Source organism: Amblyomma mixtum, chromosome 4 (genome assembly GCF_055824585.1).
Source record: "Amblyomma mixtum isolate Tamu chromosome 4, ASM5582458v1, whole genome shotgun sequence".
NCBI lineage: Eukaryota > Metazoa > Arthropoda > Arachnida > Ixodida > Ixodidae > Amblyomma > Amblyomma mixtum.
In genome coordinates, this window is record NC_143015.1 from 147785998 (window position 1) to 147928737 (window position 142740).

Sequence of the window (142740 nt, forward strand, 5' to 3'; positions counted from 1 at the left end):
CCCTTTTCGTTAGCCACCACGTTTCTGCCCCATATGTGAGTACCGGTAAGATACTTGGTATATAGCACTTGCAGGCGACTAAATTGTTTTGTCGTCGCCTTTGATAAGTTATTCCTGCTCTTTCAAATGCTCGGTGGCAGTAGCATTGCTACCGTGGCAGTGAAAGGGAGCCGATTGAGTCAAGATATGGGAAGGCTTGCCTATGTTGGAATCGACGACATTGTTTATAGACACATACAGATACAGGGTTGATAAGGCGCCCAAGACGGCCGAACGCGCCGCTATAGGGACAAAGAGCGGGCGAGCGCTACATAGAGCCTATAGACAGTCTACAGACTGTCCATAGACTTTTGTCAGTAAAGTCTATGGGCAGTCTATAGACGGTCTATAGATTTATGGCCATACACGTTTAGTAGACGTTTATCTATAGGCTGTCTATAAACAGTCTACAGATTTATGGCCGCACTTTCAGTAGACTTGTCTAAAGGCAGTCTGTAAATTATGAATAGACAGTAGAGTCTGTAAGAAGTATATGAAAAGTCTATCGACCATTTCTGCAAGGGGCCCGCTTGAAACGAGGAGCGGCGAGTGTCACCGAGCCTGTTGACCGCCGACGGTTCTGGCTCCTCAAGAAAAATTCAGGGGGCACTTTGGCTCTCAAAAATGCTGCCAGGCGAAAGCGTTTCCTGGCGAACTGTTTGTGCTGCACTAGTGCTTTATTTGACTACACATTACAACTACACACTTTGGCTGCCGACTTTGACCGCTTCTTTGGCACGACTCTCTCTCTGCTTCGATGAGTTCGGTTGTATACATGGCTGCTTGGAGGAAGGAAAATTTAGAGGAGAGGCCGTCACGTGACATTTTGTGAAGCCGGAAACAAGTTCGGCGCCATCTTACTCCGGCGAGCTCTTCTGTTTACATTTCGCCGCCGCGCCGTTTCGCGCGCGTTTCAAATCCAACGAAGGAGCATGCTACCGCATGGGAACAGACCCCCGCGCGAGTGGCGCTTGGCTGCTTGCCAGTTTAGCGTGCCCTATGCTGGTGTTCGTCAGCGGAAAAGTCAATAAAGTGGAAATACTTGTGTGAGACAGGCGGCTACTTCCAGTTACTGCTTCGTACTGCGTCGTATTCGTGCTGTCTCCAACTGCTCGGCTGGTCACAATTAGTAGCAGCCGGGAAAAATGCTTATCTCAACTCCTGCAAGCGCGGGAAGTGACCTTTGCTTTCAATTACTGCGGTGACCGATCTTGACATGCAGTACCCTACGCCACTTTTGGCTACGTTTTTTTTTTTTTTTTTCTGACGGCGGAGATTATAAGCTTCCCTGGCAGTGGCGTAGCCAGAAATTTTGTTTGGGGTGGGGCTCGTGTTGCAGCGCGGCCTCCTCATAGAATTTGCGGAGGGATCAAACGCAAAAATAATAACTGCATTGCCATTGAGAATGCCATTGTGCATTAGATAAAGCTCACTGTCTAGAACAGTGAAATATGTATTCTTTAAAATAAAAGAATGTATATTTGTATGTCTTAAAAATCGTGTTAACTGATACCAATGCTTTCATGTTTTTGCGTATTTACTAAGTAAACAAAATATCACGCGAAGTCTACAACTACATCAGTCCGAAACCAGCAAAGCAGTGCATGCCACTGATATGAAAAACGTAAAGGCCGTGAAATGAGCTAGTAGCTAAGACAAATATTTTAATGAATCTTTGTCACTCAAGTGTGCACGTGTCTGCTTTCGATTCAGCAGTGAACAATGCTGCCATGCATGACCACACCCCACCTTAGAGTTCAACCTGCCTTTTATTGCAGCTCGATCTTGTCGCTGAATGTTGCAATCTGCCTCCATTGCGTATGTTTTGGAAGCTGGCAGTGTCAACAGTGCCTTCTGTTGCAGCAGTGAGAATTAGAAAAATTCTGCAGTATTTTTTTGTGGGTGTTGAATACCATACTTATCTTCATTGCATGTTTTCGTGCGGCTGGCCATGCAAGGAATGCTTTCGCATACAGCAGTGAGGATGGGCAAATATACTAATAAGTTTGAGTTCTTGACCCTGAACACAAAATGTAGTATCATAACGTGTTGTAATGGGGGCCGTGCCAACAATGACTTTTGATTCACACCTCCATAAGCCATTCATAGAGGCGACAGAAACGGAGAGGGCCAAAGTGCATATAGCATACGGCAGGGGAGGATTTATGGATGGGGGGGGGGGGGGGGGCGTCGCTTCCCTCCAAAAGACTGAAATTTTACATAGGACAACCATTCTGAACACCTTTTTCTAAATTAAAAAATTTCAGAAAATACACGTTTAAAATGTGACTGCCCCCTCCGTAAATCCACCCTTTGTAGCATGGCAACATCGCATATGTTTCACATCCACAGATCTAGTATTGTGCATAATATATATGACCGTAGCTTTTCAGACTTCTAGAAGTTTAGGAGTCCGCAGTGGCTGCAGTATAAGTTTCATGGTGTTGTGCCTCATTTCAATGCTGTGTTTCATATTTAATGTGCAGAGCTGTAGCTGTACGCTACGCTTTTCGCTACTTGGTGAAATACTAGCTTGTAATGTCACTGCATAGTAGCACACTTTACTTGTGATCGACAATACAGGCAATGAAAGTCGATCTGTTGTACGTAATGAATGCATCAAATTATTTTTCTTCAACATAACCACAGGCCCTTTTGCTGGGCTAGTTGGTGCGACATTATGTTCAGGAAAGTAAAAACAGCATAAATTTTACACAAACCACACAGAAATATGGACAGGACGGGCGCTGTCCGTCTTTCTGTGTGGTTTGTGTAAAATTTAGCGCTGTTTTTACTTTCCTGAACGCAAACACCACAGGCATCAATGAAATTCAGCGCACATACGGATCCTTATTTCACCACGTACTTTTTACGACAAATAACACTATCACAGGACATGGGCACAATAAACACATGTGAGAAAAGGCCTCCAAATTTAGTTAGAGCTTCGCCTTTTTCGCACTTCTTGACCATGACATCAGCTAGAAAAGCAATTGCAAACCTGCTACAGGAAACCGGTCTAAACATAGCGCGTGAACAAAAGCACAGAATTGGCCACGATATTGATACATGCATTCGAAGAGACAGAAGTAGTGCATGCACTAGAAGAGAAAAGTTAGTTGGCTCTCGCTCGCGCGCTCGGACCACTGAGGGACCGCCGCAGTTTTTCGTGCTCCGGGTGTTCGATTTCGCGTTGCACGCTACAATATGAACGAATACACTTGAGCCCGGCACGCCCCAGAGGCAAATAGCTCGCTAGACGCTTCAAACGCTTCAAACGGGCATGTAACAAAGTTTCTGTATACTAAGAGCAAAGCGAGCGCAGCTGCTTCCTTTACAATATCGCTCTCCGCCCATGTCATGGCCCCCGCCGCTCAAACAAGCGCAATCGTCGAAAAACGAAAATGACAGTTATATCGACGTCAGTGACAATCGCTGGAGCGTTGCAAGAACACGCATAGGTAGCAACGAGGTTTCACTGCCGATGTAAACGGGAGCGCGAATGGCACACACACACTGCACGTACAGGACGCGAAACGTCCGCACAATGCGCCGACGACCGCTCTAGCGCACGCCGTATTGAATCACTGGCGAACGAACAGCGCGAATGCAGCGGCGGTCTCCCGTCGGCTCCGAGCAGTGACGCAGTAGACGAAATGCCCGCGCGATCGTGGTCGCCGAGCACGTTGAAATCAATGCACGCAACAACGAGAGTTTTGCAGCGAATTCCACCTGAGATATGAGTGAACGGCGCCAACGTCAGCCTGTGAGCACGATCAAAAACAAACTCGAGCAGTTGAGAAAAGCACGCCTACGCCGCACCTCAAATGCTACGGTGCGGCCGTCTGCTATCGCCCGGTTTGTAAACAGCAACTACGACGCCGTTGCTAAGCTGCCGCAGTAAGATGGCCTCCCAATCGAGAAAAAACCACGTGATTTCCTCCACACTTTTCTCCCATGGTGCTGTGTGGAAAGGGCCTCTCCTCTTTTTTTCCTTCCTCCATGCATGGCTGTGTTCGCAGTAATGACGTATGTAATGTGGTCACCCACGGACGCCTCACGCCCCCTGTCGGAGCGAACGACAACTATTTTATTAGTTGCTCGTCTGCTCCAAAAGGGGGCGTCAGGCATCCGTGGGCGACCTAATTACTGCGAATCCGCGCACTATGATGTCATGACCATTTCGACCAACCGAAAAGCGTGACACCTCTGCTGACAGCCTTCAGTCGACAACGATGAAGCATTGAAGGCTTTCGCCTTAATAGAAGGCAGCCAAATATAGACAAAGCACGTTGCCCAGCTCGAAGAACAGAAGCGGGTGATCGCGGCGACAAGCCGAGGAACCAAGAGTCCAGGGTGATACCCATTGAAAAGAGCGGCTGCATATCACTGTCTACAGACAGTCCAGGGATGTGCTATTCCTTTCTTGCAGTGCATTTCATGCTCACGCCTACCTTCAACGACGACAGGGACTGAAAAGTACTGCTCACATCGCTTCCAGGCGGCAAAGAAATGCGTGAGGTCCCACCTGACGCACCACATTCTAATGTAAGAAGCTGATTTCTAGGCAGAAGGTTCCGCGGTAATTGAAAATAGTAATATATATATATATATATATATATATATATATATATATATATATATATATATATATATATATATCCCCTATAAAAGGGGATGCATTCACAATGTAAAATCACTCCTGAAGAAGATCGGTCTTCCGATCGAAACGTCGAGTTTAATAAATATGTTTCCTTTAACGAAGCGTATACTTCGCTATATATTCTTATAAGCAATCTAGTACTTCACGCTTTCGCAACCTATATATATATATATATATATATATATATATATATATATATATATATATATATATATATATATATATATATATATATTGGTTTGGTTTATGGGATTTAACGTCCCAAAGCGACTGAGGCTATGAGAGACGCCGTAGTGAAGGGCTCCGGAAATTTCGACCACCTGGGGTTCTTTAACGTGCACTGACATCGCACAGCACACGGGCCTCAAGAATTTCTCCTCCAAAAAAATTCTAGCCGCCGCGATCGAACCCGCGTCTTTCGGGTCAGCAGCCGAGCGCCGTAACTACTGAGCCACCGCGGCGGCATATATACATATATATTCAGCGCTAAGATTATGTACTGACACCCACACGAAACTCCATCCTCGTCGTCACCCACGCTGACTACCTCTTTTATTTAACCCATCCTGCATCTTCTCAATGCAGAGTAGCGGGCAGGGAATCCTCGCAACGACATCTCCCGGCCTCTTTTCGTAAAAAATCATTTTTTTCTCTTAAATCTAATATCAAGTTCGGGCTTTCGATTTCTTCCTTCGTTCAAACAAGAGCTCAGGAAAGAGGTAATGTTCTTTTCGTGAAAACTACTGTCATCGCGTGGATTTGCGCACGACTGATTTGCATAATCAAATCGCATTCGGACAGTTCATCTGCATTTGAAATTTCGAAACAACAGGCACTGAATCGTAATTGTTTTGTTTTTTTCATTCCTCTTCAGCGGAGATCTCGTCGGCAATCTTCAACGCCGAGAAAATGCTTGTGTTGTTGCACCAGCTACACATCCATTTGGAAATACTGTCACTGAATGTAGCTCCTTGGAATCTGCGTCTGCTACGGAGGAAAAGTTTACCAGAGGGAAATTTCAAGAAGTTCCAATTTTGCAACTTTTTATTATTTTGCAAACAATTAGTTCTTATAATTATTAGAAAAATATTTTTAAAGCAAAATATTGAATGTGGCAATAAAATATTTTATTATTAAGAATATTCCACGAATTTCTTTGAATTTCTACACAGACTGCACCACGCTACTCTCCCTTTTTGGAATTACTGAATTGTTACTTTTTCTCTGAGTTTTGGATCATCATGCATGTATCCCTTGTAGAACCAGACTATGGCGAGTAAATATAAATCGATTCAATGGCAGGCCCTTTGGCCTCGTTGGAGAGCGGCTAAAGAAGAAAGAGATGTATGCAGAGCGATCTTGCCGCTCCTTCCTGTTCATTTCTGCCTTATTTTTTTCTTTTTTTTTCTAGCATCCGCCTCGCATGCGGGGGGTGCGGGGTTCGATCCCCAGTGCTGCCGGGTGTCCACCGGGCACCCACCTACAATGGGTGCAAGCTTTCCCCTGGCCTGGTGATCGGCTTATTCAGGGTGCAATGCTTGGGAAATGGGTCTTTGACTGCACCTTGAGTAGAGGTAAATACCTTGTGCCATGGCGCTCTTTGGTCATAGATGACCTTGCGCCATAAAAAAAAATCATCATCATAATCAAAATTCTTTTCTTTTATTCGCTATATACAAGCTGTTCCTTATGAAACAAATAGGCAGGTATTCGGAACTTTTGAATTTCTTGTCTTTCATTTCTCTTTACATTGACATAAAACGTTGTCTCTTAATGACACTTGCTATGTCCTTTATGTTCTTCGCTCGTGTATTGTTTTCCTGCACTGCGCTCAAATATAGCTACAGTCTTCTTCTGCGCTAAATTCTTCAGCACTATGCTCCCTTCCATTACGGCGCGGTTCAGGTGTCCGCCGAGATATGTGAGACAGATACTGCCCCATTTCCTTTCCTCAAAAACCAATTTACCTGTGCAGACGTGCAATAAACCTTTCGTCAATGTACTTAACTGCACTAAGTTTGATTGTATTGAATGCATGGAACTTTGGTAAACGTTGCCAGCATGCCCCCCCCCCCCCCCCCCCCCCCAAGAAAAAAAAAGTCTTCAGGCCACAGCGTTCACTTCTAGTGGAATGAATGCCCCTTGAATGCTTCGCGTATCGGAACATTCAAAGTACAGCCGGCCAAATGTATAGCTGGCATGCGTGATGGCCGCGTTTTCCGTGCTCCTGCAGCTTATGACGGCGCAAACTTGCTAAGATATCAAATTTAAGCAAAGGCTCACTAAACCCCTGCTTAATATTGAGCTTTCCCCAAGTTTTCTTCGTCACGAAGCGCAGGAGCGCAGAAAAAGCGGCCGTCGCGGACGCCAGCTAAAGTATTGGCCGGCTGTACGAGTACATTTCAAGCAGAAAGCTTCTCTGCGAGAAGAAACCTTCTCCTAGAATTTCAATGCCCTTTGGTGGCTTAATCCAGCAGTGATGGCTCCCTTATGCGTCTCAAGCGAAAAGCCTTTGGCCTGAAAACTTCTGACCAAGACTATACGTAAATGTACAAATACGTGTTTATGAACTGCTGCTTTAAGAAGTGTGCGGGGATACGGTGGGCGGAGCTGGCAAAGGACAGGGTTAAAGGGACACTGAGGAGAAATTGAAGTTGGCTTGTATCGACAGAATACCAGCTCCTGATTACAAAAACGCCACTCATACTGACAATAAAGCTCTTGTGACGTAGAAAAGAGCAAGAACCAAAATACAGGCATCGCCGCCACAGGCCAAACTCGCAAGTACAAGCGTCATGACGGCATAGGACAAAACAGTGTTGCTAGAACCAATGGTTCTAGCAACGCTAGGATACATTCTAGGCACTATAGCTAGGACACGAGAAGCACAAATCACTGAGGCGCAGCCAATGCATGCGCAAATCTCCTTGACGTCGCCAGATGGCGCCACATGCCCGGCAGCTACGCGCGCGCCTGAAGCATCGGGACCAATCAGCGCCTGCTCACCGGCGTTAGGCGGGCTCCCGGTATTCCGCTAGCGGTAACAAGGTACACGGTATGCTAAAGGTGTCTGTTTACGAGAACTTCGTTGACGACTTCGAGAACGAGATCCATCGTAACGCTGGCAAAACGCCGGTGCAAACGTAAGCGAAGCGACTGTAGCGACGGCCGCAATAGCCGATAGATGCCTTCAACGTGCGGCCGGCGGTATCTTTATTTTCGGCTGCTGCTAGGCCGCACTGCTGGCTTCCAGAAATCACGGAGTCTGCGTCACGTCATGTTCACGTCATATTTCACGTCACTTAGTCCTCTGTCGTCATAGGAGAATCCCAAGTTTGAATCAGAGCGGCGGGAAAAACTTTTTCAACTTCGAATCCAAATTTCTTAGAAATAAATGCATTTTTCGCTGCCGGCCAAGTGGCAACAAAGCCATGACATGCCGAACTATCGGATTTTGCTATAAAAAAAATATTAATAGTGCTCTCCTCACTGTCCCTTTAATCGGAGAGACATGCGAGAGGCCTTTGCCCTGCTGTGGGAGTAGTCAGGCTGATGATGATGATGTTATCTTGAATGGACATCAGGCACCCTCAAGCTGCCAATGGCAGTTTTTTTTTCTGTGGAAACAAAATGTGTAAGTAGCTAGACAAGGGACCAAAATGTTTGTCGAGGATATATGTTGGTTCGCTGAAAACCCGAAAAGAGCAAAACATCGCCGTTAAACTTGAATTACAAAAAGGCACTCCCAAAGAAGGACGGGCGCTACTACCAGCTACGTTCATTGGTTTGCAAAGCAGCCCAATATACAGAATATAGAGGGAGGTTTGAAGGAGAGACCTCTCCCGCTCCAATCACAATGTAGAGTACCACAACGCTCGACTACGTGACCACTCGTCAGCCATTTGAAACTGAGTAAAATGAGCGTTTTAGAGCGAGAGCTTTACTCCTAGGCGTACAACTTCCCATTTCGATGTGAATAAGACAATGACCTTCAATGCCTGACAACGTCAAATGGAACTATGGTAGCTATGGCATTATAACCACGTGATCATATGACTGACCATCGGGTTCCTGACCCTGACACCTGCCCTTGACATTTGATTTGAGATAGTGGGCACCATATCCACAATCACCTTCAGTGCGTCACAAGGTAAAACCGAACTTTACCGTGTGGTGGTATGGCCTAAGCTATGGTAGTATGACCACGTGATCATGACTATGAGCATTGGGTACCTGACCTTGACCTTTCATTCTGACCCTTGACCTTGACATTTGATACAGTGGAGGCCGCGCTTAACAGAGCTTTCGCTGGTATAACTAGGTTCAAGCCATGTTGAACCCAGCCATTTTTTATTGCCCTATTTCAGGCCCGCCGGCGTCCCTGACGTTACGCCACTTTGTGATATTGACTTGAGGTCACAGTGAGATGCCTTTTATCCTTTTAAAACGAAAAACACAAATCTGTCCTTTCACTTTTCGGCCCAGTCAGACTTCTGACTTTTGCAAGAGCCTACAGTCGTCCTTCGGAATCAGCCGTCTCAAATCGATTCGCCGAAACTGTCGCGCCGTACGACTGCTATGAACCACGAAGTGGTCTTTCGTGCCTTCTACTGCGTGGACATATATTCTCTCGACGCCTTAGCTCCCAAATCCGGCTCCAAGGACACGTCCGCTCCTTCGATCGTAAACAAACATCAGGATGACCTTTTTTATACTCTGCTACAACAAGAAGGCATACAAAAGAGGTCCGAGACGATGACCGGCGTGAAGACGGTTGACGAAGCGACAACGTTTTCGCATTGGCGTGGCGAAAGATTCACGCGATGAAAAGAGACGGTTGTTTGTAATGTTTCCCTCGTCAGGCAAAGTCTGTTCATCTCCGTGGAAATTCTCGACATCACGACTTCTGCGCCACTCGATATTGCTTTCGTTTCAGCTTATATGCATGAACCACTTTCTTTCGGCTTCGTATACGGCGGCGATGCCTTTCAACTTCTCCGACTGATGATAAAAAAAAAATGGCTGGCGATTCAGCATTGCTAAGCACGAAATATATTGCGAAAAATTGAAAATCGGTTTTTGAGAAAATGAAATGGCGCAGTGCTTGTGTCTCACAACTAGGTGTTGCCCGAACCTCGCCGTAAGGCAAGGGATAAAGGACGGAGTGAAAGAAGAGAGGAAGAAAGAGGTGCCGTAGTGGAGGGCTCAGGAATAATTTCGATCACCTGGAGATCTTTAACGTGCACTGATATCGCGCAGCACACGGGCGCCCTTATTGTTATAAGGAGTTCGAACCCTTCGAGGGCTCAGGGCCACCGCACAGCCCTCACATTACGCGCATGTGTCCAGGCTACGTAGGGCCATGACATTGGTACCCCGGTTCATACAGCGAAGTTGCGCGTCTGGGTCCTGCGACGCAAGGAAGGCCTCCCATTCCTCCCATGTACCGATGGCGGGCTGTCCCTGCGGGGGAGGATCGGCAGGGCAACCGAAGAGGATGTGGTCCAGGGTGGCGTGCGATTCTCCGCAGAGAGTACACTCTGGGGAAACAGGGCCGAGGTGGGATAGAAGCTCATAGATGGGAAGAGTTCGGGTTTGGAGTCGGCTCCAAATGATTTGTTGGGAGTGGTACAGGCGGGCAACGGTAGGATTGGGAAAATAAGGTCTGCCCCCTTCGAAACACCGAATAAGGTAACACCCCAAGGGTCGGTCGCATCGCCGCTACTCTTCAATGTGGTTATGATAGGACTCGCGAAGAAACTAGACAGAATCGATGGAGTCAGACACGCAATGTACGCGGACGGCACCACGATGTGGGCCACATGAGGTTCGCTGGGCGAACAAGAAGTGAAAGGGCAAGCGGTAACGACGGTACGGTACGCGTACGTCAAAAGCTGCGGACTGACGTGCTCCGCAGACAAATCGGAAGTTAGCCGTCTACTCAGGCACAAGAACAACGAAAATCAGCCTATACTCATCGAACCCGACAGGGCATTACTACCAGGAAGGTTGGTCTACTGGGGTTTAACGTCCCGAAGCAACTCAGGCTTTGAGGGACGTCGTAGTAAAGGGCTCCGAAATTTAGACCACCTGGGGCTCTTTCACGTGCACTGACATCGCACAGCACACGGGCCTCTAGAATTTCGCCTTCATCGAAATTCGGCCGCCGCAGCCGGGATCGGACCCGCGTCTTTCGGGTCAGCAGCCGAGCGCCGTTACCACTGAGCCACCGCGGCGGGGTAATACCTGGAAGGGCCAAGATAAAGGTGCCGGGAATCTGGATGCAGGACAACCTAAAGAGCAGCCACAGCGCAGCCACTTTTGAAGCAACGGAACAACGAGAATGGTCAACAGGATCAGCTATAGAAGGAGCGGAATGAAGGGGGCGGACACGCTCAAGCTGGTGGGCAGTCTGGTGGTCACTAGGGCGACTTATAGCCTACCTTACCAAGAGCTAAACGAAACAGAAATCATGCAAATAGAAAGAATAATAAGAAAGGCGTACAGAATCGCTCTACGACTACCACAAAACACCTCTACAGAAAAAGTGATGGCCCTGGGTTCATGAATACCTTCGAGGAGTTGAGGGAAGCCCAACTCGCAGCACAGGGACAAAGACTAACGCCGACGAAGACCGTGAGAACCCTTCTACAAAGGCTAGGGTTCGGACAAGACACAGATAAAGATCAAGCGAAAAGCCTCAAAGACGAACTGAGACGAATGGTCATGGCCATTCTCGTACCGAAACACATGGATCCAGAATTACGCAAAAAAAAAAAGAAGCGCAAGAGCCGAGGCGCTGAAAAACTTGCACGGACGCAGCAATGCATCCGGGGAGATGCAGTTGCCGCGGTAGTTAATCACCAGATGCAGGAGCGGACCAGTGCTACCGTCAAGCACGTCAACGTCTTCGAGGCAAAAAAAAAGTCATAGCACTTGCCCTGGCAGACGGGGCGATGCAGGGCAAGTCTGTAACGATACCAATGGACTGAAAACAGGCGTGTCGCAACTACCTCAATTGTAGGGTGCGCAAACGAGCAGCAAAGATACTAGAAGGAGCGGAAGCAAGCCCCCAGAACCGGAATAAACAACACACACTAGTATGGACGCCAGGACACGCGGGAGTAACGGGAAACCAGAGAGCTGATGAGATCGCGCGAGGACACATTGCAAGCCGTGGGATCTCGAATCAGGTCTTCGAAACCCAAATCCAGACCCAGCGACGTACACAGACATACTAGATTACTATAGAGGTACCAGGGAAAGATATTCTGGTCCACCCAAAACAATACACAAAAGAGGAGTCCGTCATATGGCGGCAACTGCAAACAGAATCATACCCCAAGCTCAATAGGTTAAGCAAAATGCACCCAACACACTAGAAACCGTCTGCCCTTGGTGCAGGGGCAACCCCACATTATATCACATCACGTGGTAATGCAACCGAACACCGGTCAACCCAATCATTAGAAAACCGAGTACAGCGCAGTGGGAGCAGATGCTGACCAGCAACGACAAAAAGGATCAGCAAAGCGTGGTCCAACGTGTCAAGCACGCAGCAGAAGCAAGTAGCACCCTGGACTGAAGGCATCCATTACGTTACATTAGGAGATGGGCTGAAGCAGGACATCAGGCTGCGATAAATAACAAAGAATCAGTAAAGTTTTCTATCTCTCAATGTGCACTGGCTTCTTAGCACACGGGCGTCTTATGCGTTTCGCCGCGTCCGAAATTTGATTCCGCGTCTCCTTATACCTATATACCAGTTGTTTCATGCAGGCCGGCTGTATTTTTTTAAATTGGCTTTATTAGCTAAATAGAAGCTTTTTGTTGGCGGGTGTCAAAAGCAGGCGAATCGTGTTAACTAGTAAAGTGAATAACTAAATTTTAATACTTGGCTTTCTAACTATTAGCGATAGGCACCTGATTGTAATTAGAGATTTGTGGTCGGCCGTTAGTAATAGCCTTATCAGAGGAGGAGGAGGATATAGAAGAGGAAAGGCAGGGAGGTTAACCGAAATAATAATCGGTTTGCTACCCTACACGGGGGGAAGGGGGTGAGGGGATAAAAAAAAGAAAGAGAAAGGAGAGTAGCAGAAAATTGAAGTCACTATAAAACATCACTGTTCGTTAAAGTCACAGCCTATCGTGCAGGCCAGAAGTTCTCAAGAAGCGGAGCAGTGCCTTGCAGGCCTTCTCCGCCGACGACCGCCGCGGCCAGTGGCCGAGAATCTTCAATTCCGTGAAAGGGCGTGTATCTATAGCCGCTCCAGCGCACGGCTGAGAGACTGCCTTTCGGTGGTGTAGGCAGGGCAGTCACAAAGAATGTGGGTTATGGTCTCGTCATGCCCGCAGATGGAACATGCAGGACTATCAGCCATATCGATTAAGAATGAGTAGTGGTTGGTGAACGCTACACCAAGCCAGAGGCGACACAGCAAAGTTTCTTCTCGTCGTGGTAGGCCTGATGGTAGCCGGAGCTTCAGATCTGGGTCCAAGAATTGTAAACGGCAATTGCAAAATTGGCCGGAATTCCACGCGGCAAGCGTGATGTCCCGCGCAAGTGCGCGAAGCCTGCTCGCTGCATCCGATCTCGAAATGGGGATCGACAAAAAATCGCCGTCGTCGTGCGCAGTTCGCGCGACCTCATCCGCGCGGTGATTACCTCCCAGCAAACCACAAACCTCCCATAGATGTCCGGATTAAGTCTGAACGTCTATGTACCAAACCAAAATCTCTCAGACGTCTTATCTACCAACCTTTTTTCGTGGAAAAGCTGCAGACGTACCCACGACATCATATCTGCCTTAACCTAGACTTCTCGTAGATATTACTTGTCACGTCCTGGGTATGTAAGCGAGATATATAATTTAAGAATTCCATATTTTTCAATCGTTCGATATTTCGTGTTGCCTTACTGCATTTAAAGTTTGAAATCGCTGTTGACTACAAATTGGAGGCATGACCAGCGCTGCCTGTGTTTTTTCGTGCTCGCTTCACGGCAACATTATCCTGCCTAGAAAGAAGAAAAATACGGGAAGTAGTAAAGACAAATCTGAATGCACACGCATCAGGTTTCTGACTCAACTGTACGCAGTTGGTTTGAAATGCCAGTCGCTTTGGTCAGGATTCGCATTGTTATTTCATTACTATTCTTACATTCAATTTATACCTTGTGCTACTGCCTGCAAGCTATCTCAACCACACTGAAAAGTGAGGACACACTAAAAAACTTTTTTGTTATTTAGCAGCCAGGACTATATAATAGCCATTTTTTCTGATTAAGCATGTTTTATTCAACTTATCCAACTATTTAAAATACAAGAATTGGTTCAGTTCAATTTTTGGGAGTTATTTTTTTTTTCAAAAATGTCTTAAATCTGCTAATCGCGCTAGCAATGATAACTATTGGAATGTTGAGCTGAGGAAAGCTTAGGCATTTGTGTTGCTGAATGTGTGACCTCATATTTCTTGAGAATAAACTTCTTGAGTCCCGCTTTTTACCATCATGTCAACACTGTAATCATGTCCAGTGCAGGCCAAAAATTTCTCCAGTTAACCCTGTGCCAGCGGCGGCCCCCTTATCCCAGCAAACTTCCGAACCTCATCTGCCCACCTGCCCTGATCCTCTCTGCTGTGCTTGCATTCTCTCTGAATCCAGCCCGTTACCCTATGATAATTGGTCATCTTGCCTTCATGCGACATGCGCTGCCCATATGCCTGTTCTATGCTGCGGACAGGCGGCGGCGGGGAAAGTGCGGTGAATTGTCTAAGCCGCCATCGCGTTGTAGTTCGTATCGTATTTTATCAATAATAGCGCAAACTGCGCATGGCGATTGCAGCTGTGAAAAAAGTAATATGCTACAATTTAAAAATAATTAACTTATTTTTCATGCCACACCAAGCCTGCTACTAAGTACAAAAAAGAGACGATACAAAATATGTGACAGTTTCGCACATCCGCACGAGGCTAGGTTCAGCCATGGCGGCAGTGGTAGAGCGCAGGGCGTGTGCGATTTCAATCGTGTTCCGTGGGAACATTGTGTTTGAAGAACCTCGACACAGAATTAATTATTCCCTTATTATAGCTGGCGAGATTGTTCAACCGTTCTTTCCTTGATGGAGCTGAAGGAAGACAGTTTGCTTGCTTTTACTACTCGGCGAAGTGGACCCGTCAGTACGAATTAGGACTACAAGTCGTTTTCACCGGCTGGGATCGTGACCTTTCTTGGTGCGTACTCAGTCTCAGTTTACTCATTGAAGTGTATTTTATACTATTTTTGCGTTCGTAATGAAAGAATTCTAACGCATTTATCGGCACGTTATATTTTTACGCTTACTCCTTTGGCTGTTTTGCCAAACTCGCTGTGTATTGAAACAAAGGCTGGTGATGTATGCAACTGGCCTCTACTACCGAAATGTGGGCATGCGTTCGGATGGTGTGCCGAAGTGCGTGTGCAAGCACACTCCGCTCAGCACGACTGCCTTTTAGTGCTGCAAGGGCAACCTTTCACGCTTCATAGACTTGCGTCGGTAAAAGTGGCGTAAATTACTGGGTTTGTTTGTTGTGGTTGCTGTGCCATTCTCTTGTCACCTGTAAAAGTGAACAATTATGCTTTCTTTTGCAGCAACCCTGGCCTATTGGGCTCGGCAGAAGAGTATTGATGCCACCGCAGCTGTTAACCTGACGATTATGCTCAACGAGAAGATTCAGTGAAAGCGCCGAGCGCAATAAAATACTGACGCACTAGGAAGTCATCTGCAGTGTTTTGGGCTCCCATGATGGCCATGTACTCGCTTACTCAACTGTATTTGAGCTAGCTGGAGTGCTCGGACGTCCCGACGACTCCATAGGGAAGTCTGTGGCTGGGATGCAGTAGGTCTCCGTTCCATCTGGAATTGTAACAGGTGTCAGCTGCATCTCGTATTGCAGCTGGTTCCAGTCTGGAAATGTGTCTCTTAAAACAGTAGGACTGGAACCAGTTAGAAATTTTCACCTGGATATTGATCTATGTATAGTCATATTCTCTTTATATAGACGTCTAGGCTACGTAGACTGGGCGTACTTACATGTTCACAAATATCTGATAAATGTAGAGCGTGATGTCTGCAGTACGTATGTACCTACAACGTGAACTGGACCCCAATTTCCATGTTGTAGGTACGTAGATTTTTCGTAAACGGTACTAATATGGATGTCTAATGGAGGTGTCTAATGTCCAGCGTAAATATCTTGCTGATGTCTATGGTACGTTTTATGGTTTACTGGGCTGCTATGCCGCTGTGCCCCGGTAGCCATTGGTAGATAATGTCATGTCCTTTGTTGATGGCAGAGTGATGTAGCTGTCGAATTTCTGCGACCAGTTGTTCATGGGCTCCGCGGCGAAGAGCTGCTTGTAAGCCTTGGAGGGCAGCTTTCGAATCAGTGAAAATAGACCACCGCTGAGGGCGCTGCTGACTGATGTATTCAATGGCGACACGAAGAGCGGTGAGTTCTGCACCCGTCGAAGAAGTGCGGTGACCTGTCCTAACTCTAATTTCTGTAGTGCTTGAGGGTATGACGACGGAGCCAGAAGAGATAGGGATCACTGAGCCGTCGGTGTAAACGTGCACCCGGTTTGCATGGTGCTCATGTAAATATTCAAGGGTGACTTGTTGTAGTTCTGTCGGCGATAAGTCTATCTTCTTCCTGATGCCAGGTATCGTAAGAAGCACACGGGGATAGTGCAGGCTCCAAAGTGGCGAGGACGGTCTAGAGGCAGGTGTAAACTGGGACGGCAGAATGGCGGGATGTGCGTCAATGATGTCTGTAAACGATGTGCGTGGCCTGGTAATAGGAAGACTGGCAAGATGGTGAGACGGAACCCGGGAAATGTGCCGGAAATGTGCCCTCAGTGCGTCAACTGTTAAGTAGGTAGGGATTGGATGCTCCTGGGCGATAAGTACAGATGCGGCCGTAGAGGCACATTTCGGCAATCCTAGGCAAGTCCGGAGAGCTTGAGCGCTTTGCAGACTTCGTATGTTTGTTTTTCGAATATTTCCAAGTACAGGGAGGCTGTAGCGAAGAAATCCCAAGAATAAGGCGTTGTAGAGCTGCATCATCGACCGCACCGACGCTCCCCACGACTTTCCCCCAAGAAAGGCGAGAACGTGAGAAATCGCTGTCAGTCTCTTTTTCATGTATGAGATATGAGGGGTCCATGATAGATTTCGGTCGATGATTACTCCCAGAAACCGATGGCTCTTTACGTAGGGTATTGCTGTGCCGTTTATGCATACGGTATAAGGAGACATGTTCTTTCGTGTAAAGGCAACCAGCGAGCATTTTTCGGTTGAAATCTGTAGGCCTTGCTGGAGAAGGTAGGCTGCAAGAATACTTGACGCCTTTTGAAGTCTCGCTCGAACTTGTGGGCGCGTAACTCCGGATGCCCAGATACAGATGTCATCCGCATATATTGAGAGTTGCGCCGACTGTGGTAGTATATCGACAAGCCCGACAAGTGTAAGGTTGAACAGCGTTGGGCTGAGCACTCCACCCTGCGGGACTCCACGGGAAGTGAAATGAGAAGATGTTGGGCCTTCCTCTGTCTGCACAAAGAGAGATCTGTTGGATAAATAACTACGTATCCAGCAGAATACGCGGCCACCAAGCTCGGCAGCTTCCAGAGCGTCCAAAATAGCCTGGTGGGTTACATTGTCGTATGCGCCCTTTACATCCAGGAACAATGCCGCGGTCAAGCGCTTCAAATGTTTTTGGCGCTGGACGGATGACACTAGGTCGACCACGTTGTCGATTGAACAGCGTCCACGTCGAAACCCAGACATTATATCCGGATATATGCGGTAGCGCTCCAGGTACCACTCAATGCGTGTAAGTACCATCCTTTCCAGTACTTTGCCAACACAACTAGCCAGCGCAATTGGACGGTATGATGTCAGGTCAAGAGGCGATTTCCCTGGTTTCAGGAGCGGAACTAGACGACTGGACTTCCAATCGTCTAGGACTGTGCTCTCATTCCAAGATTTGTTGTAATGCGCCAGAAGGACACGCCTAGCTTCTTGTCCAAGGTTTGTAAGTGCAGTGTATGGCACACCGTCGGGTCCCGGCGATGATGATCGTCTGCAACAAGCCAGCGCGGCGTCAAGTTCCTCCACGGAGAAGGGAAGGTCCATTCGAGAATCCCGAGAAGCAGGAACATCGCTGCTTATCAGACTTGAGAATTTTGAAAACGCGGTTACCTTCTCCGCTGTGGCTCGACTGATATGGGCCATTTCTCGTACTATTCGAAAACCGCGCGCTTGCAGAAGTGCGCACGAAAAGGGACTGAGGACAACGCAGCGAGCTATCGAAAGAAAAATCATGGGTGAAACGTTGAGACCCGGAGCGGTCAAAGTGGGTGAGGGAACGAACGCGGGTTAATGACATCCTAGTCGAAATCAAGAGGAAGAAATGGGCGGAGTGGAAGAAACGGAGTGGATTCCAAGAGAAGGCAAGCGTAGCAGGGGGCGGCGAAAGGTGGGCGCATTAGATTAAGGAGTTCGCGGTGGTACGGAGAGGCCTTTGCCCTGCAGTGGGCGTGTCAGGCTGATGGTAGCGGCGTAACGCGCGTACCACGGGACAAGTTCAGCACCGCCAGTGCTCCCCGCCACTTCGCTGCTCCAGTGCGGGCGGGGCAGAGAACGTCACGCTGTCACCATACCGAGTAATTTAAGAAATAAATGTAATAAACAAAATTTGACGGAAAGCTCCGCTGTAAGGGTACGACATGCTAGCGTATTGTGTAAATTCCCATCTATCATTCTCTACATTCATAGGCACCTGGGAGAAATCTAACCCCTCCTGGCGCAGTGTTTAAGCGATGCGCCACTGCCCTGCGATGGCAAGCGATTCCAGCGGTCGGCCCTGTGCAGCTCAATTAAGTTGCTCTTCATGAATGACCAATCATTAACTGCCACCTGCCACAGTTGCCAGCTTGCTTACCACATGGTGGCCGGGTTGTAATGACACCAAAGGGTCACGTGACCTAGGTGGCCCGCCTGCTCTTTGGAGGCTCCGTGTGACGTGAGCGGTCCCTCCAGTGTCTGGTATCTGACGTCGCCCACCCGACAACCCTCTTCGTGAGCCCACCAACTGGTGCACAGCATTCCCCACGAGACCACTCGCCGCCGAGCAACGCCTCGTCCATCAACCAAGCAGCTTCGAATCAGCAGCAAGAAACTACTGGAAAGGGCTAACTTTGCCCTCTATCCAACCACATCAGATCCAATTGGAACTTCAAACCAATTAAGCTAATCAGCCCCCCTCCCCACTTGTCACAGGTTTAATCCAATGGCGCAGGTAGGCGCAGCATTCCCACCGCTGCACATTTCAGTGCAGGTAAAAATGTAAACTGTGCAGTTCCCAAAGTCACATATAGACTATGAGGGACGCTATAGTGGAGCAACGTTTATAGATACTTTTTTAGTTCCATAACTCCTCCTCTGAAAGCGGGCGCTGCTTGTACCCAGGCGGTGAGAGGGCGCTGCAGTCGAGGTTTGCGCGGTCGCCGGCGCGCGCGCGGCTCCTCTCCTGCAGTTACTACTTAGCCCGTGCGCAGGTTCGTCGTTGCCTTTTTTTGTCCATTTGTGTTCCTATGCGCTCTGTGAACACGTGGTTCCCCATCGTGCACTCAGAACAACAAACGCCGCTGGCCGTGAAGCAGCTTTCGAGCGCGACGATGCCAACTTGCTCCGTGCCCGGCTGTACCAGCGCGTACAAGAGCAACCCGGAGAAACGCCATCCGTACGGAAGCAAGAGGAAATATCAAACTCATTGCATCAAATCAAACCGTTGAGTACCTGAGGGTGACATTGATGTCAGTGCTGTCCATTATATAGACTTCCTACACAACAAGATCCTCAGCTATATTCTCACAGCGAAGTTAAACCAAGACCCGCTTGAGGTAATTAGACTGGCACGTTGAAAAAGCCTAGAAATGCTCATATATAATGTGTTTTTTTTTAATTCAGAGATTTTTTGGCCTAGTGAGGTCATTAGGAGGTGACGAAGACCACCCTAGCTACAGTGACCAAGTTCAGCCAATTATTTAGGCTGCTTTCTTTTACACACCTGTTGAAGTAGCTGTGAAAGGGAACTGTGAGACGGGAACTGATCGTGTCTTAATTAGTGCCTTCGAGAGCCTCGGAGAAAAGCGTCGCGACGCCCTCATCCAGGAAAAGGCTAGAAAGAACAGATCTGGCAGGAGCTGATGGCGATACCTTTCAGGGACCTCTCCGATGCCTCCAACGACCACAGATACAGTGTTCCATCACCAGAAGAAACAGCCTTGTACTATTTGGCAAGCTATGTGGCTTTCAAAATGAAAAATAAAGCGTAATATGAACTCTGTGACGCAGTGTGACGCACTTGGCAGGCAGGACTCTCTGCCGCGTGAGGCTATGCTCATTATTGAGCGCGAGTATGTTAGTGGCAGTATCGCGTACCCTTCCGAAAAGATGTTCGCCTGTGTAAGCGCGCTAGAGGGTGCTATAAAACAGGCTTGAAAGGGCGAGTTGTTCGGCGACCTGTTTTGGAACGTGCTGGATTCTCTTGTAAAAAAAAGGCACGAATGGTGTTGGTTTACCAGAACATGCTGAGGTGTTCACATCTCAATTAATTTACTTTTATTTAGTGACGCGCATGCACTTCTTTGCGCGAGCAAAGTGCTTGGAAAATAGTAGCGCCGTTCAAGCTCAAAAAGAGCGAAAGTAGGCGAACATTGTCTCAGAAATTACTTGACAGCAAATGTGTCAACAACGATGTTTAGTTGATTTGAGAATAATATTTTTTCTATTTAAATGCCAAGGGCCTTGAATTACTCTTGCATTTCGCCTACACCGGTATCGAACTCGCGGCTTTCGGGAAAGCAGCCGCGGGCCGTAGCCACCGAGACAGCGGCGGGCTTTATTTGCACCCGTATTGCTGTAATAAAACGTAAAAGTAATTTTGCGCGAAATGCGAGACACAACAGCCAGTCGCGAAAACCTGTTCGGCGGATAATCCGAATCTATTGAAGTAGCAAGGATAGGTTCATCTCACGAGAAGCAGAATCGAAGCATGCATGCATTTCGTCATTGCCCGTACAAAACGGCCGCTTGTGACACGGCTCAGAATACCGCTCTTGAGTTCGCAAACGCGCTAAGCATACATATGTTATGAAATACCTCTGGGCAAAATCCGGAAACAAAAAACAGCAGTCGCGCAGCGATGATTCGAGTGCTCGTGCAAAACGCTGCACGCTAGCAGACGACTCTCGCTCTCCTAGCTCAACCCGCGATTGCAGCGCCGCGGTGGCGGGGACGGCGACCGGCCGCCTGCTCCCTACGGGCGCTGCGAGGAGTTATGGAACTAAAAAAGTATCTATAAACGTTGATAGTGGAGGGCTCCAGATAAATTTAGACCCACGGGGCTGTCTGACCTGCGTTGACATTGCGCAGCACATGGGCGCCTTTTGAAACACGGCCGCCGTGTAAAATCTTATAAGTGCTGGGACGTGAAAATTCAATGCCTTTTTAGGCAACCAAATGACATGTAGCTGGCGCGTATGAAAAAAAAAATAGTGCCAAAAATTTTGTCAAGTCCACTTCTACCAGCTCTGTGAACTTCAAAAGGCAGTTCAAAAATTTTTTCTGGCAACATACTGGTGAAACCTTTGCACAGTTCAGTAATCAACTGCAGCTAATGAGAAAGCATTGATGTGAATGAACTCCGACCAAGACTAAGTAACAATCTTCTCAAAATAACGTTTCACTGACAGTTACAGAAAGGCCCAACACATCAAGTAGACACATATGCAGTTTTTTTTTTTGTGCCACATGGTCACATTCTTTTTTGTTTTAATGGGGGTGATCAGGCCTTGAGGAACTGCTTCTTGGAGCCAGCCGCCTTGGTGACTTTGAGCACGTTGAAGCGCACCGTCTTGGAGAGGGGTCGGCACTCGCCCACCGTCACGACATCGCCCACCGCGACGTCCCGGAAGGCCGGCGACAGGTGGACAGACATGTTGCGGTGCCTCTTCTCGAAACGGTTGTACTTGCGCACATAGTGCAGGTAGTCCCGTCGGATGACAATGGTGCGCTGCATCTTCATCTTGACCACGACGCCCCGAAGGATGCGGCCCCGGATGCTCACATTGCCTGCAGTGCACCGAAGAGCAAGAGGGAAAGCTGAATTAAAACCGAGTGGATTGAACACAGTCTGTACAATAAGCCCATAAAAAAGGACAAACAAGGAAAAGTGCATTTGAATATGTTTAAGCCTGATGCTGAATCATACTTTATTATAAACAATGCAGAGTATAAAATAAAAAAACCAATGCCGACAACATATATGCCATCGTGGACAAAAGTTTTCGAGAGACGCATTCTCGAAAAAAACGTTTATTGTAGCTCCACCTCGCTACCCAGTCGCTTAAGGAGCATTTAGGCCTTTATTACCATCATACAGTCTTTCTCTTACGTCTTCACACCTGCAATGGCACATTCAGCTAGAATTCCCAAGCAAACAATGCCAACCGGGAAGCTGAAGCCCATACTCTTCATTAGAAGCTTGCTGTAGTTCTTCCTCTGTCAGATGGACAGCACCAGTCTCTTCCCATCACGAACCAACAGCTGCAAGAATACATCCCCGAACCAAGATGCTAAGAGACAAAATTTCAACATCGGATTGTCTGTTGTAGTGTGAAAGTGAGCTGGTGCAATGCACATCCTCAACAAATTCACCGGCTGCGATGTACTTGCTGCTAATATCTGAAGAGAGCTCAGTCAAAAGACAAAAAGACAAAAAGAAAATCATAAAAAAATTTGTCACATTAACCTGCATGCCACTAATGGCTAGACTGCAGCACTGTGGCTCTTCTAGAAAAGACCAAAGTAAAAAAGTACCGTAAATTGTGGGGTTTAACTCTCTGAAGTGACAAGGCTATGAGGGACAATGTAGTGGAGGGCTCTGTATTAATTTATGGTGATTATTAATTTTAATGATGCAAGGGCAGCTTAAGATTAAACAAGGTGTTTCTAGATATTTCTAGAGATTTTCTAGATATTTCACGCCAGAGAAGCCAAGCACTCTTGTACCCACTGCATCACCGGTGGGTACCCGGCAGAGGATCAAACCCTGAACCTCCAGCATATGCAGCGGATGTTCGAACAGCTAGGCCACTGCTGTGGTATCCGGATTAATTAAGATCATCTGAGGTTGTTCAACGTGTGCTGATATTGCACACCACACGGGCACCTTTTGCTTTTTGCCTCCATAGAAACATGGCAGAGAGCCACTGCAGTGGGTGAAAACATCTAAGTGTAAGCTCAGCTCTCACTAGTGGACGCCCTTAGCTGCTCAACAAACATTTGGCTTGGTGCGCCAATTATGGCATCACAGGGAATTGTCAAATTGTAGGTAAATTTTTGTATCCTTGTTAAACGGCACCCGGAGACGGAATATACCGGCAAGAGGCACTTTAGGTCCGCTCTCCTCGTGCTCAAAGGTATTAAGCCGATGGGGAGGTAGAGCCTTTGTCATAAATATCAGCCTTGCAGGTTCATTTCTGATGTGCAAGATGTGCAGCACATCTTGCTCTGTGCATTTCCGGCATTCCAAATCTCATGGGAGTCAAGAGAAACTCTCAAAAAGGTTAGAGAAAAAATTTTTCGCAGCGCATTTCTGCTTTGAAATGATGAGTAAGATATTAGTGAATATGAATCAGTATGTGGAATTAGCCCCCCCCCCAACAGCAGTCTTATTTCGGTTGCCGAATCATGGTTGTATTGTCACAAGTAGGAACGAGACCACATGGGGCATACAAAAGCTGCTATATAATCGCTGCTTTGTCATTTTAATTTGCTCCAAGTCTTAAGCTAAACTCCTCCAAAAACTGGAGTGACAGCGAGTGAAGAAGCTAGTATTATATTTGCAAAGTCTGTGTGTCTCACATGATCTCAAACCTACTCATGGCACTGCAACCATCGTTCCAGCTATAGAAGCTGAAACTGTATCGGAGATGAAATTCAGCCATTAACTATTTACTAAGCGTAGACGAATTTCAGCAAAGTGAATTGCTGGGCTAGTTGGTTCATAATGTGCAAAGGTGGAACCAGCAACACAACCCAAGACAAGAACAAGGAGGCACACACACAACAGGTGGTGAATATGTTTACAATGTCTAATGCATCACCCAACAACAAAAATACACTGAAAAGCTTGGACCTTCCTTCAGAGTGACAGCGTACTCGCGGAGTGAACACTGGCTGTGCCTTCAGCTTGCTCTTGACCGTGCCCACATTAGACACGCAAAGCGACATCTCACCTTCTTTATGCCAAATACACCTGTGCCCCTTCATGGCTTCTACAGCAAATGAACCAGTAGATTAAACATGGAATTTACATGCAAGGCAGCTCAACAGTGGCACGTTTCTTATGCCTGCTACACTGTGACCCCTGAGCATGCTCATTCTTTCTATTCTAGTCACGCTGTCAACCAGTACTAGGACAACAAGCTGCCACTTGCTGCGCATGGCTGGCTAACTGCTGCAGAATGACAAACACTGCCACGTGCACCACAAAGCTGACACCAAACGAGGGCCATGCTCCTATGTTCCCAAGCTACACTGGACTTGAAAGCAGAGTGACACTGACCTAAAAGTGACAGCCATGACACAAGGAACGGGGAAGCACAACTACACTGCAGGTTTGTACAAAACGCACACTGCCTCATCTCTACACTGGGCTGGCTCTATGGTGAAATTAGTGAGTTAAATCAGGCATTTTAAAAGGGAAAAGCGAAACCAAGAGCAAAAATTTAATGGAAGGGGGTGGAGGGGGAAATCATAGGCTAGGTGGCGCAAGCTGCCACTCGATACAAAGGGTAAAGCCATTACCATCCATCCATTCAATGCACTCACATAGTCGGGCACACTTTTGACGGGGTATCTCGGTTTATCTCGCGATCGTATACCACTGCCTACGGATCTAACGCTGGAAAGCGACTTCAAATTGTGTTAGGGAACCCACTGACGCCAGATGCCCTTTAATACAGCAAAGATCCCACTGTGCTAGCTGTTAGCGTAGTAGCCGCGTCTCAACCCGTCGATGCCATTTCCCCTTCGTCAAATCAACATTGCTACATCCAAAGGGCACCATTAACTAATTTCCAGAGATGTCAGAAGCATTTCGGGAAAGTTTCACGAGGTGGAATAAAGCTATGCTCCAAACCACGGTAACTGCTGGCTAAGACCACTTTGAAATTTCCCCACTAATAAGAGCGCCTCCGACCAACGGCAAAAAAAAAAAAAAACTACAGCAACAGAGCACTGTGCACGCAAGCAGAGTAAGCGACTCGGACAATTCGCTCGACCACCTCACACTCCACCAAGTTGAACAGGCACTGAAACAACGGAGATCACACATGTCCGCGGACGCGCAAAAACCGAAAATTCATGAGTTGCACTGCGTCGCGCCGAGAAACGTTATCTATATCTACATACATACCCACCGAAGCAATCCACACGCATCTGGTGCTCAAGCCCAAGACTGCACTGATCAGCCCGGTTCGAAACGTTGGCAGATTCGCAAGCTTGTTACGAGACGACACAACGAAGGTGCGAAACTTGAACAAGGGGTAAAACACGGCATGAGAGGCGCACCTGTGAAGGGGCACTTCTTGTCAATGTAGGTGCCGTGGATAGCCTCACGCGGAGTCTTGAAGCCCAGGCCGACGCTCTTGTAGTAGCGCTGCACGCGCTTTGGGTTCCCCTTGGGCAGGCCCGCCTTGCGGTTGAGGAACACCGTCGGCTGCTTCTGAAAAGCTCGCTCCACTTGCTCGGCCATGGCGGTGCCTGCACGCGCAGAGAGAGAACAGTGTCGTAGGAACCACCGCACTCAAGCAGCCGGTGCGAGACGCGTCCGGACAGGCGGTACGATCACGCCACGAGGCCTAACTGCACAGTCGAAGCCCCGACTGGCTTACAGCGAGGGCTTTAATCGACTGACACTGAGGCAAGATTACTTACTAATTGTTTCAAGAACGGTTCTGAGAATTATTTACGAGTAGTGAGCGATTATCGCATGTCAAATTGACGCGAATTAGAGCCACACGTGGTCACTCACCTAGCAACTCTGTCGAAGACCGGAGAGGAAAAAGATTGCCTTGGATCGACTTTTTGTCGAGCGCGGACACCGAGTCAAGCCACGTCAAGCCGCCATTCTTTAGCACCGAGAAGCAAGAACTGCAATTTCTTTCAAAAAAGCAACTTTACGTATTATTTCTTATTTTTAAAAGGTTTTAAAATATAAATTACGTGAGAAATTGTGCATAACTTGTAGCTATTGCAGTTTTAAAACTTACCAGCCTGCAATCGGCTTTCACTGGATCGAGGAGCAGCTGCCGTCGAGCCGCTACGTAAGGTTGCGGTGGGGCGTAACGGCGACTTGTCGCGATGCCGTAAATGTCACCGGCTGGTCCGCGCATCTTGCGTCCGCGTTGGTTCCGTTTTTCGGGTGTGCGTTGGCGAGTCGCGCGTGCGAGGCGGCTTTGACGGGCCGTACTCACCGCTCTACTCGGTCCGCGCCTGCGGCAGCGGCGAGCGCTCACCGGCCGGCGCCATGGGGAACACGGACTCCAAGCTCAACTTCAGGAAAGCTGTGATCCAGCTGACGACGAAGACGCAGGTGTGTGGTGTGCGGCGCGGCATATGCTAGCGAGCCCGCCGCGCGCGCGCGGTGCTCTGGACTCGCCGACGCAGCCATGTCACGGGCTCGGGTCTTGGCTCGGTCGCTTTTCAACGCGGACCGTTTTATCATTTGCATGCTAATACCGGCTGCTTCGCGCAGTACCTTGGGGTCGAAACAGCCTCAATCGAAGGGATTACTCATTTCGCGTGGCCGCATCCTAAACTTGGCAGTGCAGTTTGCTCTGTACGGGCGCGCCTAGGTCCGCCGCTGTCGAGGTTTCTTGTTGGCTTTCGCTGCCGACTTGGCACAGACCTTTTGTGGCTAGCTTATGTGCCGCAAGTCGTCAAAATGACAGCTTGACGATGGAGTGGTCGCGGAGGCTAGGCTTGTTGCCTGTCCGGAGAAAACAATATGCTCCTCTCGAGAAATCGATCTCCGTGGAAAGGATGTGGTTTATTCAGTTGCGCGCATATATCGCATCCGGTTACGGCCGGTTTTTCTGTTGATTATCTGGCAGTACCGAGCGTGCTTACGGACTGCACAAATTGCGTAAATGACGGGTTCGTTGGTGTCGAATTTAACAAAAAAAAAAAAATTGGGAAGGAGAGAACATCGTGACTATGGGCAAAAAATTACTGCCGTACGCGTTGCAGTTGATGTGTCAAGCAGCGCCAAATTCTCCAGTTAAAGCACGTATAGGTATGTAAAAATATTATCAGTTTATCAAATTATTAATTATTTCATTGCAGCTGATGGTTCCAATGTTCGGAGCGAATCCCAGTCAAGCTGGTTTCAGATATTTCTAGTTGTGAAAATTGTTTTTGGCAGGTTTGGGCTCTTCAACTGCACGTGATAATCTGGTGTGTGGTTGCTTTCTTGTCTACATGTTTGACCATGTAGGCAGGCCATGCTAGCTCTAACTTTGGCTGGTATATGCTCGCAACATACACAACTCCTCCAGTATAAAAGGGAACAACCAGTTTGCAAAAAAAAAAAGAAAAAAGAATTTTTTGGTTCTTTCTCTATTTAAGTTGAAAGTGGTTTTTAGAGGAAAACAAGTTAAAAGCAGGAAAAAATGTGCTTGTCACACATAATTAATGAGTAATTACAAATTGAATGTTCAGTATTCCCATTCATATTGGAGGGACAGGCATCAATTGTGAATGCAGCAGATTAATCATCATCAGTTATAATAGACGAGCAACGTGATGCATAGCCGAGGGTGTTGCATGCATGAACATTGTTTGTAGAGGAATTGTTCTCCGAGGTATTATGTCAGGGCCATGTTTCCTTTCCATTTCTGCAAGGAATACTTAAGTAGTATGGTACTCATTTCAACAGGAAAACGTGCATAGATGTGCACGTAACAACCAAGTGCACCAGGTTCAAGTTTAGGTTTCGTACCATTGAAATATTGGAAATTTCTTGGATTAGTGATTTCATCTTTTAGTTTTCCATAATGCACATGTAAAACTTAACTGAAAACAGCTTTTATGAGACGAAAAAGGTGAAAAAAATTTAAATACAGGTATCGCCACTACTAGCTGTTTATAAACCCAGAATGACATCAAGGCAGTTTATTTGTGCCCAGACCTTTGAAATTAGGCTGCACTACTATTTGCTCTTGAACTGTGATCACAGAATCCTTTTTGATCTTGATGTCACGAGTGTGAAGAGTGTGAATCGAGTGTGAGGAAAATTTTTGCAATTGAATTTTCTTAGCAATAAATGCACCTTTTACTGCCAGGCAAACATCGGCATACTCAGAATGAGCCGTGAAATCAATGTTTACTAAGAATAAAAATCAGATGGAGCTATTCTCAGTGTCAAGCACTCAAGCATGTTGCCTGTTTGGGTCTCAAGAACATGATAATTTCTCATGAACATGATAATTGCTGGCATTGTTGCTGTACTGTTTGTGGAATATTGCTGCAGTATTTATCTTTTTAACCCTTAACCGTGCTTCCTGCATTGAAAAATGCAAAGTGTATTTCATATATTGTGTTGCTGATGAAGACGTCTTAAGAAATGGTAATGAAAGCAGCATAATATCCGTCGGAAAGCGGCGGATCTCCCACGGATATCCGGATATCTGAAAAGGGCCGTACGTCATATGTCCGCTGTACGTACAGTGGTTGATTGGGAGAGTTTGCTGTGTGTGAAGCAGATGCATTTCTTTAGGGGCACAGCACCTGTAATAGTCGAGAAGGGCAAGGAAGCATTGAAATTTTAGAAGATGCTGCCCCCTTGATCAATCCTGTCTCAGACTATAGCCACTGTGTGGACAGATGTCACCCCTGTCTTGTTGAAAGGAATGCTAATGGACAAATGATTAGGGGGAACCGCAAGGTGGAGTGCGAGGCTTTCCCCTAGACATTTGTCCTCTAAACTCCACCTGGGGGTGGGTTCCCCTAAACATTCGACCAACACTGTTTCCACTTTGAGTTATTGACCAATTCGCTCTCGCCCTACCATAAGCTAGCCATCCCGGTTAGCTCAGTTGGTAAAGAGTCTAATCCAGTGAGACGACAGTCCCGGGTTCGAACTCCAGAGCAGGACAAATTTTTCTTTAACTACGAAGTTTCTGAGAAAGCTGTATAGCTTTCCTTTGTAGCCGTATGGCTGCGCTTGGGTGGATGTCAATGAGTAATTACTCCCTTATTACAATGCTGATTGAAAAGCTAGGAGTAAAAAAAAAAGACAGGCAGTAACAAACAATACAAAAAAGAATGCAAACAATCAGCAGAGCAAGTTGATGGTGGCATTTGTTGTTCAGTAAGAGTCTATCTCAGCAGTTGGGCAGGCATCAAAGGTCAGATGCTGCTTCGAGCATTGCTCTTTTAAGCACGCATTGCACTATGCGTAAGGCAGTTGCCATCCAAGGACTTCAGTTGTTATTGCATGCAAGCCTCTTTAGAACACACTGGAGTAGTTTTCATACGATACCTTTCAGCTTTTCAAGCGCAGTTTGTCAAACCAGCTTTCGAATGTCTCATAGCTGTTCATTATTAGGCTCATTCAAGCACCCATAAATTGCCATTTCAGAGCACTCCGGAATCGGAGAGCACAGAGCAAACCAATATGTATATATATTTTAAAATGAGATGTTTTCTCGGAGACTGTAAGGTTGGAATTAGTATGGTGATGCTGGGTTGGCTAAGAAGTTGCTCGACAACATGCTAAGAGAGTGATACAGTACAGTGAGGGGTTGGGGATGTGTGCTGGATGCAAAAGTAAAATAATCATGCTGAGGACATGAGGACAGAGATTTAGTTGCCAAGTTAGCACCGTCTAGCAAAGGTTCTCCTTTACGTTGATACATAATTGTGATACATACCTTTGTGGTATAATTTGTAGCTGGATCTTAGCAAGCACTACAAGTCAGGCTAATTTGCAGAGAGGAAAATGAGGGGACAGTTGCTGAGCAGACATTTACAAGTGCAGTTCAGGCTCTGTCTATCCTTTAAACAGTCGCGATTCAGCAAAGAGAGATTGAGTAGGGGACGAAGTATGTTATTAGGCCTGAAGAATGCCAACAGTAGCTCTACATAAGCATTTTGAGGACAACTGTCATGTTAAAACTGCAGGCTTAGACTGCTGGCTCCTGTAGAGCTATAATGGGAGCTTGATAATTAAATTAGGTTTAACACGGCTGAGTATCGTTAAGTAGTCAGATGGTGGCTAATTAGTGAATACGAAGCCTCTTTACTGTAGAGCTATAAAGGGAGCTTGATAATTAAGTTTGGTTTAACATGGCTGAGTTTCATTAGGTAGTCAGATGGTGGCTAATTAGTGAATACAAAGCTTTCTTATGTAGCACCGGGTAGTGTTAAGCTGTTCAGTGCAAATTTTGTTTCATATCCTGATGTGTATTTTTAATTGGCAGTGTGGCAAGTCAACATTCTCTTCCTTTCATTTGGTGGGTATGGCCAAGCAACTTTGAAGCCACGAGCGAATCTTAGCCTGAGCTAGTGTAATACAGAGTCATTCAAGAATGATCGATTTTCAACCTCCATTTCTCAGTCCTCTAAAAACTTCATGGAATGCGTCATAAACCAGTACAAAGTGTGGGTTTCAAAGTTCTCAGTAGTAGCCACAAGACTGCCAGAGCATTCTATCGCTTTGTCCGATCCCGACATGCCTCGCCCTCAGTTGCATGGTCACACTGCAGTGGAGACTCCTCGGCGGAAGGTGTTCTGCATTACTAAGTAGCCTCACCCCCTGTGACTTCTTCTTGTGGGAGTAGATCAGAGACAGTGTTTTTGTTTTGCTACTACCCATTAACCTGATTGAGCTGAACCAGTGAATAACAGCAGCAGTCAACCCAGGGGATCGTGTTATGATGAAATATGTTGGGAAGGAAGTCTCATGTGACCTTGATGTGGCCCCTGCTGCATACGGTGAATGCATTTAATGCTTTTAGGATTGGAGATAAGCCGGAGTATTAGTAGAACATATCTGACTTGGTTGTAATTATATGGCACTATATTTATTTATAAAATATAGCTTCGCGAAATCATTTCCACCTCTTTATTCATTTGTGACTCATTGTCATGCACGGCAGAATTAATGGGAGCTGCCAGTGACAGCACGGCACAGTGCACCATGCAGTGGAATTAAAATGGAACTACTGTACTTTTCTAACCCTGGTTTCATTTTATCTGATTGGGCTACAACAGGTATTTTGCACATAAACACTAACAATTAGAGTGCCTAGGAATTGGTTGTTGTTTGCAAGCGTTTATTGAACAATTAGTCATCTCATGAAGTGACAAGCACCTTAGTGGACCATAAATATTGCTGCGCAAAAGGCTGAGAGATTTGTTTGATGCAGATTAGGATGTTTCCCTGTGCTGTGGTTGACGCTGTTTTCTACTTGTTTTTGTTTCTGTGACACACACACTTTTATAATCAATTACGGTTGCAAGTCAGTGGCCTTTATCTCTTCTTTGGCGTCCTTTTCGCATTATCTCTTTACCATAAGCAAGAATAGGCTTTCCATTCACTGTCCCTGGTCTTGCATGTGCAGCCCATTGAGGCCCGTGACGAGGCCTTCTGGGAGCAGTTCTGGGGCGAGTCTGGCCTGCAGGGCGCCCAGGATGTCTTCGCCCTGGTGCCGGCAGCTGAGATCCGGGCTCTGCGTGAAGAGGCCCCCTCCAACCTGGCCACCCTGTGCTACAAGGCCGTGGAACGCTTGGTGCGCGCCGCCGATTCCCTCTGCAACACGGCCATTCAGCAGACTGCCGGTACGTCATCCGCCTACATCCTTTTGCCTTCTTTGATTGTAGTGGTGCTTGCAGCATTAGCAAAGATTGCATTACACCCAAGGTAATGATGCAGGCTTGTTAATTATATGTAAGTAATTTTACTACATCAAACGTGAAAGGGAACACTATAAGGACTGTAAAGACTGTTGGATGTCAGGGCTTGTGTTACGGTCAAATGTGTAGGGGAATCCCCCATGGTGGAGTAATTTTGTAATAAGGGAGTGATTACTTATCGACATCCACCCGAGCACAGCCATACGGCCACAAAGGAAAGCTATACAGCTTTCTCAGAAGCTTCATAGTTAAAGAAAAATTCGTCCTGGTCCGGAGTTCGAACCCGGGAACTGCTGCAGTGGAGCGGTGGTCCCAGGTTCGAACCTCGGACCAGGACAATTTTTTCTTTACCTACGAAGTTTCTGAGAAAGCTGTACAGCTTTCCTTTGTAGCTGTATGGCTGCGCTCGTGTGGATGTCAATGAGTAATTGCTCCGTTATTACAGCTTGTGTTGTGCAGTCCTTAGTGTCGTCTTTCATGTTTGGCACAGTAAAAGGAGGTGCGTGTAGCAAATAACTGAAAGGAAAATGTCTTGCAGTCTAGCTCAGGAGTAGGAATTCAGATAATACCTATAAAATTTTAATTCGGTTGTATTGGGGAGAGAACTAATCTGTATTGTTAACGTTTCGGCTGACATCAAGAGGGTTTAATTAATTAATAGAACTTTTTCTGCAAAGAACTGGTGCTCTGCTGAAATAAAACAAGATGTGGGCTGGAATTCTGGGGAATAAGGTGGAATGGTAACATGGAGACAGGAGCGTGGAAATGGAAGAGCAGGTCACTTGAACAAATTGTGTGGGCCTTTTGGGTGCGTGTGCGCAGTGCTGAACTGTGTGCGGCTGCTGACGCGCATTCTGCCGTACATCTTCGAGGACTCGGACTGGCGAGGCTTCTTCTGGTCCAGCCTGCCGGGTGCAGCCGAGGACGGAGCCTCCACCAATGGAGGAGCACAGGTGATGAGGGGGAGACGTTTCTTCTTCAGGAAAGATATCTGCGCCTTGCCTTTGTTCGGTTGTCTGAACCTGAACAGTGTGAAAATGTATTTTGATATGCGTATATGCATTCACTTCTCACATCTTTTGTGGTGTTTTTGCCCATAGCAATTTGCAGTGTGCAACCCTATTATGATTTCGGATAAGATCAGTGAACAGGGGACTTGAATTAATGTGAACTCATTTGCTTTCATCGTGTACATTGGAAAGGTTCTTATTAATTTAAATTATGCATAGAATTTGAAAACAATTTCTGTCCCCTCCCTGAGGTCTAATTGTCAAGAGTCACTTGTTATTTGAAAATGAATGAGTACTCTTTTTTTTTTTTTTTGTAAAGCTTTGTTTTTATTGTTTAGTGTTTACATTGTACAGTTACCCATTTGAGAGCCAGAGATGAGGCAATGAGCTGCTTTCAGTGCTTGAGTTTTCCAGCCATAGCTATATAATAAATGTGCTGCACGAATTAAGACATATTGCTGCGCTTCATGAAGAAATGTGGAAAGCAACATTTATTCAGTGGTTGCCGATCTTTAGCTGTAATTGCACCAGAAAGCTTCTTTATTTCGCTGCTTACTGTGGACAACTGCTCAAAAATATGGGGAGTTTCTCTGGCATCTAATACTTAAGTATTTGACTTAGTGGTGTGTGTACTGAATGTGTCTGAGTTTTCACGAGCCTGTCTGCTCACCTCTGATTTGTCGTTTGACACCCTTTTGAGTTTTATTCCTGCATGTACTGGTCTACACGTCACCCTGAATCCAGTTAACAGGTGCTGAAGGCAAAATTTGAGGTGATATTTTTCCAGCGTTGTCCTGTGTACTTCTCCTCCTTGTGAATGCGTCCTTTTCGCTGGTTTTCTACATACCATGCACCAACTGGCCCAACAAGCTACGCTTCTTCGATATTTTTTAAGTCTCACAATGAAATTCTATATGTTTAAATTTCATTCTTAAAATGTTTCAAATGACACAAATTAACCGCAGAACCTTGTTGATATCAATCTCACAGTGTCACGAAGAATATCCATATTACCCTAAATTCCTGTCATGAAAAAACAAACAAAAATCCGCATGCTGAAGCACAGGAAACGCACTCACACGGATTAATTTATAGTTCATGGGATTTATTAATGGTCAAATGCCTCCATTAGGTGCTTGCAGTGCGTACTGTGCAACTGGCTATTGCACCATTGGTGCTTAGGGGGCCATCCATCAAAGCTCGGCACTTGCAGTGCGTACTGCATGAATGCATGGCAGTCATGGCATCCACATTGTGGCGGCCATGTGTCATTGCTGAGTGCTAGCGGTGCATGCTATGTGACTGGCGATCACAGCATCATCCTATGTTAGGGTATCATTTAATGCTTGTGGGTGTGGTCGCAACTCCCACGTTCGTGTCATGTGCAAGGCCATAGGCAAGTCTTTGGAACGCTCGAAATTTTGCTCATTGTACACAGTGCACTTCAACTGGGCAATTTTACAAATCCGTACCCTACTGGAATTCGTATCAGTGTGTAAGTAGAGCTTAGATCATATTTGTGAGGTCTCCAGGCTTTTCTGTGCACCTCCCTAAGGTAGCAGCAACAGTATTGTTTTTCGTTATGCAAAGCGAAAGAGAATTGAAGTGTGTTTGCCCTTTGTGCTCTCGCAGACAGAGTCACTGGCCCAGTCCCTCATCACTGCACTGTGTGTAAGTACAAGTCTCCATCCACCTCAAAGGAAGCTGTCACGCTGTTTGGTCTGGCCCACATAATGCTTAACCTAATATCAGAGTCAATCCTCTCCACACTTGGCCTAGAATCTTATATCTTGCAACAACCTGTTCATTCGGTAGTAAAACTCAATTAAAAGCCACGAGCGATGACATCATTGCACAGTGGAGCCAGCTTTTCCTGAAGCGTTCACTTTGGTTCTTTTTTCTGCTGTTGAGTGGTTAGTGTATGTAACTTTCATATTTCAAGGTTTTGCTTTTTTTTCCCGAAACAGCGACACTCAAGCTGTGAATATTGTACATGCACAGCTGTGAAGGGTGTTCAAGTTCACCTAGACCGCTGCCTAGTTTCCATTGCAACATTTTTTCCAGATGCAAATACTGGCGTAGTTCAGCTTTGTTGAAAGCGAATGAGATTTATTAGCAAAATGAGGTTTATTTTGTGAGTCTGCAGCCATATTATGGTGATATCCCCTTCAGGTGCTACGTCTACATACATGACCTTCCCATATACAGTGCACAGTGTCCACAAAGGTGGACATAAAAAAAAATATAGACCTGAAAAATCGTTTGTAGAAGCACATTGAGTCCAGCCTGCAAAATGAACACAGAAAATCATTTTCGGAATTAATATCTTTATGTTTTATTCTAGCTGAGATGTAGTTTCAGCAAGAGGTGTACATTTAGTTTTTCACAATTCATTTGGTTGTTTTGTTAGCATGTTAGTGCTTTTAAAGGCGCCTAAAATGTACCAGTTTGTTTACATAGCAACTTCATTAGACAGACGTCAGTGAAAAGAAAAATGGCTGATGAGAAAGAAATTTTGAGTCACAATGCATATATATGAGAACACAGCAGAAATTGCACAGTAGTAATAGGAGAAGGCAGGAGGCAATTTTTCCTGTGAATTCTTGATGTTCGCCTCACAAAAATCTTAAAATTTAAAATTTTTGCCTTGTTGGATAATATAATTATTACTGAAGGGGATATTATTTATCCTCCTTGATAACTATAAAAATTTTTCTGCTTAATTGATTCACTCTGCATTCTGTCTGTCAAATTCTTTCAAATTGTCATGATATAAAATTGTGCAAAATGTATTGTAGAATGTTGCTGCCAGCTAAAAGCTACAGCTGAAAGCTACAGTTAGGCCTCAGGTTTGCCCAGCAAACAGCCTGCTGTCACTCCACGAGCATTGTCACATGCACGATGCAGCACCCAGCTGCAATTTGTTTGCTTCATGTTGTGTTGAATGGCAAGTGCTCGCGTGTGTGCAGGACCTACTCTTCTGCCCTGACTTCACAGTATCCTGCTCGAAGAAGTCTGGACCCGTGAGTAGATGATGGTCTTCGACACTACTGTTATGATTGATGTTAGGAAGGAAACAAAGAAGTAGAGGAAAGGTTTCATGTATATATGTATTAACAATGGCTGCTTGGTTACGTCAGTAGACTCCCTTTAAGACAAACTAGAAGGCACCATAGAAATTTTTTGTATCTTCTCAGAATTTCCTTTTATCAGAAATCCCCAAAAAACGATATAGTATGGGCATGCTAGGTGTGGTACAGCATATCTTGGGAAGTCTTGAATAAGGTCTTGAATAAGACCTGTACCACTTCCCAGACCTTGTACAAGATCTTAGAAGTGGTACAGTAGAACCCCCGCTATAGTAAACTTCAATATAGTGAAGTGAAACTGCAGTGCCATTTCGCCTCCCATAGACTACTGTACATTTTTTACCGGGTATAGTAAAGTTTTTTTTTTTTTTTAATCTGCTATAGTAAAGAGCGTCTGGCTGTGGCTTCGTACCTCCCGCGGAATGATGATAATGCGGCACGCGCGAGACCGACATCCGGAGTTAAGTATGTACATGCCACATTCGATAAAAACAGTTTTTTTTTTTTTGAAATAGCTTCACCACTAAGCTTAAAAGGGATCAGGAGAAGCCAACTTCTAAATGTCTTGGGGTCCATGAGGCAAAGTGTGCAGTGTACAGAAAAAAAAAAAAAAAGTAGAGCTGGCTATCAGCACAGAAAGAAGGAGGCATGGGTCGCTGAAAAGGGAAAGACAGTAAAAATGCAGTAAGAGTATGGAAGGGATGAAAACTAACATTTGCAGCATGGCAGCGCAAAGCACACGGAAGTGGTGGCAAGAAATGGAGGCGCGGCGACACTGCATGAGCGGTACTGCCGCACCTTGACCATGTCACGCATTTAACTGTTGCCTCTTAAACAATGCTTAGGCTGCGGAAAATGAGGCCGTGTTCATGCAAAACTTTTGTTTTCACATGATATCAAACTCATGTTATATTCATAGCCACATTATATTTATGCAAATGCAGCACTTCCTCAAGACATAAATAAAATCGAAAACTTGATGAGATGAAATGTGATAGCTGAAAATAAATAATTATCCCATAAATGGACAATAAGAGCGGGATGGAAGGTATTTGTGAGTGTTTCTTTTATAAGCCAGCACTGTGGTTGGTAAGAAGCCAATTAATTACCAGAGAGCATTCTCAGAGCCATGCCATCACCAGCGACTGATATAGTAAAGATTTTTGCTGGTACAAGTCAGTTTACTGTAAAGGGGTTCTACTGTATAAGCATACATCAACCATGGCCAACCAGCGATTGCAGATCGAGATGACAAGAAAGTGATCGAGAGAATAGGAATGGGTTTGAATAAATTTGATAGGGTCAGGTTGTGAAGCACAGTACTTGCATCTGGGGAAGAAACGTTGCGGATGATGAAAAATCTTGAATGTAAATTCAGGACAGCGCAGCCATCTATGCAATGAAAAGAAAATGATTGGGAGAGAAGGCAGCATGAATTAGAGGACAAACTATGGTTAATGATATTATAGTGGAAATCAAGGGGCGGCAATAGAATTTCTTCAGCAGATGCGATGTGGGGAATGGATAGCCGACGGTTAGTAAGGGGAGCCAGTGGATTCCTAGGGAAGGAAAATATGCCAAGGGGCAGCAGGGAGTTGAGATAAAGAAATTTGCTAGGATAGGTTTGCTGTGGCCGGCACAGCAGCTGGGTAATTGCAGATGTCAGCGAAAGTCCTTTTTCCTGCAATGGGCACAACCCAGCTTGCAGTATTGGTGATGTTTAATACTTATTTGACTTACTTGCAAAGAGGGTTCAGCTTAAGTCAAGGACAATGCAGCGAGCTATGGAAAGAAAAATGATTGGTGTAGCGTTAAGAGATTGGAAGTGGGTGGAGTGGGTGAGGGAACAAACACGGGTTAATGACATCCTTGTTGAAATCAAGAGGAAGAAATAGGCTTGGGCAGGGCATGTAATGCAAAGGGAAGATGGTCCTTAAGGGTAACGGAGTGGATTCCAAGAGAAGGCAAGCGGAGCAGGGGGCGGCAGAAAGTTAGGTGGGGGGATGAGATTAAGAAGTTTGCGGGGATAGGATGGCCGCAACTGGCGAAGAACAGGGTTAATCGGAGAGGCACGGGAGAGGCCTTTGCCCTGCAGTGGGCGTGGTCAGGCTGATGATGATGACTAATTGACCACACTCCTGCTCGTACAGGCGAGTGTTTCTTACCTTCTTTATTGGCTTCTTCCGGCCTGCCATGGGCATTGCCAAGGGTGAGAGAGAGAGAGCGGCAGATGGTGACCGGGGTCTCTGCCGCTGTTGCAGGAGCGTCCCGAGGAGCCGTGGTCCCTGGACAGCTGCGAGTACATCTGGGCAGCGGGGGTGGGCTTTGCCCACTCGCCCCCCTGCGTGCCCCAGCACGACCAGAACCGGCTGGAGCTGCTCAAGCTGCTCCTGACCTGCTTCTCACAGACCATGTACCTCACTGCACAGGGTACGGTGCACTATAAGGAGGGTCAGAGGGTGTAGGGAAAAGTTAATTGGTTGGTTTGGTTTATTGGGGTCTAACGTCCCAAAGCGACTGAGGCTATGAGAGACACCATAGTGAAGGGAAGTTAGTTGGTTGGTTTGGTTTATTCGGGTTTAACATCCCAAAGCGACTCAGGCAACGAGGGACGCCGTAGTGAAGGGCTTTGGAAATTTCGTCCACCTAGGGTGGAAAAGTTACGGATAGAGATTTGGAAGGGTTAGGGACAGGGAGATAGTGATAAGGCAAGGATAGGGAAACATGTAGCAATAGCAAAAGAGGTATGGATATGGGGTATGGAAAAGGGGTAGGGATACGGAAAGGGAGGGATAGGGATGGTAAAGGCACAAGGGGGGGGGGGGGGGGGGTTTACACATTGTATTGTTTGCATTGGTGTGCAAGACAGTCATAAACATGAGCCATTGCATGAAATTTGCCAAAGCAGTGAATAATTTATAACTGAATTTCTACCCCAGTGTAGTTTTGTTCTGGCTACAGCACTTCAATGATGCCTGTGGCATCAAAGGTTGGGTTGAGGTCACGTGAGACATATGAAAACTATGATATAATAGCTGCTAGATCACTCGTCATTGCAGCTCCTGAAGCGAGCTAGTGTAAGGGTTGGAGCAAATTAAATGATGAAGTAGCAACTGCACCACAGTTTTTGTGTGCCTCTCATATGACCTCAGCTTCTCACCTTGGAGGGCTGCTTAGTTCTCAATGTCGTACTGCTTCAGTAGCACAAACATACCAAGTTGGTGAATAACAGAGTGATGGTTGCAAATTTTCATTCATCTACGTGTGCTGTGCTGTGCTGTCTCACTGAGGTGTGCATCGAATAGTTGTGTAAATTCGAGGTGTGAATTTGGCTGTGCTTCATATAGAGTTCTTTTGACGACTCCTACTAAAAAGGACACTGAGACAGCCGGATCCAATTTTTGTTCTTTGTAAAAATCTATTGCTTGGCTTTTTCTGGCAATATCAATAATGAAAGGAGTCCGATCATCATTGGGGACGGAATGGCCATGTAGTGCTGCAGCCTCAAAGATATATATGTGCAAAAAAAAATTGCCTTGACATCATCACGCTATGCTTGTGAAAACAGCCTGAGGAGCCGATACATGTATTTTATTCTTTGGGCTTTCATATTGAGCGGATGTGCAGTAATCCATTGTTACAGGACAACGGCGTCACTGAGGAAAAATAGAAATTGGCCTGTTTTGATAAAGCGCGGCATTGTGAACACGGAGAAACCACTTTCACTGAAAACTGAGCTTTGGTAAACAAGAAAAGTCCAAGGAACGAAGTACTGGTGTTGCAGTCACCAGCTGATTTTGCAGGTGAAATTATTGACTCTGACTTGTGAGCCGAAGTGGCGGCTCAGAAATAGCACTGGGCTGCTGACCCGAAAGGCACGGGTTTGATCCCAGCTGCGCCGGTCGCATTTCAGTGGAAATGAAATGCCAGACGCCTGTGTACTGTGCTATGTTTGTACACGCTAAAGAAGACCAGGTGATGGAAATTATCTGGAGCCCTCCACTACGGTGTCCCTCATAACCTGAGCCACTTACTTTAGAACATAAAATCTGAGAAAAGCTGCACAGATTATTTCTGGCACGGATCTCGGACGCACCACTGTTAACTACAGAACAGTGGCAACCTGTACTTTTCTTTAAGGACGTCGCAAGTCTGGGTTGACTAGCAGGAAGTTCTTTTAAATCCTATTCTCTAGCCACGCAATGACTCTTGCTGCCTACAAAAGTTAGCGCAGCCAGAAAAAGCCAGAGAAGCGATTTTTACTGAGAACAGTAATTGGATGGTGCTGTTTAGTGTCCCTTTAACACCTTGTATCATTGCAGTCTGCTCACTAGGTGCCCGCCACTGTGTCCATTCACTAACTGCTTGCTCCATTCAATCGTGACTGCACAGAGGCCCACCAACAGCCCAACAAGTGGATCCACTTCTTTACATCAGCCGACAACAGGTGTGTGTGTGCCATAGTTCTTCACGCATATGGAGTCAGGCTGGCATGCATGCCAACGAAAGTAGCACCCATAAAAATTATGACCTCAAATGAAAGAGGTCACCGCAGTTTGTTTTACGAGTGTGTATAAGGTAATTTTATATGTGTGGACAAAGGAAGACGTCATATATTTATTTATTTATTTATTTATTTGGAACATTCTTTCAGACACAAACGGTCTAGGGTAACAGGGCTAATGGCAGATGCTCTCTGTCTGATGAGGACCCTGTCACCCATACTGTGCTGAGACATGCTCAAAGGATTACAACATTATACAACCTCATATGCATGGACATGAGAATAGAGGGTTTTCTTGCAGAGAACACGTAACAAAAACTTAAAAAGCAAATACGTGCTTTAATTTAGCAGTAACTGTCTTCCAGACATAGTTATGTATTTAGGTAAAGAAAGGCTGCATAAGTGAAAATAGGTTCAAGTAATCTTTTGTGCAATAAATAACTGACTGTTGCTAAATAAAAGGCTTTGATTATACTTCAAGCTACAGTTGAAAACTAACAGCACTGCTTTTGGTGTGCAGTTGTGTTGCTGCTGTCTATTTTGCAGTCACTTGCATGTGTATATATGTTTGCCATGTCTGGTTTGTTTTGAAGGCATAAGCTGATGTGCATCCCCTCCCTTCACTGATATTCCGTGATCGTTACTTGCACGAAATGACTTCGTAATGTAGCAAGGCCTGACAACCCTTTGCCGTCAGTCCCATGATTGGTGGGATTGGTCGTCACGTGACCTCTGGCACGTGACCTGATTCACTCCTGACCCGGCTGTCGTGGTGGCTGTGCAGGCATGCGCTTCCGCTGTTCACCTCGCTGCTGAACGTGGTGTGTGGCTACGACCCCGTCGGCTACGGCCTGCCCTTCAACCACCTGCTGTTCGCCGACCACCGGGAGCCCCTGGTGGAGGTGGCCCTGCAGCTCCTGGTGGTCACCCTGGACCACGACTTCCGGCCCCCGCAGAACAACTCCGCCGGCAGTTCGGTAGGCTCAGCACATACACCTTTCTCAATAGCACCACGCAACGAGATAGCCGATGATGTCTTAGGGTAACAAAGGGGATTCCAAGAGAAGAAAAGCCTAGCAGGGGGCAGCAGAAAGTCAAGTGGGCAGATAAGGTTACGAAGTTTATGAGGCTAAGGGGGCCACAGATTGCGTAGAACAGGGTCAGTTGGAGATTGGTGGGAGACTGCTTTGTTCCACGGTAGTTGATGTTGGGCTGATGGTGGTGGTGATGGCTAACCCTTTTGGTTCAAATTTTATCGCTTTCTTTTGAAGTGTGCATTCTCCACGCATGCTTGCGTTCTTTTTTTTGCATCACTAACATCTCTTTTGCGGGGATACAGTGGCGGCAACTGACAAAGGACAGGGTTAATTGGAGAGACATGGGAGAGGCCTTTGCCCTGCAGTGGGTGTAGTCAGGCTGATGATGATGATGATGAACATCTCTTCACTAGTGCTTAGCATTCTGTTCAAAATGTTGTTGAGACCTGTCTCCATGATGGCCAGTGCCAGGCGTAGTGGTGAAAGAAAGAAAATACTTTATGCGCAATGTAAATGCCAGAAAGGGTCCACTGAAATTTGAGAGAGTGGAATTGAATCTCTAATTTAAACACTTCAGGTTTAGTGCGAGTGAACGCGCACTTATTTCTATGTTTAATAACAATTAGTGCTCTGATTTAGGCACTTCAGGTGTAGTGCGAGTAAACGCGTGCTCATTTCTATATTTAATAACAATTAATGCATATTGAGACCCGAGACCAAGTCATGGGTTCGAAAAAGAGGGAACCCCCTCACCCGTAACATATTGGAGTTCCTTCACAATGTACAATGGTGATAAGATGATTGTTGCATCAAGCTATTGAGGTAATTTTACTGTTTAGCTTTGATGGTGAGAAGAAAAAAACTTGCAGGAGTGTTGAAATTTGCAGAAGGAAGCAATGTTAAATGCATCAGCCTAATGTTTTGTATACACATAGAGTTTGTTATTGAAAATGCGGCGTCAGTACAAAAGTACCCTTGTACTATCGGGGACAAAAGTCTCCGGACCGCCACGCACGGTCGCCGGAGCAGCGGGGAGCGCATCGCCGCGCGCTCTCGCGGTGACGCACCTGGTGACGAGACCGACGCTGCGCGCATGCGCGTCCTTCCTTATCTGCGAGCATGCCGATTTACTCGCTCGGAGCCACCACTCGTCGGTCGTCGGGGCGCGCCGCTAGGCGCCGCTGCCGCAGTGCCACGCTGCTGACTCATCGGCGCTGTCGGGCGCCTGTCGCTCGCTTGCTCATGCTCTGGCACACGCCTATGATAACGCTCGTCTTCTCCACTTTTCAGCTCAGTGCATGAGAAGGCCGTGCTAAATAAAACAACAATTACAACGCCGCAAAAAATGAATGATCCATAGTGCCTTTCGCAATATATGCGGCCTCTTCACATTTGAACGGTCAGGCAAAACGCTGTAAACTTGAGAGCGCACGGACGAGTATTAAAGCAGTCGAATGTTGTAGGGCGAAAAAAATATAGAAAACAAGCTGTGCGGGCATAACTTAGGTCTACGCGGGCTGTGAAATAATCGTGTATGAGTGAATGCTAGCGCCAACATTTGATACCGTATCGGCTGAGGTGATGCGCGTTTTGTATTAACCCTTTATCAGGCGGGCCAGAAGTACTAACTAGGTTTCTTTGTTCGTAGAGGATGTATTATGTAGCGCCGTGGGGAACTTTCATTGAAAAGAACGTTTTCAAATTGTCTGTTACACATCGCAAAAAAGACACAGACCAAGGAAACACAACTCGGTTGTCCCTATTACAGTTGGTGGGGACTTCAGCGGCGCACACACGTATTGGGGATACCAATCGGATTCCTTCAGGACTGCACAGATCCAAGGAAGCTTTAAATATCATTCCTTTCCACCCCGATCCGATCCTTTTTACAGATAAATGTTTATTCTCTCTCTTTCAACTTTTAAACCAAATGCAGGCCTCTTCCCGCCAATGAGGTGCCAATGAAGTTGCCCGTATTCTCCTGACTTGGCTTGGTAGTATGGCCCCGGTAACCCTCGTAGGGCTGTTAAATCACATACTTGGAGTGGTGATCATACCATATTTTTACCTCCCCCGCTTCTTCGCGTCTACGGAAAATACGACGCAGCGTACTCATAAGGTCATGAGACTCTGTATGCGCTGACAATCGTTTATCTACACTCAACCCTTCTTCAGCACTGTTTACTCTCTCTGCTGTTCCCGCTACTCAAACTGCTACCACTACTGTAAATGAAGACGACCCAAACCCGGAGATAGACCTCCTGAATCTGTGGGCTGTTCGTCGCCACGCCGATCATTATGCTTCTCGTCACCCCGAGGAAGCCTCGTCTCTTCACAGAGGTACCGCACGTGCGCGGCGCTATGCAAAGCGACTAGGCAGGCGACTCTGGGCTGCATGGTGCGCCCGCCTGCTCTCTTCGCAGGGTAATCGGCATCTTTGGAGAGTGTTCCACCCCATGGAGCGTCCTTCTCAGGTTGCAGATTAGACAGTTTGCATTCGCCTCGCGCTCAATATGGTTGAGGATACAGTTGCACAATAATTTGCAAGATACATTCGCAATAGCTGGCTGCATAATTAACTAGCCTCGTTACGCCGGGGTGGAGAGACGCTGAACGCTTAATTTGCCGCCATATAGCGCGTTTTCACCTCTTGTTGTTAGTGTCCCCATCTCTATTTCAGATTCTACTGACTGCTGTCAACGGAGAATACTTCCTATTCACCGTGCGAACTCGATTGGTGCTTTGTAGACATTCAGATTGAGCAATAATAATAATAATAATAATAATAATAATAATAATAATAATAATAATAATAATAATTGGTTTTGAGAAAAGGAAATGGCGCGGTAACTGTCTCATGTATCGCGGTGAACACTGAACCGCGCCGTAAGGAAGGGATAAAGAAGGGAGCGAAAGAAGAAAGGAAGAGAAAGAGGTGCCGTAGTGGTGGAGGTCTCTGGTTAAATTTCGACCACCTGAGGATCTTTAATGTTTACTGATATCGCACAGCACACGGGCGCCTTTCTGCGTTTCGCCTCCATCGAAACGCGGCCGCCGCGGCCGGGTTTGAACCCGGGTACTCGGGCTCTGCAGCTGAGCGCCTTAACCCCTGGGCCTCCCCGTCGGGTTTTAGATTGATTGTCATAAGGGCAGTTTAGGTGCTTAGAAAACTAGATGCCAAATGCATTTAAATCTCACTGGTAGCCCAGAACTCTCCTGTAGCCAAGGGGATGGATGCCAAGTTATACTGGATGTGTTTGTGCTTTGTTTGGAAGTCTAGGTCCCCTCGCTTTTCGCTCCTCACGCAGTCTTCCAGAGAAGGCGTATAGCGTGTTGCGGCCCCGCTCGTGTGTTCCAGCCACCCATTCAAATTATACACCGTGTATATTTATTATTTATTTATTTATTTATTGTACCCTCAGGGCCCGAAGGCATTACAGAGGGGAGTGGGAATACATAAAATTTTCAGTCTAAACAGTAACAACAAGAGAAAACAAAAATAAACCAGGAATACATGACAAATTGAAAACACAGGAAGGCAATAAGATTAGAATGCAGTAGGGATATATTAAAACAGTGTGTAGAGTGATGGCCGATAGTAGCACTTGTTTCTCTTTTCTCTTCTTGGAACGCTTAACTCTCCTATCCGTTACGGTGCTGATCCAGAATGACACAACGAAAACGCTTTTTTTCCTCAATATTTTAACATCGGTAATCTTTTCGGAAATGCAAGTCATCGGCCATCTAACTTTCGCTTCGCCTCGCTTGCCGTTTGGCGAACTTAACGCTACTGCCGCTGCCTGGCAATGCATGAAGCCCTTGGCCTGGTTTTACGGCCATGTTAGATGTTCTTACCACGGTGACCGGCTGGTTGTAGGCATTGAAACAACCCGTTCTCCAGCTCGGACTTCAGTCAGAATCATGGCGCCGAAAGTGCCGCTAGAAGAAAGACGGCGCATTGTTCGTTTTTTTATAGAAGGTGTCCCCCAAAGGGAAATTTGCCGGCGCACTAATAGGTCAAGAGACACCGTGAACAGGATAATACAAGCCTATAAAAAGGATGAAGGGAGGTTAGGTGACGCCCAACGCAGCGGCAGACCTAGGGCAACGACAGAAGATGTGGACAGACAGATTGTCGCTGCGGTAGTTGCCGACCCGTTTCTCAGTGCAAAAGAACTAAAGGACGCTCTTGTTCTCAATGTTTCATGCAATACAATACGGAGGAGACTGCAGGAAGCGGGTCTTCAGAGCTGTGTGGCAGCCCAAAAGCCTCACCTCACAGATATGCAGCGCAGAGAAAGATTGGCCTTTGCACAAGCCGCTGAGCAATGGTCAGTGGAAGACTGGGGCGAAGTTGTGTTCTCAGACGAATGAACTTTCAGCACACGCTGGGGCCACCAACGGCGTGTGTGGCGACCACTCTGCTGCAGGTGAGCACGCTTAACTCTACTGCACAAAACAAACGCTCATTTCGAAGGTTAAATCTCCTACCCTGTTCGGGGCTAAAATTTTAGATACGGTAACAACTCTCCGCTAATTTTCGTCTAGCAGTGACACCCTGAAAACTCTGCGTGCAATTAGTCTATTTCATATCGCTTTTTGTAAGTATATGTAATTAGTTTTCCACTGCGTACCTCCTTGAGCTGAATTTTTGCCTTCTTCATTATGCCATGCCCAAATTATATGCATCTTTAATTAGAGAGACCTCGAACTCGGGCCAAGCTGCGTCTTCGTCCCTAAAGTACTAGCGCTCGCCTCCATACGATGTCGAAGCAAACTTATTTTTGATTTCTATTTTAATATTATTGATAATTTTACTCTAATAGACAAAGATTTGGTAGTATGCCCATGCCGGTTGCACCGTGCACTTTACTTGGGGTATGGTAGGCGTCAGGGTAGGTTCGGCCACCTTGGTTTCTATAACGCGTGCTGAAACAGAAGTTGATAAGTTTCGTAGTACACCCGTGGTGAATTTTTGCAAAGCAGAGGTAATTTTTTTACTCAGTCTAACTAGCGCTTTGGTTTTTTTGTGTGTGTAATCATGTGAGCATGCTTGTTTGGTACTGGCAAAAATACGTTCCCTTCGCTACGCCTCACTAATAGTGTCGTGTCTACGCCTTTCCTCCTTGTCCTGTCGAACTTTTTTTTTAATGATTGCGTATGCTATTTCCTCTCTTTGAGTGCAACATACATTGCTTACTGAGATAAAACATCGTTATTCTTACTTTTCTACTTTTAGGTATCTCCCGGAATACACACAAAGCATTTTTTGCAGCGGGAGGTGCACTGTAAACGTGAGCAAGGATGGGCTCGGCCCGCTTGTACGCATCGAAGGGCCATTTACGTCAGAAGAGTACTGCAACATTATCACGGACCACCTGTTGCCATTCGTTCTTGACGGCCCTTTCCCTGATGGCGTTTTTCAGTTTCAACAGGACAGAAGTCCAGTTCACACAGCCCGTAAAGTGACAGCACTGCTCGACAGCTACGTAGTGCACCAGCTAAACTGCCCCCCCCCCCCCCCCCCCCCCCAAAGGAGCTGACCTCAATTCCCTATAGAAAATGTATGGGGCCTAATTAAGCAACAACTCAGCACCCGCCGTGATGTGCCCACTACGGCCGACTCCTTAAGGGAGGCAGTGAAGGAGGAGTGGGAAGTGTTACGTGGACGACTGGATGTGATTGCATCGCTCTACAATTCAATGCCACGGCGGATAGCGCAAGTGATCGCCTTGCAGGGACATTTCACCAGTCACTAGTTGAATAAAACACTTCCAATCCATATTATTTCTGCTTCCTTCAAGTTACTGCATATTGCAATCGTAGTCCAACCAAATATTTTTCCCGTGTTTTTAACACACGCCACTAGCGTTAAGGATGACAACCGAACGCACAGCGCCTGAAACAATTCGGCAACACGTGTTCGCGCTAGCGGTGTCTCATGTACGAATTGACTGTTTGATAGCCCACTCAGAAGTGAGTTACGGCCGCGCAGCTTGTTGCCTATATTACCCAATAGCGTGTTCCGCTAAAAACCCGGCGTCGTCGGTCGTCGCCGTGTTTAGTTTAGTTTATGGGGTTTAACGTCCCAAAGCGACTAAGGCTATGAGAGACGCCGTAGTGGAGGGCTCCGGAAATTTCGACCACCTGGGGTTCTTTAACGTGCACTGACATCGCATAGTACACGGGCCTCTAGAATTTCTCCTCCAAAGAGATTCTAGCCGCCGCGGCCGGGATCGAACCCGCGTCTTTTGGGTCAGCAGCCGAGCACCATAGCCGCTGAGCCACCGCGGCGGCGGTCGTCGCCGTGTGTCAGTCGGAAAGAATACTAGAAGTTTCAAACGAAGCTGGAAAAAGAAATCTGGCACGGGGGTCCAACCTGCTCTGTTTATGATTTTGGTGCTTACGATTTTAGTAGTGTTCATGACTTTGTAAGGTGCATTGGCGATGTGTAGAGGTGTTATCATGATTAGTAATTAAATTAAATTAATTGTAGCTAAAATGATCCGCCGAATGAAAATGGCGGCGTTATGGGGCTTCATTGTACTGAAACAAATCGTGCGCATGTCAGTGAGTAGTGTAATATGTCGAAATGTGTAACCTAATGCGTGATTGGCAATTTGTGTTTGGAATAAATAAACAAAAAAGAAAGATAAAGGCGGAGAAGGCACTATTGCATCTACTCTTAAGGCCTTGAAGCGTAAGCGTCCTTCTAAAATCTTTTTTCCCCTCTCCAAAACATTACGCGCATTTATTTTCTTCGTTGCATGCAGGCGGTGCTCATTGCTCGCTTCAAGTTGAAGGCGTCTTGTCTGACCATTCTATACTGCAGGCAGGCAGCAGCGCACGACTGGCTCTCTAAATGCGCTGTTTGCGGCTTAATCGCTTCTTTATTCCTTTATTATGGCCGAAAATTGGCGACCACAAGCGAAGAGCGTTATCATAGGCGTGTGCCAGAGCATGGGCAAGCGAGCGACAGGCGCCCGACAGCGCCGATGAGTCAGCAGCGTGCCACTGCGGCAGCGGCGCCTAGCGGCGCGCCCCGACGACCGACGAGTGGTGGCTTCGAGCGAGTAAATCGGCATGCTCGCTGATAAGGAAGGACGCGCATGCGCGCAGCGTCGGTCTCGTCACCAGGTGCGTCACCGCGAGAGCGCGCGGCGATGCGCTCCCCGCTGCTCCGGCGACCGTGCGTGGCGGTCCGGAGACTTTTGTCCCCGATAGTACATTCTTCTACGGCTTGAGAACTCGCTGTTTTTTTCTTTTCATTATTTCCCAACTTGTAGCGATGTCTTGTGTGCTTGTTTGCAAGCCGGCTAAAAGGCAGAAACTGACTTAATCTCTGTGTGCTTACGTATAGGGCCCCGAGAGCGAGGCCTGGTGCGAGAACCTCTTCATCAACTACCTGTCGCGCGTCCACCGGGAGGAGGACTTCTCCTTCATCCTGCGGGGCTTCACGCGGCTCCTCAACAACCCGCTGGTGCGCACCTACCTGCCCCACTCGGCCAAGCGCATCGCCTGCCACCAGGAGCTGCTGGTGTTCTTCTGGAAGCTCTGCGACTACAACAAGGCAAGGGCATGGGCAGCTTTAGCTCTGCCAATTTACGTTCATCTCTCCTCTGTTGGAGACACTTGAGTGGTTAGCGGGAGGTTCGAGCGACCAGGTAACCCGAGTTTGTGGGTGCAGTTGTAGTTGTGCGGTCAGTGAAAAAGGCCACGCGGGACTAGAGCTGATGGGCAAAAGTTAATGCACCATGCCCTGAGACTCTTGTGGGCTAATGCTTTGTTTTGTTGTAGTTCTCAAAGTCTTTAGATGAATGGGATCATTTATCTATTCCTGTATTGAGTGCATTAGACTTGGTTTTAAAAACATGTTCATCAGATTTCACTAACGTAACATTGAACATTTTTCGCGTGTTAGTTCTTCTGGCTCTCTTTGCGATATGTGTGATATATAAATTTTAACTAGCATATGCATGTTTGTTATTATGCATTTCAAATATGAGCATTGAGTTTGCATTCTGCTTTTTTTCCTTGTTGCTCTTGTGTTTGCCCTTCTCTCTGTAATGCACATTTTCTACAAGGGCAGTGCAATTAAATGAACAAACAGTTTTTTTGTGTAGAACTTGTTGGCCTCTCTGTGCACTTGTAGAAGTTCCTGTTCTACGTGCTGAAGAGCTCGGAGGTGCTGGAGATCCTGGTGCCCACACTGTACCACCTCAACGACGCTCGCGCTGACCAGTGTGAGTAGCTGTGCCTTGTCACGTGAGATGCTCAGGAAGCTACTGTGTAATGCTATTATGGCAGAGGTTTGTACACTGTCTGGAGTGACCGTGTCATGGTGCCGCATTGATTGGAGGCCAGAGGAGAGGCTGACACCATTCAGAGAAACGAAAAACTGTAGTAAAAGGAAGGTCGTTCGTAAATGTTTCACAAAAATATGAGTTACTTCGAGGCCCCATTAAGGTGTTAGGAATTTTTCGCCCTTTTGCTGCAACATTTCTTTGCCAGCATGAGAAGCGTGTTGATGTCATCTGCGCACACATGTGCTTCTGTGTGTGTAGCTCGTGTGGGCCTGGTGCACATCGGGGTCTTCATCCTGCTGCTGCTGAGCGGAGAGCGCAACTTCGGGGTGCGGCTCAACAAGCCGTACTCGGCCAGTGTGCCCATGGACATCCCCATCTTCACGGGCACCCACGCTGACCTGCTCATCATTGTAAGTGCCCTTTTTCTGTGGACAGGAGCGTTGTGCTTTGGGGAAGCCACTGAAGTATAACGACAGTTTTCATTCAAAAAACTTTCATTGACAATCAATAGAGTCGTGGCAGCATAGTCTCAACAAAACCTTGTGAGAATTGTAGGTTTGTTGTCATTAGAGATTTGTGTGAATAGTGGAGTTAGTTTTGGTGTTAGACAATTTGATTTGAAATGTTTGTTTGCATTCAGTAGAGACTCAGCACACCTCTACTGATAGTCAGCATTAGTCAACAGGAACTTGTCAGAATTTTTCTGTGGGTTTGTTGTCGGTAGAGTTTTAAGCAGCATGATCTCAACAGAAGCTTGTCAGAATTGTGGGTTTCTTGTCATTAGAGATTTGTGTGAATAGTGGAGTTAGTTTTGATGTTAGACAATTTGATTTGAAATGTTTGTTTGCATTCAGTAGAGACTCAGCACACCTCTACTGATAGTAGCCGACATAAACTCAATAGGAACTTGTCAAAATTTTTCTGTGGGTTTGTTGTCGGTAAACTTTGAAGAATAGAATGGAGTTAGTTTTGATGTTGGAGATTTTAGCAGATATCGATGTAAAGCTTAAAGCTGGCAGTACAAGACGTCATGTGGCTCACACTTACGGCCGTGCTGGGACCTTAATTGGCCACCATCCAATCTTTGCACCAGCGTGTCTGCTTTAAGGCAAAAAAGAAAATTGGAAGAAATTGAGGTCAGCAGTTAGAGCACTATGGAGAAGAATTTGCATTTGTAACTGCTACCGAAGAACCGCGCTTCTTCACTTCACTTCACTTTATTACCTTAAAGGCCCCCAGGATTGGGGGTATTACATAAGGGGTGGGTTACATTGAAAAATCAGATTAAATAAACAAAGAGAAAACGTAAGATACAAATATTATTCGCTGTTAAAGGTAGTAGCTAAACAGTTCGCAAATGCTGATGGGCAGGTGATTGCGGCGATGTCGTGTGGAAGGCTGTTCCAGTCCTTGGCTGAGCGTGGAAAGAATGACGATGCAAATGTAGTTGTACGCGTACATGGCCGGGCTACTTGAAGGGGATGACCAATGCGGAGGGAAATGCGTGCCGGCGGATTGATGTAGGGAGGACGACGAAGTGAGCTGAAATAAAATTTGTGAAACAAGCACATACTAGTAATACGACGCCTACAAGCCAGGGATGTTAATCCTGCCTCTGCTTTTAGTGCTGATATACTGACATATGAATAACACTTCCTCTGGATTTGCCTTACATCTGCACATCACATGGCCTCTTTCTGTCCTGGGGTGATTGCAGGTGTTCCACAAGATAATCACCACTGGTCACCAGCGGCTGCAGCCTCTGTTTGACTGTCTTCTGACTATCATCGTGAATGGTGAGAGGAACGCTTCACACCATGGCTATATCAGTAGCAAATGTTGAAAAGGGGTCAGATAGAAAACTAAGCGACACTTAACCAATAGTTTGTGAGTGTTGATGTACCATTAGAAGGCATGATTGGTACTTTCTTATAATTGGTAATCCCTGCTTGCGCTGCTTGCTGCTTAGCTATTTTATGTTCTACTTGCATGTGGGAGTAGCTGTAACAAAATAGTCGCAAGAACACTGTGAAAAAGAAACTTTTGCGTGGTTTCCATGCTTTAATGCGTAGATTACGGTGGTGAGTACAGTCTCAGCAGCATATTTCTTTAACATGGAAAAGTGAAAGCATATACTGGCATAATGTGTTTAATAAGCTTTCCCTTCTGGCAAGAATAAAAGTGCAACAAGACGACACAAAGAAGGAGGAAAAACGACAGGACAGCGCCTGTCCTGTCGTTTTTCCTCCTTCTTTGTGTCGTCTTGTTGCACTTTTATTCTTGCCAGCTATGAACCAACATGCCCCTGAGAGTGTTTTACTGAAGAAGCTTTCCCTTAGAGCCAGTGCCTGTCTGCACAAACTATGCTCGGAGCACTTCTTTTTTGTATCCACAGTGAGTTTAGTTTTTTTTTTTTCTTTCATATGCAAATCACAAGGGAACATTGAAAAAGTTTCCCATAATTACGGTCTCTGTTTTGAATTGGGAACACTAAAGCTGCAGTGTTGTCATCTGTACTCATCTTCAGTCATGCATGGAGTACAATACTTTGTATTCAGTTCACGTAGAAGTACTATTGAGAAGCTGCAGTGACCTAATCATTGCCGGAATATTGTGTGAGTTTTTATGTTGTACAGGGAAATGAGAGCTTCATGTTTTCTTGTGGTCCTAACTGAGTTCCCATTGCCTGTGTGTGCGGTTTAGTGTCACCATACCTCAAGACTCTGTCCATGGTTGCCAGCACCAAGCTGCTTCATTTGCTTGAGGTGAGTGACCAGGTATTGAGATGCCATCCTTGTACAAAGTACACAGCTTGCATCACACATGGTTTGAAACAGTCTTTGTGTGCGTGCGTGTGTGCGTGCATGCGTGCGTGTGAAGTGGGGGAGGGGTTTCATATGTGTGCTAGGTGTTGAGTAGTGTCCAGATCATCCTTTTTAAAAGGATTTTACACTTTCGCCCCCTTTTCTAATCCTGCAAAACAGAAAGGAAAAAAAAAAGGCTCAAATGTGCACTGTATTGCTTCTTGCCAAGAACATGGAGGTAAAGGGAATGCGGCCACTCTTGATTGTTTATCCAGAATGTGCAGCAAACTAAAGGAGCCGCACTTACTGGCATTTAAAAGCCATTGCTAGCACTGTGCAGGAATAAAATGGCACTGAATGCCTTTCTGCTTTCAACAGAAAATTTTCTCTGCAAAAGCCCCACATATATGTGTAAAAATATTGGAGATGAATTCATGCCCGCATTTGTGGCTTTCTCGTATTTTTCACTTCCTTCGCTTGTGTCAATATACAAAGCAGCTGGTCATTGTGGTGCTGCTCTGCAGGCATTCAGCACCCCCTGGTTCCTCTACTCGAACCCCACCAACCACCACCTGGTGTTCTTTCTGCTGGAGATCTTCAACAACATCATCCAGTACCAGTTTGACGGTGAGATTGGTGACATTATACCCACCCTACCGTGGGCTCAGTTTGTTTATGCTCAGAGATATGAGATACAGAGGGGCACAGAGCATCCATAAGTTGCTGCAACTTGAAGTTTGCATGTTTGTGCAAGAATACTGTTTTAAAAAATTTTTGGCAGTAGCTCACCAAATATGGTGATTTCTGGGAATCACCACTTCATTTATACGTCATTTGTTTGCACACTTTCCACATTGCTGCCAACCACATAACTGAATGGCAAGCCTAACCTTGACTCTGGTAATACATGCTCAGTAGGTATTTTACATGTACTGTGACTTTTTATGGCAAAATGTTTTTCTTCTGTTCTCATTTGTATCGTTGTGTCTGAAGCCTTTTAGAGATTGTTGTAATTATTGTCATGGTACACCAAGATCATACCTATGAAATGGAAAAAACAAAAAACTAGTAGACTCCATGTCCACATAAAGTTCTTTTAGATGCATGCACTGGCCACATGGCTTGTGAAGAATTGTTGGTGCAGCAGGTAGGATAGCTGAGGTGCACATCGTAACCACACTTTACCTTGGTTCTGCTAGCCAGAAACTTCTACCAGCCATCCCAAGCTTTCCAATCTTTTTGCTATAGTCAGCCGCAACTCAAGAACAAAGCAGCTTTTCCCCTTCCAGACAATGGCGTCAGCCAATTCTCATGAGCCTGCTAGTGTGACAATGCAGGAAGGGGACTATCCCCAACTATGGAGGGAGGGAACTGTCCCCTTCCATCTGCCACTCCCAGCATTGTCACGTTAGCAGGGTCTTGAGAATCGGCTGACATCATTGGCTCGAAGGGGCTCGTTTGACAGGGAAATGCCGCTTTGTTCTTCAGCTGTATCTGACTATGTCTACATTTTGCTTCATTTGGTCAGTCGAAAAAAACGTGTGCTTGCATTGAGTAGGCTCAGGCAAAACACAGACTGTTGGCTGCCCTTCTAGAACGCAGTTCCCTGCTCCATTGCAGGCAACTCCAACCTGGTGTACACGGTGATCCGCAAGCGACACGTGTTCCATGCCCTGGCCAACCTGCCCACAGAGCAGGGCACCATTGAGCGCTCCCTCAGCCGGCGCTCCCGTGGGGGAGGGCCCACCCCCTCCGTCCCCACCACGCCCACCGAAGAGGCCAACCCACCCACCACAGCCACCGAGGACGAGCCCCACCCTCCGCCTGAGGAGGCCCCCTCAGCAGCCCTGAACGCCAGCCTGGCCGCCACCCCACGTATGCTGGCTGGGCATCATGCCTTGTTTCGTTTTTTTGCACTTTTGAGGATAGCACTGAGTGCCTGAAGTAGTTGAGAGGAGCTGTTGACTGACAGGGCTGAGTAAATTCAATCGCGTGGTACTCAAGCAGCACAATAATTTAGGCATGTGCAAATATATTCAGTAATTGTGAATGTTCGGTCAAATAGTAAAATGTTTGATCCAAATATTTGGCATTCTCGAAATATGCAAGAATGTCAAAGTGTTTATCTTGAGTGATTAACTTTTCTGGAACTAGTATTGCTGCATGTGGTTTTGGTTCAGCGTACCTCCTCCAAGTTGGCACCGTGGTGCGTGAACCAAAGCCGTGTGCCTGTGCTCCAGCGTGTATGCTGGAGCTGGTCTGTGCATGCTCGCGGCAACAGACGCGAGCGGGCAGAAGTGCAGTGTACAGGTCTTTGTTCCGGCGCGCTGTGTAACCAGTAGAGAGATTTAGCATAGTGTGATCCACTAAAGTGCCGCGCCACCAGTGTGGATGCATTGATTGGTCCTGATGGGGCAGGCGTTTTAAACAGCTGGCCGACGCTTGGCGTCTTGTGGCATCCTCGGGGCACTCTGTACATGTGCAATGGCTCCCCGCGGAAGAGGATTGCGCTGTGCTAAATCTAAGCCAAGTCAGCTTGGCGTAGACCAAGTGGTATTGAAGGTGATGCCAGGAGTATACACGAACTCTATAAAATATGAGGCAAGTTGCCTTCTCGAAGGAAAGGATAAAAACTTTAGGGAGGGAGTACAAGGCGTCAATTCTTTCATTCTCAAAACCAGCTCTTACCCTCTGTTTAGCTGACCCAAACCACATTCTGTTTAGTTAACATAAAATGAAACATGGTGTGCTGCTGCATAATGCATCATAGAAGTTGGTAATATCCTTTTGCAGGCCTGGAGAAAATGACAGAGCAGGCACACCCTGCATCCTCTCCGGCAGGCAGCACGGCCACGAGTCCCACCGAGAAGTCGCCACCTCGGGTGAGCAAGAACTTTGCCCGGCCTAGAGTGTGTTGTACTCTATACACCGCTTGAGGCTGTAGACCAGTGCGAGATGCTTTTTTCAAGGAGGGCAGCAAGCGTCAAACACCTGTCCGCCCACCATTTTGTTGTGTCACGTATGGTGGACTCTGGACTTCTTTTAAAATCTGATTAGGTAAGCTTATTTCTGATTGACTGGTTGTCCAGGATACAGAGGTGTATGGACTTACTGGAAGAGTAGAAGAAAATCTACACGAGGAGTAAATTGAAAATACAGCAGAAAGGCAGCGAATTTTGACCATCATCTGCTGGATGCTTGAAATGATGGAGTGCAGTAGAACTCCACTATACTATAGTAAACTCGGATATAGCAAACCTAGGATATATACTAGTAAAGTGAAACCTCGTCCTATTTCACCTTACGCAGACTACTCTACATTTTTTTTTTTTTTCATTTATAGTAACGACATCTGTAATGAAACGGTTGTAGTAAAGCGTAAAATAGTGTAGTAAAATCCGGCCGTGGCGACATACTTCCTTCGAAGTGATGACATTGCTGTGGGTAGCGACGAAGATGGCTTAACCACGAAGATTTTTAGCTGCGAGGAGAAGCCAACTTTTTGAAGGCCTTGGGGTCTTGTGGCGAAGTGTGCAGCAAGCACGGGAAAAAACAGAGGAAAACTGGCTATGAACTTAGAAAGAAGGTGGCACGGGTTGCTGAGAAAGGAAAGAGAGTAAAAATGCAGTGAGGAGTAGGGAAGGGAAGGAAATCACAAACGTTCACAGCACATGGCATCCAGGAGGCAGCAGCGGCAAGAAGTGGAGGCGACAATGCGAAGGCGGTATCGTCATGCACGAGTTTCCTAACTGTTGCCTCTTAAACAACAGAGGACACGGAAGACGACGTCGTGTTCACACAAAGCTTTGATTTTCACATTGAATGAAACTCGCGTGATATTCTTAGTCGTGGTCCGGATTTTTGCTGGTCCGGATGACTTTAATATAGGGGGGTTCTACTGTATGCAGAAGAGAGAGAGTTTTTAACGTCTGAAATGTACTCTTGCCATGTCCATGCAATGCAGCAAACTCCTTGGGTAGGCAGCTCCATCTTTTGACACTTCTCACAGTACCTGCAGCCACATATAGCCCTAAAGTTTTGAGTCCCAGGCTACTTGCCTGCAGTGCCATCTTTTGACTGAGTTCATATTTTGACTGTAGCGGCAAGAATTATTTATTGTGTGTCACCACCACTGCTTTGCCTTCTCTCCTTTCTTAAAGCCTTATCTGCCATCCCTTCCTGCACTGCTTAGTTTGGGTCAGTTACTACTGCGCCTTTCGTTTCCTCTTGAAAGAAAAAACTGGTAATCGCGCAAGAAACGAGGACATGGAAGGCGCACAGAAGACAGGACTGACACCTTCCGTGTCCTCGTTTCTTGCGCGATTACCAGTTTTTTCTTTCAGCATGAACCAACTTGCCCAAACTAGAGTTTTATTCGTTTCCTCGTATCCACCCTACCCCTGCCACCTAGCTACCACCACCAGTGAGGTAGACCTCTGCTGATCCGTTTTCTTGTTATGCAGAGTGGCTCCCGGGGTGGACCGGCATTGCAGCGTGCTGCCAGCGGCGAGGAAGAGTGGCGCGGTCCGACACCCGAGTGGGTGGCCTCGTGGAAGCAGAAGCTGCCCCTGCAGACCATCATGCGCCTGCTCCAGGTCCTGGTGCCCCAAGTGGAGAAGATCTGCATCGACAAGTGAGTTGCTGCTTTTCCTCCTCTTCACATGCCTCCCTCCTTGCACTTGTATTGAGCCTGTGTTGAGTGGAAATTTTTGTTGGTATCAGGCATCAGTGAGGCACTGTTCTGTGAACATTCTCCAGGGGGCACTGTTCCAGGGACTTGTAAGGGATATTCTCATTAGAGATGTATTCACGTGATCTATGACATACCCCGTACCATTGCGTCACCCCTCTGTGTATAAATCTTCTACAGTAGTCTTACTGGCGCTGAAGGCATACCTAATAAATAAAGAGAAACTGTCCTAGGGATTCTAAGAGAAGGTAAGCATAGCAGGGAGCGGCAGAAAGTTAGGTGGGCGGATGAGATTAAGAAGTTTGCAGGGATACGGTGGCCGCAGCTGGCAAAGGACAGAGGTTAATTGGAGAGACATGGGAGAGGCCTTTGCCCTGCAGTGGGCGTAGTCAGTCTGATGATGATGATGACTCCACATACAGTTTTCAAGACGCATTGTTTCAGGAGTTTGTTAGGCACCCTTCTGGGGACATTCTCCAAGGGTAACAGTTGCAGGGACGTTGTCTGGATAGGTTAATCAATGCTGACTTGCAGCCATCCGAAGCTGTGATTATCATCCCTCTGTGCAAAAAGTATTTCTGCTGTAACTGTCGTAAGAACAGGCACCCAATCCGAGTAGACCTCGTCAGGGGAGGCCAAAATCTGAGCACGGTTATCAAGAGGGGCTTGCTGTCCCGTGGTCACTTTACGGATGTCTAACTTCCTTGCCGTGTGCTGTGTGCGTGCAGGGGCCTGACGGACGAGAGCGAGATCCTGAAGTTCCTGCAGCATGGCACCCTGGTGGGCCTGCTGCCTGTGCCCCACCCCATCCTGATCCGCAAGTACCAGTCCAACGCGGGCACCACCATGTGGTTCCGCACCTACATGTGGGGGCTCATCTACCTCAGGTGGGCACACCTCATCGTCTGCTCGATGCCGTGCCACAATCCTATTTAGGTTTTTTAGGCTCATACTCGCGGCCATGACTCTGCCCGTCCGTTACATCTGAAGTGAGTCATAAGTAGTCACAAGTCATGACTAACTAGTCATTAACAACTTTTAAACTAATCAGTTGACTAACTGGTCATTAATCATTCACTGACTAATTAGTCATGACTAGTTAGCCATTGACCAATAATAACTAGTTAGTCATCAACTACTTAGTCACGACTAGCCAATCCAAGTCGCCCCATAGCCGCCTTGTGTGTGCCTACGTCTGTTGTCTCATTAGCAGCCAAAGTTGCGTGGCAAGGCTTTCGCCTCGCACACTTTAGATCGTCAAAGTGCCCCCTGAATTTTATTTCCCTGTTTTGCATTGCAAATGTATGTGTACAGTAGCCAATAGGTCATGAAAAAATATATATATATTATTTGTTCATTTTCTCAGAAGTGTACCATTGAGGTAGGCTGAAACCTCTGTTCGAAAAGAAAGGAAGAAGAAATGTGTGGTAATGAGGGGCAGCCTTTTAGCAGCTTCCTGGTTAAATAATTAGCACCTCTTGTACTGCCTCATGAAGTCTTTCGCTGTTTCAATTTTATTTGTTTCTTAACTCTTGCTTCAGTGCTATATTGCAATATTACTGTTTTGCCTTAAGGCTAACAGGTTTCAGTAAATGAAGATGGTAAGCTTTTTTATTGGTTGTCGCGCTAAGAAACGTTCCGCTTGCCTCCTGGACAGGAATGTGGACCCCCCCATCTGGTACGACACAGAAGTGCGGCTCTTTGAGATCCAGCGACTCTAGTCAGGCCAACACTTGCCACAACAGCCTTGAGAGACCAAAGGGAATTCCATGACCCTCGCAGTGCTCGAGCGACAGCCTCGCGCCACTCCTGCAGCATCCTAGGTGGACACCTTGTGTGCTGTGACTGACAATGCCCGGTGCTGTGTCACGAGTGCTGCCATCTGTCCCCGCTACAGCGAGCTACTGCACATCCGTGGTGCACAACTCTAGTGCAAGCTGGCATTCCCAAGGACACCTACAGATGGCTCCACAACCACCGGCAGCAACATCTGTTGGGAGCAAGGACTGTTTGTATCTTCCTGATGGTGCATTAGGCTGTGTTCTTGGTCGTGGCAGTTTGCACCATGGACTCGCCAGCACAGCAATGGAGCGCAAAACCATGCAAAAGCTCGGCAAGCGTCGCGTGGAAGCAAGTTTCCACATTTTCAAAGCTGGAAGCGTGTGTCACAGCTTCTGGCCATGGGTGCAATCGGAGCTCTTAAGCTGATGGCCATCAGTTCAATGCCCAGCATAGTTTTGGCAGGGCTGTTGTTCGGCATTGACTTCTTGGCTGCGATGTAGTTTGTCACTTTTACTATATTTTCACATGGAGGCGTAGTGCATTGCTGGGGGTATGGCCGACGCCGGCGGCTGTCAGGGCATAGTGCCACACAGCTTTTTTTCTCCTCGGACACTCGTGAATCCACGTGGAACTGATCTGCAAAACAGAAAACACATTTGAAAAGACATTGGTGAAGCAGAGTAAGAAAAAAAATCAATGGAGCACTAATATATTGCATAGTTTTTTTAGGACGAAGGGAGGGGGGGGGTACTACTATTTTTACAAATATCCTGTGCCTCTGATACACAGAGGGCTGCAAAATAGATCCTATTATCGGTTTAGCTTCATGCACCGGCCATTATAATGATATGTACACCGCGCTTAGTGTGAAATGTGGGAAGGTAGGTGCTGTTTAGTTGTGAAAGCAAGGGAAAAGGAATCGAGTGTTTTATCTCACTCCATGGTTCTTGGACGGGGGTCTTGTGCAGTACTGGTATGTATGCAGGCTCTGCTGACAAAACTGAAGGTGCGGGCACTAAATGCAGCATTGCATATGTCCTTCTAGAGAGAGTCGAAACCGCAGCACCTTTGGTGCAGAGCCTTCGGTGCAGGCCAGTTCTTATCCGCTCGGTGTCACGGCGGTCATGGCACTGTCCACCTCCTGGTCTTCCCTGCATCCCGGTCCTTCCTACTCATTGTGCCACCCCTACTGCGATTGCTAACTCTTCTGCCTCTGTCAGTGTTTTATGACTGAGGCAGCATTTCCTTCGCCATGCGACACAAAGGAAAAAAAAAGATGGAGCAGGTGAGAAACAAAAAGGATCTGCTTTTTTTTTGTTTTGTGTAATAAACCACGTTCATTTCATAGTTGCAGTCAGTTGTACTGTTTGTTACTTTAAGGGGGGACACTGGTCTCAGACCTATAGTATTTTCCTTATTTTTAGTCTAAGCCTAATGCAGCTGTATCGCCTTATTCAGTTTTTTATACTAATTTCAGATCTGAAGTTATGTTTTCTATAAGTGAATTAGTTCATATGATAATGTTAATTAGTAATTGATTAGTACCCCGGGGCAAAAAAAGGCTCAATAAAAAAATTTTTCATCCATGACTGCATAGTCTAGTGAGTAAAGAGTGCAATAACCGAAGCTGTTTTTTCATTTTGCCTTCATTAGTAATTTTACAACACTTCGAATACCAACATTCAAGGTGTAAATATTGTGTTCGGTATTATAAATATCGACTAGGATGTCATTAACTTGCGTTTGTTTCCTCACCCCCTCCGCCCGCTTCTGATCTCTTAACGTTACACCGATCATTTTTCTTTCCATACCTCGCTGTGTTGTCCTTAACTTGACTCTGTTAACCTCCACATTTCTGCCCCATAGGTGAGTACTGGTCAGATACAGCTGTAGTATACTTTTCTGTTGAAGGATATTGGTAAACTGCCATTCGTGATCCGAGAGAACCTGCCATATGCGCCCCACCCCATTCTTATTCTTCTAGTTATTTCCCTCTCATGATCCGGATCAGCTGTCACTACCTGCCCTAAGTAGACATATTTTCTAACTACTTCCAGCACCTCGCTACCAATTGCGAACTGCTGTTCCCTTGTTAGACTGCTGAACATTACTTTAATTTTCTGCATGCTAATCTTTAGACCCACTGTTCTGCTCTGCGTGTCTAACTCATTGATCATGCTTTGCAGTTCATGTCCTGAGTGACTTAGCAAGGCAATGTCATCAGCGAATCGCAGATTGCTTAGGTATTCTCTATTAACCCTTATACCCAACTGTTCCCAATTCAGGCCTTGGAATACCTCCAGTAGAGTTATGCGTGACAGTTCTGAACTGGACATGATGCAGCTGTGATGACAGTCCCTGAAAGAAGAGAGGAGTTGTTGCATTTTTGATGATGGCTGTTCTGTGAACCCATTTCTAGTCACTCCCCGCCGCGGTGGCTTAGTACTGGCTATGGTGCTCGGCTGCTGGCCCGAAAGACGTGGGTTTGATCCCGGTTGCGACGGCTGAATTTCGATGGAGGCGAAATTCTAGAGGCCCGTGTACTGTGCGATGTCAGTGCACGTTAAAGAACCCCAGGTGGTCGAAATTTCCGGAGCCCTCCACTACGGCGTCCCTCACAGCCCGAGTCGCTTTGGGACGTTGAACCCTAATAAACCATTTCTAGTCACATCTGGAGAGAGAAGAGTGGTATCAGTGTTCAAGCAAATCTCGCACAGTCCGCAAGTAAATGTACTAGTCGGTATCAAAGAGGATCACTGGGTTCTATTTTACTTATAAAATAACTGGATCACGCCACCTGATGGTCATAAAGAAGGGGCTATTCATAGAGCTTTGAAATATGTTGTATGATAGGGATCATAATCAAGCCATCTAACTTGGCACGGTAGTTTCAAAGGGAAGGCTAGTTATTGTAGATAGGGCTCGCACACCTTTTCTTTATTAAATAAAATTTTTTGCTTTTGCTACTGCATAACAGAATTTGCCTCAACAGCCTTGTGCTGATGCACTTGAGAAGAAAACCTACTGGCTGTGAAGGTGACATTCTCTGCTCTGTAAAAATTGGGTGAGATCTGCACAACAGACACAGGCTCTGTTCAAGAGCGGCAACATATGTAGGCATTCCCGCCATCCTTACCTGCTCAGAAAAGGGATTTTCATAGAGCAGGCACCAGAGTGGTTGTGGAATTTGCAGGACGAAAAAGATTTCCAGACTTCTCACCCTGCATTGCAATGAACTGACAGCGATAGCTTCAGCGCTCCTGGACTGTGAAACCGTGCGCTCCAGTGCCCACATGTGCCCAGTCTGCATGGTGTGTTCCCTGTCATGTTGTTGGTGTTGTACATTACCACAGTAGACAGGATAGCAATGTCCAGTTCATGTTGTCAAATCAGCATGACTCAGGAGATATTTCATGATGTGCTTCATGATAGCACCCTGTCTGGTCATTTCAATGTTGGGCTCATATAGTACATGCAAGAAAAGATTGGCTAAACTAGACGCATGACTTTGACCCCATATCATCCGAAAGAAAACGCAGAAAGCACTCAAGTCCTGCATATAACGCGTTTAAAGGAAGACGCAGCTTTCAGCGAAATTTTTTATCAATGTATTCACTTGAATTTTTTTCTAGAATATTAGAAAAAATTTTGTGGCTCACCAAATTTCACTCATATCTCCAAAAAATTGTTTCCTAATATATATACTTTTCCTCTAACTGTTTTGAAAAGGTTGCATATTTAAGAAATGTGACAGAGCACTGGTTCAAAATTCATCGCATTCCTACTGCACGGCGTGCTACAGTTACAGACATTCTGAGTTTTTTTGCGAGAAAGCACAAATTTTGGTTTTTAATTTATTGCTACACAGTGTTCATTGATATATCTAGAGTATGAAGGAAATTTTAAGCAAGAAATTTAAAATTCATAAATTTTAAAAGCAAATAGTCTCTTGACCAGCACTATGTTCTAGGAGTGCAACACAGCAAACGAGGTCAAAATAGATAAAACAGTCGTGCAGAAATATACTCCACAACCTTAATATATAGGCAGAAACCTGTAGCGGAGAAAAAATGTCCATTGTTAGAGTGTTTGCCCAAAATTCCAGGCGCCGCTGTTCACAAAGCAAGTTTTTTTAGTGTGCTTCCGATCAGTGTTGAGGGCCAACAGCAGTACTACCAGAAATCCACTTTTGGCTCCTTTTAACCACTGCTGTGGCCTCGTGATTTAGGTGCTGGGTTCAATCCCCAGTGCCGTCGGATACCCACCGGTTTTGTAATCGGTAAAAGCGTCCCCAGGCCTTCCACTTTGCACGTGCATTTCGCGCTGTATTGCGGCTTCCATGTGCCAGTGGTCGCATATGCAGAGCTTAATGAGTCGATCAACTGCTAGGCATTTTCGTCAGATCTGCCCCAAACACAGCAAACTTTATGAACTTTCAGAATGGGGTCGGCTGGCATGAATTGTCACTGCCAACACGGCCTTTCTCATCCCGCTTGCCTAAAAGACTCGATATTTCTTTTCGATTTCAGTTAAGAATAGCAAGTCTTCATCATTCACAATTCATGCATGTGGCACAAAAAAAAAAATAGAGGCATATAGCTGCCCATGTCAGTTTGCGCTCGCAATGTTGACCTAATTGGGATCTATGGCGTGTCGGCCCACTTTCAGAAAATTGACGATTAATTATTAGCTGGGAATCAGCATCACTTCGCTGACTATGCACAAAAAAAAAAGGGATACCCTCAAAAGAGAACTTAACCTACCTGCGAAAAGTTCTTCACAGCGAGTACTGCCCCAGACAACAACAAATGCCCTGAGGATGTCCTCAAATGATCAGAACGTCCTCATCCTGAACAGGACATTCTGAGTACCTTTTTGGTGCATCGATGGCTAAGTGTCCTCATCAGGATGTCCTCGGCTTTTACTTGGCTGGACGGCTCGAGGATGAAAAAATGTCCACACTTGTCCTACCGCAAGGTAATTTACTGTGGAACTGAACTGAGATCAAGCCAGCTTTATCTCTTGCACTCGGCTCCTTATTAAAAACCGCAGGTTTATTAAACGACATGCGTGTAGTAATCTAATGAAGGAGACCATTGTGACCCCAAAAAATTATATGCCTTGCGAAGACAACCTGAAGATATCTGAACATCCTGACGCGGACATCCTTAGGTCATACTCAGGACGTCTTTACGTTGTCATGGGGCTCGTCACGTCAGCCGAGAACGCGCTAAGAAACTGACGTAACTTGAAAACTTGCGCGCTTAATTTTGCCGCCGCTTCCAGCCCGTAGCCCGTTCTGCGCATGTCCGATATAGTTGCCCAACGACGGAAATGCGTTGTAGCCTTTTATGTTAATTTTTTTAGTCTGCTAGCTCCGTCGTCGGCAGTGCGAAAATCCTAGCGCTGCCAGACACTGCCTCGCTTCTTGCTGTTAGCACACGCAAAGCTGATGGACTGTGACACATTGTTTGAAGTCTGATTCGAAAGAAGACCGCGAGCGAGCTCAAGATCACGGAAAACCACATATATTTCTTTTGCGGAGGCTTTCCAGGTGGCATGAGGCGGGTCCAGATATAGTAAATGAAGTGGTGCTTGCAGTTCTCTTAAATGACAAGAAACGCTGTATCACGTAGTTTACTTATTTTTCACGGCTATATCACGCAGCTGAAATCTTCGATCGCTTCTCGCACCGCGCAAGTGCGTCTGTCGTACCAATGCACATGTTGAATACGGAAAATATTGAGACAGCTGCTGCTGGACACAGGACCATCAGGTTAAATTCAATGCAGAGGATCTCGCTAGGGTGGTGAAAGACATGCACTTTGCAAGCACTTTGCCGATGTCAGGAGGAGCAGAAAAAAAGAAAAAAAAATACGCTGCGACGCGTCTCTATCGCTAGGCAACCATCGGGCATGCGCAGAACGAGCTCTTCCGGAAGCCTCTGCAAAAACTCTCCCGCGCCAGATAGCTGTCTGTACAATTTTTGGCACCACCATCTGTGTTCATACAGTTCATACCGCCAAGTTTACCGACACAAGTGCGATTGTTGAGTAATACAGACGGAACAGATGTCAACTCGACGCGAGACATAAACCACGGTGTAGTGACATAAACGTAAGCAGTGCCATTGCTAGGTTGGAACCGTGTGTGTTTTAGCGCTTGCGCGACAAGCACGCACTTAATTCGCTTCAGTAATATTTTGTCCTGTATTATTTGCATTTAGCATGCCACTAAACGAACCCTGTGCATTTGTAATGTTCTTACCTTCAGGCAACCGCCCGTGAGGCCTCGGATAAAGTCAACGCGTATCAATCCACCAAACGTGATGGCGCCTGGAGTGGTGCGGAGCGACCTGGAGTAAGCCCTTTTTGGCTTTTTTTTCACTAATTATTGGTCTCTTCTGTTATATGAACCACCGCACTTTCAGCATGCGTGCGCAGATCATTAAACGGAGCACTTGAATGAACACATCGCTGCATGCAGATGAAACAGCTTATGTAAAACAAAATTTGCGTGTGCCCTGTCTATCATTTTAGGGGCACTTCGCCAGTCGTCCTCATTGTTAATTATAGCAGTTGGTTACCTTGAATACCGATGCATTGACACGTTGGTTGTTGATGGTGTCTGTGTTGTCATTTTTGAGTGTAGTGTGTGTGCGTTATGTGTGTCGGCTGTTGGCCTTGATCTCGCTTGTCGGAGCCTATTTACGTGTTTCAAAATAATTAAGAGTCCTATCCTCAGAAAGTATAGCTACCATTAATTTTGAGTGTCCTTTGTGCGTTGCTGCTTGTCTCAAATGCTGCAGATTGTAAAACTGTAATTGTTTAAAATAACACTCATCCTGTGCTCACCTGAAAGACGCGGATTCGATCCCGGCCGCGGCGGTCGAATTTCGATGGAGGCGAAATTCTAAAGGCCCGTGCACTGTGCGTTGTCAGTGCACGTTAAAGAACCCCAGGTGATCGAAATTTCCGGAGCCCTTCACTACTGCATCCCTATAGTGTGAGTCGCTTTGGGACTTTAAACCCCCATAAACCATAAGCCATCATCCTGTGCTCTTCGAAACTATGCAGTTGAGCAAGTGTTTAAAATTGTGCGCGTGATCTTGTCAAGGAATTTAGTAGCAGGAACTTCTCAAAGCAGTTTTTAATAAAATCTTAGGTGCAGTGTGTCAGGCTCCTCCTAGCCTACCCCAGGGTTTCTTTATTGCGTTTGCTAGACCAAACAGGTAATTGATGGTGGCATCCCACAATCTCTTAATTGCCTCCGCAGCAACCACACCGGAGCTGCTTCCGGCGCATCTGAGCCAGCTGCTGGAGCCGGCAGGGAAAGTGGAGCTGAGGATGCGGAAAGGATGGACTTTGATCAGCGGCGGCCACGGAGCCCAACTATTGAGATCCGGCAAGAGGACATAGATGAATTCCTTTCGGGCCTCCTCACTCATCTTCGGGAGGCCGAGGCCAACAAAGAGAGGAGGCACCGAGAACGCATGGCCGCCGAAGAGAGGCGTCACCAGGCGACCATTGCCATTCTGAACCAGCTGACTGCTGCTCTAAGGCAGCGGAATCAGAATCAGCCTCCCACATCTGACAGTGCATAGCATGCATTTTTGATCTGTCTCCTTTGCCAAGTCTTTCAGTTCTTATATGTGTGCGTTATCTTATTGAAGTTTTTGTTTGTGAAATAAACATAAGAACCGTGGCAAGAAGCTTGCTTATTTAATGGTTGCAGTTTGGGCTAGTTGTTAATTAATAGTAATGGGTACACGTCACCTTACTGCATATGCCTTATCATGCTTATCAACATCATAATGAGTGACACATCTTGCTTTTGTTGACAGTGGGCAAAAACCTGCCAAGAATGATGAGAGCCTGACTTAGCTGCAGGCCTTTTCTCTGGCAGCTTGACATGAATACTATGTTCATCTATGTACAAGTAGATAGATGTACAGATAGAATGTTGCTATGTACAGATATAGAATATACAGATAGCAAATGGAACAGTAATGTCTATATAAAATAAGCATGTATTAGAGGAAAGTAATTCAAACATCTCGCCAGTATGGTGCGTTGACAAAATACATAGCAGCATTGGTGACGTATAATGGCAGCTGTACATTAATATATATAGCGTCCATCGCTGAGTACCCACCCAAAACTCTTAGGTGGTTTTGAAAGTAAAGAAGGGAGGGGGGGCCTTATTTTTTCAGAGTTGAAACACGGAACAATGAGTGGAAGCTTGCTAGCTTTAGGAATTCAGTGGATGAGTCGACAGTTCTAATAAGGCAAAGTCAAGTGCTTCATTGCTTTTGCCTATTGGCTCTGCTGCAGGGGGCAGTCGTACTTGGAGACCAAATCTTGCACTTCTTTGCACTCTGGATGGCATTCTTTCCATGCTCTCAAGCCACTGAACAGCTGTGAAATTTTTGGCAAGCACCACAGCTGGGCAAAATTACGAGTGCTCACTCAAGCTCACTCGAACTCAGGTCAAACTCAAACTCATTCAGGCTCACTGAGACACCAAAGTCATTAAGGGTCAACTGCTCATAATGGCTCGCAGCTCATCTGGATTCACTCACTCATTTCGACTCACGACTCATCTGGGACAACTCATCTCATTTCACATGAGCATGGGAATGCGCCGCAGATTGTGGGCTCAAGGCGTGTAAAAGACATGCGACAAGAGAACCCTGCCTGCTGCACAGAGACATGGCGAATGAAACTCTGTCAGATCTCCCGACACATCACACATCTATACATGGCTCATTACCACACCCGTGCAAACTAAAGGGACAAATTGCTGTCTTCGTTGTTTCCACGAAATCCTCTTCAGTCGCCCACACACAAGAAGCCACCTCGCCTTCAAGCACCCTTGGTCGTGGTAGTAACTCTTTCCTCCCGTCTATTGTCAGCAAACTAGGAAAAAAAAAACTAAGTGCACACCATCGTCACGAAAACACAGATCATGATCTAAATGTGAGTCGAAACTGGCTCACGGCTTGGATTATGATCTTTACGTAAGTCCGGACTCATTCGCGACTCGGGTCACGATCTAAATATTAGTCCGCCGACTTGTGATAAGCACGTATAAGCGCATCATCGAGAATAAATTCAGTTTAGAGTGCTTTGAAACTGGAAGGGCATCTAGAGTGGCACGCAAATTCGTGCTTCCATATTAGCCTTGTACTGTGATCGCCTGAAATGGTAGTGTGGCACGCAGCCTAGGCTGCGCATGCTCATTAACTCGTCACTCACTTCACTCTGCTGGATGGGTGCTTAGTGTAGACAATTTTGAAGACATCGCAAAATGGAGAGCTGTGCGCTTTTGTCAGGAAGGCATATATTTGAAAATTGCTTAAAGGGGGGGGGGGGTACATGCTTATTAAACCGTATAAGTGCTTACGTGGTATTTTACTGTATATACAGTAAAGGAGCAATGTACCGTCAGTCAAGCAGCAGCATTAATGACTCGTGCTGCGATGAAATAAAGGGCTCTGAAACACCTTCTGAGGAGGGTATGTAAACTTGCTCAATTGCTGCATTGTGTCGTCATGAACACCTGGGCAAAATAATATACATGCAGCCCACAATCGCACGCGTAGGTTGGCGAGCCCTTTCTGGCAACTGTTTCATGCTTACACCCTCCTCCGTCTCACGCTGCTGTGCATCTCCGTCAAGAGATGGCTATTGGTTAGGTTCTTTTAGGCATCACGCAGCTACCATGGCCACGGCCAGTCAGCGGGGTCGATCCGGCGGGTCGGGAGGTTCCCCCCCCCCCCCCCCCCCCCTCGGGATATTTCCGCGCGCGTGCAAAAAATGAAGAGGATAGCTAGGGAATGGCGCGAAGACGCTGAATTTCATATTTTGACTACAGATAACTGCTTATCAAAAAGCTTGCTGGATCGAGATTGTGAAGCGGCGCGCCGTTATTATATGATCCCAGGTATTCACTGAGAGCCGGCCCCTTTTAAAGCTCCTTAAATAAATAAAACATTCCATAGGTCGGCGCACTCGCTCAGGCTTACATTGAGATCATGATCTGAGTGGCGAGTCCTGGCATTTAGGTCATGAAGTTCCGCGAACTCCTTCACATATATAAGTCATATGAGTCCCAACGGTGTGTGCTTAGTTTTTTTTTCCTCCTCATTGCTGACAGCTGAGAGGCCAAGCATATGCTTGAGGGTGATCGAGACGACTCGGTGATGTCTGCATGAGCGACCAAAGAAGGGGATTGGAAGCGAGGAAGAGGCGTCGTTTTGTAATCTTCCCTTTGCTAGCATACGCGGGTGCGGATGCCATGGATGGCGGATGCGGATGCGGTAAAGAGCCGCGTGCGGATGTATTGGAGCCATGGAGGAAATGGTTGGCGCGCTGACAGAGCACGAAACTACACCAATGTCGCTGCGCGCGCGCTTTCTCGCGTGTCAGTCAGCTCGGGGGCGTGCCATGGGCGCTTCTGTGAGCCTTGTGTGCCTTGAGTCGAAACGAGTGAGTTGTTTTGTGATATTGCGATGTTGTCTCTGAACCTACTGGACCAGACAGGCCATGGAAGAATAAGTTTGGAGCGCGCTTGGCGGCGCCCGGTTTTATGCCTGAAGCCCTGAAGCGTACATATGTCATGTGAGATCGCCAAACCGCGCCAAAACTGCGCGACGACCGAAGGGGACGTTAGCAATCCGGAAGTGACGACAAACGTCTCGACGGCCTCCTTAGATGTGTTATCTCAGGCTGGGCATTGCAAGGACCTTCAAGGCATTGTCTACATAGAGCTGATTGTCTAGGCGTCCGCTAATTTTCCCTGTGCATGTCAGGCCACGACGGGAATGCCCATCGGGAACAAAGTGTCTCGGTAGGCGCATATTTTCCTTCTTTCAGGTTCTTGCTATGTTTTTAAGCTGATAAACTATATTTTATCCAAAGATATAATGTAGCCTCGGGCCACGCCCAACCACCTACCGAAGCTGCGCATTTTCCGAGTTTCAGGCAAAGTTTCGAAATGGGGTTTTCAGAGGAATTTATCCTGGTATACCTGCAGTTGAAAACGGCAGCTGGTTGGCCTTTTGCGCTTTTACCGCCTTGTAGCGCTGTAGAAGGTATTCTCGTCATTTAACTGAGCTCGTGCGCGAGCTTGCAGCGGGTACAAGTGAGCGTCTGTGCACCCTGAAAGTAAAGTATCCAACGCAAGACAATGCCGGTCAGCTTAACAGCCACTTGTAGCCGAAAGTGTCATTACGGCTACGGCTAGTAGTTGTTTCGTTGAGTTGCGTTGTTTACACCGTTACACCGTCCACGTAACACCTATCTAGCGCTCTAAACATGCCGACCCGCTCCGAGAGCACCGACGGGTCAAGCTCCTCGGGCAGAACAGGCTCAAACGACACAGTGAGTTCTTTCGCGGTGTTCTCGTTTATCATCGAAGCCGTCCGGTCGTAGCGCAAGTTGAATGGCAACCGCTTTGCTTTTGTTACTCCTTGATTTCAGCTCGACACGATGTGAAGGTCGTTGTGTATGCTTTGGCTGAACATTCGCAACATTGTGTGAGGAGAAGCAGTGGTAGCTAGAGTGACCAAGTGTGGCATCAGGCGGCCACACACTAAAAACCATTCCTGCGACAGTGTACCCTTCAGTGGATTTCCGAAAGCGTTGAATGCCATGCGGCTTGCTTGTAGCAGTAGCGCATGTGAAGGCAGTCAACAAAGGACTCGCCAAACTGCAGACACAGCGAGCCGAAATTGTCCTCAATCAATAAACAGTTTTGTCTAGACTTCGCATCTACCATTGGTCTTTGATAGGAGAACTGTGTAGTGGACGTCGACAGTTCAGTGAGCCACTGGGCCACGGTAGCCACGGTCCGTGGCGTCTTGTATTACTCCGCTAGCCAATCACAACAGTAAACGAAATCAGCTTTTTAATGCTCGACTTTATTAAACGAGCCAGTTATCAAAATTCTAGAACTTTTGATTTTCTTCTTGTAATTGGCATCATGTTTAGGTAACAAGAAGAGTTTAAACAAGGGACTATTTTTTTTGTCGTGGAGGAATTCTATGCGGTGGCCTTGAGTGTGGGCGGCGCTTCACCGCAGACTTGAGTTGTATCCGACTGTAGTCATTAATTCCCTTCCATTTTGAACTGTAAGATATGTACTCCTGATAACAGTTCGATCTGAATGCCAGTAGCTGGCCAATCTATAGCCATGCATGCAGCATTGCAACATTTTTAGATTCATTTGGCCACACTTCGGATTTCACTAGTTGTCACTCTTATTTTTCTCAAAGTTTCACCTCTCAGTTCGTTTTTCCGTCTTTACTGAAAACATAATTTCTTCCTGCTCTTGTTCAACCGTGTGCAGCTTCCAGCGGCAGACACCTGGGCCTCGTGGCATGCGGCGAGGGCTTCTCACAACCGCTGCCTTCAATTTCGGTCAGTATTTTCCTTGTGTGTCGAACATGAAATGGCATGAGTTGTTCTGTTCTGTGGGCGGGACCGCGCAACACACGGAGCACTCACTGCCGCGGTCGCCCCCTGGTGTGTGCAGGGTGAACAGTGAGCATGCTCGGGTGTGCTGCCTGCTGTGTGCCACTTCAATGGGCAGTCCCCGCTGGCTTGTGCCATTCGTGGCGCGCCGACTGCCACGGGAACTTGCCAAGCGTCTCGTGCACGCTTCCCAGCCGGAGCAGGTGAGGCCTTCAAATCATATCAAGGTTTATTAGTCACAAAAAAAAAATACAGGATGTGAAGTACCCTCAGTACACCCAAGTACCTAGAGTCAGAGGACTGTACAGAGACCCTCGGTATATCAACACAACACACGAAGAACTGATAACAGCAAAGTCGGCATTTTTTTTTCTCATATGTCTAGCCTCCCGTAATGTTTTTGTTCATTCCATTCATGCAGCCGCTGTTCTTACTTTGCTTTTGTGCCATACTTTTTAGTAGGGAGTTGCTGGCACAAATTTGGCAGAAATTGGTGTAGTATTGCTAAGGGACTGTCAGCTGTATGTTAGTGAAGTGGCTTCAGGTACAGGTGTTCACCCTGAAAAAGTTACAGCATCGAAGATTCATGTACCTGTACATGTATACATGTACAGATACAAATACATGTATTAAAGATATATGCGTCTTTGATACTATCTTTCAATACATATTGTGTATCTGTATTAGGTATCACGTGACAAAAATGAAAGTATCAGAGTATCAGTGTCAAAAGTACATTTTTATAGTATCGTACTTTAATGGTACTTGGTGCTCAAAAAAAGAAGTGTGCTGCATATTTCCAGGCCACTGTGAGTCAAGACTTTGGGCCGGCGATACTTCCCTCCTACCTCCCCCTTTTTCTGTCTGCTTCCCCGTAGTAGGAAAACAGGCCCTGTTCATTGCCTCCTTTGCTGTGTCCTGTGCTCGGTCTCAACAGAATGTTCATTGCTCTTTCACATTGCTTCCTGGTGGGTGTGAGTACTGCCACATAGCATGGACAGCACCAACACAGTTGTAATGCCAAAAAAGGCCGCCACCGTCTGAAAGACGTTGAAGTAACGAGTGTTAGCTGTTTCGTTTACTACAATGCTATCATAGATGGCCCTGCAAGTCTCAGTGCAAGATGTGCTGTTTTGTAGTTGCTGCCACAGATGGCGCTGTGATCTCGGGGTGGTAGCAGACCCCACGAAATCTCGAAACGGGATGAGTAAGATCTAACACTCTTAAAACTGGAAGTTTTCTGGAATAGCTTAGCTACAGAACTCAGTGCTAATCAAAGAAACTCAGCAGCAGGGCATCTGTCGTATGCAGTTTATCTGTGTTGAGTTTGGTGCAGTAGTTTCCAGAAGGCTTCTGATCGGGGTTCCACTGTGCCATCTACTAGTGCATTCATTTCAGTTCAATGCGTTTCTTCCAGATGTGTACTCAAGTCTGGAAAGGTTACCGGTGCTAAAAGCTGTTTAATGATGGCATGACGGGGCCCAGGCGCCCTGTTTACAGCAGTAGTTTTGACATCCAGTCTGGAAAGCGTGAGGATGAAGGAATCTAATTCACAGCAGATATTGGCAGACTTTCAGAGATGTGGTGCAGGTATCAAGGTAAATGAACAGCATGGTGAGTAGTTGAGCAATCTGTATTTAAAGTGAGGCACAGTATGCAATTGCAGCACATGTCTGTGTGCTAGGTAGAAAGTGGGTGTTGGGCCGGTGCTGTTATTTCCTGCTGCTGTGTTGACGGTTGCTATGCTGGGCCACTAATCGCAGGTGCAGGGGGCGCTGTGTGCCAGCCTCCAGGCCGTGCATGAGGCCTGGCTTCAGAGCCTGGAGCCGACGCTCAGCAGAAGGGATGAGCTGCTACAGGCTCCAGACCAGGTGAGGCCCTTGAGTAAAACGGCGAGTTGGTACATCTTGAGAAAAAAACAGCGCAGGAACAGGGACGCAAGAAAAGAAGACGACAGGACAGGCGCTGACTCATGCGTCGATCATCATCGTGTCGATCATGGCGATCATCGCGTCGATCATACTTGCTCCTGGTTGTTTGTAGAGTATATTTTTTGTGTTCCGTGCAATAAACCTTCAGTTGCTAGTCAGCGCCTGTCCCGTCATCTTCTTTTTTTGTGTCCCTGTTCCTGCGCTGTTTTTTTCTCTAGAGACCCTTGAGGAAACAGTAAGTGAGAAGTGGTATGGTTCTGCAGAGTTTGTTAGGCATTATAGGAATGAAGAAAAACTCCCAATAGATGAGGACACAGGAAGACAGGCACAGTGTGCTTCTCATTTATCCTGTCATGGTTGCTTTGTGCATGCTTGCAAAGAGATTCTCCAGTCATTAGTTGACCATGTACAGTAAAATATCGTTACAAGAGACATGGTTACAAGAGACACTTGGTTATAGGAGACATTTAAAAGTGGTTTGGCTGGTTTTCCTATATTTGCCATGTTAACAACATTGCATAGAAGAGACATGGTTACAAGAGACACTCGGTTACTAAGGGCAACTTTTTTGGGTCCCTAGAGTAAATTCTTCACTTATTTAGAAGAGAGGCAACCCAGATATGCTCACGCAACGCGGCCGACATCGTACCAACTCGCATGCGCTGCACTTTTCATTCCCTTGCCTCGATTCATGCCACACATCACATAGTTGCGATTACTGTCTCACTGCACCAGAACTGTCATATCACAGACTGCGTGTCCTCATTGAGAGATCGTGAAATTCCTCCTCAGCTACTTCACGGTTACAGCCCCGACGATGTATTCAACGCGGATGAACTTATCTAGTCCAACTCCTCAGTGTTTCTAGAATTTTTGGTTACAAGAGACCTTGGTTATAAGAGACATCTTTCTCGGGCCCCTTGAGTGTCTCTTGTAACGAGGTTTTACTACCTTTTTATTGTTTAATGTTATTCCTTTATACGAAAAAAAAAAAATTCCATCATTCATCATTCACAAGGCAACACTGAGAGCATAAATACCGATGATTCAAAATCAGTTGGAAGTAAGTGCAGTGTATGTCCGTCTTTCTGTGCCCTCGTCTTTTTTAGGGCTTTTTCATCCCTATAGGGAGTCCAAGTGTGCAAGGCTCGAATCGAAAACCGAGTGCTGTTCCTAGAAGAAACCATTGACTTGTTTAAAAACAAACGCTGCCACCTAACTTGTCATCACGAACACTGGTATGCCCCATATCATCGCACCAATTATCGGTTTCAGGCTCCAGATTTTGCTTCGTCTTTCCTACCTAACCCATTCGGAACATCTCATTCTTGTGCCAGTTGTTCTTGTACATAGACATAAAAATTTATTTATGTGACATTTATTGCTTTTAGTGTGTTTATCTTGTTGGCCTACCTTGTGTTTGCATTGTTTTGTTCGTGAACCAGTGCACTAGCTGTATGTAGTTTGTGTTTGTGCAGAATTTATTTCAACTAAGTACATAAAAGTGCTGTGTTTAGGTTCAGTTTTGCTGAACACAAATTGTTTTGTATATAAAGGTACTCTACACATAACCAATTTTTTTCCCTTCTTCTCAGCCATGCAAAGCTCATTCCTGAAATAAAGTATCAGAGACATGACATGTCCACGTGGAAAACAAATATCAAGAGAACAGATATTCGGTAATTTCTGAGGATAACAGAGGGCATTCCAAGAGAGGATAAACACATTAGGTGGAATGCAGAGGGTTGGGGGGGGGGTCCAGATGAGATCCACATGAGACGAGATTAGGTCGGGTTGTTGCAGATAATGCAGAGTAGCCCTAATTGGAGATATTGGGAGAGACCTTTTGTCCTGAGTGTTCAGAGGCCTCACATTGTTGTGATGTGAGTGGTGGTGCGAGTCGCAATGATGCTGCTAACAATGTTTTCCAAGTTTATAAACTGAGTCGTTTGCCTGGCAAAAAAAAAGAAAGAAAATGGTCTCTTGTTCCTCTGCCTGCTGTCCTATGTTGGCACTAAAATCTACTAAGCTGGTTCTGGAATTTGGACCAAGTCTATACACTTTCGCTGTAGAAAAATGGCCGGCGCCGTTGTACAAAAAGTAAAACACTTTGAGGTATTTACGGGGCATGTAAATAGCAAAATTTCAGCTCAGGTTCAATATTTCTTCTCAACTGAGTATTGTTAGACAAATGAATGAAAAAGTCAAATTCGAACCAAATTCAAATGCTGCATATTGCACATTGAAGTGCACAGCAAATAAACAAATCAAAGGAAGCCACTAGGATCACACAACATGCTCCCCTCATTTCTTTCTGTGTAGCATATCCCTCAGATCAGACATTTCAATCAGTTGTGCCAGCACCATCTACCTGTGCACTGAAACTGAACTGTATAAATGCCCTTTGGCATCAAAACTTTTACGTCAGCATTTATTTAAGAGGGCAGATTGTATCTGTTGCAGCGCCCTGGTGAGGCATCTCTGGCTGCCCTGGAAGCAGAGCTGTCTTCGGGCTGTTCCCTGGCATTGGCTGTAGTCATGGACGGAGAGCAGCTCTATGTCGCCAACCTTGGTGAGTGGGGCCTTATTCTTGCTCCCTCTGCTCTGTTTCAGCTGCACCTACTGAGAGCCTCTCTGGCAAGCCTAATCTCGCCATTAAAGGAACAATGAATAGGTTGGGGTGACCTAAAAGGAAATAAAAATAAGCCCCTTGCCATTAAAGGAACAGTGTGGAAAAATTGAAATTGGCTTGTATCGATAGACTGCGACTCACTAATGGCGACTGTCACTGAAAAAGGCCGCCACCATCTAGAAGACCAACGTCTTCTAACAAGCGTTAACTGGCAGGTGGTTGTTTCTACAGTGCTATTGTAGATGGCGCTACAAGTCTCAATGTGAGGTGTGCTGTTTTCTAGTTGCTGCCACAGATGGCGCTGGGATCTCAGGGTGGTAGCAGACCCCACGAAATCTCGAAACGTGATGAGTAAGAGCTATCGCTTTTAAAAGGCAGCTTTTGTAAGCTAGAAAAGGTCAAGAAATGAAATGCAGGTATCACCACCATTGATCATTTTCAAAAGCCAGCAAACTGGTGCAGCGTTGAACACAGTTTCCTGTGGGTGTGGATCCCTGAGGCTTGGTTAAACTGTCATTTCCTTTGGAACACGGGTCACTGAGTCCTCTGTCTTGACGTCACCAGCCTGAATGAAGCAGCTGAAAAGTTTTTAAATCCAATTTTCTTGGCAAATAATGTGTCTTTTTGCCTTCAGATAATCATCAGCTTAGCCAGAAAGAGTTGGAGAGTCAGTTTTCATTAAGAAAGAAAAGTTGGATGCAGTTGCCCTCGTTGTTCTCTGAACATAACTTTGGGCAGCCTTCTCGTTACATTATATTGTTTTCTGTAAAACAAAACAGCTACTCTTTGAGTCCGCCGTAAAAGTTGTCAAGCTCGAATTCAACATTTGACTTACTGAATGCTCCGTTGCCTAGGAAGACAGGTACAGTTGTTTTCCTCAGCTGAGTTTCAATCTTGTTTATGCTGTAGTTCCACCTAGCAGTATCATTTGGCAGTGGCTTTGTTTGAGGTCAGGGTTGGGAGTAGTACTACTTGCCATTTTTTCTGAAAACTAGGTCCAAGTACTGCATCACCTGTGACAGTGACTGGCCAGAAAAAGAGAATTTTATTGTGAAAGGCATGGCAGTGAAACCACAGAAACCTTTCTAATGTTAGTTTTCCATCTGTCCCTCCAGATGGTGTCAGTATTTCTTGGCCCGAAAACTTAAGCTGCCTTGGTGTTGCATTGCCTCGTACATTGCTGTACTTTAATTTATGGCATGGAAAACTGAAAAATGCCACATTCAAGCATAATATGAGACAAAAATCAACTGCCATGCACCGCGTGCTCATAATGCTGGATAGCAAACAAGTCGGCAGTTGAGCCAAGGAAAGCGTTGATACTCATCCCCCTTGGACTGAGGCAGCATTTAGTACTTTTTGGTGTGAAATTGGTCAGTGTGCAGAATCAAGTTATTTTCCAGGCCCTTTGTGTGCTAAACCTACCTTCAGCTTCAATTTTTCCTTAGAGTGGACTTTTTGCTGAGTGCAGGGAGATGTTACATGGCCTACCTGTGTCGCAACCCAGTGGGCTCTGGAACTCCTTTGGACGTCCTGCGGATGTCCTGAATGTCCGCAGTACGTCCATGGGAGTTTTCATGTCCACTGGGCTAAGTTACCCTCACCACTTGGTTTTCGGGTATCTGGTACAGCCACTGTTCTTGTAATCATCCTCAGTGAATAGTTGAATGTCGTTATATAAGAGGTGGTGCTGGTACAGCCTTTTTCACATGAAAAGCCTTCGTGTGGTACTTGGGTTTTAGCAGAAAAGTGCCCCAATGTGTTGTGACAGTATTGAAGGAGATATTCATGTATGCAACAGTGCTTTTGCTGGTTGAAGAAAGGGCCATATGTGGACGATATGGCCTTTCAAGGCGGAGATATCTACCTGTTACTATGTAAGATGATAATTTGGTACCTGGATGGGTGCTTGTGCTCTTGTGCTTTCTTTGACTGTTTTGTCCTTACACCTTGTTTTTTTGTGAAAAGAAAAATGTGAAGAACAGAAATGGGGTGGGGGGGGCACTTATGTGCTAAATGAGTTTATGCAGTCAGCAGTCCGACAAAATTCTGTCTGTGCAGTTGTCATAGCAGAAAAAAAAAAAAGCTGCAGTCGCTGACCAGGTCAAGGTCTAAGGGATTAACATTTTGCTACCTATATGGGTTTCTCAATCACTAACTTGAACAAGAGGAGGCAGGGACACCAGAACCGGGGATGCTGGGTGAGCCAGAACACCTTCCTGTTCCATTTACATAGTTTTATATGTAAGTGTCCATTTCCATGGGATGACCCTCCCCTCCATAAGAAAACTAACTTGGGTAAGGGCTCTGGCCCACTCACCACCCTCGGCTCTGGGGTCCCTGTGGGATGGGCAGCCTCTTTCCTCCAGCAACCAGCATTTCTGCAGGGTGACTTGTCTTTGTCTGGCCACCTTTATCATACCCTTGTGACCAAGGAATCCCGTTCATCACAGTTCTTTACAACTGTGCACCCATTGACCCATTGATGACAGTAGTGATCGAAGAAACTACATAGGTACCCAAAATGTTGATTCAGGGTTTTTAGGCTGGGTCATTGGCTCAAATTTAGTGGCTTTTGCTAAGCGCTGCTTTCGAGTAACGCCACTGTCTTGCTGCTGCCATCTGGTGTTGCAGGGCGAACACGAGTCTTGCTGCTGCGTGGAGAAGAAGAGCCGCAGCCGCTGACAGTGGAGCACAGTGTTCGCAACGCAGATGAGCTGACACGCCTCGCACACCTGGGCCTCGACACAAGCACCCTGACAGAGCAGGCACTTCCTGTCACTCGGTGCCTGGGTGCACACCCACGCCGGCGCCGCCCAGACGGGTGCGTCCAAACAGCAACTGGTTTAAAGATGATGACTAACCCTAACCGTGGTGAACAGTTTAGTTATTGCCTTGCTTATTCAAACTTAGCATGCTTAGAGCTGGAGTTTCTGTGTTTTTAACCTCGGGGATCTCCAACAGTGTTTGAATGGCACCGACAAACTTGGCTTTCTTCCTGTCCTGCCTGACAGGCATGCAGAAAAGAAAATGTGGCTGCTTAGACACTACAAAAAAATCTCTAAATTTAATAAACAGCGACTGGCTTTATTGCAAAGCAGTCAGCTATAAGCACAATTGGTAGTATGATTGGCCTCGAAATAAGGGGAGGTTAAGTCATGTATGGATTTAAGGGCTCAAGAAACTCAAAGTCTGCTCTGAAAAACCCAGTGATTCTGCTGAACCCACTTTGCGAGCTCCTTGGTTAGAGCAGCAGGAAATTGTTGGTGCTAGGAGCAAGCAGTGAAAATGGGCAAAAAGCAGAGCTTGGAAAGAGAAACACATTATTGGAGCTTCCTCTTAACTCTTGGTATCCCAGCGGCCGCATATGTGGTGTGAAAGTATGACCAGATTGCCTATGATGCATTAGAAGTGAAGCTGCGAAATAACATTTAAAGTTACTGCCATGTCAGCGATGTTGTAGCAGAAATATTTAAATGTCGTTTCACAGCTCACTCCTGCTAACTGATCGGCAATCTGGCATACTTTCACGCCAGATTTACGGCTGTTGAGGCACCAAAAGGTAAGATGCAGCACACTGAATGTAATGCAGTCATCTTTGAAATAATTCTTGCATGCATTATTTGCGGGCATGGCACTCCGAAAAAGCAGAATTTGGCACTGTAAGGAGTGGTGGCAATATTGCTGCCAGCGGGCTGAAGTGACCGCGAGGATAGCATTTGTGGGTCTCCTCCTTGTCTCCTGGATGCTGTTTCATTTTGTACTCAGCCGACGGTGGCACTTCTTGCACTGTGGCTTTGTTTTTTTTTTAGAGCTGTGTGGATATGAACGGTGCCCACTTGAACTCATTCTGGGTGAGATGGGTAAGTAACACTAGCAGATGCAGTTGGTTGTTAAAGGGGCACCAAGGGTGAATTGAAGTTGCCCTGTACCGATAGATTACTACATTCGAATGGCAAAGAGGCCGATTTTGCCGATAACGGAGCTTTTGAAAGTTAGCAAAGGGCGAGAAAAGAAGTACAGGTGTTTGGCCACTGGCCATTTTTCACTAGCAGATTGCTAGGATGTCAGAATACCGCCATTCACTTCCAAACGGAGTTCTTTTTCAGTCTTGCTGTCGCAAGTTTGACCCTTGATGCACTTGTGGTGCTGGTGAGGGTCCCTTCCATCGGCCTCTTTCATAAGTTTGAGCCAAGTAACAGGGAGAAGTGTGTTTCATTTTTAAACAGGATTCTCCGAGCTACGAATGCATGTTTTGCTGAGAAACAAACGTCACCAGAGGCACATAGAGCCAAGCAATCTGTTCTTGCTGAGAAAGGAAATTGGATGCAGCTGTCCTCGGTGTCCTCTCAAAGAACACTCACCAAAAAATACCAGCTGTGTGTGAATTTATGGAGCACAAAGCAAAGCAAGAAATACCAGCTGTGTGTGAAATTGAAGAGCACAAAGGAGGCACCAGTTTATTTGGGAAGAGCATTTATAGTGGAACTTAGTGATACGAATTTCATGTGGTTGCGAAAAATGTTCATAGTATCTGTAACAAATAAAATTCACATGCACAAGCATGGGAAATGCATTCACACATATCTGTTTGCAGCTGATGGGATTTAGAGTTCTGACTGCATGCTCACCGCTCATACTGCGCAACTAGCTGTATCTGGGCAGCGTTTAGTTTAGCTTAGAGTTTAGTGCTGAGAATGCGGTCACAGCTCGAGTGCTCATATTATATCTGTAGTGGCATGGGAGAGTGTCCAGAACACGTGAAATCCTGCACATTGTATGCAATGCACTTTAGCCAGGGAATTCTACGAATTCATATCAACCAGAAAATCATGTTGACTGCGATCATATAATCGAGGTTTTGCTGTATTCTTTTCTTGTGCAGCAGTGGTTGAAAAGCTGGGTTTCGCGGAACACTTGGGTCCCTTTGAGTGTTTTTTGGGTCCCTCAAACGCCTAAACCCCTGCAATCCTCAGCCCCCAGTTTTCCTTTTACCCAAATTATTGTGGGACTTATCATACTGCAGTTGCTAGTGGCACAATTATCCACGACACCTCTGCAGTCGCTATTTATTGAATTTGGCCATTTCTTGCAGGGCCATGCATCTGTGTGCTCCTCTTTGCATGTATGCCAGACAGGAAAGGACAGAACCAAGACATGTGCTGTTTCTCAGCACCACCCTTTGGTGTTCCCCGAGGCTAAGAATATTGAGAGTCCCTGACCTAGAACAATGCAGTGGTCTGTTGTGACGACCCCACATAATGCGCAGGTCCACACGGGACGGAGAGGCAAGAAGACACCGAATGGCTCAGTTTAAACAAAATGATGTAATCAATAATTATACATTGTACATCAGAGGCTGGGGTGCCCGAGCTTACGTGGCGACGCCGTCATGGGGGCGATGGAGGGGCTCCGGAGTTGCGATCCGTCGGTTGCTGGCAGAAGCTGCGCGCCGTCCGGCTTCGGCGCTGAAGGACCCTTTTTCGTGTCCGATGTCGTCCTTCGCGTGCCTTTCGTCCGCACTGGCCAGCTATATCTGCTCCGCCGGCCACGCCCGATCTCCTGTCTTCCCGACTGGAATGTTTCCTTCTTCCTCCTTTCCACGGCGGCGCCGCGGCACCCCCGACCTCCCTCGTTGGAATGTCGTTTGTCTCCCGCCGGCAGCTTTCTTCTCTTGTCGGGTTGTCAGCCTCTCCTGTGTCCTTGTACGGCCAGGCAGCCTAATTGGGCTGGCTTTCCCTCCCGCCGGCGCCTTTGTACCATTGTACCCCTTCAGTGGCTTGCCGCCGCTGGGGGCTCCGTCAACGCGGCGCCGACGAACGCGGACCGTACCCCTTCAGTGGCTTTGCCGCCGCTGGGGGCTCCGTCTATGCGGCGCCGCCGAACGCGGACCGTTTAAGGGGAGACAAGGGAGTAGGACGGTTGAGCACAGAGAAGATTCCGCCGAAGATATGGGCCCTGGTAGCTCACGCACAGAACGTCACACTGTATTTTCGTTCTCACCTGGGTTATGAAAATAGCTGAACAGCCCGGATGAACTTGGTTTTACGACTGAACTGCACAGTGTGCCCCATGCAGGCCTGACCCGGTGTCCAATGAGCCTGAGCTGTGCGGTCCTCTGAAAATGGAGACCGGCTGCCGCCTTGTCTTCCTCTCGGATGGTCTCTGCGCGGCCCTCGACTGCTCGGGCATTTCAGTGCAGGTGCATCCTCCTTTTCAGACTTCTTTATATGGTTCCCAGTTTTTTAAAGGGGCCAGAGTGCCCATTGTTGCCTGTGCAGTCTTTTCGTAAACCTTTCCTCTCAATGCCATTTCGTGCACCTCTTCTGTGTGCACTTTCAAGGAGACACCCACAAGCGTGCTATTCTGTTGTACAATTGGCAGCGGAAGTTTATTGGGATGCGGCTGTATGAAAAAAAAAAAAAAAGTTATTTCAGTACAGTCAATCAGTCCAGTCGGCTGAAATGCCTGTGGACCTGACGGGATGAGCATGGTACACCCGCTGGTATCGGTACCACAGCACCAGGCAACTGGGTTGCAATCCAGCTGTGCTATGGTATATCTGTTCCCCTGTGCACGCATCCCATAAACTTTTACTGGTTACTCTACGTGGGAAACTATACTGTGCTATACTACTCTGTACTGTAAGAAACCAGCCAGTTGTGATGTGTTCTCTTCCGGCTACCATAAAACCATCTGCGGTGAGCTATAAGTTGCAAAGGCTGTTAAGCAATTGAAAGACGTGTTGGAATGATTCAATAACAGTACCCACTGGCATGGCTTAGTGGCTATGCCGCTCGGCTGCCAAGTCCTAAGTCACGGGATCAAATGCCAGCCACGATGGCCGTGTTTCAATGGAGTCGAAATGAAAAATTACCCTGTGCGATGTCAGTGCATGTTAAAAAACTGTAGGAGGTCAAAATTAATCCAGAGCCCTCCGCTGTGACAGCTGTGATAGTCCATGTGCAGCCTTGAGCGGTTTAATACTATGTATCATACCATACCTTACTACAGAAAGCTTCCTCTGCATACCTGTTCTTTCTTTCCCTATTTGGGGTCACTGTATTAGCTCTCGCGACTTCTAAAGTGACATGAAAATGAGGTAATCTATTTTCTTCCCTTGACAGCCAAGACGTTATGGTATAATCTCAGTTTGTTGAAGTCTGACTTTGCGAAAGTTTGCCATGTTATAATGTGCCATTTTCACCCTTTGGTAGCTGTGCAGCCAGATCTTAAAGGTGCACTGAAGAAGATTCTGAACTTGTCTTTTTGCCGCGGGAACTCGATCTACACGTTCCTAGCATTCTTAGAAACTTCGGCTTATTGCCCTGTATGGCCGATTTCCCTAATTAAATCGAATTAACGTCCGGCTCCCGCCCTTTTTTTTTTTAATTCTGCCTCGTATGATGGGCGGAGTCAACCAACGCGTGAAGTTCCTTTCAGCCAGCTCCGTGGAGGCTTTGCTTTCGCTTTATTCTGTTTTTTAGGTTTCCATGAATAAATAGTTTCATTCGCAGATAATATAGCCGCAAAATAAGCCCGCAGAAATAAAAATACGCGCGGACTATTTGCTACTACGGACTACTACGTATTACTCCGCCGATGGCAGAGCGGCAAGCCGCCACGAGACTGGGTGAAAGGCACTCCACGCGTTGGTCGACTCCGCCCACCGTACGAGGCAGAATTAAAAAAAAAGGGCGGGAGCCGGCCGTTAATTCGATTTAATTTGGGAAATCGCCCATACAGGGCAATAAGTCGCAGTTTCTAAGAATGCTAGGAACGTGTAGATCGAGTTCCCGCGGCAAAAAGACAAGTTCAGATTCCTCTTCAGTGCACCTTTAACTTGGTGTAGTCAGTGTCGTGATTGAACTATACATTTAGTGGCTGCTTTTACTTTGTTCTGTCGAGGTTTAACTACGCTTGCAGCAAGTCAACACCAACACCTGAGGATTGTATTTTTCTCTTTGCTCAAGCAGTTTCTAGTATAAACTGAAAACCGACGTAACAGGCTGGCATTGAAAATTGCAGAGCAGCATGCAATGAATTGGAAGGATTGGTTGGAAAATGGCCAGATTTTTTTAGCGAATGCATCACAAAAAGGCAGGCAGTGTCACTGAAATGAAATGAAGAAGACAGTGGAATTGCTCTTTCTTAATTTTCTCATTTGGGAAAGGAGCATATATTTTTAGTCTGGGAAGTTTATAAGACGCGAGCTCGCTGCATTCGTTTCTGCTTTGTTTCGTTTTGCAGTGTGTTCTTGTTAATTCAAACTCCCTTAATTCTAACATCCATTTCATTCGGGCTCTGGTACTTTGGTCCTGCCAGCATGAAGTGTAGCGATAAGGCTCTTCTTAATTCGAGGTCTGGGGAACTCAGTTAGATTTTCAGTCCCTTAAAAGCCCAAATCGTTGAGAGTTGACTGTAGTGGGAAAGTAAGAAGTGATCATTTGTCAACTAGTTATTGTAAACCAAGGCTCTCTCATACTCGCTTCGTTTTCAGCAAAGGTGTTGGCCTTACTTACGCACATGCTACCTACGTGAGGCATTTGTTTCGCAGAATCCTTTGTGCATTTGTGCGTGTGGTTGTGTGCCGTGCAGGAAGCGGACCAGCTGGTGGGGCGGCTTGCGTCCCAGCCAGGCAGTGCACGAGAGGCATTGTCCCAACTCCTCGACCACTGCCAGCTGCCCGCTGACTGGCCACACGAAGTCACCCTCATGGTGAGTGTACGGGGCCTACACCAGTGCAGCCCTACATTGTGACGCCGTTCGCTTGCGGAAACTGGGGCTTAGCTTAGCCTCTGAAGGGGGCTATGTATGAGTGAAGGCAGCAGACAGTTGGCTTTAATTAATCTGGAGCTCTCTGCTATGTCGTCTCTCATATCCCATGTGTCACGTTGGGACGTTAAACTCCACAATTCAGAATTCATGTCCATGTGTACAGTAGAATCTGCATGATATGACTCTCACGGGGCCTCTGAAATTGTTCGTATCATTCAAAACAGACAAAATTTATATGCAGTAATACGATAAGTGCATTCACGCAGATCTGTTTACAGGTGATGAGGTTTATTTGCGGCCACACCGTCACTGCTCGTTGCTCTCGGTGCATACTGCGCGAGTGGCGATCGCAACCTGGGGATGTGTAGGTGGCACTTAGTGCTCGAAGGTGTGATCGGTGGCACGCATGTTTGTGTTTGGAACATCCAAGATCCTGCACATTGTACACACTGCACTTTGGCCAGGAAATTTTACAAACTCGTGTCATTCCAATATTCGTATGAGCTGTGATCGTATCATCGAGATTCTACTGTATATGATAGGTAGTCCCCTCATTTCTGTGCACTTGTTTGCTCTTCAAGGGGTTTGTTTTTTGATATTGGGGAAAGGGCAGCGTGCAGTCTTGGTTGAAGTGAGCACAGTGCAAAAGGATGAGGACATGCAAAAGCTCATGAAACAAGAATACAGGACAAGCACCTTACTGCGCCTTCATCCTGTTCCGCTGTGCTCTCTTCAACCGAGACTGCACCTTGCTATTTCCTCAGTATTTAAACAACGAACCGTTCGAAGAGAACAGCTGTCTGGGCCACTGAATCAGCAGGTGATTGTGCGTCTGTGTCCTCATCCTGTTGCACAGTGTCCCCTTCCAGTACGAACCAAACTTCCCCAAAGCAAAGTGCTAACTGCATTGTCTGCGTTCCGGATGATTTGGTATTCTTACGGTGACAAGCACTTGTGCGTTTTCTTTTGACTGCAGCCCCTACAAGGACAAATGCTCACAAGATTCCTTGGGCCTTGTTTTCAAGAATACTATGGCAGTCTGTTATCAGACTACTGGTTGTAAAGTACACACTGACATTACAAGTCATAGGTGTGCACAGGTCTCTTAGTAGCAGGGAACAGGGGACAAAATTTGCGTACCCCCCCTTTGTGCATGCCTATGCAAGAAGTGTGAAATTCCACTCGATGAAGAAATGAAACATTGCAGACATAAAATTTTTGCATCTACACTGCATCTCTATACATGATGCCAATGAGCATATCAAAGGAGATGCTTTTATTGCTAGTTTTCTGTTGGTAGCTAAATGTATGAACCTTTTTCTGCACTTCAAAGCTTTAGATGGTCGCACTGTTGCTTGTGTGTGGCATTTTTTTTTCTCTGTCGTACATCTCTTGTGCTGGTTTGCTATTATAAATGCGCGATACAACTAGCATATTTTTCTTTGGCGTCTATTGGCTCTCTGAATCTTTGAGGTGCCGTAAATTTACTTAGATCCTTGTTCTTTTGTAGTGCTAGAAAAAGCTGCCACCTTCTGGAATATAATTACGCATGTTGTCCTATTTCCAGGTGGTGTCGCTGTGTGAGGAGGAAGCCCTGCCCCCACCTCCTGTGGCGCCCTCTGATGGCCGCGTGGATCCCTATGTCGACTTTACACCCCTCGCGCATGCCCTGGAGGCAGTAGCACGTTGACAGCATTGGCAGCAGCCTTCGCAGCACTATTTGAAGAATGTCACTATAACCATACACAGTGGTCTCTGGAAATAGTTTTATTTTTGAGTACTTTCCTTCGACCATTCAAGTGCTTCTGCCATGTGTGAAATACTGCATGTTCAAGAAACTGACATGCATCCGGATCACAGCAGTTATGCATGTTTTTGTTTTGAGGGTCAGAAAACGGTATATATGCAGTGGCCGTACTGTTCCCGCTTTCTTGCGAAACATGTGAACATAGACCAATCTCACCACAAGACGTGTCATATCACTGCTGCTGCGGAGAATATGAGTAGTAGTCGTAGTCTTCAGCAGGCACTCAGTGGAAACTGTCATTGGAAACTCAGTCTGAAGATGTGGTTAACCGGTATTTATTTATCCCCATTTACGAGGACATTCCCAGTGACGTCTGAGATTTTAAGTGAAGGAATTGTATGTGTAGGCTTTTCATCCTACTTCTTGTGACAAAGTTGTGCAGTCAAGTTTAAATACTTCACACTAGAAAGACATTCAAAATTTCTTCGAAATGTATAAAGTTTGAAGCAGCGGGAGCCTGTTTAATACCTTTGATGTTGATGGAACCAGTGTATTGGTTCCATAAACTGGCAGTTTAAATTAATGAAGTTTAAATTGATGATAATCCAGTGTGTATATGTAATGTTTATATCATTTATTCTCAAAGAAAATTTTTTTTAGTAACCTGGGGCACGCAATGCCCAAGGGAGAGCATCAACATGCAAATACCTCGCTGTCATAAGCGACAATGTTGCAACTCTAATTCCTGTACTTTGAGGACAGTGGCTAGCAGTGCGCATGTGCAATGAACATGGTGAGATTGCTCTGCAGCACAGATGCGTGGCAGTGTCAACACTGTCTTTCCACTGATTGAAGGGCACTTTCGATGCAAATGCTTTGGAGTGCTGCCGTGTCATGGCCCTTGAGGCATGCGGAGAGGTCAGATCCAGAAAAGGGGAGCTAACTAAGTCTCCTTTGTTGTAACAGCAGTGTTCTAATGTTATTGCAGTGCTATCTCATAGTGTCAGTACTGACTATGGAGAAAACACTATTCGTTCTTGATATCACTGAGCAGCCAGTTCTGTGTGACCTTCAGGAACTGTTGCTGCCAGTACAGAGTTGTTTTTTAATCATTGCAAGAACTTGCTTTGCGCTTTACCAGACTTGTATCTGTCTAGATGAGTTCAAATCAATGATTTAATCTTTAATAAATTGAAAGTGTTTGTTTGTGTTGTGTGCACTGCCTCGCATGTGTTTTTTGGAAACCGTTTGTCTCCGCAAGTCGCCATGACTGAATACGCTTTTTTGTAATTTTACTGTCTATTAAGGCGTTTTCATCATATTGCAGTTGTGCCAAATTAATGCGACCCTCGTTAATATGGATGACTCGAATTATGAACAATTTTTGTTGGGGCCAAACTTTTTACACGTATTTTCACCTTTCTAATGTGGATATTCGCGATCCAGACAATGGACAGGGCAAAAATACACAGATCCGATTGGGGTCCATGTAATCTTGTCGCGTTTATATGGGCAGCGGTGAGACGGGCCTTACCATTTGTCATTCGCATCATATGTGATGTAATAAATAAAGCTATTTTTGTTATAATTTCGAACAAAACCTTGGCTTTCTGAACCAGACATTTGCATCCTTGTATTTCAGGTCTCTTTGATTTTGCTGCACTTTGCTGGACTAGTTCTGTGGAGTTCCGTGGCTATGCCATGAGCATGCAGCAAGCGTGCAGCATCAGTTCAGGCGATTCAAATGCAGCCTGGCAGTGGCTGTGTCCGAAACGAATGGTCGAGTGCAGGCCTGGTCATCCGCTAGTCTTGGCGTCGCCACCAAATTACCTACATTCAACTGCATGCTGCGGACATCAGCGCAGAATCCCGAACCGCCTGAAGAATTTTCATGCAGCAAATTGAAGTGTTGCCATGAACCAGCCACCAAGAAAAAGTCGTATTACTGGAAAAAAAGCCGCTATGTATTACACACAAATGAGCTATGAATACGCACTGAAATGACGCTCATAGGGCTCAACTTGACCGCTTAGGTTTACAGTTTTGATGCCACAAAGAGCTACCCACCTTCTTTCAAGAATGAACAGTCATCATTTCATTAAGGCTGCGGTCATACCTTTCCGGCCTGCACAAGACCGCCACCATATTGTTGCACTACAGCTGCACTCTTCCACTTTGGAGAGTGCAAGCCAGCCAAGAACTCGTGCTGCACTAGGCGGGCACTTTTGCAAAATGAGCATGGAAGCACAAAGGGCAAAACAAATGCGAAAGTGATGTACTCATTGAGCTAGTGCAGAAAGTGCAGCCAAATCGAAGAGACCTTTTTGTCTATGGCTGTTTGGTGTTCATTAGTTAGAGGCTTAGCTCCAGCTCTGCTTGATGGCTATGTGAGCGGCCGTAAAGATGTCTATTGCTTGGTTTCCGATCATTCTTCTGGATAACCGTTCAGTGTATCTATGCATTTTTATCACTCATGATGGTGGTGCTTTTACCTCTGGCTGTGGAGCCGCCGCAGTGGCTCAGAAGTTATGGTGCTTGGCTGCTGACCCAGTTCGATCCTGGCCGCGGTGGCCGAATTTCAATGGAGGCGAAATGCTAGAGCCCGTGTATTGTACGATGTCAGTGCACGTTAAAGAACCCCAGGTGGTCGAAATTTCCATAGCCCTTCACTACGGCGTCCCTCATAGCTTGAGTCACTTTGGGATGTCGAACCCTATATACCTCTGGGTGTGGAAAGTTTTAGAGCATTATCAATAATACTATTAACATTAGTTGTTTACTCACAGAGAAGGTTAATACAGGGTAGGTAATATGCGAACTGTGTGCTGTATTGACTACATGGGGAAAGATGGGCGTGCATGCTAAGGCTGTTGTCACCTTGGCCTCGCCAGTGGAAAGATGTCCTGTATTCAGCAATTTTTTTTTTTTTTGTGAACAGCAGCTCACTGTGGAGAGCAGAAACAAATGTGGGTGCCATGCTGTCTCACTGTCTGTGCTGTAAATTTGCTTGTGAAGTTTCCTTGCAAAGTGAGGCTGTGAAATTATGCCTCTGTGAGCAGTTTTTAGTAAAAGCGAAGTGGCCAGTAGGGTTCTTTGTTGCATTCTAATGTTGTGGGCATAGCAGGGGACTGTCCCTATTAATCCTTAAAGCTACGCAGCACTCTGGGAGTGCTATGAAGGCCCCTTTCTCCATGAGGGCCAGCGCCAACTTCAGTTGCAGGTGCAGGTCATGGGCATTGTTTAGTGCTTTTTCCAAAGCTTGTTCAAAGGAACTTCAAAACCGTCGATCTGATGTCCTGTGTATGTCCTTTGTAAAAGATTTTCAGAGCAGTGAAGTGTTTACCTTGTTGTTCTTTCTCAATGTATTTTCTATTTAATTTTCGAGCATTCAAAATTTTGTTGGATAGCCATTTAGTGTGGAAAGAAGGTGTGATTATGAATGTAGTCATGTGATGCGCTAAAAATTTTATTCTTTTTTTTTATATGATAAAACTACATTCGGAGTGATGTGACATTGAGCGACGATGAGCATCTTTGTGGCGACATATCTTCAAGTGCTGCAAAAAAATTAAAGAAGCTGCGAGCGCTTTGTGTGAATTCTTTTACTTGATGCACTCTAAAGTTGGATGCATGTTTAATGGCGTATGTATCATGATGAAAGTTGCTTCGATCACTGATTGCAGTGTCAGTGATGAAAAATTTGAAACACGGCTTCAGACTGCTTGCGAGTGATGGCAAAGAATATATTTGATCAAGCCCGTGCTCATTTTTACTGCTACTGTGTTTTCTGTGTGTGTAAAGAAATTCAAAGTTTTCTGAATAGGGCTGTACCATATCACTGTATAAAAATACAGACATTCATGCAGAATAACGCTGTAGCAGAATGTGTCGCAGGTAAGTGAATGAAATATATACCACAGACGTGCGCGCGCACACACACACACACACACACACACACACACACACACACACACACACACACACACAGCGGACTGTTAATGCGAACCCCAACTTTATTTCAACTGATGCGTTGGTCCTTCTGAAATAGTTAAATCTGAGTTGCCTTATTTGAACATCTGGAAATGTAACACTTATTAAAAAGGCACCCCTTAATTCCAGTTCCACATAATTAAAAAAAAAAGTCTCTTTACAGTTGGAAATATAAGTTGACTGTGTTATCTGTGATGATCCACGATCCACTGGGTGGCTTTACTGTGCAAAAGAATGTGTGATGTTACACAAGCCTGCTCCTTGAGGCTCAAGGCAAAAATTCGCATGTCTTGCAAGAGAACCAAGCTTGCTATATTGCAAAACTTAAAGTAATGTAACCAGTTGTGACAGTTTTATAGCAAAAGCTGTAATAGCTTCGTCAGAAGCCATTTTAGAGGTACAACAGCAGCTGTAACACATTATGCGGGCTGCATTTGCATTTTTGCACTGCGCTGTTCAATTGTCCACCTACGAAGTGAACCAGGCAGGAACCTTTTCTTTCCTCAAGACCAAGAGATTTTAGACTGCAAATAAAATTCCCAGTCCAGACGGGAAGGCGTATAACTGGCTCACTGTGCCAGTGGACAACTCAACCAAGCTGTGATAGAGAAACACGGGGAAAAAAGCTTGCTTCCAGCTAGTGTTCGCGTTTTTCTCATGTCGTGGTTGCAGTGTCCATTGACAAAGTGAACCCGTTATGCGCCTTTCCCGTCCTGAAATCCAAGGGAGGGTCTAACCCACTTCTACCAATGTGGTCAAAACTGCGAATAAGGCTGGAGTGGCAATAAGACCCTCTAATTTGCTCAAAGTAAGCAGGCCCCAGACTGTGCCGGGAAGGATTGACAGGGGCAGTCCATGATGCTGAGCAACGCTCTGAATCAGGTATGTGTCTCTGGTCATGCACAACGCTTTCTAGTCTCGTCCAGCACTCCACCCACAAGCAACGCTGTTCCAGTCCTGGCCGCGGCACCCGCGTTTCAACCTTCCCGCTTTTTTTTGTCACAGCGCGGTTCAGGTGTCCACTGACAAAATGAGCCAGTTATGCGCCCTTCCTTTACTCAAATCCAGGGGAGGGCCTTGACTGTGAATAAGGTTAGACTGGGAACTGGGCAGTCTTATTTGCTCTGTGCAAGCAGCCCTGAAAATCTTTGAAATGTGCAGGGAACACAGTCAAACTGAGACTGCAAGCAAAAGAAGGCAGAGTACGCACATGAGCATAGAGACGTCCAACTGGGCAGTTCCCTGCGAAATATCAAAAGGGGCCTGCAGCTCCAGACCACTCAACCGCTAATTCCAGACAGCTTTCGCTGATTAATGCGCTTAGCCAGTAAGCTTAGGTCCAGTTTATTTCTACATGCGTGGTTTCCCAGCAGCCTGAGCTGTGAATGTTTGTGACAGTCTCTTGACATAAAGGGTGAAAAATTCAGAGGCTTTGCACAAGGAAGAACAACACGTGAGAAAATTTACGTTCATACCTTGAAGGAAAAAAAATCTCGTACATGACAGCCAGCTACAAAACATATTGGACAATGGTTCATAAATAAGAGGTACATTTCTGGCTCGTGACACAACCATGCCCGAATTTGCTTTCTGCTGGCGCTGCCAAGCCTACCTTTACGAAACGACGCCGTAGAATGAAAACGCCACGAGAAAAGCGACTGGCAATGGCTGCTTCGATTCCACTAAGAAAAAAGGCTTCCAATAGCTCGAACTTAGTACAGTGGGTAAAAGCAATTTCAAAGGGAGCGCCGAATGGCACTAGCATCACATTCGATTGTTATCAGTGCTGACATCAATACCTGGGCACTACGACGGTGATGTGTTTTGCTAATTCCGCAACAAGTGATGTGTAATGTGTTTTGCTAATCCCGCAACAAGTGATGTGTAAGCACAGCATGACAAGCTCACAGTCTTGCACGTTTCAATGAAGAAACAAAACAAGGGAAGACCTCTACACCACGTGCATTTTGCCTCGCGCAAATTGGTACACTAAATGAGCTGACGTTCCACCACCAAAACGCTGATGTGTTCACGATGTCTGCGGACTCGAACAGCACTACTACAACTATTCCTCCCAACGCACATCACCGACAGCGCCCGTGCACTGACAGACGCGTTCAAGCGAATGGCGCGCCAACTCCCATCAGTCTTCGCCAACTTTTCTCTCTCGTCTCAAGAAGCGTCTTCACTAGCACCACCAACACCAGCACCACCGACAGCCTCTAGACAGGCGTCCGCAAATTCCACGAAGATGGGCTCCCGCATGAGCGTGCCCAGCATGCGCTCGGGGTCTCTGCTTCCGTCCAGTTCACGCAGCAGCTGGCGCAGATGCCCGTTGCGGAGAGCTTCCAGCACGGCCTCAGACTCGCGTAGCCGGCACAGCTTCTCTGGCGGAACCGTGTCCGGCGTCGGGTACCGGTAGCCGGGCTCCGCACTCGTCTCCGGTGCCGGCGCGGGAGGCTCGACGCAGCGGCCCTCCTCCTGCTTGTGGTCCCGGTAACATCCGCACGAGCAGTAGCGCGTTCGGCAGCGCGGACACCGGTACCGTGCCTCGCCGCGACCGCACACACCGCACAGCTGGTCAGCAGCCACCATGGTCGAGCGTTTCGGCGACTCCAGTTAGATCACAGGGCAAGAAGCTGGAGAAGAAAGTTGAGTCTCGTTGAAACAGCAACGGCACGCGGTAGCGGTCTCCTTGCCGAAGCGAGATTCTACTGCGCACATGGGAAAAAACACGCACGGCAGAGAGATAAACAAAGCCTCATCTAAAGCAGTTCTCCGTTTTCATCTACCAATAATTTTTTTTTCATTATTTTCTCTACAAAAATGAAGTACTCCGTAACATAAAGCTGAGCCAGCAATACAACGCGGTCCCGCGCTCCGCACCGTCAGTCTGTCCGCACCATGGTCCGCACCGGTCGTGGTCCGCACCATAGAGTTTTGAATTACCAAGAGGGAAAGACGGCGCCACCGTTCATCCAAAAAAAGGGCTCTCTGGGCGCTGCCATATTGTTCCCTGGACAGCAGTGGGCACCTCCCGCTAGCACGGTGGAAGCGGCGAAACGCCTCCTCTCTGGACTGCTAGAAACCGGTTCCGCCGCCGGAAACAATATGGCAGCGCCCAGGTTGGAAAGGTGTTGGTACGTCTCGTACTTGGCTTGGCCCTTAAATATTTACAACTGCAGGAATACAAATACAACACAAACAAAGAAGGGTTGTTCTGCAACCAGTATGTCCTGTAATGAAATATGCTTTCTGTACATCTCAATAAATGAGCAGAAAAACAGATAGGCGTAAACGAGCAGCGAATTTGCTCATGGCCCGTGGCTAGATAGGGCTTTCTTTTCATGCGGCCAAAATAATTTTTTGCATTTAACAGACACACTTTTAGAGCAAATATTCTTTCAAAAACACTTAGCGCTTAAAATAGCTATATACCATAGTAGCTTCAGTTTGTGAAAAAACAGACATTTTGCGGGTTCACACCTTCCAGCCCCATGTCCGTTGCGTATGGTTCAAGCCATGAGCCTGGAGGAGGGAAAATTTTTTCCTTCCTCCATGGCCATGAGAAACTTGCCCGAGCCGGCTCGCCATGTCCTGGCGCTGCACTTGCAGATTTTTCAAAGAAAAAAAAAATGAATTGGGAAGCGGAGACCCCGTGTTCATGCTGACGAGTGCAACATGGTGGTATTTGCGTGGGTTAATTCATAATTCATAAAGTTGAAGTCGTTCCTGCATGCAATGCGCGGCCGCCGCCAGTCTTCGAAATGAGTACTTTGTGATTTTTAACGACGAATGCCTCCGAGACTCATACGAGAAATGTGCAGAGTGGTCACAGCAGTAGAGCTGCTCAGTTCTCAAATCATAAAAAAAAAAATTCCCCTAGTGTCGCCACAGATACACCCTTGGTGTGATGACCACTCGACACATTCTCGCAGTTGTGGTTTGGGCACGCTACGTCCTAGATGTTAAGAAAGCAGTCGCGTTGTCATAAAAACTTCTAGGGGCCATATCACGGCCGCACATACTGGGTTAATTTCACGCTATGCATGCAAGCAATAAATAGAGTACAACTAATATTGTCACAGAAGCAGGTAGGCAGGTTTGTATTTGCCACAACGTCCAAGCGCCAGCGGAAACGGCCCGGCCGGCTAACCGACTAGCGAGCGAGCTCACGGGCGAAGAAGAGCGCGCGCCAGCCTCAGTCGAGATTAGACGTAAATCGGAGAGCTGTTGGAAGATTAGCACTAGGTGCCCACGGCAAAACCACAAACGAGGCAGTACAAGGGGATATGGGCTGGGCATCGTTCGAGGCACGGGAAGCTAAGAGTAAAATACTATATGAAGAACGCCTGAGGAAATTGGACGATAACAGATGGGCAGCTAAGGTATTTAAATATTTATACAGAAGGAACGTTGACTCAGTGGCGGAAAAGAACTAGAAAACTAACCAGTAAGTATGCCGATCATGAGGATGGAGAAAGAAAGAGCATTAAACGACAGGTTAAAAACGCGGAAGTTGAAAATTGGATGAATTCAATGGAAAAGAAACATAGTGTAGAACTATATCGATTCTGGAAAAGGCAGATCAGGAAAGAATTTTTCTATGATAACTCAAGAGGCAGTGCCCTACTTTTTGAAGCTAGATCAGGGTGTTTTAGAACGCGCAGCTACAAAAAGAAATTTAACGAAGAAGATGACACAAGTGCAGTGTGTGGTAGATCTGTGGAAACAATTGAACACCTCATAACCAAATGTGATGGTATCCATCCGGATGTCGATGCAGGCACAGTCACTCTTTCTGAGGCCCTAGGGTTTAAAGATAACAATGGTCATGTAAATAAATCTGCAGTGGAAGTCAGCAAAAAGCGATTGGAGGATTGGTGGCTGAAAAGCAGAGATGTGGCATAAGGTTAGAATAGTAGGAAACCGTAGGCAAAGGTGATGGAGAATCTTAATGAGAATTGCCAACACAGTAAACAAAAAAATAATAAATAAAGAAAAGCTGAGCATGGTGGCAATTGCCACCACCCCGTTTCAAAGGGGGCGCTCCTATCCATCCATCCATCCATCCAGCGAGACTACTAGGCGGCGCCAGTAATGCGTTGCGGCATTGCCCCTCCCGGTGGAAAAAGCATCGTCCCGATGCTGCGTGGCGAGGTCAAGCAGAACCGTAGGCTTGACCTAGCGGGCGTGGAAGGGCTTCATCCGGGCGACGTGTACGACTTCCGACGGTGTTTGCCGTCGGGACGTACGAACAGTTCCTTGCGGAATCACTTCGTAGGTGACGTCGCTGAGTTTGCGCAGCACTTCGTACGGGCCGAAGTAGCGGCGCAGAAGCTTCTCGGAGCGACCCCGCTGGCGAACAGGAACCCACATTCAGACTTTATCGCCAGGGTTGTAAATTACCTCCCTGTGACGAAGGTTATAGCGTTGAGCGTCTTTAACCTGCTGCATCCGGAGTCTCGTTCGAGCAAGCTGACGGGCGGCCTCAGCGTGCTGGACGAATTGGTCAGCGCCGGCAACTGATGGAAGGGCGACATCGGGCAGTAACATTGCATCCAGCATGGTAACGGCTTCGCGACCGTACACCAAACGAAACGGGGTGAAGCGGGTCGTTTCCTGGACTGCGGTATTATACGCAAATGTTGCATACGGTAGTACGTGGTCCCAGTTCTTATGGTCTTCGTCGACGTACATTGAAAGCATATCGGTGATGGTCTTATTGAGTCGCTCAGTAAGGCCATTCGTCTGAGGATGGTAAGCTGTTGTTCTGCGATGACAAGTGCCACTGAGCCGCATAACTTCCTGGGTGAGAGCTGAAGTAAATGCAGTGTCTCTGTCAGTTAAAACGACCGCAGGGGCACCATGACGGAGGACTAGGTTAAAGATGAAAAAGTTCGCAATATCAGTAGAAGTGCCGCTGGGAAGAGCTTTGGTTTCACAATAACGGGTGAGGTAATCAGTGGCAACTATAATGTAGCGGTTGCCCAAAGATGACGTAGGAAACGGCCCGAGCAAGTCATACCGACTTGGTGAAAGGGTACTGGAGGAGGACCAATAGGCTGCAGCAGACCGGCCGGCTTGACAGGCGGCGTCTTCCGACGTTGGCAATCACGGCACGTCTTAACATAGCGCTGGACAATAGCAGCAAGCTTGAGCCAGTAGTATTTTTGTCGTACGCGAGCCAAGGTCCGTGAGAAACCTAGATGGCCGGCAGAAAGCTCATCGTGGCATGCCTGCAAAACGTCGGGACGGAGCGGCGTAGGCGGCTGGGGGGATGGCATTGATGGCACTGCTTGCCGAAGCTCTTCCCGTATAACATCCGAGATGCCTCCAACACGCGGGTGTTGCTCGAGAAAGGGCAGCTTTTGCAGTTCTTCACGTACGATGCTTCGGACAAGCTCGCGAAGGGCGCCACTCTCGTTGCCGTTCATCGGCAAGCGGAAGTCTACAGCAGTGATGTTCGCAGAACGATCAAATTGCACGAATCGCTGTTGTAGGGCACGCTCCATACTTGTCGCCTCCTTCTTAAAATCAGCCACATGTCACGTACAGGGTCACGTACAAGGCCGACGAAGATCTGTTCTTTAACGCCACGCATAAGATGGCGCACCTTCTTTGCCTCCGACATGGACGGATCCGCGCGGTTGAAAAGCCGAGTCATTTCTTCTACAAACATGGCGACGCTCTCATTTGGCCGCTGCGCTCGGGACTGTAGAGCCAGTTCAGCCATCTCTTTTCTTGCGTCGTTGCCGAATGTGCTGGGCAGCTTTAGCCGGCAATCTTGCCAGGTGGTGATGGTAGCCTCGTGGTTTTCGAACCACATCTTGGCGGCGTCTTCAAGCGAAAAATAAATGTTCCGCAACTTTCGCTCCTCGTCCCACGCATTAAACGCAGCGACCCGGTCGTAGTTGGTCAACCAGTCCTCAACATCAAATTTGTCGCCATGGAACGGCGTGGGCATACGCGGAGCATGGAAGAACAGCGGCTGGGCACTTACTGGAAGGTGAACGGGCTAGCTTGCCTCTGTAGTCGTCATGGTTCGCGGTAAGGAAACAAGGGGACCACACTCGGGAGCTAAGCCTCTCAAGCGGCGGCTGGCCTTGTGCACAGGTGTGTCCACGGTGTGTAGCGGGGCTTCGGAGGCACCCAAAAGCTCTTCGGACATGGGATGTACCCAGCAAGCTCCACCAAAATGTCACAGAAGCAGGTAGGCAGGTTTGTATTTGCCACAACGTCCAAGCGCCAGCGGAAACGGCCCGGCCGGCTAACCGACTAGCGAGCGAGCTCACGGGCGAAGAAGAGCGCGCGCCAGCCTCCTGAGCGCGACTACTAGGCGGCGCCAGTAATGCGTTGCGGCAATATAGTGGATGAAATTTGACCCCTCACGACAGAAAGTGTGTTTTACACAATTTGCGGTTGTACAAGTCGAGGAGTATAATTGTCCGCTTACAGATTCGTCCGGCGCCAAGAAATACACGCTAAATCTAATTCCTTTAAAAATAAAACCGTGGAAAGTGACGCCCTGCTCTTCAACTGCTGTTCGCGACCTGCCATACAGCACAACACAGGAGTGCATCGTAAAGTTTTGCTCCCCGAATGACACCCGAAATGTATGCGCATACAGACGCAGTCGCAGGACGCGCACAGGCATTGCGTTTCTCGGGCGTATCTCCGTGGCCGCGCCTGAAGCGGAGCAAGCCTAACCGCCAAGTCTGCTCGGGCAGCCGAGGAGTCCAGCCAGAGTGCAGAAGCCTCCTTGCTTGCTTTAAAAAAGGACGTTAAGACATCCCGCATTCTTTCCTTCCTCCATGACGTAGTCCAGGGTTAGTCGAATGTAAAGATCGCAATAAGTATGGTTCTAAACGCTACAGCGAGACAAATCCGTAGAAGTCCTGACTTTCGTAGGGGCGGGATGAAAGTTACTCTCAGTTTCAGAGGGTATTTGGAACGCAAGATAATACTTGCTTATGGAAGTAATATCTAGAAACAAAAGAATGAAGGCCCAAGATACGCATACAGAACATTTTAATCAGCGTGGTAAAAACGTCGATGAGCTTACAATATTATTTCTCAAATCAGGGGCATTCAAAGGCGCATACCAATCTCGTCTGCGAGATGAAAAGACGGCGAACTTTGCTCACACTGGCGTCCCGTCCCTCAGAGCTCTGCGCTCGAGTCATGCTGATGCAGGCGACGAGTCGTTGATGGCAGACTCGAATCCCCGAAAACGGTCGGAAAAGGATGCCGGCAGATCATCCGGAGGTGTCGTGCTGTTCGATGCGCACATTAAATCCTGCACAGTGGGTGCGGATCCTGAAGTCGCCGTGGATTCTAGGGACGAGTGGTCAAGCGCCTGGGCGTTCGCAGCCATTTCTTGTTAACTGCTCTCCGTTGTGTCGTCCTCCTGGCAGCGGCTGATACTGGGCCAGGCAGCTGACAGGTCTGGTGGTGTCGTGGTTAGTAAGGTGGCTTGACCATCGACACATCGAGGCTCATCACCTTCGGGCAGCACGAAGTCATTTCGGAGACGCCGTCTCATCCGTTGCTGCTCCTATGGCGAGACGGAGACTGGATGATCGGGTGGCAATGGTAGAGGCGCTGCCTTCGGCGGTGGGACCGCTCCCAGAACCATCGGATCTTGATCTTGCAAGGCAGTCGCCGAAGTCTCCACGTCCATGCCTCTCGAAGATGTTGCGACGTTGCTGGGAGAGATATCGAGGGGAGCAGCCATCGCCGCGACAAAACATGGCGTCTTTGTCAGCACCGCTGCCCCGTGCATGATGATGTTGCGTGCCCCGTGCATGATGATGATGATGCCCTCAGGCTTAATGGCGCATAAGCACGGCAGGGCTTGCCTGGAATATACTCAGGCATTCGCCGCGTGCATAACGGATTCAGACGCACTCATGTACAGAGAGTTGAGTTCTTGGGCAATTTTGTCTTAGACTAGAATTTGTACAAAATAAAAGACAGGAGAGAAAAAAAGCAGTGAATTCTCATTGAACAATTGATGCTCCTTTTCTAACAAGAGAAATAATTTCTTCATCTTCCACATCCTCTAAAAGGCAGGTAATCCAGTGACGTTGCCGGAATATCTTCGAGTCGAGTCGGTCAGTGCGCCATTTTTTGAATGGTAGATTAGCTTAATAATAATAATAATTGGTTATTGAGGAATGCAAATGGCAGAGTATCTCTCTCACATCTCGGTGGACACCTGAACCGCGCCTAAGGGAAGGCAGGAAGTAGGGATTGAAATAAGACAGAGAGGAAGAGGTGCCGTAGTGAAGGTATCAGATCCCTCGCCGTTGTTATGTGCCATTGAGCCTGATGACATCATCATCAACTGCGACCGCCTGTGAATCTTCAACGTGCACTGACACCGCACAGCACACAGGCGCCTTTTTAAGGCGGAAGCCTTTAGTGCCTCATCGTTGTAAGCAGCAGTTGTCGAAAGAAATGTCACGCTTTTCAATTGGTCGAAACGGTCGTGACGTCACAGTGCGCGAATTTCAAACGGGGCCAATTGTACTTTAGCTACTAAACACGCTACAGCAGAAATACTTCTGCACAAACCGAAAGGCGCAGTCACTACCAGATTATAAAGGACAACCTAACCCCCTCCTGGACGCTGACATAACAATAGCGGAAATAAGAGCAGCCCTCCATAAAATACGCACGACATCCGCCCCGGGAGAAGACGGCATTAACAATAAGACACTCAGAAATCTAGACGACGCTTCCATTACAGCCCTCACGGATTTTGCGAACGAGTGTTGGAGGGAGGGAAAACTCCCAGCGGCTTGGAAACATGCCATCGTTAAATTCATCCCAAAACCGGGCAAAAAGCTCGCGCTCGAAAACCTCAGACCTATTTCGCTTACATCTTGCATAGGAAAACTGATAGAGCACGTCATACTAGACAGACTCCAGTCTCACATGCACAAAGAGAATTTATATCCACACACTATGATTGGCTTTAGACCACATTTATCAACACAGGACACGATGCTCAGACTAGCAAACAAAGTCCTATCTCAGGAGCAAGAAAGGAGCACCAGGGCAATCCTAGCTCTAGATTTAACAAAAGCGTTTGATAACGTCAAACACAAAGCAATCCTAGAATCTCTTTCACCGTTGAATGTGGGCGAAAGAGCGTTTAACTACATCAAGGACTTTCTCTCCGAAAGAACGGCTAAAATTCAAATTGGCGCAATCATATCCGACACCTTCAGTTTAGGAGACAGAGGAACGCCGCAAGGATCGGTCCTCTCCCCCTTCTTATTCAATATAACCCTCATCAAAATGGCACACGCACTCGAAAAAATCCCAGACCTAGAACACTCTTTGTACGCGGACGATATCACCCTTTGGACCACCAAGGGAAGTATCGCCACAATACAAGATACGCTACAACAAGCGGCAGATGTAGTAGTAGAGGAGGCACAAGCCGCGGGACTCGCGTGTTCTCCCCAAAAATCTGAAGTCCTCATCCTACACCCAAAGCGTCAAAGGAAAAACAAAGCGCCTGAGATCAAAATATACGCGGAAGGGGCAGCCATCCCAGAAGTGGAAACACTAAGAATCTTAGGAATGCTGATACAGTCAAACCAAAAAAACGACACGTTAATTAAGAAACTGAGAAACACTGTCAACCAAATCTCCTTCCTCATCAGACGCATCGCGAATAGGCGAGGAGGAGTTAAAGAAGCCGAGACCAGGAGACTAATACAAGCCTTCGTTCTTAGCAGAGTTAACTACACTACACCATACGTCACCCTCACAGTAAGAGAAAGAGACGACCTGGATTCTCTAATTAGACAGTCCTACAAAATTGCGCTCAACCTCCCACGTCATACTCAAAATGAAAAACTATTGCAGTTAGAAATTCATAACACCTTAGCGGAAATGATAGAAGCACACCTCACCGCACAATATGAAAAACTATCAGGCACTGAAACGGGACGTTTCATCCTAAAGAAAGCAGGAATACAATATGAAGGAATCCGTACACACACCTTGCCAATTCCAAGACACGTGCACGAACAGTCCCTCTTCTGCCCAAAAACATGCATCCGCACTACGGTACGGACAGAAGAAAGGCTAGGGCACAAAAACTTCACGAAAGATTTTTAGTTCAGAAAGACACGGCGCACGTGGACGTGGCAGAACATGCGGACAGAGACGCCTTTTCTCTGGCAGTTGTCGATCATCGAGGTTCTTCCCTTGCATCGGCGACAATAGATAAAACAAAATTTCCGGAGGAGGCCGAAGAAGCTGCCATAGCTTTAGCCATTACCTCCACCACTGCCAAATACATCATAAGTGACTCCAAAACAGCAATTCGAAATTTTGCCAAAGGAAGGGCCCACTCAGCAGCCATCAAAATCTTACAAAAAATCTCCAATACCCGCCAGATAACATTGATCTGGGTCCCCGCCCATTCGGACCATCCTGGAAACGAGGCGGCGCACCAATTTGCCCGAGGATTCGTGGTTAACCGGGAGGTGCGCTACCCCGAGCTTAGGTCGGCCAAGGAGCGAATGACAACCTACAAAGAAATTACTACCCACTTCAAGAAAGAAAGACAGATCTTCCCAGAACCACATAAATCCCTCAGTAAAACACAACAAGTCAGTTGGCGGCAGCTCCAAACAGACACATTCTTTAATCCATACATGTACTCCATATGGTTCCCGGAGCAGTACAGCCCCGTCTGTTCTCTCTGTGGGCACCAAAAGGCAGACACACCGCACATCCTATACTCATGTACTCAAGACAAGCCATCGCACAGTCTGCAGCTCTCTACCCAATCTCAGTGGGAGGCCGCGCTGCTCAGCTCGGACCCGGAGGTTCAACTTCGAGCCACAGAGCGAGCCGAAGAGGTCGCCGAACGACATCGTCGGTCGGCCACCTGGCGTCCGGCCTAGAAGAGGAGCCCACCGCGGGGAAGGGAACATGACCCCAATCCGCACCTAAGACCTCTTCTTTAATAAAGTTTACCTCCTCCTCCTACTAACCATGCAACCAGTTAAAGAGACTGTATGGTGATGCTCCAAGTAAGTGGGACTGAGCTTAGTTAACTGCTTACTTAACCAATTAGCCTAATTAACCTTTCTAGTCAGACCAGATCAATAAATAAAACCGAGAAGGAAATTGGCCGAGCTCGGAAATCGAACCCCGGTCTCCGGAGTGCGAGACGAGCACGCTACCACTCCGCCATGCCTTTCTTTCTTTATTGCATTTTCACAACGGGTACAAAGAAGCAAAACTTGTCAGCAACACTTGCACTGACACGGCAGGTTAAAATTTTTTCAGTTCAACCAAGTCATCCAACACATTTAACCAATGGTTTGGAATGAACAAAGGCGCGTCTACTGAATACGGTGTCTTCGTTCACTCCCATCTTCCTCCCTTCCCGTTACGGCGAGGTTTAGGTGTCCACAGAGATATGAGAGACATATACATTTCCTTTCCTCAAAAATTCAGGGGGCACTTTGACTGTCTAAAGTGGGTAGAGGCGGAAGCGTTTTCCGCGCCACCTTCGCTGTTTCTGTGGCACTGGTGGCGTCACATATATTTGAGTACTAATTACTAAGTGATGACAAATCACTAATTAATGGTTAATCACTGATAAATGCCTGAATACTAATTAACTGCTAATTAATGACGCTTAAGCTTCGCCTTTAGGAGGGGAACGCGACAGCGCGTTGTAGCGCTGCCAGGGAGTCCACGGAACGCCACCACCCGTTCGGCGCGCTGCGTTGCCCTTTGAACGGAACGCTTTTGAGGAAAGGAAATGGCGCAGTAATTCTCTGTCATCTCGGTGGACACCTGAACCGCACCGTAGAGGAAGGGAGGAAGTGGGAGTGAAAGAAGATAGATAAAGAGGAGCCGTAATGAAGAAACTGAAAATTGTATTTGAGGAAAGGAAATTACGCAGTAACTGTGTCACAAAATTCATGGGGCACTTTTTTGACCTAAAGTGTGGTCACTGATGTGTGGTTAAGATGTTAAGCTTCGCCCCTAAGAGTGGAACGCGACAGCGTCTTGCAACGCTGCCAAGGAGTCCATAGAACGCCATCGCCCATTCGGTTCTACGCCTCGCTCGTCCGTAAATTGGTTTTTGAGGAAGGGAAACGTATCTGTCTCTCATTTGTCGGTGGACACCTAAACCTCGCCGGAAGGGAATGGAGGAGGATGAGAGTGAGTGAAGACACCGTATTCACTAGACGCGCCTTTGTTCATTCCAAACCGTCGAGCTGGCATGGCGGAGTGGATAGATGCTCGTCTCTCACGCCGAAGACCGGGGTTCGATTCCTGAGCTCGACCAATTTCTTAATCGGTTTTATTTATTTATATGGCCTGACTAGTAAAGCTAATTAGGCTAATTGGGTAATTAAGCAATAAACTAAACTCAGTCCCACTTGGAGCATCACTATACGATCCCTTCAATTGGTTGCATGGTTACTAGCCAAAGTACAATTGGCCCCGTTTGAAATTCGCGCACTGTGACGTCACGACCGTTTCCACCAATTGAAAAGCGTGACATTTTCTGTCGACAACTGCTGCTTACAACGACGAGACATTAAAGGCTTCCGCCTTTAAAACAAATTTATCGACGAGCAAGGCGTAGAACCGAACGGGCGATGGCGTTCTATGGACTCCCTGGCAGCGTTGCAAGACGCTGTCGCGTTCCGCTGAGCCGGGTTGGTTGGTTGTTTGGTTGCGACTGAGAGAAGGACGAAAAGGAAAGTGCACGGGGCCTGCCTGCCGACTGGTTCAAGCCGAGCAACCACCGCTGCCACGTGCAGAAAGAAGAGAGTTGAAAGATAAGGAGAAAGAGAAAAAGTACCGACGATTACGTTACTTCCTAATGCGAAATTTGAGCGCAGCAAATAAGCTGTTTCACCTTTTCGATAGATTGAGGCAAAGAAATCGAGCAACACATGTATGCGCTATCACAGAATTTTTTTTTTATTTTTCACACGTATTCCTTTAACAAAGACTCCACTAACAGTTCTTGACAGTCATGAAGGAAGCTTTGTGGTCGGAGAAATAGACTGATATATGTTCGACTTGGTACACCAATGCTTGATTCTCAAAGACGAGATCTATACAAGTGCCTCGCGAGGTTGTCACAGCCGTGGGACGCGTTACGAGCGAGAGGAACGGGATGTTCTCCCGCATAAGTGTTAGGAAATTGCTGTTTGTCTTTATGCCAACATTAAAGTCCCCCACTACTAACATCGGTGTGGATCGATGGACGGTTAATGCGAGTTGCAGGAAGTGCACGACGTCTTTCGTGAGTGCGGTAGGGGCGAAGTAGGCAGCTACTACCAGCAAGCCGTTGGGCAACTTTGCGGCGCACAGTTCGCCAACTTTTTGTGACGTGCCAAACATTTCGACTGGTATTGCAGAGAGACCTGTGCGCAAGTAGATAGGATGGATGGAAACAACTTTATTACACAAAAAAATCTTCCAGGGTGGTCCCCTACTGGTCCAGGAGTCCACGGGCTTGTGCTTCGCGTAAAGCCCGATCCACTAGCCATTTCTGGCCGGCGGGCTGAGCGGTCCGTAAAGCAGCCTCCCAGGAAGAATGAGTGGGATTGGGGATGGGGGATACTGCCTTTGGGGAAGGACATTCCCAAAGGTAATGGAAAAGTGTGGATTTGGGCACGCCACAGGTGTTACAATCAGGAGGAAAGGTGGGATGAAAGCATGAGAGGCGGTGGGGTGAAATAAAGCAGCCTGTCTGTAATTGCCGCCATGTGGCGCTGGATAAGGGCGACAAGGTACTGTGGGGTGGTGGCAGTGTCATGCGGCTGAATTTGTAAAATGTGGTAATTTGGTGATATGTAGAGAGGACCGAAGGGGCTTCTTGCGCAGGGTTGGGTGCCTGATCCTCCGGGGTCCGGGAGGAGAGTTCTCGGGCCAGCGCATGAACGCGCTCATTACCGGGGATCGAGGCATGCCCAGGGACCCACGACAGAGTAACCGTTCGGTCGAGAGAGGTGGCCGTGGTAAGAATACGGTGTGTTGCCGGAGTCGCCACGCCCTGTAGGTAGTGGCGGTACGCGGCCTGTGAATCTGTGCAAATTTCTGTTATATTTTTGTCAATGATGGAGTGGGCCAGAGCAAGTGCGATGGCGGCTCCTTCCGCCTCTGCAGGCGAATTAGTTCGAATAGTGGCAGCGGCCCCCACTGTGCCGTCTTCATAGGCTGCGACTGCCGTGAAATATCCTGGTTTAGAATTTTGTGCCGCGTCGACATAAAGGATATCGGAGCGGTTGCTGTATGTTTTCGTGTAATAGCTCGCTCGTGCCTGCCGCCTACCGTGATGGAGACTAGCACTCATATTGCGCGGTAGGGGCTTCTGATATATGTGATCCTGCGTGCGCAGAGAAATCATGTAAGGTGTAGGACTTGTTGGGGTGGGAATTGGTGGGTAGATAGCGACTCCCGCCGCTCTGTTGTGGTCTCTGCGAGCACCACAGCAGTATAGGAAATCTATGATTTCGAGAGGCTCTTCGGGATCCATCCAGGTTTCAGCAAAGCAAAGTACAGAGGAATGGCGCAGAATGTGATCGTGGTGTACGTCCTTGGCATGTGCGGCAAGGGAGCGTAAGTTAAGAATGTGGTTGTGAATGATGAATCAAGTGCTGCCAGCGAATGACGCGTCCATTGGCTGTCTGCGTGTGTTACTGATGTGTGGTTAACATGTTAAGCTTCGCCTGTAAGAGTGGAACGCGACAGCGTCTTGCAACGCTGCCAGGGAGTCCACAGAACGCCATCGCCAATTCGGCTGTACGCCTTGCTGGACGGTAAATTTATTTTTTGAGGAAAGGAAATGTATCTCTCTCGCATATCTGGGTGGACACCTGCACCTCGCCGTAAGGGAAAGGGGGAAGATGGGAGTGAACGAAGACGCCGTATTAGCTATACGCGCCTTTGTTCATTCCAAACCATTCAGCTGGCATTACGGAGTGGCTAGCGTGCTCATATCGCACTCCGGAGACCCTGGTTCGATTCCCCAACTCGACCAATTTCGTTCTCGGTTTTATTGATTTATGCGGTCTAACTAGAAAGGTTAATTAGGCTATTTCATATTTATATTATTTATTTCTATCCATCGTGTTCTGTTATTAACCTGTCAATTGTTGGAACTGTCTAGGATGTTCGACACAACGTATATGAAACGAGCAACGTCTTACTGAGTGGGGAAGTGCGTGGTGGTGGAGGGAACGCGGCTTCGTACTTATCTGTTTTTTTTCAGCAGCGTCTCCTTCCGCGGACGCTGTTGTCGCTGCGGCGCGCGTCTTTCTTTTCTTTTCTTCTGACTCTTCATTCTCCTCATATGAAACGAGCAACGTCTTACTGAGTGGGGAAGTGCGTGGTGGTGGAGGGAACGCGGCTTCGTACTTATGTTTTTTTTCAGCAGCGTCTCCTTCCGCGGACGCTGTTGTCGCTGCGGCGCGCGTCTTTCTTTTCTTTTCTTCTGACTCTTCATTCTCCTCTATATTAATTAGGCTAATTGATTAATTAAGCAATTAACTAAACTCAGTCCAACTCAGTTGCAGCATCACTATACGATCCCTTTGATTGGTTGCATGGTTACTAGCCAAAGTACAATTGGCCCCATTTGAAATTCGCGCACTGTGACGTCACGAGCATTTCGACCAATTGAAAAGCGTGACATTGGGGGCGGAGCTGGTTACGAGGCCTACGCCGACGACGACGCGAAACCCAGGAACGGACGCCAAAGAGCTGCGCTCTAAAACAGAGAGAGTAAAGACGCGCGTCGCAACAACCGCGTCCGCCGAAGCGGACGCTGGTTGAAAAAACAGATAAGCCGCCGTAGCCCGAAGGCTGCAACTCCCGCTTAGAGGCGAAGCTTAACATCTTAACCACACATCAGTGACACAAGCAGCAACACAAAGCTTAAGGCTTTCGCTTCACCGCACTTTAGGTCAACAAAGTGCCCCCCCCCCCCTCGGAATTTTGCGTTCCGCTTCCATCGAAACGCGGCCGCCGCGGCCGGGTTCGCACACGGGTAGTCCGGCTCGGTAGACGAGCGCCTTAACCACTGAGCCGCCGCGGCGGGTACGAAATGAACAGCCAAGGTTTGATGTCGAGATGTCGCCACAGATGCACCCTTAGTGTGATGACCACTCCACACATTCTCGCAGTTGTGGTTTGGGCCCGCCAGGTCCCAGGCGTTAAGTAGTCGCTTTGTTATAAAAACTTCTAAGCCTCGCACTATGGCCATACAAACTGGGTTAATTTAACGCTATGCATGCAAGCAAGAAATGCAGTGCAACGAATAAAGTAGGTCAAATTCGATCCCTCGCGCCAGAAAATGTTAGTCTTAACACAGTTTGCGGTTGTATAGGTCGAGGCGTATAATTGTCGGCTTACAGATTCGTCCGGCGCCGCGAAATACACGCTAAACCCAATCCTCTTAAAAAATAAAACCGTGGACAAGGATGCCCTGCTCTTGAACTGCTGTTCGCGACCTGCCATACAGCACAACACAGGAGGGCATCGTAAAGTTTTGCTCCCCGAATGACATGCGAAATGTAGGCGCATTCAGACGCAGTCGCAGGACGCGGACAGGCATTGCGTTTCTCGGGCGTATCTCCTTTGTGGCCGCGCCTGAAGAGGAGCAAGCCTAACCGCCAAGTCTGCTCGGGCTGCCGACTTGTATAGACCTCTTGCATTGGCCAGGGGGCGCTGCGAAAATGGTGCTAAAGAGCGCCCTCTGCCTTCGGCTGGGTAGTACCGGGCTCAGGCGTCTGCTTCGGAAAGCGCGTTGGCAGTACGGACCCACGACTTTCGCTTGTGCTTTGCCATGGCCTACAGCGAATATCGGGCGCCGAAGATTTTTTCAGGGCTGGCACGCTTTGTAAAGGGAAGAAATTATGCAACGCCAAGTACGTGTACTCTGTTCAAGAAATAAGCGGCGAAGTTTCAGCGCGGTGTCATTCGCAAGTGAAGAGAGTCGCGTACGAAGTTGAACTTCATGTAAGGTCTGCACGCTTCGAGATTCAAGCGCACCAACGCGATGAAATACTTGCAATATATGAATTCGCAGCAGCTCTAAACAGACATGTATACGGGACTGCTCGATCGCACGACGGTACACGCCGCGCCAGCACCGGTCTTTCAGCATGCCACGAAACTGTGGGCCTCCTGCAGTCTTTGCTGACTGCATCTCGCTAAACAAGTAGTCATGCCTGCTTTGTAGTAGCCACCTTCTGTTCCTTCAGCAAATGCTAACATGATGCAATGCATATATGAGCTCGCAGCCGAATAACGCTGCAGCGCGAGCTCGTGCGCTGCGCGCTTGATGTCGTTTTCTTGCTGTATTAACACGTTTTGCCGGGCTAGTTGGTTAAGCATCTTGAATAAACAGCGCGAACGAAGACGAGCACAAAAGGCAAGCGCTGTGTCGTCCGTTTTCTTGTCTTTTGTGCTCGTCTTCGTTCGCGCTGTTTATTCAAGATTCTTGATGTAGCTTTTCATCCTTAAAACGACCTCGCTCGAACACGTTCGCTGTTATCAGTGATTCCGCGCTGCCACGTACGTGCTGGTTTGAGGTAGACAATGTGCACATTTCACTCTCGACGCTGGGCTGCTCGTAGTGCGCAGCGAATTCGCACCCCCCCCCCCCCCCCCATTTGTGGTCATTTGCACGCACCTGGCCACCTCACCACGTTGCACCGGTCGAATCGTCAATTGTCTCAGTGGCCGCGGGTCTCTAGTCGTGAACCACCAGCATGCCTGCTGATATGCCGATTTATTTGCCTTAATAGTGATTATCTGAAGTGAGATGTTGACATGACATAATTATACCATGCATTTTTTTTGGTGCTCTTTGCTGTGTTGTGCATTCCATTGATATGATCTCTGAATTATGCTGTTCGTTTCTCACCTTTTGCTGCTTGCTCTGTTGCGCATTCCCTACTGTTTGGTGATTGTCATGGTACACTTTTTGCTGCTTTGCTGCTTGCTTGGTCCTATATAGGGATGTACCAGACAAGTTGTGTTGTAGAATGCATAAATTCTCATTCTACGCCTGCATATGCGGCTGCTCGCTAAATATACATTTTTTGAGAGAGGTAAGCGCCAAAAGAAGACGAACACAAGGAGGATGAGGCCGGCTGTAGACCGCGGGGAAGATTGTAGGTACATATGAGGGATGACTGGTATTGTTTTGCTCGTTACCCACAAAGTGGCTTGCATATGCTGGTGTTCGGCACTGCATCCCACGGTTTGCCGTCCGGACTGCATGTGCAAAAAGAATGAATTTCAGCAACGCAGATAACCAAACAAACATCAAGGGAGGCGAAGCAGCCAGCACAACGCGAAGGTTCGCTTACTCAGTGCGTCGAACTGCAGCTATCCAGCGCGCCCGGCGCTCCGCTTCGTGAGACCTTGAAGGAAAACGGTGGAATTCGATATTGGGATTCAGACCTTCTTGCTCGTGGCAGCCCACGACGCAGCAGTAACGACGGTGATGCTTTTTCGAGACTGAGCGAGGCCTCTCGGGCGGATTGGCGTCGCCGTTTCCTTCTGCTGCCTGCATTTCGTCCTAAGGCACACGGAGCGTCGGTTTTCTAAAAACTAAGCCACGGCCGGGCCGCGGCGTGGTTGGTCACAAGTGACGAGCCTTGTCGCACTCACAACAGAGCAGAAAAACGCGCGAATCCAAGCAAAACGCAGGCTAGAAAGGTACGCCGCCACAGCCAGCGCTCACTACTACCCAACCTGGTACTACCCAGCCAGCTTTTCCTTGCTGCCACCAGGCGCCGCCACGTTACCTCAAACTCCAGCGCAAGATGCACAAGCCTCCATGCTGACTTTAAAAAAGGACGTCAAGACATCCCGCACTCTTTCCTTCCTCCATGTAAAGAACGCAGTAAGTACGGTTATAAATGATACAGCGAGACCCTTGCAAAATCCTTAGAAGTACTGACTTTCGTATAGGCAGGATGAGAATTGCTCTCAGTTTCAGCGGATATGGAAGGCAACTTATTACGTATGCAAGTAATATCTACTGACAAAGGAATGAAGGTCCAAGACACACAGAACATTTTAATCAGCGTGGTCAAAACGTCGATGAGCTTACACTATTAATTCTCAAATCAGGCACATACAAAGGCGCATGCCAATCTCGAGAGTCTACGAGCCGAAAAGACGGCGAACTTTCTCACACATGGCGTCCCGTCCCTGTGAGCTCTCCGCTCGAACCATGCTGATGCAGGCGACGAGTCGTTGATGGCAGGGTCGAATCTACGAAAACAGCCGGAAAAGGATGCCGGCAGATCAGCTGTAGGTGTCGTGCCGTTCGATGCGCACATTAGGTCCTGCGCAGTGGGTGCGGGTACTGAGGTCGCCGTGGATACCAAGGAGAAATGGTCAAGCGTCTGGGCGTTCGCAGACATTTCTTGTTAACTGCGCTCCGTTGTGTCTTCCTTACAGCAGCTGGTGCAGGGCCATGCCGCTGACAGGCCTTGTGGTGTCGCGGTTAGCAGGGCGGCTTGAGCGTCGACACATCCAGGCTCATCACCTTCGGGAAGCACGTTCCGTTCGGAGACGCCGTCTCAGCCGTTGCTTCTCCTCTGGCGAGACGCAGACTGGATGATCGGGTGGCAATGGTAGAGGCGCTGCCTTCGGCGGTGGGACAACGTCCAGCACCATCGGATCTTGATCTTGGAAGGCAGTGGCCGAAGTCTCCACGTCCATGCCTCTTGAGGATGTTGCGACGTTGCTGGGATAGATATCGAGGAGAGCAGCCATCGTCGCGACCAAGCATGGCGTCTTTGTCAGCACCTCTGCCCCGTATATGATGATGATGCCTGCTCCGTGCATGATGATGATAATGCCCGCAGGCTTAATGGTACATAAGCACGGCGGGGGATTTGCCATTGTGCATAGCGGATACAAACGCACTAATGTACAGAGTTGAGTATTTAGACAATTTTGTCTGAGACTAGAATTTGTACAAAAAAAAACAGAAAAGAAAAAAACAGTGAATTCTCACTGAACAATGGACGATCCTTTTCTATCGAGAGAATTTCTTCGTCTTCCACATCCTCTTAAAGGCAGGTAATCTAGTGACGTTGCTGGAATATCTTCGAGTCGAATCGGTCAGTGCGCCATTTGAAATGGTAGATTAACTAACTTTTAATAATAATAATAATAATAATAATAATAATAATAATAATAATAATAATAGTAGTAGTAGTAGTAGTAGTAGTAGTAGTAGCAGTAGTAGTAGTAGTAGTAGTAAGGCCAATTTTTTTGCCTACACTGGCTACACTAGTGTAACCAGTGTATTATGATACACTTGCTACAGTGGTGTAGTCAGTGTAGATAAAAAAATGGCCCTAATGATTCGTTATTGTTGAAAGGAAATGGCGCAGTAACTGTCTCACATATCTCGGCGGACACCTGAATCGTGCCGTTTGGGAAAGGAGGAAGGTGGGAGTGAAAGAAGAAAGAGAAAAAGAGGTGTCGTAGTGGAGGTCTAATTTCGACCCCCTGGGGATGTTTAACGTGCGTTGACATCGCACAGCACACGGGCGCCTCTTGCGTTTCGCTCCATCGAATCGCGGCCGCCGCGGTCGGGTTCGAAGCCGGGTACTCCGGCTCGGTAGATGAGAGCCTTACCACTTAGGCGAAAGCGTTCTCCCCTCCACTTTGCCTCTGTTGCACTGGTGACGTCACCACTGGATGACGTCACACATAATTAAGTTGTAATTATTAAGTAATTACAGATTACGAATGAATTTATAATTACTGATTAATGACTAAATACTAATTAACCGCTCGTTACTGACGCTTAAGCTTCACCTTTAGGAGTGGAACGCGACAGGGTGTTGTAGCGCTGCGAGGGAGTCCACGGAACACCACAACCCGTTCGGTGCGATGCCTTGCCCTTTGAACGCAACGCTTATTGAGGAAAGGAAATGCCGCAGTAATTCTGTCATCTCGGTGGACACCTGAACCGCACTGCACAGGAAGAGGGGAAGTCGGAGTGAAAGAAGAAAATCAAAGAGGGGCCGTAATGAAGAAAATGAAAATTGTATTTGAGGAAAGGAAATTACACAGTAACTGTCTCACATATTTCGGTGGACACCCGTCATTCGTTTATAGATGAAGGTAGGAAGTGGGAGTGAAAGAAGAAAGGGAAAGAGGGGCCGTAATGAAGAAAATGAAAATTGTATTTGAGGACAGTAAATCACGCAGTAACTGTCTCGCACTTGGGGTGGTATTCTCCCGGTGTCGCCTTTTGCGACATGTCGCATTCGCTCTTCGCTGATTGGCTCGAGCCGCGGTGACGGCGGCGTGACGACACGGATCCGCCTTCCTGATACGTCATCGTGACGTCGCCCCAATTTACTACGCTTAGTCGAACAACGGAATGCGATGAAGCGGTTCGCGCGGGCGACGGGCTCCTTGCCTGGTTTATGAGTTGCGAAGAATTGTGGCGTGTCCGCGGACATCGCGACCCGTTTGTCTTGACCGACGAAGCTTTTCGGGGGCATTACCGGCTGCTAACGAGCACAGCACCGTGGCTACCGTCTGCTGAGCTGGGCCAGGCTGGGCTGCCACTCGCCAGCTCGCCATGCGAACTTACTTTGCACCGTCGTAAACAGACGACAAAGCAGACGTTGCCCGCTGCGACGAGATGGCCTTGGCAGCGCTTGCGCTCGCATCTACATGACCCTTCAAGGCGTTTTAATGCACGTTAGTGCAACGAAACAGTGTCTGCACGAACCAAAGAGGATTTAAAGCAATGTGACGACTTTTACAAACCTACAACGGAACATTAGAGAGTTTTAGTATTGCGGGCTTTGCGTAATTGCGTGCATAGCGGAATAGCGGGTCCAGAGTGCGCATGCGCAGAGCGCTAATGGGGAAATAGCGTTTGTGTACGAACGCAATCGGCAGTTGCGGCTTTTGCGCCCTTAGCGTGAAAACATGGCGGCGTCCTTCCAAGCGAGAGCCGCCCGCTTCAGCCAATTCAGCAGTCCTTGCGATTCCGGTCGGCATGTTTACCGGCAACTACTGGTGTTGTTACTTTTCGCTATGACTTACCTTGCTTCGACGATAAAGTTTAACTGCAATTCAGCCTAGTTTTTTAGATACGCTTTCGATTATGGAGCGCGCAAGCCTAATGGGACCTCCAGCTACACTGCTACCGTCTGCAACTGCCCGAAAAGCAGCCGAAACCCAACCGTCCGGAACGAAAGAAAAATAGATTTGGAGCTTTTTCGCGGTGTTTTATAGACTTAAATGAAGTAAAGCGAGTTTATATTAAATTTGCAAATGTTTTTTTGAACATTAGACGTCATGTGATGGCAAATATTCTTGCCATAAAAGATACGAAACTACTGCTGCTAGTGGATCAGCAGTGGGAAATTGTCGCTTCTCGGAGTGAATGAATGCACCGCAGACGAAAGTGCCGGCGGCTTTTTCCGTTTCTTCGAGCATCTGTAAGCACTTTTTTAGGCCCCGCCCATATGCGACATGTCGCAAAAGGCGACACCGGCAGAATACCACCCTTGCTCCTCGCGCATGTGCAGTTGGGGTTCTCCGGGGCTCCGCGTAATCGCTCATAGTGTTGTTTCCGCAAACAAAACCGTGGAAAGTGACGTCCTGCTCTTAAACTGCTATTCGCGACCTGCCCGACGGCGCAACACCATCGGGAAAGTTTGGTCTCCGATTGACACGTGAAACGTACGAACATCATTCAACTAAACGCAGTCGCAGGACAAGCAGAGCTGTTGCGTTTCTCAGGCGTATCTCCGTGGCCGCGCCTGGAGCGGAGCAAGCCTAACCGCCAAGTTTTCTCGGGCTGCCGAGGAGACCAACGAGAACGCAGAAGCCTGTTTGCTTGCTTTAAAAAAGGACGTTAAGACATCCTGCATTCTTTCCTTCCTTCATGACGTACACGGTTAGTCGAATGTAAAGACCGTAATAAGTGTGGTCCTAAATCATGCAACGAGACACTTGTAAAATCCTTATAAGTCCCGACTTTCGTAGGGGTGGGATGAGAGTTACTTTCGGTTTCAGGGGATTTGAGATTCAAGATATTACTTGCGTATCTACAGACAAAGGAATGAAGGTCGAAGATACGCTTAAAGAACATTTTAATCAGCGTGGTCAAAGCGTCGATGAGCTTACACTATTAATTCTCAAATCAGGCGCATCCAAGAGCAGATGCCAATCTCGTCTGCGAGCGGAAAAGACGGCGAACTTTGCTCACACATGGCGTCCCGTCCCTATGAGCTCTCCGCTCGAACCATGCTGATGCAGGCGACGAGTCGTTGATGGCAGGGTCGAATCTACGAAAACGGCCGGAAAAGGATGCCGGCAGATCAGCTGTAGGTGTCGTGCCGTTCGATGCGCACATTAGGTCCTGCGCAGTGGGTGCGGGTACTGAGGTCGCCGTCGACGCCAGGGAGAAGTGGTGAAGCGTCTGGGCGTTCGCCCCCGTGTTCCTTTGTTAACTGGACTCCATTTGCGTCATCTTCCTGACAGCGGCTGGTGCAGGGCCAGGCCGCCGACAGGTCTTGCGGTGTTGCGGATAGCAGGGCGGCTTGACCATCGACACATCTCGTCTCATCACCTTCGGGCAGCACGAAGTCCGTTCGGAGACGCCGTGTCAGCCGTTGCTGCTCCTCTGGCGAGACGGAGACTGGATGATCGGGTGGCATAGGTAGAGGCGCTGCCTTCGGCGGTGGGACTACGTCCAGCACCGTCGGATCTTGATCTTGGAAGGCAGTCGCCGAAGTCTCCACATCCATGGCTCTTGAGGATGTTGCGACGTTGCTAAGATAGATATCGAGGGGAGCAGCCATCGTCGCGACCAAACATGGCGTCTTTGTCAGCACTCCGCTAGGCACTATAACTCCGCCCCGGGTATAGTGTACTAGAATTCTAGTACACTATACCCCGTGAATGATGATGGTGATGATGGTGATGTCCTCGGGCTTAATGATGATGATGCCGCCTGCCCCGTGCATGATGATGATGATGCGCTCAGGCTTAATGGCACATACCGACGGCGGGGGATTTGCGAGGGTACATAGCGGATACAAACGCACTCATGTACGAAGAGTTGAGTATATGGACAATTTTGTCTTAGACTAGAATTTGTACAAAAAATAATATAAAAGAAAAACGGTGAATTCTCATTGAACTAGACGACCTTTTTCTATCGAGAGAACATAATCTTTGTCTTTCACGTCTTCTTGAAGGAAGGTTCTCAAGAGAATTTTATTGGACCCCATGATTACACGATAAGGGACCACAGTCCCTCAAAAAATACAAGAGTACAGTTCGCGACTAGTGTCGCTCGATTACGGAAAAGCGGTCACTCAAGACACGACGGCGACTCCTGTCGCCCTGCAAACAAAAGTCATTCACTGCACGTAATAATGTCCACAGTGTCCATAATGTCCGGATGCCGCGGGGGAAGCACGCTCCCTAACTAAAAAATCTCTGCCTCTCCCGTAACCGAGAGTAGAGTAAGCATGAAATGTTTACGGGCCTAATGTCATCTCGGTGGACACCCGAACCGCACCGTACAGGAAGGGAGGAACGCCACCACCCGTTCAGCGCGATGCCTTGCCATTTGAACGCAAGGTTTTTTGAGGAAAGGAAATGGCGCAGTAATTCTCTGCCATCTCGGTGGACACCCGAACCGCACCGTAATGGAAGGGAGGAACGCCACCACCCGTTCGGCGCGATGCCTTGCCCTTTGAACGCAGCGCTTCTCCCCCGGATCACGTATGACAACGAAGTGTAACGTGACATTTATGTGCTTTTTGCATGCGTTATTAGAAATCGGAAATTATAATTCCGTGCATTATCAAACCCACAGCTCCACTGATATCTTGATAAACATTGAGAAGGCACTGGCAGCAGTTATTTTTTGTCTCGTTTGGAGACCAACCGGCGCTTGCATGCCGGTCGCGTAGGAGGGCTTAGAGAGTCTCGTTAAATCTCGTTAAGTCTCGTACGGTGCTCGGATGTTCTCTTTTCAGAGCCCGGATGACTGGAATTCAGTGCCCGGATGAGTGGATTTCAGTTCCCGGATAACTGGAATTCAGTGCCCGGATAACTGGATTTCAGTGCCCGGATGAGTGGATTTCAGTGCCCGGATGAGTGGATTTCAGTTCCCGGATAACTGGAATTCAGTGCCCGGATAACTGGAATTCAGTGCCCGGATGAGCGGATTTCAGTGCCCGGATGATGGCTCTCGGTCTCGGCGTGACGTCACCACACTGCCGACAACGGGAGCTAAAAGCATTTCATGCTTAATAAGCAACGCAACAACACCGCAGGTAATCTAGTTACGTTGCTTGAATAAACGTGATTTCTACGAGACAGCCTACGCAGCTTGTTCGGTAGAAAAACAGTCGGCGTCGTAGTGGCTGCGAGCACCGCGCTTCGGAAAAAAACTCTGCCTCTCCCGTAAACGAGAGTAGAGTAAGCATGAAATGTTTACTGGCCTTATGTCATCTCGGTGGACACCCGAACCGCACCGTACAGGAAGGGAGGAACGCCACCACCCGTTCAGCGCGATGCCTTGCTATTTGAACGCAAGGTTTTAAGCATGAAATGCTTTTAGCCCCCGATGTCGGCAGTGTGGTGACGTCACGCCGAGACCGAGAGCCATCATCCGGGCACTGAAATCCACTCATCCGGGCACTGAAATCCACTCATCCGGGCACTGAAATCGAGTCATCCGGGCACTGAAATCGAGTCATCCGGGCACTGAAATCGAGTCATCCGGGCACTGAAATGGAGTCATCCGGGCACTGAAATCGAGTCATCCGGGCACTGAAATCGAGTCATCCGGGCACTGAAATCGAGTCATCCGGGCACTGAATTCCAGTCATCCGGGCTCTGAAACGAGAACATCCGGGCACCGTACGAGACTTAACGAGATTTAACGAGACTCTCTAAGCCCTCCTACGCGACCGGCATGCAAGCAACGGTTGGTCTCCAAACGAGTCACAAAAAATAACTGCTGCCAGTACCTTCTCAATGTTTATCAAGATATCAGTCGCGCTGTGCGTTTGATAATGCACGGAATTATAATTTCCGATTTCTAATAACGCCTGCAAAAAGCACATAAATGCCACGTACACTTCGTTGTCGTACGTGATCTCTTAGGGGCTTCGCGCATCGAAGCAAAGCTGCGCAGGTGCACAGGGGCCCGGGGGAGAAGCGCTGCGTTCAAAGGGCAAGGCATCGCGCCGAACGGGTGGTGGCGTTCCTCCCTTGCTTTACGGTGCGGTTCGGGTGTCCACCGAGATGGCAGAGAATTACTGCGCCATTTCCTTTCCTCAAAAAACCAAATGGCAAGGCATCGCGCTGAACGGGTGGTGGCGTTCCTCCCTTCCTGTACGGTGCGGTTCGGGTGTCCACCGAGATGACATTAGGCCCGTAAACATTTCATGCTTACTCTACTCTCGGTTACGGGAGAGGCAGAGATTTTTTAAGCATGAAATGCTTTTAGCCCCCGTTGTCGGCAGTGTGGTGACGTCACGCCGAGACCTAGAGCCATCATCCGGGCACTGAAATCCACTCATCCGGGCACTGAAATCCACTCATCCGGGCACTGAATTCCCGTCATCCGGGCACTGAAATCCACTCATCCGGGCACTGAAATCCACTCATCCGGGCACTGAAATCAACTCATCCGGGCACTGAATTCCAGTCATCCGGGCGCTGAAACGAGAACATCCGGGCACCGTACGAGACTTAACGAGATTTAACGAGACTCTCTAAGCCCTCCTACGCGACCGGCATGCAAGCACCGGTTGGTCTCCAAACGAGACAGAAAATAACTGCTGCCAGTGCCTTCTCAATGTTTATCAAGATATCAGTGGAGCTGTGGGTTTGATAATGCACGGAATTATAATTTCCGATTTCTAATAAGGCGTGCAAAAAGCGCATAAATGCCACGTTACACTTCGTTGTCATACGTGATCCGGGGAGAAGCGCTGCGTTCAAAGGGCAAGGCATCGTGCCGAACGGATGGTGGCGTTCCTCCCTTCCTTTACGGTGCGGTTCGGGTGTCCACCGAGATGGCAGAGAATTACTGCGCCATTTCCTTTCCTCAAAAAAACGCGTTCAAATGGCAAGGCATCGCGCTGAACGGGTGGTGGCGTTCCTCCCTTCCTGTACGGTGCGGTTCGGGTGTCCACCGAGTGACATTAGGCCCGTAAACATTTCATGCTTACTCTACTCTCGTTTACGGGAGAGGCGGAGATTTTTTGACGAAAGGAAATGGCGCAGTAATTTTCTGCCATCTCGGTGGACACCCGAACCGCACCGTAAAGGAAGGGAGGAACGCCACCACCCGTTCGGCGCGATGCCTTGCCCTTTGAACGCAGCGCTTCTCCCCCGGATCGCGTATGACAACGAAGAGTAACGTGGCATTTATTTGCTTTTTGCACGCGTTATTAGAAATCGGAAATTATAATTTCGTGCATTATCAAACCCACAGCTCCACTGATATCTTGATAAACATTGAGAAGGCACTGGCAGCAGTTATTTTTTGTCTCGTTTGGAGACCAACCGGCGCTTGCATGCCGGTCGCGTAGGAGGGCTTAGAGAGTCTCGTTAAATCTCGTTAAGTCTCGTACGGTGCCCGGATGTTCTCGTTTCAGAGCCCGGATGACTGGAATTCAGTGCCCGGATGAGTGGATTTCAGTGCCCGGATGACTGGAATTCAGTGCCCGGATGACTGGAATTCAGTGCCCGGATGAGTGGATTTCAGTGCCCGGATGAGTGGATTTCAGTGCCCGGATGATGGCTCGCGGTCTCGGCGTGACGTCACCACACTGCCGACAACGGGAGCTAAAACGCTCTGCCTCTCCCGTAAACGAGAGTAGAGTAAGCATGAAATGTTTACGGGCCTAATGTCATCTCGGTGGACACCCGAACCGCACCGTACAGGAAGGGAGGAACGCCACCACCCGTTCAGCGCGATGCCTTGCCATTTGAACGCAAGGTTTTTTGAGGAAAGGAAATGGCGCAGTAATTCTCTGCCATCTCGGTGGACACCCGAACCGCACCGTAAAGGAAGGGAGGAACGCCACCACCCGTTCGGCGCGATGCCTTGCCCTTTGAACGCAGCGCTTCTCCCCCGGATCACGTATGACAACGAAGTGTAACGTGGCATTTATGTGCTTTTTGCACGCCTTATTAGAAATCGGAAAATATAATTCCGTGCATTATCAAACCCACAGCTCCACTGATATCTTGATAAACATTGAGAAGGCACTGGCAGCAGTTATTTTTTGTCTCGTTTGGAGACCAACCGGTGCTTGCATGCCGGTCGCGTAGGAGGGCTTAGAGAGTCTCGTTAAATCTCGTTAAGTCTCGTACGGTGCCCGGATGTTCTCGTTTCAGAGCCCGGATGACTGGATTTCAGTGCCCGGATGACTGGATTTCAGTGCCCGGATGAGTGGATTTCAGTGCCCGGATGACGGGAATTCGGTGCCCGGATGACGGGAATTCAGTGCCCGGATGAATGGATTTCAGTGCCCGGATGATGGCTCTAGGTCTCGGCGTGACGTCAACACACTGCCGACAACGGGGGCTAAAAGCATTTCATGCTTAAAAGCATTTCATGCTTAAAAATCGTATCACGCCAACCGTTTGCCGCATAATGTTCTGGATGGTGTCATACGATTCAGCGTTTGGTGCAGCATAAACTTATTAGTTTATGCACCAAACGGCAGGCATTTGAACCGGCTACCTATAATCGGAGGTGCATATCATGCGCGGTTCGGGTGTCCACCAAGACACGTGAGACTTACTGTGCCATTTCCTTTCCTGCAAAAACCAATTTTTCGATTTGTCCAAAGGGCAAGGCGTCGCGCCGAACGGATGATGGCGTTGCGTGGACTCCCTGGAAGCGCTGCAAGACGCTGTCGCGTTCCACTCTTAAAAGGCGAAACTTGAGCATCCTCTAATTTTTTCTACTGAAAGAATAAAATTCCAACAAACTATAATGTCATATTATGAATTCAGCGAATCGCGGGTGGTGAAGGTTTTATTCAATGAGCCTACCGTGAACTCTTCCCAGTGCAGATTTTTGAATACCTCCTGAATGCAAGTGTGCTCAGCGCAAGACAGCCAGAGGGCGCTTATGTACACTGCTGACGTGACTCTTCTGTGTAATGTTGTGGCTTTCGTAACAAAGAAATTTAGTTTTTGATCCATCGAAAGTCTTGTCAGCTGTGATCGCTTCAGTGGTGACAGCTTATTTTATATTATACTGTGACGAAGACGAAGCTGGCAGTGGCGCGGGACGGAGCGCTCGCGCTAGGCCAGCGGCCATTAAATCATCTCATAGCCATCGTTCACCACGCCTCATTCTTCGGCTGGCCGCCGCGTAACATTTGGTGGAGGTGCTGGGATCCCTTCATCGCCATCCTGGTCCCGGAGCTTCGGTGTCCTGCGCCTGCCGTGGACGTCGGCCGTGAGTGCCTGGTCCGCGCCGCCCGGCCGTGCCCCAGCCCGCCGGACCTGAACCGACCTCGCCGCTCACCCCAGCCCCGTCCCCCGCCCGGACCACGAGACACGACGACCCAATACCCCACCGACCCGAGACCAGACCGACCCGAGACCCACACGTGAAGACACCGCTCCCCTGCCCCTGCCGTCCGGTGCGTCCACGGACCTCGGCCGTCAGCTCCTGGCACCCTCCGGCCCGGATGCTTCGTGGACCGGGACTCATTCTCTCATCTTTCTCATCGTGGCGGCCAGCACTGCACGATCTTCTACATATTGTTCGATCCTTCACTCAAGACGATCACCATTTCGCCGTCTGTTCGTCACCGATCGGGACGATCGCTCGGAGGCCCCGGGTAGTGTGACGAAGACGAAGCTGGCAGTGGCGCGGCACGGAGCGCTCGCGCTAGGCCAGCGGCCATTAAATCATCTCATAGCCATCGTTCACCACGCCTCATTCTTCGGCTGGCCGCCACGTAACAATACTATAATAATATACCGACGCAATCTGACGCGAACACATTACAGTGGATGTCGACAGGTGTTTGAGGCAGGTCAGTTGTATGTGCCATCCCGTAAGGTTTTCTGGGATAACTGTTCGAATATTTGTTGCGTTATGCCGCCATTACACGCGGACATAGGAGGTCTTCACCACTCCTCAAGGGAGCTTTCGTAGCGTGAGCTACATTACCCGAAGTCTCGCCGTTTCGCTGCGGGCATTCGGCGCCACTTATGCGCATGCGCGAGGAGCCGAGTGACGGCACAGCCGCGCAGCTGGTGCGCCGCGCCACTCGCGTCTGACCGAGAGGAGCCGCCGAGTGGCGGCGGCCGAATGGAGCGCGAGTGACAACGGACGCGCTCCAGATGAGCTCCGCTGATTTCGTGTCTTCACCCTAGACAGTGAGATCCTGGTATAATTTCATCGAGATCACGGGTTTCCTGAAGAGGAGAGGAATCCAGGGACACCAACCAGAAGTACGTACGACGAATTTTGACCATTTTAGGTCATCTTTCCCCTGCGACCAAGCCAGATGCCTCACTAGGCCTACCGCGCAGCGCCGAAGAACACGGAGCTCCGCGTCGCAGTGGCGTTCGCCACCTGCGTCGCAGCAGCGTTCGCCAGCTGGGCCGCGCCGTGGACCGTGCCCGCGCGCCGTAGTTCGTCATGAAGGTCACCGTAGAAGGCATCCCAATTTCTAAAGAAGAATTAGCAGCCAGTGATTGGTTGACTAAAGTTAACAAGCTCCGGGAAGCGCGAACAACATCAAGGCCATCCGTGCCCGATTTCCCTGGAGACAAAGCGGGACCGAGCCAAGCGTCCCAAATCACCAATGGGCTGCGTGTGAACAAGATGACAGCTGAACTCACGCCTCGGCAGCGAGGACGCCTACTAGCCAAGAAATCTGTAGCTTCGAACCAGCCTCGCTTACCCAGCAACGCTCTCAAGCTGATTGGGCGCCCACGCGGCGGACTGCCTCTCTCCAAGATTACAACCTACCAACTACTGGAAGCGATCTGCACGGCTGCTCACTTCACCAGGGACGCTGTTCGTCACGAAGACCTAATACAAGCTAACCTGATTCAGAATACTTTCGCGTACTGCACCCCAGTCGTCGAAAGAGCTGAACGGGTCATGCAACTCAAAGAGATCACCGTCGACAACAAGGCGTATGAGATATCCGTCTACTGCGCTCCAGATGATAGTTCGAGCCGCGGTGTGATTCGTGGCGTCGATCTCCGACTGGATCGAAATACAATTCAAACAGAGTTACAAGACAACCGTAACCCACCCATTGTGGATTTTCGGCGGCTCGGGAACACCACCGCTGTACTCATCACGTTCGCTCAGCCCCAAGTGCCTACCTGGGTCTACTTCTGCAATAGTCGCCATAGGTGCAACTTATTCAAGAAGAAATACGAGGTGTGCTATCGCTGTGGTGAGCTCGGTCATCGAGCCGACGTTTGCGCAAGCCCAACTACTAAATGTAGAGGTTGCGGACTATCCAATCCTACCAAAGACCACACGTGCAAACCAATCTGCCGCCTGTGTGGCAAGGAACATCTCACGGGCGATAGTCGCTGCAGGGAAATCTTCAGGACTCCTTACGAAGTCAAGCGCAGGAAGTGGGAGAAAATCCAAAAAGCAGAGGCAGATAAACTCAAGTCCCAAGAGACTGCCAAGCGGGCCACGCTCCAGCACATCAGCCGATGGGACCGGCAACGCTCAGATAGCCAGCAACGGCAGCCACGAGACCGCTCGAGTTCTTTTCCGCCACTCAAGTCTCCCGCTCCACGGATGGGGTCTCAGGATACCTCCCGGACCAGGCCCCGGCCACCTGCAGTCGTCCAGCAGACAGGGGCCTCCTCTCAGCCTCTGCAACAGCCACCTGGGCTACCACCATCACTACCCGATCTACGAGAACGTCATGAACCGGTGAGTACGCAGGGAGGGACTCCCACTACTCCAGACACACACAAAGCAATTATGGAACTGACAGCAGTCATCCAACAACTGATACTCAGAGTAGAGGCTCTCGAAAAGCCAACGGCCACAATCACTCCCCCGTATCCGCAGGGATCACCTGAAACAGTACCTATGGATATCGCTGCCCCCAACCGATCCGCACAAAAACGCAAAGCAACGCCCGACACTGACTCCCCCACGGATGGTTGGCAGGCGCGTTTTGTCAAAATCGAGGAAAGCTGCGCCCTCAGTCAAACTCGCATCACAGCTTTAGAAGCACACATCGAACGCTCACTCCACACAATCGGCTCACAAGTAACACGACAATTTGAGATTCTGAGCAAAACTATAGAAGCACAGGGCAAACTTCTCGCTGCTGTGGTACCCGTGGCCCCTGCGCCAACACCCGCTCCAACCCCACAGCTTTCCCAGCCTAATCATGGCGAACAGCTCGGGTAACACCACCATCTGGCAGTGGAACTGTCGCGGGTTCGCGCGTAAGCGTCCGGTCCTCGAGCAGTTCCTCACCGCGAGTGATCGCCCCGAACTAATAGCCCTACAGGAATGCGACAAGAACACGCAACTTGCCGGTTACACTACATACATATCGGAACGAGTAAAGCCTCGATTAGCCACTCTCGTCAAACGTAATCTCACTGTCCTCCAACACAATTTAAATCCAACTTTCCCCGAACACGTCTTCTTAGAAATATTACCTCGGCCCTCGCGCAAGCGTCGCACCAGTCTGTTTGTAATTAATGTCTATAGTCCTCCCCGAGCCCGTAAGGATATTTTCGGTCCTCTTTTCCTCAAAGCCCAGCAGCTAGCGCAGGGAAAACGCCTCCTCATCCTCGGTGACTTCAACGCGCATCACCGTGCTTGGGGCTACCACTACGACTCGGCTAAAGGCCGACGCCTTTGGAATGACTGGCATACGCATCAGCTGACCCTCATCACGGACGTCTCCTACCCCACTAGACAAGGTACGGGCCTACACCGAGATACAACTCCGGATCTTGCCTGTACGACCTCCGCAGTTAAAGCTACTTGGTGTCACACTCACGAAAATTTCGGGAGTGATCACTTTGTGCTCGAGATTGTCATACATGAGCCCACCAGGCAATGTACGCGGAAGGCTCAGGTGATTAACTGGGACTCTTTCCGGATGCACAGGGAACAGCATGACAAACATCCCACTATTACTAACATCAAGGCGTGGACAACCGAAATTGTCAAACAAGTGGCCGACGCCACAAAAACCGTCGAGCTAGAGGACACAGTTCCCCACTGCGACCGCTACTACGCCCATCTATGGGAGCGCAAGAAGTCGCTCGAAGCTCTACTTGCCACTCGGAAATGGGACCGCGATATCCGACGTAGACTGGCGCGCGCACACACGAATATCGAGAACTATGCAATCGAACTCACTCGACAGAGCTGGCACAACATTTGTGACCAGATGAACAAGACTCCAAACACTCGTAACACGTGGAACCTCCTTCGACATTTACTCGACCCAGCTGGAGGTAAACTCCAAACACGCCAACAGCTCGAGCTAATCTTCCACCAGTATCCTGGCACGCCAGACGAGCTCAAACAAGAGCTTATAAATACTTACATCCGCCCCGAACCAGCAACCAACCTCCCCTTCTATCAGGGCGCTGACAATCCCGGCCTAGACGCTCCAATTACTCTTGCGGAGGTCCGAGCAGAACTAAATCGCCTCAAGACGACTTCAGCGGCCGGTCCCGACCGCATTTCAAATAAAATGCTTAGGAACCTGGACGACGCATCCATTCATGCTCTTACCGACTATCTTCAAGAATGTTGGGCCAGCGGTACCATCCCTCAGGAGTGGAAATGCGCGAATCTAGTCCTCATCCCCAAGCCGGGAAAACCACCAACCTTGGCCAACCTCCGCCCCATCTCTCTCACGTCCTGCGTTGGGAAGCTGATGGAACACGTTATCCACACCAGACTCTTGAGATACCTCGAGGACAACCATCTACTACCAGACACAATGTTCGGCTTCCGCTCTCATTTAACGGCCACGGACATTATGCTTCTTCTCCATCATCAGGTGGTCATGAAACGTACACTAGACACGAAAGTCATCGTCGGCCTCGATGTTGCCAAGGCATTCGACAACGTCCTTCATGAAGCGATCCTTCAACAACTTCAGGCTCTCGGTGTCGGACATCGCACGTATGCGTACGTCCGAGATTTCCTCTCCGACCGCACAGTACAACTAAACACCGGCACGGGAGATCCTTCCATCATCTCTCCAGGAAACCGTGGCACGCCCCAGGGCTCCGTGCTTTCGCCGATGCTTTTTAACGTTGCACTAATAGGCCTTCCCAAGCTACTCGCCGACATCCCTCACCTGCACCACAGCATTTATGCTGACGACCTCACACTTTGGATCACGCACGGCAGTGACGGCCAGATAGAGGAGATTCTCCAGACCGCAATCAAACGGATCGGAGATTACCTCATGACAATTGGCCTCACCTGCTCGGCGACAAAGTCAGAGTATATAATCATCCCGTCCCCGGGACGACGCCCTCCAAACATACATCCTGAGATCAACCTCCAGGTGCAAGGTAACCCGATCCCTCGTACAGATCACATCAGGATCTTGGGCTTACACCTACAGGCCAACGGTAGCAACAACACCACGCTCCAACGCATCGACCAGTCGGTGGTACAGATCGGACGCCTCCTTAAGCGAGTTTCCAATAAGAATCATGGTATGCAAGAGTCCAACCTCCTGCGCCTCGTTCAAGCCTTCATCTGCTCCCGCATCACCTACTCTGCACCCTACCTACGTCTCACTCGTGCCGAAAGCGAACGGCTAGAGGCGTCACTCCGAAAAGCGTACAAGACGGCCTTGGGCCTTCCCATGTCCACAGCTACGCATAAGCTCATGGCTCTCGGAATCTCCAATACCGTGAGCGAACTTATTGAAGCAACCCTCACTGCCCAATACAAGCGGCTCTCACTCACACACGCTGGCCGAGCGGTACTGCAGCAAGTTGGGATCTCCCCGCCGAGAGTGGCCCCAAGTTATGCTGAACTTGCCCCGGAATATCGCCAAAATCTCCGCATCCCTCCCATTCCCAAACGGATGCACCCGGAACACCATGCCGAGAGACGGGCCGACCGTGCACGTCAATTCGAGAAACGCTTCAGCGGACGTCCGGACGTCACGTATACGGACGCCTCTTACCATCCCTCGAAGCCAGCGACGGTGGCGGTAGCTCTCGCCCCTCACCGCAGCTGGTACACAGCCTGCAGCATTCGCAATGCAGAAACAGTCACCGCAGCAGAGGAGGTTGCCATTGCGCTAGCGCTAGCTGACCCTAATACCAAAGTCGTCATCAGTGATTCTCAACAGGCTATCCGCAACTACGATGCTGGCCGTATCTCTTGCCAGGCGTCACACATTCTCCTTTCTACTGCACCCTCTTCCAACTCTCGCTTACTTCTTTGGGCCCCAGCCCACGAGTCGCCCAGCGGAAACGCACAGGCGCACACACTCGCCCGAGATCTCAGCTGCCGAGCAGAGTGTGTGATCGGCCTCCCTGCTTCCTCTGACACTAATATCTCACGCGCTTCTCTACTCACCACTTACACGGACATACTACAGCACTACCGGCTCGAAAGATGTCTCTATACTTCCGCACACCGTGATCTAACAAGACGCGAGGCCGTCCAATGGCGCAAACTACAAACTGGCAGTTTTCCATACCCCCTCTTATACAGCAAGATCTTTCCGCAACAGATAGACCCCATGTGCAAACACTGCTCAACTCCAGCCACTCTCATACACATGGTGTGGACTTGTACACATTACAACACAAACCCAAACACCCCAGAGACGTGGGAGTCTCTCCTGCGTACTTCCGAGCCGGCAGACCAACGCCGGCTTATCCAGCGCGCGGTGGAGGCCGCGAAATCCCAAGGGATCCCCGCCGACCTCCTCTAAGCCAGCGCAACCGGTCCTTAGACTGGTCCCCTGTTTTGGGAGCAATAAAAGAAATCACCACCACCACCGCCGAGTGGCGTCACAGCTGTCGACGCCGCTCACCTCCGACCGAACTGCCGCGTGTTACTTTACGGATCACCGGGTGGTCTTTCTGGCAGTCAATGAGGTTGAATAACACGTGCCGCCTTCACCACATGTCTCGTCTTTAATGCCTAACACGTAACCTTGACGATAAGCAAAACAACTAGACGTAACCAGGGATATATCATACCTCTGGCTACGTATATACTAGCGCTGCAGCTGAGCTAAGTCACTGCCTAGTTTCGTTTTTAGTATTTATTAAGGCGAAAGCCTTTAATGCCTCATACTGTCGTTAGAAGCCGTGTCGGCAGCCGTGTCTACCGAGATATGCGAGACAGTCGCTGCGTAATTTCCTTTCCTCAAATACAATTTTCAGTTTCTTCATTACGGCCCCTACGTCTCTTTCTTCTTTCACTCCCACTTTCTCCCTTCCTGTACGGTGCGGTTCGGGTGTCCACCGCTATGTCACAGAATTACTGCGCCATTTCCTTTCCTCAAAAAGAGCTGCGTTCAAAGGGCGAGGCATCGCGCCGAACGGGTGGTGGCGTTAGAGCACTGCACGGGCCTCAATCTGAGGCCCGAGCCCGGCCCGGACCCGAGACCTGAAGCCCGAGCCCGGCCCAGGCCCGCGGCTCCAAGCCCGGGCCCGGCCCGGGCCCGCTAAATTATCGCTCAGCGAGCCCGGCCCGGCCCGGTTCGTGAATCCCGGAGTGAAGCCCAGCCCGGGCCCGGCCCGGCCCGTTTCACAGTAACGCTTTAGGTATACTGCTCACTGTGAGCAAGTAGACCGCTACTACACCGATAAGAAACTGGCCGACAAAGGTTCTGAAACCGCAGTTTGGCTTCCAGAAAGTTGGTTCTTTTTAACCCAGAAGGAAGTGATGAAGAGTAGTGCTCGCCAGGCCCGTCTTTTGGACAGTGATCTCGTGTAGGTGGGCAGGAGGAGGAGGAGGATAAACTTTATTTTCGTCGACAGATGTATCTGACGGTGTGGGGTTATAGCCCCATCAAGTGGCCATGAGCCCGTGGCGTTCGGCGACTTCTAGGGCTCTTGTCACAACCCGGATCTGTGTGTCCGAGTCGGAGCTGAGCAATGCGGCCTCCCACTGGTCTGGATTCGAGAGCTGCAAGCCTCTATCTAGGGGGGTAGTCCCGAGGGCAAGCCCAGAGTATGTGGGATAGAGTGGCATGTTGGCCACACATTTGACAGGAAGGGGAGTAGACCCCAGGGTATATGCGGGCATATATCGCGGGGTTGGGGAAGGTGTTCGTTTGGAGTTGCCTCCACGCAACTTCTTGGGGTTTGGTGAGAGAACTATGTGCGGGGGGATATAGAAGTCTACCTAAGCGGTAGTGCATGGTTATGTCATGAAATGTGACCATACGATCTCTCGCCGTCCGCAGGACGGGCGACACCACAACCCGGTCGACGAATCCTCGGGCATAATTGTGGGCCGCCTCGTTGCCTGGATGCGACGAGTGCGCAGGGACCCAGATCAATTGGATCGGGCGGAGTTGAAGTTTGGTGGAGTGGAGGAGAGAGAGGGTGACAGGGGAGACCCGGCCTTTGGCGAAACTACGAATCGCCGATTTAGAGTCGCTGAAGATGGTTTCTGCAGAGGTGGAGACCATCGCCAAGGCTATGGCCGCCTCCTCGGCCTCTTCAGGCAATCTGACGGGAATGGAGCACGCAACTAGCGGCCGTCCACAGTAGTTTACAACCGCGAGCGAAAAAGCTTCGCGGTCGGGGTATTCAGCGGCGTCGACATAGACTGCTGTCTGATCTGTTAAATATTTTTTGTGCAGAGACTTAGCCCTGTGCTTGCGGCGCGCGACATGATACTCTGGGTGCATATTTTTAGGAAGAGGGGTAACGATAAGGTTACTGTGGATATGGTGTGGAAGCTGGACCCTGTCGGGTGCGGTTCTTTCGAAGCGTATTCCAAGCTTATCGAGTATGTGACGTCCCGTGGAGGTGTGAGTGAGACGCTCGTACTGAGAAGTGAGATGAGCTTCCGAGAGCTCCGTCACAGTGTTGTAGACCCCTAATGCCAGTAGTTTATACGTGGGGGTCCGGTGGGGGAGATGAAGAGCCGCCTTGTAAGCCTGTCGAATAAGGCAGTCAACGCGGTCCTGTTCCTGGCAGCTAAGGTAGAGGTAAGGGAGGGTATATGTGAGGCGACTGATAACAAACGCCTGAACAAGACGTCGGAGGTCAGCCTCTCGCATGCCTCTATGTTTATTAGCAATGCGACGAATTAGACGAATGGTCTGCGATACAGAGACTGTAAGTTTAGCTAGAGTGTCGGTGTTTTTCCGATTGCTCTGGATGAGGAGCCCCAATACCCTAATGGTGGATACTTCGCGTATGGGCTGACCACTAGCAGTAATGCAGATGGGAGGATGGCCGTGGAGGCCGGGTTGACCTCGGATAAGCAGCAGCTCGGATTTCTGAGGGGAGCACGAGAGGTCGGCTGCGGCTACATGGCGCTCAATGACATCGACCGCTTGTTGAAGTGCGGATTCGACCTCAGCATCGTTGCCTGTTGAAACCCAGAGGGTAATGTCGTCTGCGTATAAGGTATGGGATAGCCGGGGGATAGCATCTAATTTAGAAGGTAGCGTGAGCAAGGCGACATTGAAAAGAAATGGGGAGAGAACGGATCCCTGGGGGGTGCCATTGCTACCGAGGTTTATAGGGTCTGAGAGGAGAGAGCCAAAGCTAAGTTCAGCTGTACGACCAGAGAGGAAAGTACGTATATACTCGTAGGTACGGTGACCAGGATTTAACAGGGAGAGGTTAGTGAGAATAGCTCGGTGCGAGACGCTGTCAAATGCTTTAGTTAAATCAAGCCCTAGAATAGCCTTTGTGCCCGCTCTGGTAGAGGGGCACAGTATCTCTCGTGAGAGCTGGATCATAATGTCTTGCGTAGAGAGATTTGAGCGGAAGCCAAACATGGTGCGAGGTAGGAGATGGTTATCTTCAACGTAATTATTGAGACGGTTGAGAATGACGTGCTCCATCAGTTTCCCAGCACAGGAAGTGAGGGAGATGGGGCGGAGGTTTTCGAGAGCTAGTTGTTTTCCTGGCTTCGGTATGAAAGTCACGCGTGCATGTTTCCATGCTGCGGGGATTTTACCCTCTCTCCAGCAATCATTCATAAAGGCAGTGAGGGCCTCAATGGACGGGTCATCTAAATTACGGAGAGTTTTGTTGGAAATGCCGTCCGGTCCCGGGGCCGAGTTAGGACGGAGCTGAGTGAGAGCGAATCTTACCTCAGCTTCCGAAATTTCCTGATCGAGGGCAGGGTTGGCACCGCCCATGTAGGGGGGGAGAGGGTCCGGGGAAGTAGTATTGAGATAGCGTACACGAAGTTCATCGAGAAGATCCTGGTCTGAGCCGGGGTGTTGATGGACTATGCGGGAAATGGTGTCTCGTTTGGATGTTTTGCAACCGTCTGGGTCTAAAAGGTAACGGAGAAGGTGCCAGGTGCGAGTTAGCCCGAGCTGTCCACGCATGTTGTCACAAACTTGACCCCATTGCTGGGTAGTCAGTGCGATAGTGTGCGCCTCAATCTGTTTGTCTATCTGAGCTACTCTACGCCGAAGCGTTCTATTGTGGCGCTGTTTTTTCCAACGGTTTTGAAGGCTTTCGCGGGCCTGCCATAGGTGGAGGAGACGGCTGTCTGTATTGGATTGATCAGCCGTGATAGGTGATTCTTGAGTAGTAGCAGAGACATCTGCCTGCAGTTTGGAGATCCACTCGTCCAGGTTATTAATCTGGGTAGGGGCGTTTTGAGCGCGTAGGGAACGAAACTTGTCCCAATCCGTGATTAGGGTCGGGCGACCTCTCCGGCGGAACGGGGACATGCTGAGGGTGGTCGCGAGGAGATAGTGGTCGCTGCCGAGGGTATTCCCAGTGTTCAGCCACTGATCGAACCGTACGTTTTTGCAGAATGTCAGATCAGGTGAAGTGTCAACAGAAACGCTGTTTCCTACGCGGGTGGGAGTGTGAGGGTCAGTAACAAGGGTGAAGCCCAGTTCCTGTGCTCGCAACCACAGTGTGTTACCCTTTCGGTTGGCGGTGCGGTAACCCCAAGCGGGGTGGTGGGCATTGAAATCTCCTACAATGAGGAGACCAGAATGGTGCGCAAGCCTGTTGACCCGGGAAAGAAGGGTGGTGAAGTTGCGTCTTCTGTCTCTTGGAGGGCTATAAAGGTTAAGAATGAAGAGGCTTTGGTCGCCCCTTTTACGAGGGAGGAGTTCGAGCAAGACGCAGTCTACCCCAACGTCGTCTAAGGAGTGTTGGACGGCCGTCAGGTTGCGTTGAACCAAAATAGCGGTGTCGGGAGTGGTGACATCTAGGGGGGAGTATGGTTTATAGCCAGGTAGTTTCACTGGGCCATGAGTTTCCTGAAGGGCGATGATATCAGGGGGGGATGTCGGAACTTTGGACATACTGCTGCAGGTTGCCTCGCTTGCGGCGAAACCCCCTGCAGTTCCATTGCCACACATTAAGTAGGTGGCGGGGCGCCATGGTGAAGTGTGGGTAAAGCTAAAATGGGTAGGGTGGTGGGAGCGTGCGGCAAGCGACCGTATGGTTTAACGCGCGTCGTGTGGAGGGCGGCCGTTGCGTCTCCCCTAGCTTCAAGGCCTGTGACGCGTGTTTGGATCTGTTGCATGAGGGTGTTAAGTTGTTGTTGGATTTGCTGCTGCATTTGTTGTTGGAACTGGAGCATTTGCTGTTGGATTTGTTGGGAGAACTCAGCAAATTTCGCTTCGAGCTTAGCATCAATTTTAGCCTCTAAGTTTTCCTCTAGGCGAGCCTCAAAATCCTCAAGGTCGGCAAAATTAACATAGCGTTCTGAGCGGGAGGTAGCTTTCCGCTTAGAGGGAGGACTAGAGGTAGTATCTTTGGGTTGCGGGGGAGTAGATGGGGGCGCCTGAGGTGAGATGGTAGGAACAGGTTGAAGTGGTAGAGTGGCATTTGTTTGAGGTGGTGGATCGGGTGCAAAGGGTGGACGCTTTAAGGAAGCGTTTTGTTGTTGGAGTCTATGATTGCTAGCTTTAAGGGCTGTTATCTCGTCGCGCAGGGCTTGCAGCTCTGAATCACGAGACTGAGATTGCTGAGAGTGAGAAGCCGCAGCTGCCCAGCTCACCTGGTTTTTCGTGGAGGGCTCTCGGTGAGGAGACGACTTGGAGTCTAGGGGTGGGAAGGACTGGGAGCGATTCCGGCTGGAGCGCCGGTAAGAGGAGGAGGAGCGGTTGGAGTCCATTTTGGTCGAGGTGTTCTCAGCCCCTTGGCGACGGGTCCGGGATCGGGAACGATGGGAGGTGGAGGCACTGTCTGAGTCAGCTTGTAGCTGGCGTTTCAGTACGGCAGCAGGCACTTTGTAGCGGCGTTTACACTTGGAGGAACCAGTCTGGTGAGGACCAGAACAAACTATACAAGTGGGGGTGCATTCATGGGTTTCGTCAGGGTCGCAAACTCCGCAGTGAGGACACTTGGAGAGCTTGGGAGACGGGCAAACGTCCTCTCGGTGTCCCGTTTTGCGACAGTTAAGGCAGGCTTCCACTTTGTTCTTGAAGATGTAGCAGCGCACAGCACTTCCTGCGTAGGAGACTTGGCGGGGGACCTTTGTCCCTGCGAAAGTGATGACAATAGATTGGGTCTTGCCTAAACGGCGGGCGTAGAGAATGCAGTGTTCTGGATTCTGGGGTATCAAGTACTCCATGATTTCCTCCTGGGTCTCATCCACGTACTGGTGGTGAATGATACCTCGGACGTATGCGCCTGGCGGGGCCAAATAGGTGGCAACTGGGTAGCTTGTCGGGCCCAGGATGATTTCCTGTAGCTTCGTGTAAGTGATGGCGCGGTCCCGGTTCGGGGTGCTAAAGGTGAGGGTGTTGTGAACGAAATTCACCCGAAGGCGGTCCTCTGCGGTATCGGAGTAAGTCAAACGAAGGCTTGAGGTGATTGCTCTGCGAAGAGCGTTCTCGCCCCAGGAACGCAGATTGAGGCCCCCGCGAGGGCGAATGATGACTTTAAAGTCTTCAAGAGGGAGACGTGGCAGTGACGGTGCACCTCGAGGTAGCTTACGTGACGTGGAGGGAGGTAGCTGCTGGGACGCGGTATGCTGGGAGGACGCGGAAGGCGTCTCCGTCAGCGGTGGCTTGGGAGTGCGTTTCGATGAAGCGGCGGCGGAGCCGCGTTCGTAGCAGCGGGCTACATAGGTCCAGTCCGTGGGTATATAATCTTGAGGGGCTAGATCCTCCCCCTCCACGGTGACGACGTCCATGCTTGGCGAAGCACTGGGCCCGGCTGCGAAGCAGAGCCTATCGCCAGCGGCGGTAGGCTTAGCGAGGCTGGCGCTGGACTCGGTGGAAACAAGTGTCCATGCAGGTCACAAAAACGGAGTGCCGGTCCCGAAATTGGGCTGGGCAGGTGCCGAGCACCTTCGTGAACTTCGGGAGACACAATAAGATTCGGCGGAAGGTGAAAAGTCGGTCAAAATAGCAGAAATGGCCGGAGCCCATACGCACACGCGTCTGCACACCAGGCCAGGAACGCCGACCTGTAGGTGGGCAAAGATAAACTCGGAAGTATCGAGAGCTAAAAAATTCTCTGCCTCTCCCGTAACCGAGACTAGAGTAAGCATGAAATGTTTACGGGCCTAATGTCATCTCGGTGGACACCCGAACAGCATCGTACAGGAACGGAGGAACGCCACCACCCGTTCAGCGCGATGCCTTGCCATTTGAACGCAAGGTTTTTTGAGGAAAGGAAATGGTGGAGTAATTCTCTGCCATCTCGGTGGACACCCGAACCGCACCGTAAAGGAAGGGAGGAACGCCACCACCCGTTCGGCGCGATGCCTTGCCCTTTGAACGCAGCGCTTCTCCCCCGGGCCCCTGTCCGCCTGCGCGGCTTTGCTTCGATGCGCGAAGCCCCTAAGAGATCACGTACGACAACCAAGTGTATCGTGGCATTTATGCGCTTTTTGCACGCGTTATTAGAAATCGGAAATTATAATTCCGTGCATTATCAAACGCACAGCGACTGATATCTTGATAAATATTGAGAAGGCACTGGCAGTAGTTATTTTTTGTGACTCCTTTGGAGACCAACCGGCGCTTGCATGCCGGTCGCGTAGGAGGGCTTACAGAGTCTCGTTAATTCTCGTTAAGTCTCGTACGGTGCCCGGATGTTCTCGATTCAGAGCCCGGATCACTGGAATTCAGTGCCCGGATGAGTGGATTTCAGTGCCCGGATGAGTGGATTTCAATGCCCGGATGAGTGGATCTCGGTCTCGGCGTGACGTCACCACACTGCCGACAACGGGGGCTAAAAGCATTTCATTCTTAAAAAAGGGCTGCATACACTCGTAGTATTCTACTTTGCGTTCCCCCATGATTTTAATCAGTGATATTTGGCCGCCCGCGAAGTATAAATATTAAAGCTGCCTAGCAAGCAGTGGGATGGCATTTCTTTTAGCGAACGCGATCTCACAGGTTGAGCTCATAGCCGGACTGGTCGGCTTTCAGCAGAAACGAAAAGCTAGAAGGCTTGAGTATTTCACGGGATGTGCTTAAAGACTATAAGCGTCCTAAACTGATATGTTCTTCCCAAATGCATTTCTAGTAGTGTATAGGTATCTTTTGGGATGACGAACGATCAATGGCCAATTAAGGCCGGTTGAATTTTACTCGTACTGCACCGCGGCGTGCAAATAAGGAAAAAGCACAGCGACTGATATCTTGATAAACATTGAGAAGGCACTGGCAGCAGTTATTTTTTTTTACTCCTTTGGAGACCAACCGGCGCTTGCATGCCGGTCGCGTAGGAGGGCTTAGAGAGTCTCGTTAAATCTCGTTAAGTCTCGTACGGTGCCCGGATGTTCTCGTTTCAGAGCCCGGATGACTGGAATTCAGTGCCCGGATGAGTAGATTTCAGTGCCCGGATGAGTGGATTTCAGTGCCCGGATGACTGGAATTCAGTGCCCGGATGAGTGGATTTCAGTGCCCGGATGAGTGGATTTCAGTGCCCGGATGAGTGGATTTCAGTGCCCGGATGATGGCTCTCGGTCTCGGCGTGACGTCACCACACTGCCGACAACGGGGGCTAAAAGCATTTCATGCTTAATAAGTAAGTCAATGAATAAAGCTTTGTTTTTTTTCTCGGCGCCTACTATAACCCATAGCTCATCCGTGTTGCTGCTTCAATGCCACAGTTGTGCACTTCACTCTGCAATAGCGAATGAGAAGTCGGTCACCAGCCGTTTCTGTACGGACCCAAGCCCGACTCGGGCCCACAGCTTTAAGCCCGAGCCCGGCCCGGGCCCGCAACTTCAGGCCCGGGCCCGGCCCAGGCCCGGCAAAATAAATCATGTCCCGGGCCGGGCCGGGCCGGGCTTTCGGGCTGGCCCGAGCCCGTGCAGTGCACTAGGTGGCGTTCCGTGGACTGCCTGGCAGCGCTAAACACGCTGTCGCGTTCCACTCCTAAAGGCGAAACTTAAGCGTCCTTAATTAACAGGTAATTAGTATTTAGTCATTAATCAATAATTTGCCACTAATTAGTAGTTTGCCATTACTTCGACATCAATTATGTGTGACGTCATCCAGTGGTGACGTCACCAGTGTGACATGGGCAAAGTGGTGCGGAAAACGCTTTCGCCTCTACGCACTTCAGACAGTCAAAGTGCCCCCTGAATTTTTTGAAGCACAGACAGTGGTGGTCTATATGGGCGATACGATAGTGTTTCAAGAGCTTTGTCCTATGGGATGGACAATACTTTAGAAACGACCCGGATCTCATTTGGAGACACCATCGCGATGGCCATAGTCAAAGTTTGCTTCGGCATCTCTCTTCATGCTCTTGCTATGAAATCGCCAAGTCCGAAGGTGACTTCAGTGTCATGTAGACGCGTCGAACTGAAACTCGAGTTTTCATTCAGTAGAGCTATTTCTCTAAAATGAGGAGAGTCGGCGTTCCTGGCCTGGTGTGCAGACGCGTGTGCGTATGGGCTCCGGCCATTTCTGCTATTTTGACCGACTTTTCACCTTCCGCCGAATCTTATTGTGTCTCCCGAAGTTCACGAAGGTGCTCGGCACCTGCCCAGCCCAATTTCGGGACCGGCACTCCGTTTTTGTGACCTGCATGGACACTTGTTTCCACCGAGTCCAGCGCCAGCCTCGCTAAGCCTACCGCCGCTGGCGATAGGCTCTGCTTCGCAGCCGGGCCCAGTGCTTCGCCAAGCATGGACGTCGTCACCGTGGAGGGGGAGGATCTAGCCCCTCAAGATTATATACCCACGGACTGGACCTACGTAGCCCGCTGCTACGAACGCGGCTCCGACGCCGCTTCATCGAAACGCACTCCCAAGCCACCGCTGACGGAGACGCCTTCCGCGTCCGCCCAGCATACCGCGTCCCAGCAGCTACCTCCCTCCACGTCACGTAAGCTACCTCGAGGTGCACCGTCACTGCCACGTCTCCCTCTTGAAGACTTTAAAGTCATCATTCGCCCTCGCGGGGGCCTCAATCTGCGTTCCTGGGGCGAGAACGCTCTTTGCAGAGCAATCACCTCAAGCCTTCGTTTGACTTACTCCGATACCGCAGAGGACCGCCTTCGGGTGAATTTCGTTCACAACACCCTCACCTTTAGCACCCCGAACCGGGACCGCGCCATCACTTACACGAAGCTACAGGAAATCATCCTGGGTCCGACAAGCTACCCAGTTGCCACCTATTTGGCCCCACCAGGCGCATACGTCCGAGGTATCATTCACCACCAGTACGTGGATGAGACCCAGGAGGAAATCATGGAGTACTTGATACCCCAGAATCCAGAACACTGCATTCTCTACGCCCGCCGTTTAGGCAAGACCCAATCTATTGTCATCACTTTCGCAGGGACAAAGGTCCCCCGCCAAGTCTCCTACGCAGGAAGTGCTGTGCGCTGCTACATCTTCAAGAACAAAGTGGAAGCCTGCCTTAACTGTCGCAAAACGGGACACCGAGAGGACGTTTGCCCGTCTCCCAAGCTCTCCAAGTGTCCTCACTGCGAAGTTTGCGACCCTGACGAAACCCATGAATGCACCCCCACTTGTATAGTTTGTTCTGGTCCTCACCAGACTGGTTCCTCCAAGTGTAAACGCCGCTACAAAGTGCCTGCTGCCGTACTGAAACGCCAGCTACAAGCTGACTCAGACAGTGCCTCCACCTCCCATCGTTCCCGATCCCGGACCCGTCGCCAAGGGTCTGGAAACACCTCGGCCAAAATGGATTCTAACCGCTCCTCCTCCTCTTACCGGCGCTCCAGCCGGAATCGCTCCCAGTCCTTCCCACCCCTGGACTCCAAGTCGTCTCCTCACCGAGAGCCCTCCACGAAAAACCAGGTGAGCTGGGCAGCTGCGACTTCTCACTCTCAGCAATCTCAGTCTCGTGATTCAGAGCTGCAAGCCCTGCGCGACGAGATAACAGCCCTTAAAGCTAGCAATCATAGACTCCAACAACAAAACGCTTCCTTAAAGCGTCCACCCTTTGCACCCGATCCACCACCTCAAACAAATGCCACTCTACCACTTCAACCTGTTCCTACCATCTCACCTCAGGCGCCCCCATCTACTCCCCCGCAACCCAAAGATACTACCTCTAGTCCTCCCTCTAAGCGGAAAGCTACCTCCCGCTCAGAACGCTATGTTAATTTTGCCGACCTTGAGGATTTTGAGGCTCGCCGAGAGGAAAACTTAGAGGCTAAAATTGATGCTAAGCTCGAAGCGAAATTTGTTGAGTTCTCCCAACAAATCCAACAGCAAATGCTCCAGTTCCAACAACAAATGCAGCAGCAAATCCAACAACAACTTAACACCCTCATGCAAAAGATCCAAACACGCGTCACAGGCCTTGAAGCTAGGGGAGACGCAACGGCCGCCCTCCACACGACGCGCGTTAAACCATACGGTCGCTTGCCGCACGCTCCTCGGCTCCCTACCTCCACCTACGCAAATGCGATGAGAATGCCTTAGAAGTAGTTCTCCGCAAGATTTATAAGAGAGCGCTCGACCTCCCCATAACGACGTCCAACAAGCGTCTCCTCGGTCTGGGGATGACCAACACCTTTGGGGAGTTACGAGAAGCTCATCTTAACAATCAATACTTGCGCCTAAGCAAAACACCTGCGGGGAGCCGCCTTCTGACCCGCTTACACATATCCTACGCAACACATACAGAAGAACGGGTCCGCATCCCTGAAGCCTGGCGCTTTGCACTCCAGGTGCGACCCCTTCCGAAGAACATGACTGCAGACACCCATGATGGTCGCCGTCTCGCGCGGGCGGAGGCTATTTCTCAACAAAATGGCCATAAGCCAGGTGTCTTCTATGTGGATGCGGCCGGCCCACACCATGGGGGTTGGTACACGGCGGCCGTCATCCACCAAAACACTACAGTTCAGGGCCTTACTTTCCGTGCCCCAAAGATTACATTTGCGGAAGAGATCGCCATTGCACTGGCCGCCGCAGATCCAGAGTCCCGAGTCATTATTACGGACTCCAGGGGCGCCTGCCGCAATATTGAGCAAGGGTATATTCCAGACCGTGCTTTCAAAATTCTCCACGCATGCGAATACACAGGGTTTCCGACCCATCGTACCATCGTGTGGGCTCCGGCTCATGCGGGTCTTGAGGGGAACGAGGCAGCAGACGCTGCCGCCCGCGCGCTTACTCACCGGGCGTCGCCTCATCCGCAGCCTGATCCGGAATTCAATTTCAATCCGGCCATCACCTTTAAAGAGATCACCTCTCTTTATCAAAATTTTCATGGTCTCTATCCCCCTCCCTGTAAAGGCCTCACCAGGGTGGAGGAGCGCTGGCTTCTCCGCCTCTATACCAATACTGTACTGTGCCCGGCAGTACTTAAGCACTTCAATTCTTCTTTCTCGGGCGCGTGCCCACACTGTGAGGAGGAGTTTTCGGACACCTACCACATGGTGTGGGCATGCCCTTCCAATCCTGCCTACCCACCCCACCTCCACCCCACTCGAGAGGACTGGGAAGCTGCCCTGCGCGGCTGCTCCGAACTCCATGCCCAACAGGCATTGGTAGCTAGAGCCCGGACCGCTGCGGAAGCTACAGGGATCCCGGAATAGGGATCCCTCCTAGTGTTTGTAAGGGGCGGGCCCTTCCGGCTCGCCCCATCGACCTCTCACTGTAAATAGAAATAAAAGTTTTCCTCCTCCTCCTCCCACCACCCTACCCATTTTAGCTTTACCCACACTTCACCATGGCGCCCCGCCACCTACTTAATGTGTGGCAATGGAACTGCAGGGGGTTTCGCCGCAAGCGAGGCAACCTGCAGCAGTATGTCCAAAGTTCCGACATCCCCCCTGATATCATCGCCCTTCAGGAAACTCATGGCCCAGTGAAACTACCTGGCTATAAACCATACTCCCCCCTAGATGTCACCACTCCCGACACCGCTATTTTGGTTCAACGCAACCTGACGGCCGTCCAACACTCCTTAGACGACGTTGGGGTAGACTGCGTCTTGCTCGAACTCCTCCCTCGTAAAAGGGGCGACCAAAGCCTCTTCATTCTTAACCTTTATAGCCCTCCAAGAGACAGAAGACGCAACTTCACCACCCTTCTTTGCCGGGTCAACAGGCCTGCGCACCATTCTGGTCTCCTCATTGTAGGAGATTTCAATGCCCACCACCCCGCTTGGCGTTACCGCACCGCCAACCGAAAGGGTAACACACTGTGGTTGCGAGCACAGGAACTGGGCTTCACCCTTGTTACTGACCCTCACACTCCCACCCGCGTAGGAAACAGCGTTTCTGTTGACACTTCACCTGATCTGACATTCTGCAAAAAACGTACGGTTCGATCAGTGGCTGAACACTGGGAATACCCTCGGCAGCGACCACTATCTCCTCGCGACCATCCTCAGCATGTCCCCTTTCCGCCGGAGAGGTCGCCCGACCCTAATCACGGATTGGGACAAGTTTCGTTCCCTACGCGCTCAGAACGCCCCTACCCGGATTAATAACCTGGACGAGTGGATCTCCAAACTGCAGGCAGATGTCTCTGCTACTACTCAAGAATCACCTATCACGGCTGATCAATCCAATACAGACAGCCGTCTCCTCCACCTATGGCAGGCCCGCGAAAGCCTTCAAAACCGTTGGAAAAAACAGCGCCACAATAGAACGCTTCGGCGTAGAGTAGCTCAGATAGACAAACAGATTGAGGCGCACACTATCGCACTGACTACCCAGCAATGGGGTCAAGTTTGTGACAACATGCGTGGACAGCTCGGGCTAACTCGCACCTGGCACCTTCTCCGTTACCTTTTAGACTCAGACGGTTGCAAAACATCCAAACGAGACACCATTTCCCGCATAGTCCATCAACACCCCGGCTCAGACCAGGATCTTCTCGATGAACTTCGTGTACGCTATCTCAATACTACTTCCCGGACCCTCTCCCCCCCTACATGGGCGGTGCCAACCCTGCCCTCGATCAGAGATTTCGGAAGCTGAGGTAAGATTCGCTCTCACTCAGCTCCGTCCTAACTCTGCCCCGGGACCGGACGGCATTTCCAACAAAACTCTCCGTAATTTAGATGACCCGTCCATTGAGGCCCTCACTGCCTTTATGAATGATTGCTGGAGAGAGGGTAAAATCCCCGCAGCATGGAAACATGCACGCGTGACTTTCATACCGAAGCCAGGCAAACAACTAGCTCTCGAAAACCTCCGCCCCATCTCCCTCACTTCCTGTGCTGGGAAACTGATGGAGCACGTCATTCTCAACCGTCTCAATAATTACGTTGAAGATAACCATCTCCTACCTCGCACCATGTTTGGCTTCCGCTCAAATCTCTCTACGCAAGACATTATGATCCAGCTCTCACGAGAGATACTGTGCCCCTCTACCAGAGCGGGCACAAAGGCTATTCTAGGGCTTGATTTAACTAAAGCATTTGACAGCGTCTCGCACCGAGCTATTCTCACTAACCTCTCCCTGTTAAATCCTGGTCACCGTACCTACGAGTATATACGTACTTTCCTCTCTGGTCGTACAGCTGAACTTAGCTTTGGCTCTCTCCTCTCAGACCCTATAAACCTCGGTAGCAATGGCACCCCCCAGGGATCCGTTCTCTCCCCATTTCTTTTCAATGTCGCCTTGCTCACGCTACCTTCTAAATTAGACGCTATCCCCCGGCTATCCCATACCTTATGCGCAGACGACATTACCCTCTGGGTTTCAACAGGCAACGATGCTGAGGTCGAATCCGCACTTCAACAAGCGGTCGATGTCATTGAGCGCCATGTAGCCGCAGCCGACCTCTCGTGCTCCCCTCAGAAATCCGAGCTGCTGCTCATCCGAGGTCAACCCGGCCTCCACGGCCATCCTCCCATCTGCATTACTGCTAGCGGTCAGCCCATACGCGAAGTATCCACCATTAGGGTATTGGGGCTCCTCATCCAGAGCAATCGGAAAAACACCGACACTCTAGCTAAACTTACAGTTTCTGTATCGCAGACCATTCGTCTAATTCGTCGCATTGCTAATAAACATAGAGGCATGCGAGAGGCTGACCTCCGACGTCTTGTTCAGGCGTTTGTTATCAGTCGCCTCACATATACCCTCCCTTACCTCTACCTTAGCTGCCAGGAACAGGACCGCGTTGACTGCCTTATTCGACAGGCTTACAAGGCGGCTCTTCATCTCCCCCACCGGACCCCCACGTATAAACTACTGGCATTAGGGGTCTAAAACACTGTGACGGAGCTCTCGGAAGCTCATCTCACTTCTCAGTACGAGCGTCTCACTCACACCTCCACGGGACGTCACATACTCGACAAGCTTGGAGTACGCTTCGAAACAACCGCACCCGACAGGGTCCAGCTTCCACACCATATCCACAGTAACCTTATCGTTACCCCTCTTCCTAAAAATATGCACCCAGAGTATCATGTCGCTCGCCGCAAGCACAGGGCTAAGTCTCTGCACAAAAAATATTTAACAGATCAGACAGCAGTCTATGTCGACGCCGCTGAATACCCCGACCGCGAAGCTTTTTCGCTCGCGGTTGTAAATACTGTGGACGGCCGCTAGTTGCGTGCTCCATTCCCGTCAGATCGCC

General features: G+C 48.4%; 5 protein-coding genes and 1 long non-coding RNA gene across 9 annotated transcripts; 4 read left to right on the forward strand and 2 right to left on the reverse strand.

Moving 5' to 3' along the window:
- The first annotated feature begins 14415 nt into the window (after positions 1–14415).
- LOC149348686 (uncharacterized) lies at positions 14416–15452 on the forward strand. The gene is made up of 2 exons (XR_016292289.1): positions 14416–14933; positions 15331–15452. It is a non-coding gene; the product is annotated as an uncharacterized LOC149348686 (long non-coding RNA).
- A 6071-nt stretch (positions 15453–21523) lies between these two features.
- Positions 21524–25972, reverse strand: RpS11 (ribosomal protein S11). The gene is made up of 3 exons (XM_089588262.1): positions 25845–25972; positions 25382–25573; positions 21524–21877 (listed from the first exon to the last, which is right to left on the reverse strand). The coding sequence occupies exons 2-3, from the start codon at positions 25563–25565 to the stop codon at positions 21591–21593; spliced, it is 471 nt and encodes a 156-aa protein (XP_089444388.1). The 5' UTR covers positions 25566–25573; positions 25845–25972; the 3' UTR covers positions 21524–21590.
- Positions 25973–26159: 187 nt separating this feature from the next.
- LOC149348688 (protein HID1) lies at positions 26160–60304 on the forward strand. The gene is made up of 19 exons (XM_089588261.1): positions 26160–26405; positions 31438–31654; positions 32552–32682; positions 34372–34410; positions 35709–35762; positions 38090–38258; positions 40221–40275; positions 41117–41309; positions 48730–48939; positions 49522–49612; positions 49934–50085; positions 51393–51471; positions 52379–52440; positions 53004–53106; positions 54100–54354; positions 55273–55361; positions 56943–57112; positions 57898–58056; positions 58827–60304. The coding sequence occupies exons 1-19, from the start codon at positions 26340–26342 to the stop codon at positions 58888–58890; spliced, it is 2358 nt and encodes a 785-aa protein (XP_089444387.1). The 5' UTR covers positions 26160–26339; the 3' UTR covers positions 58891–60304.
- Positions 60305–64900: 4596 nt separating this feature from the next.
- Positions 64901–66676, forward strand: LOC149348689 (uncharacterized). The gene is made up of 3 exons (XM_089588263.1): positions 64901–65068; positions 65225–65311; positions 66227–66676. Exons 2-3 carry the CDS (start codon positions 65280–65282, stop codon positions 66552–66554), a joined length of 360 nt encoding a protein of 119 aa, XP_089444389.1. The 5' UTR covers positions 64901–65068; positions 65225–65279; the 3' UTR covers positions 66555–66676.
- A 2573-nt stretch (positions 66677–69249) lies between these two features.
- On the forward strand, positions 69250–90102 carry LOC149348690 (TGF-beta-activated kinase 1 and MAP3K7-binding protein 1-like). 4 transcript variants are annotated; one of them, XM_089588264.1, is made up of 9 exons: positions 69256–69441; positions 71303–71373; positions 71489–71630; positions 73191–73298; positions 75822–75930; positions 78625–78814; positions 82069–82192; positions 84589–84708; positions 86336–90102. In XM_089588264.1, exons 1-9 carry the CDS (start codon positions 69304–69306, stop codon positions 86456–86458), a joined length of 1125 nt encoding a protein of 374 aa, XP_089444390.1. In that variant the 5' UTR covers positions 69256–69303; the 3' UTR covers positions 86459–90102. The 4 variants fall into 4 exon arrangements, with proteins under 4 accessions (XP_089444393.1, XP_089444390.1, XP_089444392.1 ...); XM_089588266.1 differs by lacking the exon at positions 69256–69441 and adding an exon at positions 69671–69802; XM_089588265.1 differs by lacking the exon at positions 69256–69441 and adding an exon at positions 70155–70335.
- Positions 90103–90510: 408 nt separating this feature from the next.
- On the reverse strand, positions 90511–93948 carry LOC149348691 (zinc finger HIT domain-containing protein 3). Its single transcript, XM_089588268.1, has one exon. It carries the CDS (start codon positions 93098–93100, stop codon positions 92678–92680), a length of 423 nt encoding a protein of 140 aa, XP_089444394.1. The 5' UTR covers positions 93101–93948; the 3' UTR covers positions 90511–92677.
- Positions 93949–142740: the final 48792 nt, after the last annotated feature.

Coding starts and splice junctions, on each gene's coding strand:
- RpS11 (XM_089588262.1), bottom strand. CDS start 25,565: ATGGCCGAGCAAGTGGAGCGAGCTTTTCAGAAGCAGCCGACGGTGTTC. Junction 21,878..25,381: donor CAAGAAGTGCCCCTTCACAG/GTGCGCCTCTCA, acceptor GGTGCACTGCAG/GCAATGTGAGCATCCGGGGC.
- LOC149348688 (XM_089588261.1), top strand. CDS start 26,340: ATGGGGAACACGGACTCCAAGCTCAACTTCAGGAAAGCTGTGATCCAG. Junction 52,441..53,003: donor AGCTGCTTCATTTGCTTGAG/GTGAGTGACCAG, acceptor GCTGCTCTGCAG/GCATTCAGCACCCCCTGGTT. Junction 53,107..54,099: donor CATCCAGTACCAGTTTGACG/GTGAGATTGGTG, acceptor GCTCCATTGCAG/GCAACTCCAACCTGGTGTAC.
- LOC149348689 (XM_089588263.1), top strand. CDS start 65,280: ATGGCGCCTGGAGTGGTGCGGAGCGACCTGGA. Junction 65,312..66,226: donor GTGGTGCGGAGCGACCTGGA/GTAAGCCCTTTT, acceptor TTGCCTCCGCAG/CAACCACACCGGAGCTGCTT.
- LOC149348690 (XM_089588264.1), top strand. CDS start 69,304: ATGGAGGAAATGGTTGGCGCGCTGACAGAGCACGAAACTACACCAATG. Junction 75,931..78,624: donor GCTCTATGTCGCCAACCTTG/GTGAGTGGGGCC, acceptor CTGGTGTTGCAG/GGCGAACACGAGTCTTGCTG. Junction 78,815..82,068: donor CGCCGGCGCCGCCCAGACGG/GTGCGTCCAAAC, acceptor TGCCCCATGCAG/GCCTGACCCGGTGTCCAATG.
- LOC149348691 (XM_089588268.1), bottom strand. CDS start 93,100: ATGGTGGCTGCTGACCAGCTGTGCGGTGTGTGCGGTCGCGGCGAGGCA.